Source organism: Pseudophryne corroboree, chromosome 1 (assembly GCF_028390025.1).
Source record: "Pseudophryne corroboree isolate aPseCor3 chromosome 1, aPseCor3.hap2, whole genome shotgun sequence".
Taxonomy (NCBI): Eukaryota; Metazoa; Chordata; class Amphibia; order Anura; family Myobatrachidae; genus Pseudophryne; species Pseudophryne corroboree.
The window spans coordinates 515,040,605-515,184,783 of NC_086444.1; the positions used below are offsets into that span (position 1 = coordinate 515,040,605).

The window sequence follows — 144,179 nt, forward strand, 5'->3', positions numbered from 1 at the left end:
GGGCCGGCTCTGCCTGGCATTCACGCCAAAGAGTTCAATCTTTGTCTCATCAGACCATAGATTTATGTTTCTCATGGTCTGAGAGTCCTTCAGGTGCATTTTGGCAAACTCCAGGCAGGCTGCCATGTGCTTTTTACTAAGAAGTGGCTTCTGTCTGGCCACTCTACCATACAGGCCTGATGGTGGATTGCTACAGAGATGGTTATCCTTCTGGAAGATTCTCCTCTCTCCACAGAGGAATGCTGTAGTTCTGACAGTTACCATCGGGTTCTTGGTCACCTCCCTGACTAGGGCCCTTCTCCCCCGATCGCTCAGTTTAGATGGACGTTCTGCTCTAGTCCTGGTGGTTCCGAACTTCTTCCATTTACGGATGATGGAGGCCTCTGTCCTCATTGGGACCTTCAAAGCAGCAGATACATTTTTTCTGTACCCTACCCCAGATTTATGCCTCGAGACAATCCTGTCTTGGAGGTCTACAGACAATTCCCTTGATTTCATGCTTGGTTTGTGCTCAGACATGCAATGTCCTTTTATATAGACAAGTGTGTGCCTTTCCAAATTGTCTAATCAACTGAATTTTACCACAGGTGGACTCCAACTAAGCTGTAGGAACATCTCAAGGATCATCAGTGGAAACAGGATGCACCTGAGCTCCATTTTGAGCTTCATGGCAAAGGCTGTGAATACTTATGTACATGTGATTTCCTAGTTTTTTTTATTTTTAATAAATTAGCAAAAATCTCAAAAACTTTTTTCACATTGTCATTATGGGGTATTGTGTGTACAATTTTGAGGGAAACCATTCCATTTTGGAATAAGGCTGTAACATAACAAAATGTGGAAAAAGTGAAAAGCTGTGAATACTTCTGGATGCACTGTATGTAATGTTATAATAAGTAATGTCTTGGTTTTTTTTTCATTTTTAAGACACTTCATCCATTTGTTCATATGGTCATCACAACCCCTGTTTGTTCACCACCATCTCCTTTTGTACGTAGACATATAGGTATTCCTCTATTTTAGAGCAGTATCACTGTGACATGGTTTATTTTTTTAATTTTTTTTACCACCTATGCTACACCAACCACCTTCCGTATCCCTCCACATGCCATCCAGCACAGTAAAATGTGTATATATATCTCTCTGATGGCAGACAGCCCATGTGAGTGCTGCAGAGACAACAGCTGGGAGCGGCGGTTGTTCGGGCAGAAGCGCTGAGCTTCCAGGGACTTCCTCCAACCATTCAACACACTCTGCTGCGGGTGTGTATTGCGTGCCCGGTGGTCAGGACACCACCGGTCAGCATACAGACGCTGGCATCCCGGCAGCGAAATGCAGAGTGGGGCGCAACAAGCCCTATTGCGGGCGCGCTGTGCTCACCACGCTGCGGGCTCGGTGGCGGCGTGGACACCCGCGAGTGGGAATAGTCCGTTGGGATTGTGAGGGTGCAGGATGTAGGGGGAGGTAATGTGACCGGCAGTCTCCTGACCACCAGTCACATAACTACATCCCCTCTGCCACTGACACCTGTAGAGACACACATTACAGCACATGGTTAGAAAACAGGTGAATGAAGTTATGTTTTGTACACGTCACTCCATGCATATGCAGCAGCGTAGGCTAGATGGCCTCACATTGCAGTCACACTGCAGTGTTGATTGGGGCATAGTGCTGCCCATCTACTAATCACAGTTGTGGGAATATATAAACACTGATTGGTGGATGGCAGGTGCTATCCACCAATCTAAGCACACTGCAGGCTCCCACACAGGGGACTAATTCAGATTTGTACGTAATGCCAATGTTCAAACTTAGAATTTATCAGTAGACTGCGTATGAGCAGGGCTGGCCAAAGCTTAATTTTTTTGGTAAGCGAAAATAGATTTTGGCGCCCCTTGATAGGATAAACTTTTTAAAGGGACAATGTGTGCCTTTGGAAAAAAGGGTGTGGTTGTATATGGAAGGGGTGTGGCCACACAATTGTACCTTGGAGGGTACAGGGACATAGTGGGTGGCAGGAGAATGCAGGGATAGGTGCGCCAAATAAGCAATAATTACAAAAAATCTGTTTTGTAATTATTGTTTATTTGGCGCACCTATCCCTGCATTCTCCTATATCTATACTGAAGTTTGAGGTACTTCTGAAACAGGTTGCAGCCTTAGGACAATCAAAATACTCATACACACGAGCGCTGGATACCCTTCCTTCTAAGCTATAGTGGGTGGCAGGTAGATGGGTAACTGGGGAGGCAGGAGTGACAGGGTCATAGTAGGTGACAGGGAAATAGTTGGTGAATGGGGAGGCAGGGGGTGACAGGGAGGTAGTGGGTGGCAAGGGTGACAGGAACATGGTAATATCACTGTCCCAGTGGCGTAACTACTGCCCCCGCAGCCCTCGCGTGGCTTGGGGGCGCAGGGCTGCGGGGGCGCCACTGATTTAGCGCAGATTGACATGCGGACGAGCGTCCGCATGTCAATCTGCGGTCTCCTTCCTTCCGCTGCTGTAAGGAGGGACACGGAGGGAACAGCGCGCGCCTCTCCTGTGTCCCTCCTGGGTCTCCGGCGGGTCTAATAAAGGAAGTGCCGTTCGTGAGCTCTGATTGGCTCATGAACCGGCACTTCCTTTAACAGACCTGCCGGAGACCCAGGAGGGACACAGGAGAGGCGCGCGCTGTGCCCTCCGTGTCCCTCCAACACAAAACAGCGGGGCTTATGTGGCACTGGGGGCATATGTGGCACAGGGGGAGGGGGGCTTATGTGGCACTGGGGCATATGTGGCACGGGGAGGGGGGCTTATGTGGCACTGGGGGCATATGTGGCACTGGGGGGGTATATGTGTACCTGGCACATGGGGGGAAGGGGGCTGTATTTGGCCATGTGAGTGCCTGGCACTGTGTGGGAATATCTGGCACTGGGGGCATATGTGGCACTGGGGGGGGGAGTATATGTGTACCTGACACATGGGGAGGGCTATATTTGGCACTGGGGGCATGTGAGTATCTGGCACTGGGGGCATATGTGGCAATGGGAGAGCACAGCCCTAGCAACAAGCACTACCCCCTAGCAACGAGCATGACACCCTGAGCATGAAAACCCCTGGCAACGAGCAGGTAATTTAAAAGTAATTAGAAGCCTTACTGTAGGACTTAATGTGTAATGGGCATTACGGTGTGTGGCATAATGTATCACGGACATTGCGGTGTGTGTCATAATGTGTCACAGGCATTACGGTGTGTGGCATACTATATCACGGGCATTGTGGTATAATGTCTCGGGGGGCATTGCAGTGTGGCATAATGTATAACGGGCATTGCGGTGTGTGGCATAGGGTATAACGGGCATTGCAGTATGTGTCACAGGCATTACGGTGTATGGTATACTATATCACGGGCATTGTGATATCTGGTATAATGTCTCAGGGTCATTGCAGTGTGTGGCATAATGTATCACGGACATTGCGGTGTGTGTCATAATGTGCCAGGCATTACGATGTGTTGTATACTATATCACGAGCATTGTGGTATGTGGTATAATGTCTCAGGGTCATTGCGGTGTGTGTCATAATGTGTCACAGACATTGTATGTGCTGTAATGTATCAGGGGCATTGCGGTGTGTGGCATAGGGTATAAGGGGCATTGCGGTATGTGTCACAGGCATTACGGTGTATGGTATACTATATCACGGGCATTGTGATATGTGGTATAATGTCTCCGGATCATTGCGGTGTGTGTCATAATGTGTCACAGACATTGTATGTGCTATAATGTATCAGGGGCATTGCAGTGTGTAGCATAATGTATAACGGGCATTGCGATTCCTGTCATAATGTGTCACAGGCATTACGGTGTGCGGCATAATGTGCCGGGGGCATTACGGTGTGTGCATTATTGTGTGTGGCATAATGTCTAAGGGCCATTGCAGTATGTGGCATAATGTATACTACTGGGCATTACTATAAGGAGGAAAAATGACAAACAATCTAAGGGGCATGAATCAGGATTATTTTTCTTTGCTGTGGTGGCTAACGTCTGGGCGTGCAGGTTGCAAAACTGGGGTATGAGGTAGTCTTTTCCTGCAATGCCACGCCCCTTTATGCGAAGCCACACCCATTTCAATGAAGCCACACCCTTTTTGTGGCGCGAGCGCCTTCGGTGCGCACATGTATATCCCTTTACTAGTGTCAATTATGGGGGAAGGGGGGGGGCGGCGAATAATTTTTTGGCTTGGGGGAGAAAAATTTCTGGTTACGCCACTGCACTGTCCTATACTCATTATACGGACTGAACATACAGCACTGAGGCATCCCCCCGTGTGGAGGAAGGGTTACGATTTGAAGTTAATTAGTTGGTTATTTTGTTAAATAAAGGAGCAATACCTTACTAATTGTAACAAAATTATCTGGCTTTTTTTTTTTTTTTTTTTTTTAACTCCTAAAGAAACGGAATTCATTGCGACAGTTTTTTGATCTTGACTGATGACTGAGATTTTGCAGTGCGCTTAGTTCCTTAGTCAAAACCTAAAATATGTTTAGATTATTTTTTTTCTTCATTTTGTTGTATACAGTACGTCACTTGTTAATACTGCACATATAACCTTTTATCCGATTCCCAAAAGTTTTAATACTCTAGCAGGTGTTACCTGCATGTTCATCAGGAGCAGTCAGTGCTGGGGATGGCACGTCCGCCCCTCCGGCAGCTAGAGCATACCCGCCCGGCACCTGTAGGGAGGTGTGAGAAGGGAACACTACGGGGATGCAGCATGGGCTTGCAGGTAGGCTGGGGGCGTTGCCAGGCTACCCGGCGCCCTCCTCACTGTGAAGCCTTACTTGCGCACGTAATGGTCGGGCCAGCCCTGCGTATGAGCTGCAATCACACTGTGGGCATGCCAAGGTACTTTTGCAAGTCCATAGCCTGAAAAATCGCAGCTGTGTAGGCAAGTGCATGCAAATCTGAATCGGAACCAGGCACCCATAGACTGAAGGGACCACAGCACTGGAGGAGGGGGAGCAACTATTGGGCTTCCCAGTAGATATAGCGTTTTATTTTTTAATGGCTCTTAGAGATGTGCGGCGGGCACTTTTCGTGTTTTGGATCTGGATTGGTTTTGGCAAAACCACCGTTTTGTGTTTTGGATCTGGATGATTTTTTTTTTTTTAAAGCTAAAATTTTGATCCTACGGTATTATTATTAACCTCTAACATTCCTTTCCACTCATTTCCAATCTATTCTGAACACCTCACAATATTGTTTTTAGGCCAAAAGGTTGCACCGAGGTGGCTGTATGACTAAGCTAAGCGACACAAGTGTGCGGCACAAACACCTGGCCCATCTAGGAGTGGCACTGTAGTGGCAGACAGGATGGCACTTTAACAAACTAGTCCCCAAACAGCACATCATGTAAAGAAGTAAAAGAGATGCAATGAGATAGCTGTATGACTAAGCTAAGCATCTAGGGTTGGCACTGCAGTCCCACTGCACTAATGGCGGATACCGGATACATGTCTAACACCAGCATAGTTGTTATGGCCTCAGTAATCCGCTTTGCAACAGGATGCCTGCTGTAATATTTCATCTTCCTCGTAAAGGACTGTTAGACAATCATTTGCTTAGTTGAAGTAGTACAAGTGGTCTTCTGACTTCCCCTCTGGGATGACGATCAACTCCCAGCAGCAACAACAGCAGCGGCTTCGGCAGCAGCAGTAGGAGGAAGTGGTTCTTGATCTTTTCCTACTTTATCCTCCAAATTTTTGTTCTCCATTATTTTTCTGGAATTATATAACAAAATACAGCACAGGAGAGCGTACCTCTACACCACACAGGGCAAACCCTGTAAAAATTATTTTGATTAAATATTAATAACCCCTTTATTTGGAGTAAATAATATACAGCACAGGAAAGCACCACTGAACTTATATGGCAGCACCACTGGACTGGACTTATACGGCAGTATCACTGGACTTATATGGCAGTACCGCTGGACATATACGACAGTATCACTGGACTGGATTTATACGCCAGTTCCAGTGAATTTATACGCCAGTACCACTGGACTGGATTTATACGCCAGTACCACTTGATTTATACGCCAGTACCACTGGACTTGTATAGCAGTATCACTGGTCTTGTACGGCAGTATCACTGAACTGGACTTATATGGCAGTACCGCTGAACGTATACGGCAGCACAGGGACACCACCACTGGACTGATGCAGGACAACACAGCACCACTGCAATGTACTGGACTTATACAGCAGCACTGGACATATGGCAGGAGAGGACACCACCACTGTGACTGGACTGATGCAGCACAATACACCACCACTGAACTGATGCAGCACAAGATAGCACCACTGGACTGGATTTATACAGCAGCCCAGGACATATGGCAGCAGAGGACACAACCACTGTGACTGGACTGATTTAGCACAAGACACTACCACTGTACTGATGCAGGACACTGCGGACGGAGACACATCCTCTCGCTACACTCTCCAATGCCGGAGTGAAAATGGAGGCGACGCACGGTTCCTTGTGTGGAATCCAACCCCCGCGAGAAACCGACGGTGGGATGATGATATTTTGCCTCGTTCTGGTTTCTGAGTCAGGCGGGAAAACCTGAGCCGGGCTCGGGTGGTGAAGTTCGGGGTGGGGGGTTCAATTTTCAGGGAACCGAACCTGTTCATCTCTACTCTTTTTTTATTTTTTTAATAGTGTTATTGTGGTGTGGTTCTGGTATATGATTTTCATTGAAGGATAAGGTGGTGGTGGGTGGGGATGGGGGTGGGGGTGGGGGGGGGGGGGGGGGGGGGGGGGGTGTGTGTGTGTGTGTGTGTGTGTGTGTGTGTGTGTGTGTGTGTGTGTGGGGGGGGGGGGGGGGTATCTGGTCTGAAGGGTTGGTCATATCTGAGACTGATAACACTTGAAGGAGAAGGGGGGGTTGTCAAATCTCAAATATGTTTGCAATTGAGGGAAAGGGTGTTAGGTTTTGGTATGATTATAATTGAGGGATGAGGGAGGCTGTCAGACCTGAGATCTGATTGTTAATGTAAGAAAACCATAGTGAGTCATAATTTATTATTAACTTATCAATATAAATATTGTTATTGTTAGGAAGTGTCTCGGTGTGCGTCCAGTGGCAGCGCTCACATTTTTTATGTTGATTGTAGATAGTCTTGTTTTTGAGGGAGGGAAATTTCCTCCATCTGGGTATAATGATAGCGAGATGGATCATGGAATTAAACACGTGTTCGACTTTGCGTGAGCGGAAAAACTGTGTATATTCATCCAGATGCAGAGTGTTACACATCTTGCATGCATTTGCTAGGCAGCCGGCCCCTGCTTTAGGCCACCTCCCGGGAATGCCCATCACTTTGCTGCTCAATTTCTGATGGTGTCTGTCCCGCTCGCAGCATCACCTTTGTGAGTGCAGTCTGTGTAGCGCATGGACCAGAGGGGTTTATTGTTTTTTTTTTTTTTTTCTTTTTGCAATTAATCTCAACTATGGGAACGTCTGCAAATAGGCATTTTTGTATTTGCACATTCGATAGCTACTGAAAGAAGGATACATAACACTGGACTTCTGTAAAGTAGCTGAAATAAATGTGTAAGGATTATATAAGCATTAGATGCAAACTAATAATCTATGTTTGGACTGCTTTTTGAGAGCCAAGGTTTATAAAGCTAAGGTTACCTATTAAATGCTGTAAACAATACTTTATGTATTGCATTTGAATGCAGCTGCAAAATATACGAACCCATTTGTTAGTGCCAGAGCCGGCCTTAGGCATAGGCATACTAGGCAAATGCCTAGGGCATTTGGTATGCTTAGGGTCACCAGCAGCTTCTGCTGATTAAAATGATATGCGGCATGCCTATATTCTGTGTGTGACTGCGGATGTATCTGCATACAAAATGTTACGTTGCAGTGTATTTCTGGAAATCACGGTAATGTAGAATTTCGTATGCAGATACAGCCACAGTCGCAAAAAGAATATAGGCATGCTGCATATCATTTTAATCAGCAGAAGCTGCTTGTGTATCCTAGCCACATAGTAATGCAAATAAGTTGCATTTTCATAACCAAAAGGCGCCCGACGTTAGCAGAGCTGCCAGCGGACTCATGCCAGGCATCTCCTGCAGAACTAGCGGCGGTGCTAGGGGGCACCAGCCAAAATCTTGCCTAGGGCATCATATTGGTTAGGGCCGGCTCTGGCAGTGCAGATCTAACATGCAGAGAGAGCGTTAGATTTGGGTGGATTATATTGTTTCTGTGCAGAGTAAATACTGGCTGCTTTATTTTTACACTGCAATTTTGATTTCAGTTTGAACACACCCCACCCAAATCTAACACTCTGAACAGGTTATATCTGCGCTCCCCTGCAGTGCACATGGTTTTGCCCATTAGAGAAAAAAAAATTCTGCTGCAATCAGGTCTAAATTAGGTCCTTGGTTTCAGACATCACGCGATGTGATGACTAGTTGCCATCACAATCGAAACCAGTCGATGGTACAATCATTAATCCTGCAATCAATGGCTATACTGTGCACACATGTAGAAGCGCATTGGGTATGGGATGCCGGTGGCCAGAATCCCGGCAGGGGGACAAGTGCAATGAAGACCCTTGTGAGCTCGCCACAGGTTTTACTCCCACTCCATCGGTGTCGTGGACATCCACTAGTGGGAATAGCCTCGGCACTGCTGCCGGCATTGTGACGGTCGAGATCCCGGCGTCTGTATGCTGACCACCGGGTTCCCAACCGCCAGCATCCTGACTACATCCCATAGAAGCAGCTGGAACTATGTACAGGTGTTATACTGCAGGCACCACTTCTGTGTGTCTGCAGCCAAATACAAGCAGTCTGACATTGGAAAGCAGCATCAGATAGCTGGCAAACACAAATTCGCTATTCAATTGAAAAACTATTTCATAAGATCAGGAATATTGATGATAACCATTATTTTCAGATAGAAATCCCAAGCCTCTGAAGATGACCAGAATCCTCTTCCACTAAGGAGCATGAGTATAAGGAAGGAGAGGCCTGGTAGCAATCTGTGATATAAATGTACAAGGGCATAATATGACCATGCAGGTCTTGACTATGCCAGACATTACATTATGTACCACATCTGGGGATGGCCATCAACCATCAATGATTCATAATCGATGTTTATGGCAAATGTGGAATGCTTTTGCCATCGACAGGGGAGAACCAAATGGCTTCCCTCCTTCAATTGCACATCTTTTTTTATTTATTTTTATTTTATCAAGGTATCATAGCTCCATCTCCTGACAAGACTAATCCCACCCTATTTTCTGATTGGCACACGGGCCAGTTAAAGAATAGGGATGGCCATCAGTTACTGAAACCATCATCCATTGGTCATACATTGCATTGTTAACCATCGATGGCCACTTACCATATTGCCATGGATGGTAACCACACAGATGCCCATCTCTGACCACCTCACATATCTGGCGTGTGGGATGCTGCATAATGTATGTTTGACATGAAATTTGCAACTCGTGTGGGGATGGCACACACAGCTTGCGCACAACATGGGGCTCAAAATCATTTCAATCTACTATAGTTTACATCACTGACTTGTGTTGCATTTAGGCATAAATCACATTAAGGGATCATCCTCACAACCATTCTCTTGTTATTGAGACTACAAATGCAGACATTGCCTAACGTGCAACAGATTCCATTGCTGAACAGCATTTGTGGTACACAGAGACACACTGATCTCTAGTTCACTTGACTTTATCTAGTGCTGGAGTTCCTATAGAACACAGAGTGAAACCATTTCTAGAACCCAGGGCTCTTCTCTATTAATGCTTGCAATGTCCCCACATAAAAGTAATATCCTATTTTCCAGCAATATGGCATTTTTTATTGCTAATTTTTAATTTATCAATTTGGAGCCCCAGCAAAATCCCACTGCCATGTTTCCCCAAGCCTTACACTGCAGACAAAGCCTATACAGCAGGGGTGGGGAACCTTTGGCCCTCCAGCTGTTGTTGAACTACACATACCAGCATGCCTTGCTACAGTTTTGCTATGTGGCCATGCTAAAACTGTTGCAGGGCATGCTGGGATGTGTAGTTTAACAGCTGGAGGGCCGAAGGTTCCCCATCCCTGCTATACAGCTTCATAGGTCCCCATTGAAGAGAAACGGATAATGCCATCTCAACAGAGCTTTAACCAACAGTGGAATTCAAAACCTTCTGACACTTTATCAAGTGCAATAGGAACATTATAACCACCAGGGGAGGGGGCTTGTAATAAAAAAAATAAAAAAAAATCACTGAGCTGGGTTCGGTATGATGTACAGACAATGGGGATGCCGGCCGGCAGTACACCGACAACGGCATCCCGTCCGTCAGTATGCCGGTGGCAGAGCGAGCGCAAATTGTCCCCTTGCGGGCTCGCTACCCTGCAGACTTGGCGACTCGCTGCACTCACCACAGGTTCTATTCCCACTCTATGGGTGTCGTAGACACCCACAAGTGGGAATAGGCCCTCTGACACGGGATTCCGGGTGTCTGTATTATAAGTAGTCGGGATCCCGGCGTCTGTATCCCGACAGTCAGAATCCCGACTGCCGGCAAATTAACTGCATCCCAGTGAGCTCTACTGCAGGCCTTTTCCTAAATAGGAGGAATCTGTGATAACTCATTTCTCCAGCTTTTTTTTTTCTGGAGAAAGGAGTTTTCACTGATTGATAAATAGACCCCACAGTATCTTCAGGTTATTTCCATAAAATTGCCATCCCCTGAATAGCATTGTTTTCTAGCTGTATGGACAAGTTTGCAAAAGGACACACATACAAAAAAGTATAACCAGCAGATACTGCCTTTTCCTGGCCTGCTGACCAATATATTGAGAACCAATTGTAGACAAGTCAAGAACGGTAAAACATTTACAGTTAGCAAATAAGGACACTTATTCCCAAATGTCTGAGGCTTTATTTTCATTAATAATTTGGCCTTATTAACAATAATATATACAAACACTGAAAATATAATAAAAACTATGATAAACAGAATAAATAAAACAAAGCAAAACAGGAAAAACAGTTTGAAGACAATTCTGGGTACAACCAGCAGTAGGGTTATCACCTGTCGGACTTGGCATAACTAGAACACAAATGAATGTCGGCAGAGCTGATGCTAAAGAGTTCCTTTATTAAACAGCTATGTAAATTATGTTCTCTAGGTCACTGTCAGAGGGCTCTCCTATAGAGAACCAGTTTACAGTATGTTAAAGTAGTAAGACATTGGTAATTCAACCAGAACAGAGAGAATGTAAAGGCATTCATACTGAAAGGCACATGTATTTTAGGAACCCCACCTTGTCCCTGTTGGAGGTAGAGAAAGTACAGATTATATCTGAACAAGTAGAGATTGCCTGAAGACGTTGTGCCTTCCCATATAGATCAGTTTACAGCATACACTACAAAAAAATATATATTTATTTACAAATACAGATAAACTACTCCCATTATAAGTCCCATTGGAAGTTGGAACTGTGCAAAAGGACTTTTCCCCAAACATTTTCTTCCATCTATACATGGGATACCTCATGCTACATACATATATTACATAGTTCACATGTAAGCGATAATTTTTTGTCAACAAATTCGCTAAATTATTGCGGATGGCAGTTGTGTGTCACATGCAGACTGAATACTTGCCATAAATTAGAAATATTGATATATTCTATACTGAATCATGGGTAAAACTAGAAAGATGTATGAGCCCCACGGAGAGTCAGGGGCTGATCAACAAATCCAAAACCCATCAACACCATAGAATGTGAAACGGCAACTTTCCTTATTCATCATTGCAGCACACATTTATGTTAATTCAGAGACGAAAACATATCTATTGTTTTTAATTATAAACATTAATTTTCTGTATGCCGTTACTTCGAATGCCATCTTCAGAACATTAAAACATTGTATTTCTTTAACCAAGATAGAACCTGTCTATCTGTACACATTTTGCAGTGGGCAGTTATTTAAAAAACACTGTATAAAAGCATAAATTTGCATGGATGTTTTCAAGACTATGGACATAACAATGTTTCAGACTAGAGGCTAGAACTATGCTCAATCGTTTGACATTTATATCTATTTTTTAATACATACATTTTTATTTTATTTATTTTTGCTATTTTTTTTCTTACCGGAACAGAATTTTTGGGGGGTCCTTTAACAGCAGAATCTGCTATTAGTTTGTAATACAACCCCAATTATATTTAAAATGTTGGCATATAAGCGTACAATCCTTTTCACTTGTTGATAATATGAGAAACAAATACATAATGTGACTATTCACCTCGCTTCAGTTGTAGTATTTTTTGTTTTTATATTATAGTAGGTTTGTTGTAACACTTTTTGTAAGATATAGTGATCAGCCATTTAATGTCAAATGTTAGTTATTCATATTGCACGTACATTTAATATGGATCTGAACACATTGTTCAAGGTAAAGTTTTAAGGCTTAAAAGTGCAGTTAAAGGTCCCCGAGAGGAAACCATTGATAATACATTTTATTTAAGTGCCTTCTCTAATCAATATTCTAAATAGAGTCCACGGCTTGGGGCAGGAGCATGCAAGTGGATGACATGCTGCATGACCTTTCCTGCAAGGTGACCATAGCATTTCTGTTTGAGACACGGAGCATGGACATTCTTCTACCCCTTTTCTGATGGCTCCAGTAGCAGTATTTCCGTGGGCACAGTTTTCTACCCAATTGCCTGAATTTCTGCCGGAAACTCTTGTTGATCCAAAAATAGACAAAGCAGTTAAGGAAGCCATTTCCACTTGGAAGCCACAAGGCCGCAAACTCCACCCATTCCGGAACCCGTTCATGAGTAATTGCTGAGAATTAAAAATTAAAGATAATGATGGGCATCCAAATGTAAATTCATATAAGGTTTCATAGACTTTGTATTATTTTAATAAAATCTCCAAAAAGGACACAATCCTGTACATAAAATAACAAAGCTTAATGTAACAGTGTCTTGCCCACTTCTAAGCTGACATTCGGGAGAAAGCTAAAACAGGAGATAAGAATCAACAATGCTAGCAGTCAGTGTGTCAAGCTAAAAGTTAATTGCTTCTGGGTCAGTCATTCTAAAAATGGTGGAGAGGAATAGTCTCCTTTTAAAGTGGAGCCCTCAGGGACTGAAGAGACTTTAAATGTGGTGCCAGATAGGGAACAGATGGGTATAGTATTTATGAGCAAAGTCGGCCCTATGCAGAGGCAAATGTATAGGCAAATGCCTGGAGGCACCCGGCGAAGACTAGGGGTATCTGGGCAGGTTGGACATCTAAGCTCTGCTGCGTCGAGTCCAGATTTCAGAAATCCTGGCTGCCCTCCGATGGGATGCACAGGATTTCAGTAATGCTGTGCTTTTTCTGGTCATACTATAGGACAGGCAGCAGAAAGCCTTTGCAGACCAGCACCAATCATACATCTGCAGCTTCCACCAGTGGGATGCTGGCTTGACCTAAGGTCATGTCAGTGTCATACACAGCAGAGAGTATCATTGAGGAGAGAAGCCAGCAAATTTAAGTAAATGCTTGATAAAGAGATACTGTAGGTTGGGGATTGGTTTGCTGGAGACCGAAATATTTGTTATGGTAGACTTACAGTTGATAACCATTTCTCCTAAGTCCACAGGATAACATAGGGATATAAGGTAGTGACAGCGGATTGGCACCAATGATCAAAGCTTTCCGCCTCCCAGAATACAATGGGCACGTCCAGGGCCGTCTTTTCGTATGGGCTCAATGGGCTCTTGCCCAAGGGCCCCAGGAGTAAAAGGGCCCTAGGCTGATAGCTGAGGGTCCCCTCTTTCCAGGGGTACCAGATTTTTGAAAATCGGCCCTGGGGAACCAGAGATATCAGACTTCAAAGCAGTGGTCCCCATCCAAGCCTGTTAATTGCTCTTCCCAGCCAGATATCTTGGGTTCTGTCTGATTTACAGTTTTTCTGAGGGTATACTCCAAAAGCGGAGACTCTCCCCTTTCAGTGGACACTGGCAGCATGTCTCTACTGTGCCCAGAACCAGAGATATCAGCCTTCAAGCTGCTCCAGCTCCACACTCCTAATATGCAGTTTTATATTTTTGTTGGTGGATTGCTCTGGCTCCTGAATTCTGATCCCCAAATCCCCAGTACCTCCTGACAGGTGTCCCCAGTACCTCCTGAAAGGTGGGACTCTCTAGGTTTTTTTTTTCCCCATTAAAGCTAAGAAATCTATTTCCAGGAACTGGAGATATCTGCAGTAAAGCAAGCTGCCCTGACCCCCGGAAAATGATGAATATTGAGCCCACTCCACTATCCACCCCTCCCCTGTGTATTAAATACCCCCTACCACCCTGGAAGTCATGTACCAGGGCCCCTTCATTCAGCACAATGCCCCCTTCTACAGTTTAGTGTTCTCCTACCCGCCCCATTTGTGCAGTACAGGAGTAATTAGCAGAAATTATTTCTCCAGGTCCTACATGCTGAGCGAAAGATAGAACACCCCCTACCCCCCGCGGAACATCAAAGCGGCTGCTGATAGCACCGCCCACCCCTTCCGCTGATGGGTGGGTAGGGGCCCCAGTGCATTGCTGTGTCCAGGGGCCTACACTGCTGTTAAGACGGCTCTGGGCACGTCCCTATATCCCCGCCTCCTGACTCAGGCAATTCAGTTGTTTTCCAAAGCTCAAGGCAGGAGCATCATAGAGAGCCCTAATCAGGTGATAAGAACACACATGCACACCCTTCCGTACAAGGAAGAGATTAGTAAGTGAAAGGATCTTCAAATCAGGTGCGTCAGGGTGGGATTCCTGTGTAACCTGTGGACTTAGGAGAAATAGAGTTATCAACGGTAAGTCTACATAAAGAATATTTCTCCTGCAGGTTACACAGCATAACATTGGGATGTCCCAAAGCAATTTAGCGGTGGGAATACTTCTGATTGGACAGGAGAATCCTTTGCCCGAATTCAGCATCCTGAGAGGCAAAGGTATCAAAGGCATAATGTCTAATGCAGGCATGTCCAAACTGCGGCCCTCCAGCTGTTGTGAAACTACATATCCCAGCATGCCCCGACACAGCTTTAGCATTCTCTGACAACAAAACTGGGTCAGGGCATGCTGGGATATGTAGTTTCCCAACAGCTGGAGGGCTGCAGTTTGGACATGCCTGGTCTAATGAATGTGTTAATGGCTTATTTATTAGTAGTTTCTTATATAGCGCAGCATATTCCGTTGCGCTTTATAATTAGAACAGTTCTAGAACAAAACTGGGCAAAGACAGACAGAGGTAGGAAGGCCCTGCTCACAAGCTTACAATCTATAGGGAAATAGGCATTGATACACAAGGATAGATGCTACCTGTTACATAATGGTCCCCCAGATTGCTAGGTTCTTAATGGGTTGTATGATATGATCACCCAGCAATGTTGGAAGACAAAATGTGAGATTATGTGGACTGTACAGAGAGGATGTAACTGGATAGGGAAGCATTGAAGGTTATGCGTGTGGGTCTGGAATTTGGTAGGCTTGTCTGAAGAGATGAGTTTTCAGGGAATGTTTAAAGGTTTGGAGACTAGAGAAGAGTCTTATTGTACGTGGGAGGGCATTCCACAGTGGGTGAAGCCCGGGTAAAGTCCTGTAATTTTGAGTGGGAACAGGTAATACATGTGGGTGAGAGACGCAGATCTTGTGCAGAGCGGAGAGGTCTGGTAGGGAGATATTTTGAGATGAGCGAGGAGATGTATGATGGTGCAGTTTGGTTAATAGCCTTGTATGTAAGTAAAAGTATTTTATATTTGACACGGTAGAATACCGGTAACCAATGGAGGAACTGACCGAGTAGATCAGCAGACGAAGAACATCTGGCGAGGAAGATTAGCCTTGCAGCTGCATTTAAAATGGATTGTAGTGGTGAGAGCCTATGTTTGGGAAGACCAGTAAGGAGACTATTACAATAATCAATGCAGGAGATGATGAGTGTGTGGATTAGAGTTTTTGCAGTGTCTTGTATAAGATAAGGGCGTATTTTGGATATGTTTTTAAAAGGTGCATGTAACATGATTTAGAGACAGATTGAATGTGTGGCTGCCTTACATATCTGCTCTGCTGAAGAACCACGTTGTGCTGCCCATGATGGACCTACCTTACGAGTAGAGTGAGCAGAAACATTAGCCGGAACAGGTAGATCAACTTGAGAATCTGCTTCTGAAATAGGCATCTGAAGCCAGCTCGCCAGTGTCTGCTTATTAGGACGCCATCCTCTCTTTTGAAATCCATAGAGAACGAAGAGTGTGTCTTTCTAATGGCACTGGTATGATCCACATAGATCCTTAAGGCACGTCCAATGACGCATCTCCCACAGAAAGGTCCGGCCCTTGGAAGGCCGGGACTACAATTTCCTTGTTAAGGTGAAATTTATATACCACCCTAGGAAGATACCCAGATTTGGTTCTGAGAAATGCTCTATCTGGTATAATAAATAATAACAAACAACAACAACAACAACAACAACAACAACCACCACCAGAAACGGAGGATGACATAAAAATGCCCCTAAATCTGAAACTCTTCTAGCTGAAGCAATAGCCAGTAGAAAGAGAACTTTAGTGGTTCAAATGGGGCAGCGTGAAAGGCCTTTAGGACTAAACTTAAGGCACTGTAGGAGGAACAAAAGGAGGTTGAATGTGCAGCATTACCTGGAAAAAAGTGCTCACATCCTTTAGATTAGCAATTTTCTTTTGGAACCATACAGTCAATGCCGACACTTGCACTCTCAAGGAAGCCACCCATAAACCTTTGTCCATTCTTGCCTGAAGGAATGCTAGGACTCTGGAAACTCTGAAAGACCTAGGGTCAAATTTCCGGTCACTGTACCATTGGCTTGCCATATTCGGTGAGAAATGAGAGCTGAGGAAGGTTTCCTTGCTCTGAGCAGTTTGCATTTCCTGTTGTGAGAATCCTCTTGCTTTCAGGATGGAAGTCTCAAGAGTCACGCTGTCAAAGACAGTCGATCCAGGTGCTTGTAGTAGCAAAGACCCGGAGACAGTAGATCTGGACGTTGAAGGAGTAGGAATGGAGCATCCATTGACAGCCTCTGCAGATCTGTGTACTAATGTCTTCTTGGCCAAGCCGGAGCTATTAGTATCATGGCTCCCCTTCCTTGTTTTGCCTTTCGCAAACCCCCTTGGTAACCGGGCGATTGGTGGATACACAGGCCAGACGAAAGTCCCATCTCACTGACAGGTCGCTTTGGGATCCTTTGTTCTTGACCCGTATGCGGAAACTTTGTTGTTCTGACGGGACACCATGAGAGCTATCTCCGGTAACCTCCACTTGTCTACCAGAGTTTGGAAGACTTCAGGGTGTAAAGCCCATTTGTTTGCACGAATGGCATGTTGACTGAGAAAATCCGCTTCCCAATTTAGGACTCCTGGAATGAAACACTGCGGACAAGGCTGAATGATGAAGTTCTGCCCACTTTAACGTGTGACTTACCTCCTTCATTGCGTTTTGGCTGCGAGTTCCTCCCTGATGGTTGAGGTACACTACTGCCATTGCATTGTCAAAGCAGATCTGAACTGGTTTCCCCTGAAGGATGTCCCTTGCCTGAATAAGTTCCATAAATATATGGCCCAAAGTTCCAATATATTTATTGGCAGGCAACTTTCTTCCTTTGTCCACTGCCCCTGGAAGCAACTCCTCCCTGACACTGATCCCTAGCCCTGAAGGCTGGCATCTGTTGTCAGAATTTCCCAATCTGATATCCAAAAGATTAGATGTCTGTAGCCACCAGGCTAATGACCTCTTTACTTCCAGAGTGAGGACCATAGTCTGAGTCTTTATTGTCTGAAGTAACCCATTCCATTTGGAAAGGATCAGACATTGTGTAAAGGCCTCGAGTGGAAGTGAGCATACTCCACCATGTCGCATGTCAACACCATCAATCCAATCACACGCATTGCTGCGTGAATGGATACCCTTTGACCGTGTAGCAGCTCCTGAATCCCTGACTGAATCTTGGATATTTTGTTCAGAGGTAAAATTACTCTCTGAAGACTTGAATCCAACACAGCCGCCCAAGTAAGTCATCCGTTGTGACTGAACCAGGGACAACTTTGCCCAATTTATGAGCCAACAGTGTCTCTGCAAACAAGCTATTACCTGTTGTAGAAGGCACTGAAGCAATTCCTGAGACTGTGCCAGGATTAATAAGTCATCGAGGTAAGGGAAAATTCGAGGCAAGGAAAAATTCGAGATAAGGAAAAATTCTTATCCCCTGCTGACGGAGATAAGTTGCCATTACCACCATAATTTTGGTGAAGACTCTTGGAGCTCTGGATAGTCCAAATGGAAGGGCCTGAAACTGTAAATGTTTCTAAAGGGTAGCAAACCTGAGATAGCGTTGATTGTACATTGCTATAGGAACATGCAGATATCCAGGGATACCATAAAATCCTCCGGCTCCATGGCCAAAATAATGGAACGTAAAGTCTCCATATGAAACAGACACCCAAATGTACTTGTTTAGCACTTTGAGATTGAGTATGGGCTGGAACAACCCATTTGGCTTCTGAACCAGAAACAGGTTGGAATAAAAACCTTGTCCTCATTGCACAGGAGGAAAAAGGAATTATCACTCCTGACTGAAGCAACTTCTGAGCTGTTTGCAAAGCCCTGGCCTTCGCTTCCACTGAAGACCGACTGGTACAGAAAAAAAAAAAAAAAAAAAAATTTTTGAGGATGGTGTTTTTTTGAAAGCAAACGCAAAACCATGAGATACTGCTTCTTGCACCCAGGCATCTGTGGTGGACTGTTGCCAGATCTGTGCAAAATTAAGTTAGCCTCCCATCCTGGGATCCCCCAGGTGGAGACCCGCACCATCAGGCTGATAGCTTATCTTCTGGTTTGGAAGCCAGCCGTCTGATAGCCCAATGCTTTTTAGTCTTACCAGACCTGTCAGATTTAGACCGTTTGCCATATCCCTTTCCTTTTGCTTTTCCTTAAGTCCAAAAGGACCGAAAAGCTGGAAATCTATGCTTAGATTTGTATGCGGAAGGAAACATTACTTTCTTGGAGTCAGCTTCTGATTCCAAAATACTGTTTAATTCTTTAACAAAAAGAATATCTCCAGAAAAGGCAAAGACTCTAGAACCTTCTTAGATTGAGTCAGCTTTCCATGTACACAGCCAAACTGCTCTGCAAGCTGCTACTGCTGAAGTTAGTGCTTGAGAGGCAATTGTACCCATATCCAAGGCTGCTACTTCCCCAAAAAATAGCCGCCTATTTAACATGTGCAATATGGGATTTTTGCTCTCTAACTGCCATTGAAACATCATCCTCCAACGCATCAACCCAGGCTGCCACTGCTTTTGCCATCCAAGCTGAAGCCATAGCTGGCCTTACAATTGCTCCAGACAAAGAGAAAATGTTTTAAAAAAAACATCTATCTTCCTATCCGTGACATCATATAGGGGTATATGCAATTGCGGTCGAATTCGCGGCAATTTTCGCCGTTTTTTAATTCGACTCAATTCGACAGGTGAATCCCGGAAGGTGGCTTCCGGAATTCACCATATTCAATGAAAAACGGATTCGCCAGAGTCGCGGGCGAAAATCGGCCGATTTGGCGGATTTTGCCGCGATTTTAAAAAACGGTAAAAAAACGTGAAAAACCCGGAAAAAAAATGGCGTGGGGTCCCCCCTCCAAAGCATAACCAGCCTCGGGCTCATCGAACTGGTCCTGGTTCTAAAAATGCAGGGGAAAAATTGGCCAGGGATCCCCCGTATTTTTAAAACCAGCACCGGGCTCTGCGCCTGGTGCTGGTGCCAAAAATACGGGGGACAAAAAGAGTAGAGGTCCCCCGTATTTTTAACACCAGCATCGGGCTCCACTAGCTGGACAGATAATGCCACAGCCGGGGGTCACTTTTATGCCGTGCCCTGCGGCCGTGGCATTAAATATCCAACTAGTCACCCCTGGCCGGGGTACCCTGGGGGGGTGGGGACCCCTTCAATCAAGGGGTCCCCCCCCCCCAGCCACCCAAGGGCCAGGGGTGAAGCCCGAGGCTGTCCCCCCCCATCCAATGGGCTGCGGATGGGGGGGCTGATAGCCTTTTGTGATAATAAAAAGATATTGTTTTTTCCAGCAGTACTACAAGTCCCAGCAAGCCTCCCCCGCAAGCTGGTACTTGGAGAACCACAAGTACCAGCATGCGGGAGAAAAACGGGTCCGCTGGTACCTGTAGTACTACTGGGAAAAAAATACCCAAATAAAAACAGGACACACACACCTTGATAGTAAAACTTTATTACACACTACCGACACACACATACTTACCTATGTTGACACGCCGACTGCCACGGTCTCCGACGATCCGAGGGTACCTGTGAAAAAATTATACTCACCTTCCAGCGTCCAGAGATAAATCCACGTCCAGAGAGTAAAATCCACGTACTTGTTTAAAAAAAAAAACACGCAAAAACCCGCTCCATACCGGACTAGAAAGGGGTCCAATACTTTCACATCAGACCCCTTTCTCCCGAATGCCGGGACATCACGTGACTCCTGTCACTGACGTCCCTTCAGCCAATCAGGAAGCGCTACTTCCGTGGCGCTCACCTGATTGGCTGTGCGCTGTCTGTACTGTGACAGCACATCGCAAAGCCGCTCCATTACTTTCAATGGTGGGAACTTTGCGGGTAGCGGTGGGGTCACCCGCCGGTCAGCCGCTGACCGGCGGGTGACCTTACCGCTAGCCGCTAAGTTCCCACCATTGAAAGTAATGGAGCGGCTTTGCGATGTGCTGTCACAGTACAGACAGCGCACAGCCAATCAGGTGAGCGCAACGAAGTTGCGCTTCCTGATTGGCTTAGAGACCTTTCTGTGACAGCTGTCACTGACAGGTCTCATTCGTGGAAAGGTGTCCCATGTGTCAGCATGGGACCCCTTTCAGTCCGGCATGGAGCGGGTGTTCGGTTTGTTTTTTTGCCAAGTACGTGGATTTATCTCTGGACCATGGCTGAGGTGAGTATATTGATCTTTTCTTTTCAGGTATCCGTGGATTCTACATGGAGAAGAGGACCGATGTCGGCGTGTGAACATAGGTAAGTATGTGTGTGTCGACGTATGAAATAAAGTTTTACTGTCGACGGTGTGTGTGTCCTGTTTTTATTTGGGTATTTTTTTCCCAGTAGTACTACAGGTACCAGCGGGCCCGTTTTTCTCCCGCATGCTGGTACTTGTGGTTCTCCAAGTACCAGCTTGCGGGGGAGGCTTGCTGGGACTTATAGTACTACTGGAAAAACCAATATCTTTTTATTATCACAAAAGGCTATCAGCCCCCCCATCCGCAGCCCATTGGATGGGGGGGGGGGGGGGGAGACAGCCTCGGGCTTCACCCCTGGCCCTTGGGTGGCTGGGGGGGGGGACCCCTTGATTGAAGGGGTCCCCACTCCCCCCAGGGTACCCCGGCCAGGGGTGACTAGTTGGATATTTAATGCCACGGCCGCATAAAAGTGACCCCCGGCTGTGGCATTATCTGTCCAGCTAGTGGAGCCCGATGCTGGTGTTAAAAATACGGGGGACCCCTACTCTTTTTGTCCCCCGTATTTTTGGCACCAGCACCAGGCGCAGAGCCCGGTGCTGGTTTTAAAAATACGGGGGATCCCCTGTCAATTTTTTCCCCGCATTTTTAGAACCAGGACCAGCTCGAAGAGCCCGAGGCTGGTTATGCTTTGGAGGGGGGACCCCACGCCATTTTTTTTTATGATTTCACCGTTCCAGCATAAAAAAAAAAAAAAAAAAAATTATTTTAAAAAATATATAAATAATATTTGTGCCTCCAAAAAAAAAAAAAAGTACCTAATCCCTTCTAATATAAATAGATCTGCTATTCCCCCAAAAAAAACACAAAAAAAAATGTTTAAATTTTTTTTATTTGTTTTCACCCTCCAAAGTGTGGCGGATTGAAAATGACGAATTTGCTGTCTAAAAGCACTGCTGTCGAATTTCCAAACTTGAATTGAATATGCTTTGGTCGAATTGCAGCACTTGTATCATTGCAGAAAAGTCGAATTTGCAAAAAGTCGAATTTCAAAAAGTCGAATTTTGAAAGTCCGTTTTTTGGTCGGAAAGCACTGAATTGCATAGGCGATTTTTTTTTTTGGTCGAAAATGACCCGAAATTCGACAATTTCGGGAATTCGACCGCAATTGCATATACCCCTTAATGATGTTGAAGGCAGAGGTAATGTAGATTTTCGCACCAATCGAATGATGGGTGTATCTACTTTGGGAGCCACCTCCCTTTTTAAACAGTCCCCAGCTGGAAGAGGGTAATTGGAATTCCATTTATTTGGAATATTAAACTTCTTACTGGGTGTAACCCAAGCCTTTTGCATAATTTCCGTCAGTTGTTCTGACCCAGGAAACTCAGTCCTAACTGTTTTGGGACGTTTAAACACAGGTGCCTTAGATTTTAACAAAGGCTCTGCTGCCTCCTCTAAGGATAGAATGGCTTTCATAGCACTAATTAGCTCAATTATGTCCACTGAGCCGAGGCCTTCATCGTCGTCTCTGTATGCAGACCTAAAGTGTGATGAATCCTCATCCTCTGACGAGTCCTCATCTGAAACGTGTAAACTGTAAAGATGTTTCATGTCTATGATGTTTACTTACAATCAGCCTGTGTTTGTTGAGAGGCTCCAGTTTCCTGTACTGGATGTGATAAACCCCCAGGTGGAATGTTGCATGTAAGGGTTAATAGGGTAACCTATCCCTGGTATTGGAGCTGGCATTATCCGCTCAGCTATACTGGATAAGGTCTGTGCAAAAGTAGCCCATGGAGGCTCAACTTGAACCTGAGCCTGCCTCGGATTTTTCAAGAGACTTTGATGGAAGCTAAAACAATTTGCACGGAATGCACTTTGAACCAGTTCCTGAGAGGTTAACCCAGCTTTGCAAGAAAACATGAAATGAGTGTTGGTGCTTCTGTGGAGAGTGTATCCTCCTCACCTTTGCCTCTCTTACACATGATAAATAAATACCACACCTATATAGTGTTAACTACACAATTTGTGACTGCAATCACTTTAAAATGTGTTAAAGGGACATACAATCCGATCCCTCCCTGCTTTTCACCAGCATTGAGGATCGGAATACACAAACTGACAATATTATAGTAAAGTCAGAAATCACACTAGCAATCAGTCACAGGTTATACATTAGTATAATAAGCAATAGGAGCACATCATCAACTACAGATACATTTCAAGTATGTAGTAGAAACATATTACTGCATTACCTTATATAGGACCTTAACTGTATTCTGTCGCACAACGAAAAAAAACCAGCAGCAATAGTTTACAGACTCCTATGCATTAGGCACTTATCCAACTATTCGTAATGAAAGGTAGATAGAGACTTAGTGCTGTATCACCCAACTCGGGAGAGTGGGATACAGCAAGACTTCACCCCTGCTTCCAGGACCGATCAATACGTTAGCGAACACTGAGTGGATCCAGACGCTATTAGTGTACACACCGCCCCGTGAACCTACAGTGAACACAGACGCACCAGTCATACAGCCGCCTAAGCTTCGACTGGGTCCTTTAGATACACAGTGTCTCAGACACACTCTAAACACTGTGGCTGTGTCTCACGTTTCCCCTACTAAGTGGAACCGATGCCTTACCTTCTCCAGCCACAGCCTGGTAACGTCTGCTGGACTTGCTAGTACATCCTACACAGACGCCCGCTGAAACAGCACTGTACACGTGGGTAAGCGTTATCGCGACTCTAAGGTACATATAAGATGCTTTTTAGAAAGATCGCTCAGAAAAAATAGTAAGACTATAAAAATAAAGTAAAAAAGCTTATGGCTACTAAAAACCAGCAGCCCATTTGACCATGGTTCAGCTCCTGCCACACCAAACAAAAAAAAAAAAAATAAGATTTTACTCACCGGTAAATCCATTTCTCGTAGTCCGTAGTGGATGCTGGGGACTCCGTAAGGAGTATGGGGAATAGCGGCTCCGCAGGAGACTGGGCACAGCTAAGAAAGAATTAGGACTACCTGGTGTGCACTGGCTCCTCCCACTATGACCCTCCTCCAGACTTCAGTAAGGATACTGTGCCCGGAAGAGCTGACACAATAAGGAAAGGATTTTGAATCCCGGGTAAGACTCATACCAGCCACACCAATCACACCGTATAACTCGTGATATTATACCCAGTTAACAGTATGAACATAACAGAGCCTCTCAACAGATGGCTCAACAATAACCCTTTTAGTTAACAATAACTATATACAAGTATTGCAGACAGTCCGCACTTGGGACGGGCGCCCAGCATCCACTACGGACTACGAGAAATAGATTTACCGGTGAGTAAAATCTTATTTTCTCTAACGTCCTAGTGGATGCTGGGGACTCCGTAAGGACCATGGGGATTATACCAAAGCTCCCAAACGGGCGGGAGAGTGCGGATGACTCTGCAGCACCGAATGAGAGAACTCAAGGTCCTCCTCAGCCAGGGTATCAAATTTGTAGAATTTTGCAAACGTGTTTGCCCCTGACCAAGTAGCAGCTCAGCAAAGTTGTAAAGCAGAGACCCCTCGGGCAGCCGCCCAAGAAGAGCCCACTTTACTCGTGGAATGGGCTTTTACAGATTTAGGCTGTGGCAGGCCAGCCAGGGCCGTCTTAACAGCAGTGTAGGCCCCTGGGCACAGCAATGCACTGGGCCCCCTATCCATCCTCCTGAGGTAGGGATTTGGGGTGCTATCAGTGGCGGTAGGGGGTGTTCTATCTTCCGCTCACATGTAGGACCTGGAGCAGTAATTTCTGCTAATTACTCCTTTACTGAACAGATGGGGCTAAGCTGTAAAAGGGTGCATTGGGCTGAATAAAGAAGCCCTGGTACATGACTTCCAGGGTGGTAGAGGGTGTTTAATACGTAGGGGAGGGTGTATAGTGAAGTGGGCTTAATATTCATTATTTTCCGGTGTGAGGGCAGCTTGCTTGACTGCAGATATCTGAAGTTCCTGAAAATGGATTTCTTAGCTTTGAATTGGATAAAAAACTAAAGAGTCCCTCCTTTCTGAAGGTTCTGGGGACTTGGGGATCAGAGTTCAGGAGCCAGAGCAATTCACCAATGAAAATATAAAACTGCATATTAGGCGTGTGGAGCTGGAGCAGGGACCAGCTGCTTGAAAGCTGATATCTCTGGTTCAGGGCATAGTAGAGACAAGCTGCCAGTGTCCACCAAAAGGGGAGAGTCCCAGCTTTTGGATTATACCCTCAGAAAAACTCTAAGTCAGACAGAACCCGAGATATCTGGCTAGGAAGAGCATTTAACAGGCTTGGATGGGGACCACTGCTTTCAAGTCGAATATCTCCGGTTCCCCAGGGCCAATTTTCTAAAATCTGGTACCCCTGGAAAGAGGGGACCCTCAGCTATCAGCCTAGGGCCCTTATACTCCTGGGGCCCTTGGGCAAGAGCCCATTGAGCCCATACGAAAAGACGGCCCTGAGGCCAGCCACAGAATGCGCAAGCTGAATTGTGCTACAAATCCAGCGAGCAATAGTCTGCTTTGAAGCAGGAGCACCCATCTTGTTTGGTGCATACAGGATAAATAGCGAGTCAGTCTTCCTGACTCCAGCCGTCCTGTAAACATAAATTTTCAAGGCCCTGACTACGTCCAGTAACTTGGAGTCCTCCAAGTCCCTAGTAGCCGCAGGCACCACGATAGGTTGGTTCAAGTGAAAAGCTGATACCACCTTAGGAAGAAATTGGGGACGAGTCCTCAATTCTGCCCTATCCATATGGAAAATCAAATAGGGGCTTTTACATGACAAAGCCGCCAATTCTGACACCCGCCTTGCCGAAGCCAAGGCCAAAAGCATGACCACTTTCCACGTGAGATATTTTAAATCCACGGTTTTGAGTGGCTCAAACCAATGTGACTTTAGGAAACCCAACACCACGTTGACGTCCCACGGTGCCACTGGGGGCACAAAAGGAGGCTGAATATGCAGCACTCCCTTGACAATGTCTGAACTTCAGGCAGTGAAGCCAGTTCTTTTTGGAAGAAAATCGACAGAGCCGAAATCTGGACCTTAATGGAACCCAATTTTAGGCCCATAGTCACCCCCGACTGTAGGAAGTGCAGAAATCGACCTAACTGGAATTCCTCCGTTGGGGTCTTCCTGGCCTCACACCACGCAACATATTTTCGCCATATGCGGTGATAATGTTGTACGGTTACATCTTTCCTAGCTTTAATAAGCGTAGGAATTACTTCCTCCGGAATACCCTTTTCTTTTAGGATCCGGCGTTCAACCGCCATGCCTTCAAACGCAGCCGCGGTAAGTCTTGGAACAGACAGGGCCCCTGCAGCAGCAGGTCCTGTCTGAGCGGCAGAGGCCATGGGTCCTCAGATCATTTCTTGAAGTTCCGGGTACCAAGCTCTTCTTGGCCAATCCGGAACAATGAGTATAGTTCTTACTCCTCTTCTCCTTATTATCCTCAGTACCTTGGGTATGAGAGGAAGAGGAGGGAACACAAACCGACCGGTACACCCACGGTGTCACTAGAGCGTCCACAGCTATCGCCTGAGGGTCTCTTGACCTGGCGCAATATTTTTCCAGCTTTTTGTTTAAGCGGGACGCCATCATGTCCACCTGTGGCCTTTCCCAACGGTTTACAATCAGTTGGAAGACTTCTGGATCAAGTCCCCACTCTCCCGGGTGGAGGTCGTGCCTGCTGAGGAAGTCTGCTCCCAGTTGTCTACTCCCGGAATGAACACTGCTGACAGTGCTAACACGTGATTTTCCGCCCAACGGAGAATCCTTGTGGCTTCTGCCATCGCCGCCCTGCTTCTTGTGCCGCCCTGTCGATTTACATGGGCGACCGCCGTGATGTTGTCTGACTGGATCAGAACCGTCCGGTTTTGAAGCAGGGGCTTTGCTTGACTTAGGGCATTGTAAATGGCCCTCCGTTCCAGAACATTTATGTGTAGGGAAGTCTCCTGACTCGATTAAAGTCCTTGGAAGTTTCTTCCCTGAGTGACTGTCCCCCAGCCCCGAAGGCTGGCATCCGTGGTCACCAGGACCCAGTCCTGTATGCCGAATCTGCGGCCCTCTCTGAGATGAGCACTCTGCCGCCACCACAGCAGAGACACCCTGGTCCTCGGAGACAGGGTTATCAACCGATGCATTTGAAGATGCGATCCGGACCATTGGTCCAACAGGTCCCACTGAAAAGTTCTGGCATGGAACCTGCCGAATGGAATCGCTTCGTAGGAAGCTACCATCTTTCCCAGGACTCGCGTGCAATGATGCACCGACACCTGTTTTGGTTTCAGGAGGCCTCTCACTAGAGACGACAGCTCCTCGGCTTTCTCCTCTGGGAGAAACACTTTTTTCTGGACAGTGTCCAGAATCATCATTTCGGCCATTACCTTGGTAAATACCCTCGGTGCCGTGGACAGGCCGAACGGCAACGTCTGGAATTGGTAATGACAATCCTGTACCACAAATCTGAGGTACTCCTGGTGAGGATGGTAAATGGGGACATGCAGGTAAGCATCCTTGATGTCCAGAGATACCATGTAATCTCCCTCTTCCAGGCTTGCAATAACCGCCCTGAGCGATTCCATCTTGAACTTGAATTTTTTTAAATGTGTTCAAGGATTTCAAATTTAAAATGGGTCTCACCGAACCGTCCGGTTTCGGTACCACAAACATTGTGGAATAGTGACCCCGTCCTTGTTGAAGTAGGGGCACCTTGACTATTACCTGCTGGGAATACAGCTTGTGAATTGCCTCTAACACAGCCTCCCTTTCTGAAGGAGTCGTTGGTAAGGCAGATTTGAGGAAACGGCGGGGGGGGGGGGATGTCTCGAATTCCAGCCTGTACCCCTGAGATACCACTTGAAGGATCCAGGGATCTACCTGTGAGCGAGCCCACTGATTGCTGAAGTTTTTGAGACGGCCCCCCACCGTACCTGGCTCCGCCTGCTGAGCCCCAGCGTCATGCGGCGGACTTAGGAGAAGAAGCGGGGGAGGACTTTTGTTCCTGGGAAGTGGCTGTATGCTGCAGCTTTTTTCCCCTACCTCTGCCTCTGGGCAGAAAGGACGCGCCTCTACCCAGTCTGCTCTTTTGGGGGCGAAAGGACTGCACCTGATAATACGGTGCTCTCTTTGGTTGTGAGGGGACATGTGGCAAAAATGCCGACTTCCCAGCTGTTGCTGTGGAAACTAAGTCTGAAAGACCATCCCCGAACAACTCCTCACCCTTATAAGGCAAAACTTCCATGTGCCTTTTGGAATCTGCATCCCCTGTCCACTGCCGGGTCCATAACCCTCTCCTGGCACAAATGGATAGTGCACTTATTTTTGATGCCAGCCGGCAAATATCCCTCTGTGCATCTCTTATGTAAAAGACAGCGTCTTTAATATGCTCTACGTTTAGCAATATAGTGTCCCTGTCTAGGGTGTCAATGTTCTCTGACAGGGAGTCTGACCAAGCAGCTGCCGCACTGCACATCCATGCTGAGGCAATAGCTGGTCTCAGTATAATACCAGTGTGTGTATATATAGCTTTTTGGAGAGCCTCCTGCTTTCTGTCAGCAGGTTCCTTTAGGGCGGCCGTATCTTGGGACGGCAGTGCCACCTTTTTTGATAAGCGCGTAAGTGCTTTATCCACCTTAGGGGGTGTTTCCCAACGTGACCTATCCTCTGGCGGGAAAGGGTACGCCATTAGTAATTTTTTTGAAATTACAAATTTTTTATCAGGGGAAGCCCACGCTAGTTCACACACGTCCTTTAATTCTTCAGAAGGGGGAAAAACTACTGGTAGTTTTTTCTCCCCAAACATAATACCCTTTTTTTTGTGGTACCTGGGGTCACCTCAGAAATGTGTAAAACATTTTTTATTGCCTCAATCATATAACGAGTGGCCCTATTGGACATTACATTAGTCTCTTTGTCGTCGACACTGGTATCAGTATCCGTGTCGACATCTGTGTCTGTCACCTGAGGTAGCGGGCGTTTTAGAGCCCCTGATGACTTTTGAGACGTCTGGGCAGGCACGGGCTGAGAAGCCGGCTGCCCCACATTTGGCATGTCGTCAAATTTTTTATGTAAGGAGTCGACACTTTCGCGTAATTCCTTCCACAAGTCCATCCACTCCGGTGTCTGCCCCGCAGGGGGTGACAACACATTTATAGGCACCTGCTCCTCCTCCACATAAGTCTCCTCATCAAACATGTCGACACAGCCGTACCGACACCACACACACTCAGGGAATGCTCTGACAGAAGACAGGACCCCACAAAGCCCTTTGGGGAGACAGAGAGAGAGTATGCCAGCACACACCAGAGCGCTATATAATACAGGGATTAACTAAATTATATCCCCTATAGCTGCTATATATGTATTTTGCGCCTAAATTTAGTGCCCCCCTCTCTTTTTTACCCTTTTCTGTAGTGTAGACTGCAGGGGAGAGTCAGGGAGCTTCCTTCCAGCGGAACGGTGAGGGAAAAATGGCGCCAGTGTGCAGAGGGAGATAGCTCCGCCCCTTTTTCGTGGACTTTTCTCCCGCTTTTTTATAAATTCTGGCAGGGGTATTTATCACATATATAGCCTCTGGGGCTATATATTGTGATATATTTGCCAGCCAAGGTGTATTTATTGCTTCTCAGGGCGCCCCCCCCCCCCCCCCAGCGCCCTGCACCCTCAGTGACCGGAGTGTTAAGTGTGTATGAGGAGCAATGGCGCACAGCTGCAGTGCTGTGCGCTACCTTGGTGAAGACTGATGTCTTCTGCCGCCGATTTTCCGGATTCTTCTTGCTTCTGGCTCTGTAAGGGGGCCGGCGGCGCGGCTCCGGGACCGAACACCAATGGCCGGTTCCATGCGGTCGATCCCTCTGGAGCTAATGGTGTCCAGTAGCCTAAGAAGCCCAAGCTACCACCAGTTAGGTAGGTTCGCTTCTTCTCCCCTTAGTCCCTCGCTGCAGTGAGTCTGTTGCCAGCAGATCTCACTGTAAAATAAAAAACCTAACATGTACTTTCTTTCTAGGAGCTCAGGAGAGCCACTAGTGTGCATCCAGCTCGGCCGGGCACAGGATTCTAACTGAAGTCTGGAGGAGGGTCATATTGGGAGGAGCCAGTGCACACTAGGTAGTCCTAATTCTTTCTTAGCTGTGCCCAGTCTCCTGCGGAGCCGCTATTCCCCATGGTCCTTACGGAGTCCCCAGCATCCACTAGGACGTAAGAGAAATAGGATTTTGGTACTTACCAGGTAAATCCTTTTCTTTGAATCCATAGGGGGCACTGGAGTACTCTTGGGATATGGACGGCTTCCACAGGAAAAAGGCACTTAATAAATTAATTTTTAAACTACTCCTCCCCTCCATATCCCAGAGTACCTCAGTGTTTTTTACTGAGCCGAACAGGAGCGATAGAGAGGTTGACAATGGAGAATTACATATAACATAACGGACAACAATAAAGTTGACACAACATTACTGACAACTAAACAGTTGACACCATAACTGATTAGAACTTGTTAATTTGAACCAGTCGGTGATGAGAATGTGTTACCATAAGATCTACTGAACTTACCCCAAACCAGGTAAACTGCTCTGGGTGGGCGTCCAGTGCCCCCTATGGATTCAAAGAAAAGGATTTACCTGGTAAGTACCAAAATCCTATTTTCTTTTTCATCCACTAGGGGCCACTGGAGTACTCTTGGGATGTACCAAAGTTTCCCCCGTGGGCGGGAGAGCTGTTTGGCACCTGTAACACTAGGCGGCCAAAGCTAGATGCTGATGCCGCAAACGTATCAAATTTGTAGAAGCGCACAAACGTGTGCACTGAAGACCATGTAGCCGCCTGGCTAAGCTGTGTCGTAGAAGCTCCACGACTCGCTGCCCATGACGTTCCCACATCACGTGTGGAATGAGCTGTTACTGATGTAGGCGGCTGTAACCTAGCATGAAGGTAAGCCTGACGTATGGTCAGTTTAATCCATCTGGATAAGGTCTGCTTAGAAGCTGGCCAACCCATCTTGGCAGCATTATAGAGAACAAACAACGTATCCGTCTTACGAACTGTCGACGTTCGGGATACATAAATGAGTAATGCGCGTACCACATCCAACCTTCCAGAGTCTCCTGTTAACACAGGAACTACTATTGGTTGATTGATGTGAAAAGATGACACTACCTTTGGTAGGAAAGCGGGATTCATCCGAAGTTCCGCTCTGTCATCATGAAACACCAAATACGGTGGCTTGCACGACAAAGCACCCAAATCTGAAACACGCCTTGCTGAAGCTCAGGCCAAGAGAAAAATGGTTTTCCAGGTGAGAAATTTAATATCCACTTGTTGTAAGGGTTCAAAGTATAAGGACTGTAAGAAATCTAAAACCAGATTCAAGTCCCATGGCGCTGTAGGTGGAATGAATGGAGGCTGTACTCCGAGTACACCCTGCAGAAAAGTATGTACAGACGGCAATAGAGCCAATTTTCTTTGAAAATAAATTGACAATGCAGATATCTGCACTTTTAGTGTGGATAGACGCAGTCCTCCATCTAACCCCATCTGTAGAAATAACAAAAGACGAGATAACTTGACCGGCTTCCTAGCTCGTAACATGGTTGGTATAACCTATTCAGGAATGCCCTCTCTTCTTAAGAGGGCGGTCTCAACAGCCACCCCGTCAAACGCAGCTGCGCTAAATCGTGGTAAAGGAACGGACCCTGTTGTAACAGGTCCGGACGTAGTGGGAGCGGCCAAGGATCGTCTGCAAATAGTCCGCGGAGATGCGAGAACCAAGCTCTCCGAGGCCAATGAGACGCCACTAGTATGATTGACGGACTCTCTCTTGATCCGTTTTAGCAACAGAGGGAGCAGCGGAAACGGTGGAAACAGATACACGAGGCTGTACGGCCACGCAACTGTGAGAGCATCCACCGCCAACGCCTTTGGATCTCTCGTTCTGGACACATACTGTGGCATTTGGTGATTGTGGCGAGATGCCATCAGATCCACTTGAGGGTAACCCCACCTCTATACCAACATGCGAAACACTTCTGGATTTAATGCCCATTCTCCTGGATGAAAATCCAGACGACTGAGATAATCTGCCTCCCAGTTGTCTACTCCCGGAATGAACACTGCCGACAATATCACTTGGTGATATTCGGCCCATCTGAGGATCAGAGCTACTTACCGCATTGCCATGCGGCTTCTCGTTCCTCCTTGCTGGTTGATGTATGCGACCGCCGTCGCATTGTCTGACTGCACCTGAACAGTCTGAAACCGAAACATGTGCACTGCTTGTCGTAGCGCATTGTAAATTGCCCGGAGTTCCAGGACATTTATAGACAGCAATCTTTCGTGATCTGCCCAGAGACCCTGGAGCCGATAACTTTGAACTACAGCTCCCCAGCCTCTGAGACTCGCGTCTGTCGATAGAATTATCCAATTCCAGACGCCGAACCGTTTCCCTGCGGTTAGATTGTGTACTTTTAGCCACCAGAGAAGAGACACTCTGGCCTGTGGCGACAACTTCACCCTGTGGTGAATCTGCAGATGCGAGCCCGACCACTGTGCTAGCACATCTAATTGAAAAGGACGTGAGTGAAATCTTCCGAACTGGAGCGCTTCGAAAGCCGCCACCATTGTGCCTAAGAGGCGAATGCACAAATGTACAGAGACTGTGCGTGGCTTGAGTACTAATTGTACTAGATGACGAATGACCTGAACTTTCTGTACATTTGGTAGGTAAATTCTTTGATTTACCATATCGAGAATCATACCTAGGAATTGAAGTCGCTGAGACGGAACCAGATGTGATTTCTTGAAATTGACTATCCAACCGTGCCGAACTAGTACATTGTATGTTAGCAACGCCTGTTGGAGAAGCATCTGTTGAGACGGAGCCTTGATGAGCAAATCGTCCAAATACGGAACAATTATTACTCCTAGGGATCTGAGATGAGCTATCATCACCGACATCACCTTGGTGAATACCCGACGTGCTGATGAAAGGCCAAGCGGTAGAGCCTGAAACTGGTAATGGTCTTGCTGTATTGCAAACCGCAAGAACCTCTGATGAGGTGAGGTGGCCAAATCGGAATGTGTAGGTACGCATCTTTGAGATCCAGTGCAATCATGAATTCCTGTGGCTCTAAACCTGCAATTACTGACCGCAGAGATTCCATCTTGAATCTGTAGTAAGTGACGTACTGATTGAGGCCCTTTAAGTTCAATATTGGCCTGACCGGGCCATCCGGCTTTGGTACCACAAACAGACTGGAATAATAACCCTGCCCGTTGTTGTACAGGGACCGGAATCAAAACTGCTGCATTCATCAGAGACTGAATGGCAATCTGCAGAACCGCCTTCTTGTCGTCCGACACAGGGAGACCTGTCCTGAAAAACCGCATTGGCGAAAGACAATCGAACTCTATTTTGTAACCTTTTAACACTAAATTGCGGATCCACCCATCTGTGGATGTCTGAAGCCACGCCCCCTGAAACGTCTGAAGGAGTGCTCCCACAATTGGAGATCCCAGATGGGCTGGGAGCCCGTCATGCCACTGGCTTGTTGGCGACCTTAGCGTCTTGACGACTTGTGTTGCTTTGTTGGGCACCACGTCCCTGACCTCTTCTACCAAGCGTGGCCGCTCCTCTGCCCCGCCCAAGAAAGGACTAAGGTCTAAAGGATTTGAACGCCGGACCAGAGTATTTGCGTCTAGGTACCGTTGGAGGCAATGGTAAGAAAACAGACTTTCCTCCCGTGGCCTCAGAAATCCATATGTCCAATTCAGGACCGAACAGCTTCTCGCCCCCGTAAGGTAACGCCTCTATACCTTTTTTGATCTCCGCCTCCGCTTGCCAAGAACGTAGCCAGAGTGCTCGTCGTGCTGTGACTAGCGATGATGAAAGGCGAGAAGTGAGCTGACAGACGTCAGTAGAAGCTGTACATAGATAGTCAGCTGCTTCCCAGATTTGATCAGCGAGAAGTATAAGATGATCGTCCTGTAGAGCCGACTTAAGCTCTTTTATCGATACCATTAGCGCCTTAGTTACCCAAATGCCAACCAACCCAGGTCTCAGCAGCACTCCTGCTGCTATATACATGGACTTAAGCATAGCTTCTATTTTACGGTCTGAAGGGTCTTTAAGCGTAGTAGCAGTTGGTACTGGTATGGTTAATTTCTTTGTAAGCTTAGATACGGACGAATCCACCAATGGCGGATTCTCCCATGTAGCTGTCATGGACTCTGGAAACGGGTAACTCGACTTAAATCTGCGAGGTATAGAAAACAGTTTATCCGGATTCTTTCGTGTTTCTAGTAACATTTTATTAAGAGATTCCGAAACAGGAAAACACATCGGAGATCTCTGTTGTTTAGTAAAGACTACTTCATCATTTGTCAGAGGCTCCTCAGTTTCTGTAAATTTCAGAGACTGACACACCGCTCTAATGAGATTATCAATGCCTGGGCTGTCAAAATCGTCACTATCCGACTGCTGGTCTATTTCACCCTCCTCACCCTCATCCGCAGTGAGGTCTAGCATAGCAGAAACTGGCAAATTATAAGACAAAAGAAACTTATCCTTTCCACCCAAGGTGGACTTGGACTTTTGCTAAGATTGAGACCCCTCTGGTAACTCTAGCGGTCTCATCTTAGACTCAGATCTTGCCGCTTCCCGCTCTTGACGAGTGGCGGCCAATTCTGATTGCAATCCAACCAGGACATTTGCAATCATAGCCCATGGAGGGTCCGGAGATGAAACTGGCTTTAAAACTGGAGTGGAAATTGTATTTGTAGCTGAATTCACAAAACATACTGTACATGTGGTAGATCCATCAGGCAACACACTTTACAGACATGGCAAGGAAATTGCTTTTTAGTCTTTGCTGGTGCCTTACTCATTATGCAGACAGACAATACAAATACAAACACAGACAATTCGCACGACTCAGTAAATAGCACTAAGGTTCTTGTATATATATATCTGGCAAAGTGCAGTGCACGCCAGTAATATGAAAAACCTGATCCCAAATTCCCCTAACACCCCTGCGCCTTTAGTAGAGATGTAGTATAGGAACTCTGGAAACAGACAGGAAAAAAACAAAAAAAAACAGGAAGCATGGTTAAATATGCCAAGTTTCCAGTATAACACAAAAAATGCAGATTATCCCCACTAAACTGCAAATAAATATATATATATATATATATATATATATATATATATATATATATATATATATATATATATATATAATCTCCTGATACAAAGCTTAATAGCCTACTACTACCCCTGCATCACTGTTGCACCCCCGTGCTCCGTGTACTGCTCTCTGCACACGGAGCCAGCTTACATGCCTGTGAAGAGGCCGGGAGGCGGCTAGCAGGAGCCGTGGAGCGGCCTATGCACGTGTGGCTCTGGGACGGCGGGGCTTGTTAGATGCAGCGGCGCTGGAAGCGGCAGCCAGCGGGAGCCGGAGAGCGCACAGCATAGAGCCGTGAAGCGGCCTATGCACGCGCGGCTCCGGGTAACGGGGGGGCTTGTCAGCAGTGTCAGTGCTGGAAGCGGCGGCGGGCTCTCCCCAATACAATTCCCCACACAGTGGGGCGGCAGCGTGAGCTGACCGCCCCAACCCAACATACCTGGACTCCCTGTAGTGAGGGCTATGACGGGGCTTCTTGTTCAAGCTCCGTCCAGCTTCCTGCAGGCAGCCTGCACGTGGTGTGAGGGAGCTCTTTTTAGAGAGGCCCGACACCCACAGCTGCTCTGTAGCAGCTTCCACTATCCCGAACCCACGCCTATTGGAAGGGGGGAAGGGATGTGGAAATCGTTGAAAAAATAAAAACTTAGAAAAAATCCAATGAATGTGGACAAACTCCACAAGCCTTCTAACTGTGTCGAGCACAGAAAAAACACTGAGGTACTCTGGGATATGGAGGGGAGGAGTAGTTTCAAAATTAATTTATTCAGTGCCTTCTTCTTGTGGAAGCCGTCCATATCCCAAGAGTACTCCAGTGGCCCCTAGTGGATTAAAAAGAAACTGAATTGCCAGGAGGTGGGGATATAGGGATGGGCCTGTTGCATTCTGGGAGGCCGAAAGCTTTGATCATTAGTGCCAATCCGCTGTTGCTACCTTATATCCCAATATTATCCTGTGGACCCCGCAGGTGTAAAGGTAGATAGATTAGATGGCTGAAGACACACAAGGGTGGCGGGGGGGTTTGATAGCTGGAGACACAAGTGGGAGAGAGATTTGATGTCTCGAGATACACAAAGCGGAGAGATTTGGTGGCTGGAGACACAGACACCCTCTGCCTCCCCAATCACCCTATGTCACAATGCCACACCCATTAGATGGGGGTGATGTCCCCTTCTTGGATGAGCGCAAAGGGTCCCACATTGGGGGGGCGCGCAAGATCTTGCTTAGGGCATCAAATTAGCCCTGTTTATGAGCAAGGTAACAAATATAGTTAGGATAGGAGAGGTGTATGAAATCGGATAGCACCCTTACTGAATGGAAGCAGGAGTATAGGGGGTAAATTAGGTTGGATCGCAGTGTGCGATCCAACCGGAATTTTTGCTGGAAAGATGCGGGTGTTGCGCGCCGCGTGCGCCCCCCCCCCCCCCCACACACACACACACACCTCCAGGGAGGAGACAGCGTTGTGGGGGCCGGGCAACCTGAATGATGGGCGGTGCGGCGCGAACGGGTGCGTATCAGTGGGGGGGGTTGCGGCGGCTGCATGGCATCACACGCAACAGCCGCAACAGGTAAGATGGCTTCGGGACTCCTGCGGGCACAGGAGTCATCTTTAGTTTCTGCTGACAAGCAGAAATTACAAAGCAATCACAATTTCTGCTTGTCGAAGGGGAGGGGAGGGGCTCAGAGGTCAGTATGCGGAGCGGCCCTCAGCATGCAACCAAAAGGATAGCAAATTCTGCTAATTAGCAGAATTTGCTATCCTTACTGAATTAGCCCCATAGTCTTCTCACAGGTAGGAGATTTGTCAGAACTGGAAATTACAAGGGCATGGTAATACCTGTATACTGTATTGTGGACAATTGATGCAATCTGATTTGTTGCGCAACAGGAACTTGTAACTGGAAGATTTTCTAATTGTAGACATGGAAAATGCAGGGAGAACAAACTTGATAAGTGAATAGAATAATTGTGCCCCTCACAGTTAAAGAGACTTTTGGAGCAGATTAAGGGGCTCATTTATGAACGAATGATAAAACTTGTGAGTGTTAAAACTCATTGCATATGATAATCAGCCAGTAATCTCCTGTCAAGTGTTTGAAAAATGACAGTTGGGAGCGGATTGGCTGGAACACCATTTATCATATGCAACAAGTTTTATCAAACACAATGAGTTTTATCACTCATTTGTAAATGGGCCCATTAGTTAACAGAAATTGTTATAATTACATTTAGATGTCTACTGTATGTGACAAACTGTATGGCCACTTGTGAACGACACGGGGGGGGAGCGCAGTCACGTTGTATGGGGTGTACCGTGAGTCATGGGGGCGTGGACTCGTGGCACACCCCCATTACCATAGCTATGCTTTCTGGAGGTGGGGGCGCGCCGCGAGTCCGGGGGCATGGACGCCCCCATTTCCATGGAGACCATTGGAGGCGGCTGAGCCAGAGAGCCGGAGGCTGTGCTGCGCGCGGCCTTCTCGCCTCTGAGGGATCGGACCGGCCCACCTGCCCTTCTGGCATAAGCCAGAAGTGCCAGATGGCCAGTCCGGCCCTGGTGACAAATATGAGTGTTTGTCAGCTGAGGATATTGGTTAAGACAAAAGTAGCACGTTCAGTAACGGAAGATAAACCTGTGTGTCTACATACAAAATTTATTGGCCTCTGGAATATTATTTTTATTTTACAGCATGGCTTCGTATAAACAGTCCAGTGGTACACAGAGCAATTTTTGCACTTTAAAATTCAAAGTGATGGAAACCCTGAATGAGTGATTGGCCATGGAAAAAAAAAAGGAGTTTGACAAGGTAAAATTGGTGCCAGAGTTAGATTTAGAGGGACATGTACTAAATAGTGATATAAGTAGAGCAGTGAGCCAGTGGAGAAATTGCCCATGGCAACCAATCAGCTGCTGTGAATACGGTTATAGTATGCAAATTATAAATGTTACGTCAATGCTGACTGGCTCACTTCTGTGTTATCACTGGTAATTATGAGGGAAGGGAAAAAGGGAAATCTACTGCACTAGTATTGAATCGTAAATCAATTGTAAATGGAAAGCCCCATATTGTGTTATGCCACCTTATATTTGGTCAAAAGTTGTGGGGGTGCTGCCACACCATATGTTGTTGCCAACATATGAAATCAGTTTTGAAGGGAAGGGAAAGAATTGGACTGTGGGTGGCGCACTAGAACTAAATAAACATTCAATAAAATTTAACTTTTAATTCAATTAGATTAAAAAAGCCAATAACTGAAATATTAAAATAAATACCGACAAGTGCAACACACAGTGTAACATAGAATGTTAAAAAAAACACATTCTTATATTCCAATGTGCTGTGCAATGTCTTATATATTTTATAAAGTTATCATAGGTTCTGTGTCCTTTTACAAAATTGGTTTAGTGCTGTCAGAGTATAATCCCAGTAATCACTTCGGTATATTGAGTGCGAATGTCAGTATGATAATCACACGTGTAATTTCAAGTCCTAGTTGAACTCAGGTAAATATCCTGTAATCAATAAATTCATATTCATAGAGGAGAAAAAAAATCGGCTGATGATTAATATTCCCACTCATAAGCTGTTAATTCAAAGTTCTCTATAGTTCTTAAGGTGAGTATTCCTGAATTGAGAGAGATTTTTAGGAAGTTTCCATACATCACATGAATTGGTAAATGTATTCTGCAAAATACCTTTCTGTACCCGATTTATTGGCGTTCTCAGTCTCTGCCGTCAGCGCCACTATATTGCTAGGTACATAGAACATATATTCAGGAGGTTAGCCAATTAACGCCAATATTCAGAATATATTATTCATTAAGGTATTGGTGTGTTGTAATATATATAGTATAGGCGTTCTCAGTCTGTGCTGTGAACGCATGGAATTACACCCCTCTAGGTGCCAGCCTCTTATGTGCATAGAGCTAGCTTTCTGGCGTACTCCGTTTCTGCTGTCGACGCCTGTGTAAAGTGACCTACACACAACATATATTCATGTGATGAAATGAACTAATTTATATGTATTATTGATCAGCGCTCAGTCCTGCTGTCAGCGCTTCACAGTTATACCTGTGATATTGGTCTATCATATAGATCTGAATCAACTTCACAGTTATAAAATTATATTATTGCACCATAATTATGGTTTACAAAACTCCGGAAAATACTACACCATAAATCTAGTTACTCTCTAATTAAGAAGTGGGTTCGATTGCTGTATGTTGAGAGATTGAGTTGCAAAGATCATTAATAAGTATATAATATAGTGAATTTATGTCAATTATAGACTGATCTCTACAACACGTTATTCATCAATAAAACATCCACTATGTCTAATATTGATTAACGTAAATTTGCAGATAATGTATTTCACGTTTGATTCACTGTCAGGAAATCGTTACTGCAAATGTATTTATAATAAACACTGATGCCTTTCCACTATATAGGCCATATCAGGTGTATACAAGTCAGCTGATCACTGGATGTTAATTCATATTCTATATCATATGAATTGGTTTACTGCGAACCTTTGTGTAAGGGTAACTATTTCCTTCTTGCTAAAGAAGTCATATCAGGCATGAATATCCCGTGTGTAATCTGCACATAGATACATGTACTGAGCGTTGAGCTGTATTAACAATGTAACCTTATTCCCCCACCTTCACTGTGGTTAACAATCTTTATATTTCAGCTACAGCTGCGCTCTCATTATGCACCACCAGCAAATAGGCTTGTTAGATAGCCCTCACACTATTAATAAGTTCAGGAGGTGTCCCTTATTTAATGAGTTAGATTATATCATATACTGTATGATGTAAGTAATTTGGCTGCAGATACTTTTATAGTAGTAACTATTGCTTTCACACTATGTAAAGGTGGGTACACACTAGTAGATATATCTGCAGATCAATTGATCTGCAGATATATCTATGGACGGATCGGGCAGTGTGCTGTGCATACACACTGCCCGATCCGTCGGGGACTGACGTCATGAACTGGGCGGGCGTGTACACACGCCCGCCCAGTTCAGCTGTCAATCACCGCCGGCCGCTGCAGCATGTGTACGGGCGGTCGGCCGACCGCCGTACACACACAGCGACGCGCCAATATATCGGTAGATATATTGGCCGTCGGCTGTGCTGCGCGGCCGACGCGATACGTCTGTGAACGACGGAGTTCACAGACGTATCGGCCATACACACTGGCCGATGGTCCCGCGATATATCGGCCGTTCAAGAGAACGGCCGATATATCGACCAGTGTGTACGGGCCTTAAGTCTCATCAGGCATGAATGCCCTGTGTGTGGCCTACGAATGAATACATGCACTGAACACTGAGCTATAGTTACAATGTTGCCATCTTGCAAAGCTACACTGTCTTGTTCTATCACTGTGTTCTGGCTGCAGCTGAGCTCTCATAACACATAAGGTGGGTACACACTAATAGATATATCTGCAGATCAATTGATCTGCAGATATAGCTATGGACGGATCGGGCAGTGTGCTGTGCATACACACTGCTCGATCCATCAGGGAGTGACGTCATGAACTGGGCGGGTGTGTACACCCGCCCGCCCAGTTCAGCTGTCAATCACCGCCGGCCGCCGCAGCATGTGTACGGGCGGGCGGCCGACCGCCCCGTACACACACACAGCGACGCGCCAATATATTGGTAGATATATTGGCCGTCGGCTGTGCTGCGCGGCCGACGCGATACGTCTGTGAACGACGGAGTTCACAGACGTATCGGCCGTACACACTGGCAGACGGTCCCGCGATATATCGACCAGTGTGTACGGGCCTATAGACAGCTGATAGATTTCCTTAGTGTCAAGTATAAAGAGCAATGAATCACTCTATAATAGGCTGTGTCATACAGAATACATTGTGCTGCACTAGTATGATGATTTAAATAGCTTGCATTACAGTTAGATTCAAGTAGTATCCCTCATAAGTTATAGTTCCCACTCTTGTATCCTAATTGCTGACTAGCACTTTGTAGAATGACATGCACATATTATTAAACACATGGATAGAGTGTGAGAACGCAGACGCGCATTTCAGTTCGTTTTCGTCAGGGCTAACCAACCAGAATGCTTCCATCGATCTGAATATTACAGTTTAGCTGCACCAATCGCGGAGCTCCTTTATGGTCATGTGACTTTTGTAGCCTATCGCAATGCGGCTCCCGCAGTTTGGGATCTAGCAATACTGTGGGTCCGATCACATGATTCAAACGGGCCAATCATGGTCCTGTTATTATATATAAATAAATGTAACAAATTACCGTGAATATCAAAATTAGGTTAGTGCAAGTGAGAAAATTACAAGAATAATTAGCTCAATAGTGAAAAAATGTGTAGTATGTGTAACAATTAGGTATCAGGTAATAAATGAGTGAATTTATTTGAATAATAGTGTCACTGTGACTGCTGTGAACCTAGTGCTAAGAAGTGATGTAGGTGATCAATTATTGGTGTAACAATTATTTACCACATAATTGTTGTCGTGCACAAACGTGAGAGTGTCACTATATATTTTGTGAATTAAGCTTACCTAGCACTCGTATGTGTTCAACCAATCTCTTATACTAAGTTTTATATTGTGTTAGGAACACAATTTATATTATGAACATCTTGTGCTCCATTATCTACCTAAATTAATATTTGTTATCGTTTGTGATATAATATTATCATGTGTTAAAATTACAAATTATTGCCTTTATGGCAGAAGTGGTTCCATTCCACGTTAATCTATACAAGTCACATTTCTCTGTCCATACAAGCTCCTAATGAGTGCAAAATATAGCTTTTATATGGAATTGTATCTCATTAATAAGATTTAATTCTCATCTCTCAAGTCTATCAGTCAATCCTTAGGTCCAGGGTAGTGTCCCTAGATCAGAGGTTCTCAAACTCGGTCCTCGGGGGCACACACAGTGCATGTTTTGCAGGTAACCCAGCAGGTGCACAGGTGTATTAATTACTCACTGACACATTTTAAAAGGTCCACAGGTGGAGCTAATTATTTCACTTGCGATTCTGTGAGGAGACCTGCAAAACATGCACTGTGTGTGCCCCCGAGGACAGAGTTTGAGAACCTCTGCCCTAGATGTCACGAATAACCTAGTGCAGTGTTTCCCAACCGCGGTCCTCAAGGCACACTAACAGTCCTGGTTTTTGTGATATCCAGGCTTGAACACAGGTGACTTAATTAGTACCTCAGTTATTTTGATTTAACCATCTGTGCTGAAGCCTGGATATCACTAAAACCTGCACTGTTGGTGTGCCTTGAGGACCGTGGTTGGGAATGCCTGACCTAGTGGATTAGTGATTTTATCCCACATGTTATTAACGTCCCACTCAGTTATTTTCTGGGACAATATTATCCTATCGTATACTAGTTATTAATTTCTCTCTTTTCACAGGTTCTCATTGTCTGACCAACTGGTAAGTATATAATATTTAGGCAGATTTTTTCCCAGTCAGGATTTAGTCTTAAAAATTCAACAGTACCCAATTCGTTGGTCAAGAGTTTCTGGATTCTCATTTATCTCTTATAATTATATTTAGTTGATCTCCCTGACCTCTACTAGCACTAGGGGTGATAATACCCAGGTGGGCAATATAAGATTGTAATCTTTTTTGAGTAGATGACCACAATGTGTCCTGAAATTCCAATAATTCCAGGAAGAGGGTTAAGTAAAAACAGAGAAATGTGTAATCAGTAGTTCAACTGTGCAAGATATTAATATTACTAGGTATCCTCCAAAGTTAACAGGAGAAATGGCTTCTCACAGAAATGGGAGATAACTGTTATATTCATTCAGCCCTGTTGGTTGCATGCTGTCCATTAAATAAATTAGTTTGGTCTCCAGTTTCAGCAGCTCATTATCCAAATTGCCCCCTCTGATACCAAGCTGGATCCGTTGCATCCCAAAGGCTTTCAGGCCTCCAGTTTCACTTCCATGATATTGTAGGAAATGTTTGGCCACTGGTGTCAGGGTCCTGAATGTTCCAATATCCTTTTTCGCATTTTTAATGCTGTTGGCGTGCTCCAAGATTCAGACTTTCAATGGGCGGATGGTTTTTACGATGTATCTTTTGCCACACGGACATTCTAAATGATACACTACGCCCATCGTGGTGCAGTTAATAAAATTCTGAATCAGCCACTTCTTGTCAAATTTATCAGTGTATGACTGTTTTGGTGTCATGTATTGGCAAGCTTTGCATCAACCGCATTGATACGATCCTTTGTTATATAGTTGTCTAGAGGGGACCGTAAAATGGCTCTGTACAATTAGATCTCTTAAATTTTTTAGATCTCCTTCAACTGCTCTGCACAGGTCTAGGTAGTACTTGCCTAAGAACTTCGTCCGTTTGCAGTACTGACCAGTGTTTCTGTAGAATGCACCACCACTAGTGCGCCACCCACAGACCAATTCTTTCCCTTCAAAACTGTTTTATCACTGGTTAGTAAATGCCCCCATAAAGGCCCATACATACTAGGAGATTTTCATTTCAGAAGACTTTGACAACATCTCTGAAAGATACATCTGTCTCCAAAGTAGTGCATACACACTGAGCTATTTTCCCAAAGTGCTAGAGATTTTCAGGAGGCGATAGAATTTACTGAAAATCTTTCGTCAGAAAGGCTATTTACAGAATGGGCTGGGTTTTAATTCCAAGGGTGGGAGCATGGGCCATTGTAAAAAGGGGGACTCTGCTGCCGTAATGTGTTAAGGTGCATACACACTGGTTGTTTTTCCCCCCTGCCCAGTGATGTCAGCAGGGGTTTGCAGCTTTCCATAGCAGGATGCTATGGAAAGCCGCTCACCCCGCCGTTCATCTACTAGTAATACCAGTAGATGAACGGCGGCCACCAGCGATGAAGCGGGAGCTCGCATCAGCGCTCATGACTTGAGCATACACACTGGGCGGCTTTGAGCTGAAAGCAGCTCAACACACCAAGAGTGACCTGCTTTCAGCTCAAAATTGCCCAGTGTGTATGAGCCTCAAAAAGGGGGACTCCGATGCCGTAATGTGTAAAAAGGGGGACTGCTGCAATTTATATATTTTGTATATATTAACATTGATGGGCAGTGGTGCCAGTAATACACTGCTCAAAAAAAATAAAGGGAACACTTAAACAACACAATGTAACTCCAAGTCTATCACACTTCTGTGAAATAAAACTGTCCACTTAGGAAGCAACACTGATTGACAATCAATTTCACATGCTGTTGTGCAAATGGAATAGACAACAGGTGGGAATTATAGGCAATTAGCAAGACATCCCCAATAAAGGAGTTGTTCTGCAGGTGGTAACCACAGACCACTTCTCAGCTCCTATGCTTTCTGGCTGATGTTTTGGTCACCTTTGGAAGCTGGCGGTGCTTTCACTCTAGTGGTAGCATGAGACGGAGTCTACAACCCACACAAGTGGCTCAGGTAGTGCAGCTCATCCAGGATGGCACATCAATGCGAGCTGTGGCAAGAAGGTTTGCTGTGTCTATCAGCATAGTGTCCAGAGCATGGAGGTGCTACCAGGAGGCAGGCCAGTACACCAGGAGACGTGGAGGAGGCCGTAGGAGGGCAACAACCCAGCAGCAGGACCGCTACCTCCGCCTTTGTGCAAGGAGGAACAGGAGGAGCACTGCCAGAGCCCTGCATAATGACCTCCAGCAAGCCACAAATGTGCATGTGTCTACTCAAACGATCAGAGGGTGGTATGAGGGCCCGACGTCCACAGGTGGGGGTTGTGCTTCCAGCCCAACACCGTGCAGGACGTTTGGCATTTGCCAGAGAACACCAAGATTGGCAAATTCGCCACTGGCGCACTGTGCTCTTCACAGATGAAAGCAGGTTCTCACTGAGCACATGTGACAGATGTGACAGTGTCTGGAGACGCCAAGGAGAACGTTCTGCTGCCTGCAACATCCTCCAGCATGACCGGTTTGGCAGTGGGTCAGTAATGGTGTGGGGTGGCATTTCTTTGGGGTGCCGCACAGCCCTCCATGTGCTCGCCAGAGGTAGCCTGACTGCCATTAGGTACCGAGATGAGATCCTCAGACCCCTTGTGAGACCATATGCTGGTGCGGTTGGCCCTGGGTTCCTCCTAATGCAAGACAATGCTAGACCTCATGTGGCTGGAGTGTGTCAGCAGTTCCTGCAAGACTAAGGCATTGATGCTATGGACTGGCCCGCCCGTTCCCCAGACCTGAATCCAATTGAGCACATGTGGGACATCATGTCTCGCTCCATCCACCAACACCACGTTGCACCACAGACTGTCCAAGAGTTGGCGGATGCTTTAGTCCAGGTCTGGGAGGAGATCCCTCAGGAGACCATCCGCCACCTCATCAGGAGCATGCCCAGGTGTTGTAGGGAGGTCATACAGGCACGTGGAGGCCACACACACTACTGAGCCTCATTTTGACTTGTTTTAAGGACATTACATCAAAGTTGGATCAGCCTGTAGTGTGTTTTTCCACTTTAATTTTGTGTGGCTCCAAATCCAGACCTCCATGGGTTAATAAATGTGATTTCCATTGATAATTTTTGTGTGATTTTGTTGTCAGCACATTCAGCTATGTAAAGAACAAAGTATTTAATAAGAATATTTCATTCATTCAGATCTAGGATGTGTTATTTTAGGGTTTCCTTTATTTTTTTGAGCAGTGTATATACATTGCTGGTCTGTGCCAGCAATGTATATATTACTGGCTTAAATAAAAAAAAGCATTAAATAAACATTGGTGGCCAGTGGTATATACATTGCTGGCCTATGGCAGCAATGTATATAACCCAGGGTCACAATTTCATGCAGCAACTCACTTCACTGCTGTAGAGGAAGCATGCCACTGCGTCTGTCTGTGCGGTCATGAGCTGGAGGGAGCAGGCGGGACTGTGGCACCAGAGCAGGTGGGACTTGGGGAGAGAGCAGGGCAGGTCCGCCGGGAAGATGGTTCATCTGCCAGCCATCATCACTCGCGGCAGTACACACTGAGCGATGATGGCTAGAAAATTATTCCTCATCTGCAAACATGCTGGTAAAACCAGCCGACGGCCCACCTCGCTGGTGATGATGCAGGAGCGCGTGCATCATCGCTAGTCCATACACACTGGGCGACTGACCTCAGAATTGTTCAAAATGGACAAAAGGAACGATTTTTAGGCCAATGTCGCCTAGTGTGTATGGGCCTTAAGACTTCATGGGGCCCTAAGGAACATACATAGTTTGGACCCCATTTACCCCTCTATTTTGTAGTGGGTGCAGTAAAGCCCCATGGCATTAGCTTAGGTTATCTATGGATTACAAAACTATGCTTTCCATATTGTATGCATAAGGAACTCCAGTATCCTGAATGAAAAAGACCTTTAAGTACATGCAATAGCAAATACACTAAATACATAATCTACAATGTTACATTTTTTAATAGTTTTACAAAAATATTTAAGAGCCTAATTATCAAGACCGTTTTTCATATAATTATGCAGAAACTAGAGTTTACGCATAATTGTATGTATTAGTGCTGTGTACTAATAGCCTAATGCAAAAGAGGTCACAAAAATTTCCTGCAGAAGGTTCATTAGCGTTCCAGATCACAGTCCCCATTATTATCAATGGACACTACGATCTAACCCCTATGTACCAAACTCCAAAAAAAAATGAAGCTTTTTGGAGGTTGGCCCCACTGGTTTGTACTATCCTGGGATGACAAACCAGGAGAGGGATTGGAAGATCCATTAGAGTAGCGATAACCACTGTCCCTGCGCGTTTCATTTAGTACATAGCAGTGATATTTTCATTATAAATAGTCTATTAATTATCCCTTAATTTCTACAAAAGCAGATTAATATATACATTATGGTAAGAACTTACCGTTGATAACGTGATTTCTCTTATGTCCACAGGTATCCACAGGATAACATTGGGATATTGTCGAGCGACAGCGAAAATGGCACCAACACGGTCACGAGCTTTCTGGCCTCCCAGGATGCATTGGGGCCTCCACTATATAGTCCCGCCCACTGACTCAGTCAGATCAGTTCTTTCCACAGCGAATTTAGGCAGGAACATCTGGCAGAGACCTGTTTAGGCGATAAGAACACACATGCACACCCTTCCATACAAGAAGGAAGAGGTTTTAGCGATGGTCTAGATCCTCAAATCAGATGCGTCAGGGTGGGATCCCTGTGGATACCTGTGGACCTTTCGCCCGAAGTCTGCATCATGAGAGGCAAAAGTATCCAAGGCATAATGTCTGATGAATGTGTTTATGGAAGACCATGTGGCTGCCCTACATATCTGTTCTGCTGAAGCACCCTGTTGTGCTGCCCAAGAAGGACCTACCTTACGTGTAGAGTGTGCAGAGACATTAGCCGGAATAGGGAGATCTGCATGAGAATAAGCTTCTGATATTACCATTCGGAGCCATCTCGCCAGCGTCTGTTTACTATCAGGCCAACCTCCTATGGAATCCGTAGAGGATGAAGAGAGAATCTGTTTTCCTGATGGCCCTAGTACGATCTATGTAGATTCTTAAAGCTTGGACCACGTCCAGCGACGCTTCTCCCGCAGATAGTCCAGATACCTGAAAAGCTGGGACTACAATCTCTTCATTCAGGTGAAACTTTGATACCACCTTTGGAAGATAACTAGATCTCGTTCTGAGAATTGCTCTGTCTGGAAAAAAAAACTTATGAAAGGAGACTTACATGACAATGCTCCTAAATCTGACACTCTTCTGGCTGACGCCATTGCCAGTAAAAAAAGAACTTTAACCGTTAACCACTTCAGATCTGCTCTCTCAAGTGGTTCAAACAGAGGACCCTGGAGAAATTTAAGAACTAAATTCAAATCCCAGGGAGCTGCAGGAAGAACAAATGGAGGTTGAATATGTACTACTCCTTGAAAAAAATGTACGTACATCCTGTAAATCAGCAATCTTCTGCTGAAACCATACAGTTAACGCTGAGACTTGAACCCTCAAGGAAGCAACTTTCAACCCTTTATCCAATCCTGCCTGAAGGAAATCCAAAATCCTAGCTACTTTAAAAGATCTTGGATTGAAATTTTTTCCAGTACACCAGTGAATATAGGCTTGCCATATTCTATGATACACACGGGCCGAAGAAGGCTTTCTTGCTCTTAGCATAGTTTGGATTACTTGTTTCGAAAATCCTTTAGCCTCTAGGATAGAGGTTTCAACAGCCACGCCGTCAAAGATAGGCGATCCAGATGACTGTGACAACAAGGACCCTGCATTAGCAGATCTGGACGTTGAGGGAGCAGTATCGGTGCTTCCATGGACATTCTCAACAGATCTGTGTACCAATGCCTTCTTGGCCAAGCTGGAGCTATTAGAATAATTGCTCCATTTGCCTGTTTTATCTTTCTCACTACTCTCTCTGGGTAACAGAGATATTGGAGGGAACAGAGATGCCAGCTGAAACCTCCATTCTACTGACAGTGCGTCTACCAGGACCGCTCCTGGGTCCCTTGTTCTTGATCCGTACCTCGAACTTTGTTGTTTAGACGAGACGCCATAAGGTCCATCTCCGGTAGACCCCATCTGTTCACCAGTGTCTGAAACACTTCTGGGTGTAGTGCCCATTTGGTTTCCTGTATGGTGTGCAGACTGAGAAAATCCGTTTCCCAATTTAGTACACCCGGGACAGATACTGCTGACAATGCCGAGAGATGGAGTTCTGTCCATTTTAGAATGGGAGTTACTTCCTCCATCAGACTCCTGCTGTGAGTTCCTCCTTGATGATTGAGATATGCTACTGCCGTTGCATTGTCTGAGCAGATCTGGACTGGTCTTCCTTGTAGATTGTCCTTTGCCTGAACTAGAGCCAAGTAAACGGCCCTTACCTCCAACAGATTTATCGGCAGGTGACTTTCCCTTGCGGTCCATTTTCCCTGGAACCATAGGCTTCAGAGTACCGCCCCCCAGCCTTGCAGGCTGGCATCTGTCAGGACTTGCCACTATTTTATACAAAAGGGTCTCCCCTTGTTTAAATGGTCTGTCCGTAGCCACCACGCTAGAGACCTTTTTACATTTACTGGAATCTTTATCATCTGCTTCTTTATCGTCTGATGATTTCCGTTCCATTTGGTCAGAATAAGGTACTGCAATGGTCTGGAGTGGAATTGCGCATATTCCCCCATGTCAAAGGTTGATACCATCAGACCCAACAGTCGCATTGCTGCATGGACTGACATTGTCTGGGCTTGCAACGCTTCCTGAGCCATGACCTGCACTTTGACTATCTTTTTCTCTGGTAAGAGAACTATCTGTAGGCCTGAATCCAATATGGCCCCCAAATGAACCATCCGCTGTGACGGATTCAGAGACGACTTCTCCCAATTTATGAGCCACCCGTGTCTCTGTAAACAAACTATCGTCTGTTGAAGACGGCTCAACAGTAAATCTTGCGACTGTTCTAAGATTAACGGGTCATCGAGGTATGGGAATATTCTTATCCCTTGTTTGCGCAGACAAGCTGCCATAACCACCATGATCTTGGTAAACACCCTGGGTGCTGTAGCTAGCCCGAAAGGCAGAGCTTGGAACTGGAAATGCTCCTGGAGGATGGCAAACCTGAGGTAACACTGATGTGATAGTGCTATAGGCACATGTAGGTAAGCATCCCGTACATCCAGTGATACCATGTAATCTCCCGGTTCCATAGCCAACATTATGGAGCGTAGCGTCTCCATGTGGAACTTCGGGATCCATATGTATTTGTTCAACATTTTCAGATTTAGAATTGGTCGATATGACCAATTTGGTTTCTGGATTAGAAATAGATTGGAGTAAAACCCCTGTCCCTTTTGTGATGGAGGTACTGGGACAATCACACCTGACTGCAGTAATTTTTGGACTGCTTCTTGCAGGGCATTGGCCTTCGACTCTATACGAGATGGGCTGGTGCAAAAAAATCTTTGAGGAGGCTGCCTCCTGAATGGGAACCCATAACCCTGAGATACTACCTTCTGCACCCAGGCATCTGTCTGTTGACTGTTGCCATATGTGTGCAAATTGAAGGAGTCGGCCCCCAACCCTGGAATCCTCCAGGCGGAGGCCCGTCTCTTCAGGCTGAGGGTTTCTGTTCAGGTTTGGAAGCTGGCTTTTTGCTAGCCCACTGCTTCCTACCCCTGGATTTAAACCGGGGTTGTTTAGGCTCCTCTTTTGCTTTCGCTTTGCCAACGAAAAGAGTGAAATTTTAAACCCTTGGACTTAGGGTTATAGGTAGCTGGAAATCTGACCTTTTTCGATTCAGCCTCTGATTCTAGGATATCCGATAAAGGTTTTCCCAAATAATATATTACAGGTTGAGTATCCCATATCCAAATATTCCGAAATACGGACTTTTTTGAGTGAGAGTGAGATAGTGAAACCTTTGTTTTTTGATGGCTCAATGTACACAAACTTTGTTTAATGCACAAAGTTATAAAAAATATTGGCTAAAATCAGGCTGTGTGTATAAGGTGTATATGTAACAAATGCATTCTGAGCTTAGATTTAGGTCCCATCACCATGATATCTCATTATGGTATGCAATTATTCCAAAATACGGAAAAATCCCATATCCAAAATTCCCCTTGTCCCAAGCATTTTGGATAAAGGATACTCAACCTGTACCGACAAAAGGCAATGCTTCCAATTCTTTCTTGGATACCGCATCTGCCTTCCAGGTACGTAGCCAAATTGCTCTGCGAGCGACTACTGTCAAGGGTGAAGCTTTAGAAGCAACTGTACCTACATCAATTGCTGCTTCTTCCAAATACTGGGCAGATTGTCTTAAACGGCAAAAACGATCCTCTTGCTCCCCAGTAGGAGAAGGGATGCTGTTCTCTAGTTCCTCTATCCATTCGCCCATAGCCTTTGCTACCCAGGCCGAAGCCATAGCAGGTCTTACCACTGCTCCTACTAGAGAAAAAATATTTTTCAAAAGGCTATCTACCCTTCTGTCTGTGACATCATTTAGTGAGGTAGATGACAGTGGTAAAGCAGATTTATGCACGAGTCGCAGAACATGTGCATCTACTTTTAGAGGAACTTCCCTTTTCGAACAATCCACAGCTGGAAATGGATAATAAGAATCCCATCTCTTAGGAATCTTATACTTTTTACTGGGCGCTGCCCAAGACTCATCCATCATTTCCGTCAGCTCATCTGACGCTGGGAATTCTGCTTTCACTGACTTTGTTCGTTTAAATACAGGTGCTTTAGCTTTTAACACTGTCTTGGCTGGCTCTTCCAACGAGAGAACAGCCTTCACAGCATTAATAAGTTCAGCTACATCATCTGAACTAAAACTCTGCGACTGATCATCATACGGAGTCGAATCTATTGTCTCATCGTCCGATGTGTCATCTTGTGTAGTCTGCCACATAGACGTATCTGTCTTAGTCTTGACTGTCTCTTGGTTGCTTGTAGAGGCTACTGGAACCAAGCCGTAGGAAGGGAGCTGCATGTATGGGTTCATAGTGTAATCTAACCCTTGAGGTGGTGCTACTGTAGTTAACTTGTCCGCTATTGAAGATAGAGTCTTTGCGAACATATTCCATGGTGGCTCTGTTGGTGGTTGAACCAATTCCTGTTTCTCCGACGTCCTAGTGGATGCTGGGAACTCCATAAGGACCATGGGGAAAAGCGGCTCCGCAGGAGACTGGGCACAACTAAAGAAAGCTTTAGGACTACCTGGTGAGCACTGGCTCCTCCCCCTATGACCCTCCTCCAGACCTCAGAATCTTGTGCCCGGATGAGCTGGATGCACACTAGGGGCTCTCCTGAGCTCCTAGAAAAGAAAGTATATTTTAGGTTTTTTATTTTCAGTGAGATCTGCTGGCAACAGACTCACTGCTACGAGGGACTAAGGGGAGAAGAAGCGAACCTACCTGACTGGAGATAGTTTGGGCTTCTTAGGCTACTGGACACCATTAGCTCCAGAGGGATCGAACACAGGACCCGACCTCGATCGTTCGGTCCCGGAGCAGCGCCGCCGTCCCCCTTACAGAGCCAGAAGCACGAAGATGGTCCTGAAAATCGGCGGCAGAAGACTTCGGTCTTCAACAAGGTAGCGCACAGCACTGCAGCTGTGCGCCATTGCTCCTCATGCACACCTCACACTCCGGTCACTGATGGGTGCAGGGTGCTGGGGGGGGGCGCCCTGAGCAGCAATATTAACACCTTGGCTGGCAAATTAATCACAATATATAGTCCTAGAGGCTATATATGTGAAAAATACCCCTGCCAGAGATCCATAAAAACCGGGAGAAAGTCCGCCGAAAAAGGGGCGGGGCTATCTCCCTCAGCACACTGGCGCCATTTTCTCTTCACAGTGCAGCTGGAAGACAGCTCCCCAGGCTCTCCCCTGTAGTTTTCAAGCTCAAAGGGTTAAAAAGAGAGGGGGGGCACTAAATTTAGGCGCAAATCTGTGTATTATAGCAGCTATAAGGGAAAAATCACTGTGGGTAGTGTAAATCCCTGCATTATATAGCGCTCTGGTGTGTGCCGGCATACTCTCTCTCTGTCTCCCCAAAGGACTTTGTGGGGTCCTGTCCTCAGTCAGAGCATTCCCTGTGTGTGTGCGGTGTGTCGATACGGCTGTGTCGACATGGTTGATGAGGAGGCTTATGTGGAGGCGGAGCAGATGCCGATAAATGTGATGTCGCCCCCTGTGGGGCCGACACCAGAGTGGATGGATAGGTGGAAGGTATTAACCGACAGTGTCAACTCCTTACATAAAAGGCTGGATGACGTAACAGCTGTGGGACAGCCGGCTTCTCAGCCCGCGCCTGCCCAGGCGTCTCAAAGGCCATCAGGGGCTCAAAAACGCCCGCTACCTCAGATGGCAGACACAGATGTCGACACGGAATCTGACTCCAGTGTCGACGAGGTTGAGACATATACACAATCCACTAGGAACATCCGTTGCATGATCTCGGCAATGAAAAATGTGTTACACATTTCTGACATTAACCCAGGTACCACAAAAAAGGGGTTTTATGTTTGGGGAGAAAAAGCAGACAGTGTTTTGTTCCCCCATCAGATGAGTGAATGAAGTGTGTGAAGAAGCGTGGGTTCCCCCGATAAGAAACTGGTAATTTCTAAAAAGTTACTGATGGCGTACCTTTTCCCGCCAGAGGATAGGTCATGTTGGGAGATATCCCCTAGGGTGGATAAGGCGCTCACACGTTTGTCAAAAAAGGTGGCACTGCCGTCTTAGAATACAGCCACTTTGAAGGAACCTGCTGATAAAAAGCAGGAGGCTATCCTGAAGTCTGTATATACACACTCAGGTACTATACTGAGACCTACAATTGCCTCAGCATGGATAGTGCTGCTGCAGCGTGGTCTATTACCCTGTCAGGACAGGGATACTATTTGCTAACCATAGAGCATATTAAAGATGTCGTCTTATATATGAGGGATGCACAGAGGGATACTTGCCGGCTGGCATCCAGAATTATTGCAATGTCCATTCTGCCAGGAGGGTATTAGGGACCCGGCAGTGGACAGGCGATGCTGACTTTAGAAGGCACATGAAGATTCTGCCTTTTAAGGGTGAGGTATTGTTTGGGGATGGTCTCTGGGACCTCGTATCCACAGCAACAGCTGGGAAGGAAAAAATTTACCTCAAGTTTTCCTCACAGCCTAAGAAAGCACCGTATTATAAAGGTACAGTCCTTTCGGCTTCAGAACAGCAAGCGTGTTAAAGGCGCTTCCTTTCTGCACAGAGACAAGGGAAGAGGGAAAAAGCTGCACCAGACAGCCAGTTCCCAGGATCAAAAATCTTCCCCTCCTTCCTCTGAGTCCACCGCATGATGCTGGGGCTCCACAGGTGAAGCCAGGTGCGGTGGGGGTGCGTCTCGGGAACTTCAGCGACCAGTGGGCTCGCTCACAGGTGGATCCCTGGGTTCTGCAAGTAGTATCACAGGGATACAAGCTGGAGTTTCGGGGCCACTCCCCCTCGCCGTTACCTCAAATCAGCCTTGCTTGCTGCCCTCGTGGAGAGGTAGTACTGGCGGCAATTCATAAGCTGTACTTCCAGCAGGTGATAATCACGGTACCCCTCCTTCAACATGGCCGGGGTTACTATTCCACAATGTTGTGGTACCGAAACCAGACGGTTCGGTGAGACCCATTCTAAAATTGAAATCCTTGAACACTTATATACGAAGGTTCAAGTTCAAAATGGAATCGCTCAGGGCGGTTATTGCAAGCCTGGACAAAGGGGATTACATGGTATCACTGGACATCAAGGATGCTTACCTGCATGTCCCCATTTACCCTCCTCACCAGGAGTACCTCAAAATTGTGGTACAGGACTGTCATTACCAATTCCAGACGTTGCCGTTGGTCTGTCCCCGGCACCGAGGGTATTTACCAAGGTAATGGCCGAAATGATGTTACTCCTTCAAAAAAAGGGAGTTATACTTATCCCGTACTTGGACGATCTCCTTATAAAGGCGAGGTCCAGGGAGCAGTTGTTCGTCGGAGTAGCACTATCTCGGGAAGTGCTACAACAGCACGGCTGGATTCTGAATAGTCCAAAGTCGCAGCTGGTTCCTACGACGCGTCTACTGTTCCTGGGTATGGTTCTGGACACAGAACAGGAAAAAGGGTTTCTCCCGGAGGAGAAGGCCAAGGAGTTGTCATCTCTAGTCAGAGACCTCCTAATACAAATACAGGTGTCGGTGCATCAATGCACGCGAGTCCTGGGAAAGATGGTAACTTCTTACGAAGAAATTCCATTGGGTAGGTTCCGTGCAAGGATCTTCCAGTGGGATCTGTTGGACAAGTGGTCCGGGTCGCATCTTCAGATGCATCGGCTGATAACCCTGTCTCCATGGGCCAGGGTGTCGCTGGTTGTGGTGGCTGCAGAGTGCTCATCTTATAGAGGGCCGCAGATTCGGCATACAGGACTGGGTCCTGGTGACCACAGATGCCAGCCTTCGAGGCTGGGGGGGCAGTCACACAGGGAAGAAACTTCCAAGGACTATGGTCAAGTCAGGAGACTTCCCTACACATAAATATTCTGGGACTAAGGGCCATTCACAATGCCCTAAGTCAGGCTAGACCCCTGCTTCAACACCAGCCGGTGCTGATCCAGTCAGACAACATCACGGCGGTCGCCCATGTAAACCAGCAGGGCGGCACAAGAAGCAGGATGGTGATGGCAGAAGCCACAAGGATTTTCCGATGGGCGGAAAATCATGTATTAGCACTGTCAGCAGTGTTCATTCCCGGAGTGGACAACTGGGAAGCAGACTTTCTCAGCAGGCACGACCTCCACCCGGGAGAGTGGGGACTTCATCCAGAAGTCTTCAAAATGATTGTACACCATTGGGAAAGGCCACAGGTGGACATGATGGCGTCCCGCCTCAACAAAAAGCTAAAAAGATATTGCGCCAGGTCAAGGAACCTTCAGGCGATAGCTGTAGACGCTCTGGTAACACCGTGGGTGTACCAATCGGTGTATGTGTTCCTTCCTTTGCCTCTCATACCCAGGGTATTGAGAATACTAAGAAGGAGAGGAGTAAGAACTATACTCGTGGTTCCGGATTGGCCAAGAAGAGCTTGGTACCCGGAACTTCAAGAAATGATCTCAGAGGACCCATGGCCTCTGCCGCTCAGACAGGACCTGCTACAGCAGGGGCCCTGCCTGTTCCAAGACTTACCACGGCTGTGTTGGACGGCATGGCGGTTTAACACCGGATCCTAAAGGAAAAGGCATTCCGGCTGAAGTCATTCCTACGCTGATTAAGGCTAGGAAAGATGTGATCGCAAAATATTATCACCACATATGGCAAAAATATGTTGCTTGGTGTGAGGCCAGGAAGGCCCCAACGGAGGAAATTCAACTGGGTCGATTTCTGCACTTCCTACAGTCAGGAGTGACTACGGGCCTAAAATTGGGTTACGTTAAGGTCCAGATTTCGGCTCTGTACGTTTTCTTCCAAGAAGAACTGGCTTCACTGCCTGAAGTTCAGACTTTGGTTAAGGGAGTGCTGCATATTCAGCCCCCGTTTGTGCCTCTAGTGGCACCGTGGGATCTCAACGTGGTGTTGGATTTCCTGAAGCCGCATTGGGTTGAGCCACTTAAATCCGTAGAGCTAAAATACCTCACGTGGAAAGTGGTCATGCTGTTTGCCTTGGCGTCGGCCAAGCGTGTATCAGAATTGGCGGTTTTTGTCATCCAAAAGCCCTTATCTGATTTTCATATGGATAGGGCGGAATTGAGGACTCGTTCCCAATTCCTTCCTAAGGTGGTATCAGCTTTTCAGGTGAACCAACCTATTGTGGTGCCTGCGGCTACGTGGGACTTGGAGGACTCCAAGTTACTGGACGTAGTCAGGGCCTGGAAAATATATGCTTCCAGGACGGCTGGAGTCAGGAAAACTGACTCGCTATTTATCCTGTATGCACCCAACACGCTGGGTGCTCCTGCTTCTAAGCAGACTATTGCTCGCTGGATCTGTAGCACGATTCAACTTGCACATTCTGCGGCTGGACTGCCGCACCCTAAATCTGTAAAAGCCCATTCCACGAGGAAAGGAGCTCTTCTTGGGCGGCTGCCCGAGGGGTCTCGGCTTTACAACTTTGCCGAGCTGTTACTTGGTCGGGTTTAAACATTTTTGCAAAAGTATACAAGTTTGATACCCTGGCTGAGGAGGACCGTGAGTTTGCTCATTCGGTGCTGCAGAGTCATCCGCACTCTCCCGCCCGTTTGGGAGCTTTGGTATAATCCCCATGGTCCTTACGGAGTTCCCAGCATCCACTAGGACGTCAGAGAAAATAAGAATTTACTCACCGGTAAATCTATTTCTCGTAGTCCGTAGTGGATGCTGGGCGCCCGTCCCAAGTGCGGATTGTCTGCAATACTTGTAGATAGTTATGGTTTAACTAAAGGGTTATTGTTGAGCCATCTGTTGAGAGGCGCAGTTATTATTCATACTGTTAACTGGGTATAGTATCATGAGTTATACGGTGTGATTGGTGTGGCTGGTATGAGTCTTACCCGGGATTCAAAATCCTTCCTAATTGTGTCAGCTCTTCCGGGCACAGTATCCTAACTGAGGTCTGAAGGAGGGTCATAGGGGGAGGAGCCAGTGCACACACCAGGTAGTCCTAAAGCTTTCTTTAGTTAGTTGTGCCCAGTCTCCTGCGGAGCCGCTATTCCCCATGGTCCTTACGGAGTTCCCAGCATCCACTACGGACTACGAGAAATAGATTTACCGGTGAGTAAAATCTTATTTTTTTACTTCGCTGAAAAGCGAAACAGTTTGCACACAAACCCTCATAAGTGACCAATTGATTCATATCAATTACCCCTGACTTACAAGATAAGCATGTTAGGGCTGTGGGAGTGCTTCATAAATTCTCATCACTTTTGCCGCTCACAGACATGGTATTAATCTGTTTATTGACTACACAATGTGTGACTGAAAGTCACCCTATATGTCAATATATAGAGGAGAGATCAATCTGACTACAGTGCACATGATTTGAGGGTCAGAACAGGACTGACATTACACAGAAAAGTCAGCACACATACTAGCAGTCAGTCACATGTTAAAGCATTAGACATTGTCATATGAGAATACAACCTCCATAACAACTTATACATAAGTAGGAAAATTGTACTTCTGTTTTAACTGGTTCTTTTTTCAACATAACATGCAGAAAACACAGTAATATACAGGTCTCCTATGCAATAGGTACAAAAATGAACAATGCATACTAAGAAGTAGAGAGAATTTTTAGTACTGTATACCCTGCCTCCGGAGAGCGGGATACAGGGAGACTCCCCACACTTCCATATCCAAGCAAATACGCTCGTAAGACGCTGAGTGGATTCAGACGCTACTGGTGTACACTGCCGCTCTTGATAACTGATAACGGACACGGACGCTGAGCGACTTCCACGTGTATGCAGACGCTAAGGCCTGCGACTCGGTCTGGGCGGGTTTATCCAGTGTACACAACCGCAGCATCTAAGCTACAACCGAGTACCCTCGTGGTAGCATCTGAGCCGGAAGTGAGGTCATTTAGTTCATGAAACGAGAGACACACGGGAACTGGCCATGAACTCGGAGGAGGGGCGGCCAGGAGAGCATCTGAATCCCCCTGTTGACTTAAACTCCCAGGATCGCGGCCTCTCCTAGTCCTGGCGCCTATGATCCCCGGAGCGTAGCGCTGTCACACTCTAGATGTTCGGCGCATCAACACACTGTTTGTAGTCTCCACCAAATCAGTGTAGCTGTTTCCTCCTGACCCCTCTAGTAAGAGGAAGTCCATAGACTCACCGTCTCCCCATGCTCCGGCCACAGCCTGGTTACGTCTGCTGGACCTGCTAGAACATCCGACACAGACGCCCGTCGAGACAGCACTGATACCCGAAGGTAAGCGTTGTTGCGACCCGGTGGGGAGTTGTTGGAGCGACTCTTTCTAGTATGCGTTTAAGACGCTGTTAAGAGAAGTCGCTTTAAAAAGCAATATAGTAGTAAGTCTATAAAAACAAAATAATAAAAGCTTGAGGCTGCTCTCACAGCAGCCCTGTGACCATGCGGCTTCCTGCCGCACCAAGCAAAAAACTGATCTGACTGAGTCAGTGGGCGGGACTATATAGTGGAGGCCCCAATGCATCCTGGGAGGCCAGAAAGCTCGGGACTGTGTTGGTGCCATTTTCGCTGTCGCTCGACAATATCCCAATGTTATCCTGTGGATAATCCTGTGGACCCATGCAGAGAAATTAAAATTTTCACCAACTTTTGTAGAGATTAAGTTGCAGTTTCATTCATTATAAAGGTAATGCAGTAATAATGGACTTTACAATATATTGTAATGGCACTACAAGAAAGAGGTTTGTGTCTTACCGTTATACAGAATAGTGACCATGCACGGTGCCCAACACGTGTAGAAGACGCAGACCACAGGAATCAATACCCTAGAAGCAGCATCGCTCCTACGCGGTCCTTTGGTGGTACATAGGTTCTTACTTATGCCAACTAGCTTGCTCCCAGTTACATTCTCACACACTGTGGTGACACCCAAATTCTGGTTTCTGCCAGAGAGGCTCACGCTCATACGCCTGCTCTGCTTCCTTGCAACCAGCCACAGTCGTACGTTGGCAAATGTGACTATAGCAGAGCAAGGGAAAAAGATGACGGTAGTGAGCAGGAGAGAGTAAACCATATTGCTGGCATAGTCTGGGTTACAGATGAGAGAGGCCCGAGAAAAATAGACATGGATTATTTTACCACCAGGAATGGAAATAGGAAGTAAGAAGATAGGTGGCAACAACCAGGCTGCTGCTATTAATAACTTGACCCGGCGGCGGCTCATCACTCTGTTATAGTGCAAGGGAAAGAATACAGCCACATAGCGCTCCAGACTGATGGTGGCCAGAGAGTAGATGGAAGAGGCAAATACTGAGGAGTTGAGGTAAGCCACTATATGACAGTAAGCTCCAACAGCGGAATCTTCATTGTCATCACCTGGCTCCAAAACGAGGCTTCCATACAGATTGAGCGGTACCACAACCAAGGCCAATGTGACATCTGTGCCAGTCAAGGAGATCAGGATGTAGCGACTGTTGCACGACCAGCCAGAAACTGATGAGGCGATGACTAGCATTACAAACAGGTTCCCCAGTATAATGAGACACCCCAATGCAGTGATGATGCCAGTCTTCAGTGCATAGTTATTTTCAGTGAACCACCACCTTTCTCCCATGCGCTTCTGGTCCATCTCCACAATGCTTATGTTCCAGGCAGAGTAGTTGGTCAAGGCCCTAAGTAAATTAGACAGCATGACTGGAGTGGAAAGGTTGCAGTGGAGCACAGTTGAAGAGATGGATTCGCAACCTACAAGGACAGTGAAACAGTAAGTCAGTGGTAACATCAGCAGCAATTATTAACTACAGCAAATATAACAAGAAATTACAGGATTAACATGCGGGTATATTTTCAGTCATGGTTTGTACGAATAGTGTTTATAATGCCTATCACAGACATTAGGGATTTTTAAGAAAACTGGTGTAAAGGAAACATGGCAAGCACTCAGATTGTAGCTTCTTTTTCTAGTGCACTTCGGAAAAGGACAGCAAACTTTTGTTTGGCTTCCAAGTGCCTTTTAACAATTATCCCCATTGATACGAGTGCTATAAGAGCATAATGACGATTTGGGAATAAAGTTCGAAAAAGCAAGTTACTCAAACTTACCAACTGTCATGTTTTCCTCTCCAGGAAATGTCCGGAGAGGAGAAGTAGGTGGGCAGCAAAGGGGTGGGACCAGGCTAATTGCATCATTAGGCCCTGCCCCCTCTCAGGGAAAATGCCTCAATTGTGGCAAATCTGCATGGGGTGGGGATAAAATGACACAATTAGCATATAATTGCATCATTAGGGTCAACCCCCTCCGCAGGGACCACCGATTTACTTTATTTATCTCCCTACTTCACTAGGAAGAATGCAGGAGCGGTGCCCACTCTTCCGGGGGACTACCTGAAAAATCAGGTGTCTCCTGTAGGAACTAGGAGAGTAGGCAAGTATTAAGTTACTTTGCACCTGTGTAAAACCATGTTGCACTGCAGCTGGGGCAGATTTAAAATGTGCAGAGAGATGGCAGATGCCCAGTATTTGTGGGCTACATGCCAAAACAGCCAGTATTTACCCCACATGCCAAAATAAAGGTTTGTATTTGCAGTGCAACCCTTGTAGTGCAACATGGTTTGTCCAGGTGCACAGTTACTTACTACTTCATACTTTATTCCCAAATCAGAATCAAGCCGTAAGTGCCTTCTAAACTCAGGCTTGGTACAGTAGAGTATACAACTGCTGTTACAAGTTTTCCCAAAAAAGTGGTAGTATTGTACTGTATTTATGAAGAGAAAAAACATGTAGGAGAGCAAAAATGTTCCCATAAGTTGTTGGGTTTTTTTCTTTCATCAAGCATACAGGAGGGTATTTATCAAAGCATGGAGAGAGAATAAAGAACTAACCAATCAGCTCTTAACTGACATTTGTTAAACACAGCCTGTACAATGAGAGTTAGAAGCTGATAGGTTAGTGCTTTATACAGTATCTCTCCCCACAGGCCACAGCACAGACACATACAGAGGTATTATTGGTACCTGGAGACCATAAGAGTACTTTTATGAGAAAAAAAAAATTAAAGTTTATGGATTTTTATATTTGTCTTGAAGCTAAATAAGGAGATAAAAATATATGTTTTATCACACATTGCTGATCGTTTCTGTATTAAAAGACATGACTTGGGAAGGGAGTACATGTTTATAGGTCTATAACTCAGCGACAGTGTGCACTTTCTTATTTCCAGGTGAACAGAATTGCTCTCATGCAAGGAAAGGCATAATAAAACAGCCTACCATTTTTCAGGTTTAGGACTACTAAGCTAAAATACCAAACCACTGCCAAAATGGTGCCCTGCAAATCCTCACAAATGATGCAATCCACGGCCAGCTGAAGGCAGGGTCAGAGTCTGGCAGAATAGTGCAATCAAGTGTGTTATGTTAAGTGAAGAAAACAAAGTGAATGAGGAACTCTGCTGCGAGGTAAAAAGCTCTCATAATATGCTACACTACACTATCAAACACCATCCAAAATGATATGCTACACTACACTATCAAACGCCATCCAAAATGATATGCTACACTACACTATCAAACGCCATCCAAAATGATATTCAGTTCTGGGTGGAAGTATCATATCTGGCCAGTATGTTTAGATAAAAACAAAATAAAATCAAACAGGTGACATAATAAAAAGCTAAATACTGTGTTTTACTTCTGTTTTAAAAAGCTTTTCTATTGACTCTACCACCTATTTTGAACAAATACATACTTTATGGGGGACATTCAATGGTTTGAAAAGTCAGTTGGGTGTCTGTTTTTTTTCCTATATAATATACAGGGGGGGGGGGGGGGGGGGAAACAGACACTCAACTGACTTTTCAAACATTTGAATTCCCCCCTATATGTTTAAACACAAAACTACAGCTTCACGGTTTTCCCTTTATTAGTATTGCTCTGCTTCATGGATAGGCTTGCCATACTGCCACTTTAAAATAGGACACTTAAGAATTACACAGGTTCTGTAGCTGCATAAAACCAGGAGAAAAAGTCAGCCAGCCATACAACCTGTGTAATTCATGTGTGTACCAGGTTAAAGGTTAGTATGGTAAGCCTATTCAGTGATAATGGTGAAACAGACATGCAACATACCAAGAAAACTACTTTGTAAGGCACAAGATTATATTTTGTAAGTAGGCTTGAAAATAATCTAATTTATGCTCCCCCAGTAAGGGAGCAACATATAAGAGAATAACAGTTAGAGTTCCCCTATGTCCTGTTCTGTTTGGGTCTAGATCAGAATATTATTCACCTGGGGGGGAAAAACAAAGATTTATAATCACTTGCTCCAGCACATAACAAAATCTCTGTAGCTCCCTGCTATGGTGTAGATATAGCAATTTGGAAGTCCTGTCAGTTATGTGTTGTTACCATGTAACTTCTTACCTAACACCCAGAAGTAGTCTGCTAATTAAAAGATGTCCAGCTGTACTTAATTGCCTTTTATAGACTAAAGATGGCCAGCAGGGGCAGCAGAGTGTCCTAAATCTGGCATTGCAGCACCTAAAATAGGGCGACCATATTATCCCTTTTACCTGGAACACTCATGGATTACACAGGTTCTGTGGCTGATTAAAACCAGGTGAAATGTAGGCTTGAAGCCAGCCTGCCATAGAACCTGTGTAATCCATGAGCGTCCTGCTATGGAAAGCCGCTATGGAAAGCCGCTCACCCTCGCTGACATCGCTGGGCAGGGGGGAAAAGCGCTCAGTGTGTATGCACCTTTACTCTATCACAGGGGTCAGGGAACTTTTTTACCTTTTACCCCAAAATATATTTAGATACATCGACGTTACCCCCTTGATTTGAAAGAAAGGAAATCATATAAAACTGTGCATATATACTGGTTATCACTGTTTATATGGCATTTCTGAGATACTGTGTATATATATAATTTTTATTATTATTTTCGCCAATTATTTTTTGGCAATGAATGGGTTAATTAACACTTTCTCCCCAAAACAGACTGGATGTAAGAAAGATGGATGAGGGGGGGAAGGGGGCACGACTTTTAGGAGACAGATGGTCACATCCTCACCTCAGTAATGTCAGTGGGAATTTCCCACTGTTATGTGAGCCACTGTCTGATCCTGCGGAACTCTGTCAGCGATCAGCCACAGAACACTTCAAGTTCTGTGTGTGGGTTGGTGGGCCGCGGGCAAGAGGACAGGACAGCGCAGGACGGGCGGGCATGAGGGAGCGCGGTGTGACGCCAGCACGTCACACCGTGGCCAGGAGCACAGCGCAGGGCGGGCAGGAGGGAACGCGGTGTGACATCAGCACATCACATCGCGAGCCGGAAAGTGCTGGACGGGGCTGTGTCTCGGCAGCGCGACTGTCCATTACCCCCAGGAATTTCATTTTTACCCCATTTGGGGTAATTTACCCCTGTTCCTTGAACACTGCTCTATCAGTATCAATATTAGACATCAATAACTTATACATGTCTACCTGTGCTGAGCTGATGTCTCTGCTGCGCCGCCCTGTCTACCCTGCTGCTGCCGCCTGCTGCGCCTGTCACACTCCATGACAGGAAGCGGCGCCGGCAGCTACAAGCCTCCTCTCCCCTCCCGTCACACACTTACAGTGCAGTGTGAGGACCTAAAAGGGGCGGGGCTACATGGTAATAAGGGCGGGGCTACACGGGACCAGGCTGCAGACTGCAACATGGGATAAGCAGGGCCGGTTCTGGGGCTCTGTGCGCCCCGGGCGGCAATAGGGTGTGTGGCTTCATACAGGGGGCGTGGTCATTTACGCCCCCTGTACAGACTACTGTAGCGCTCTGAAATGTGCAGTGCTTGCTGACGTCATCGCGCACCGCACAGTAAAGGACCTCTCCACGAAGGGAAACTAGACGCGTAGCGTCTAGTTTCCCTTCACAGCGGCCAGGGGCAGCGGGGGGCACAGTAGCAGCGGATCTTGCCCTGGTGTGGTGCCCTCCGGATGGCGCCCTGCGCCCTCTGGGAGGCGGCGCCCCGGGCAAAAGTCCTGCTTGCCCGTGGCAAGATCCGCAACTGGGGATAAGCTGCCAGAGACTTCCTTATGTAAGTGGCTGGAAAACAAGTGAGTGAGTGAAAGTGTGTGTGTACAGTATCTGTATATACAGTATGTATGTCTGTATATACAGTTTCTATGTATATGTATGTGTGACCGTGTATGTGTGTAATGTATGTACAGTGTGTGAGTGTGTTTGTGTGACTGTGCGGCATAATGTGTGCAAGCATCACTAGTACAGGGGGCTTTACATGTGTAAGCATCACTGGTACAGGAGGCGTTACATGTGTAAGCGTCAGTGGTTCAGGGGGCGTTACGTGTGTAAGCATCACTACTACAGGGTTTATTGTGTGTATAAGCGGCACTGCTACAGGTAGCATTATGTGTATAAGCGTCACTGGTACAGGGGACGTTATGTGTTCAAGCGCCACTGGAACAGGGGGCGTTACGTGTGTAAGCATCACTGAGTCTTGTATAAGCATCACTGTTACAGGGGGTGTTACGTGTGTAAGCGCCACTGCTACAGGGGGCGTTGTGTATAAGCGTCACTGCTACAGGGGGCATTATGTGCGCTGTCCCTTTGTAAAGTATGGGAGGGCGCAAATGTATAGTTTGCAGGGGGCGTAGAACACTCTAGCACCGGCCCTGTATGTCTACAATCTGCAGCATAGTTGACAAAATGTAAAATAGTTGTAGAATGATTTTGCAGCTGAGGCAGTGCATTTCAGGCTGAGCTGACTAAATTCACCTTGAACCACTCACCATATCCCATCATGCCACCCTGTGATGTATATTGAAATCATCATAAAACACTCTTCTTACATATGAAATACACTTAATAAAAAAATGTATGAAAAGTGCAGGAAAAATGCATGAAAAAGAGTAATCATATATGCAAGGTCGTCAGTGTAAGTGTGTATGGTGTTCAGTGTGTAGTTCTAACTGCCCTATACTAGGTGCAAAGATACATTTCCTAACAGGTGTATATAGACTGACTTGCTGGCCTGCATGGGTGCCAGTTGTGAAAACATGCCCTTACCGAACTATGCCTGCATGAAATTTGCGCCTTCCCTACTCCTTCTGTCTCTCGATAAGTGGAAAATGTGTACTAGTATGAGTTTGCTTTCTGCTACACAACCCAAATAGGCATATGTTTCAGAATCAGCCCTTTAGTTGTCCTACCCACCAGGAAAGTCAGGAGACCAGACAAGGGCCGTCTTAACGGCAGTGTAAGTCCCTGGGCACAGCAGTGCACTGGGGCCCCTACTAGGGATGTGCTGTGAGGTAAATAGCTGAGGAGGCACTGGCTTGTACCAGAGCCAGATTTACACACAATATATGAGCCCAAAGGTTCATGTAGGCATTATACAAAGGTGCAGCAATATATACTCCTGAAAATTTGGTCAGTTTTGATCAGAGATGTGCAGAAAAGATAGGCAGATGAGGCGCTGCCTCACCTATTAAGCCCAATGGAAAAGACGGACCTGGCCAGACTTAAGTTCCTGGAATGCCGATTACCAGCCTGCAAGTGAGTGGGGAGAGGCTGTGATGAAACCATATAATGCCAGCACCACCTAGTTGAAGATGTGAATAGTGTTATCAATTCACTTCCATGACTTCTTTTTATGCATGGTTCACTTATCACGTGGTTCCCTCATTGACCCTCGTATTTTGGTTTTGGATATGTATTAACTTCGTGTTTTGGTTTTACCAAATACGCCCTCATGTATTTTGGTTTTGGATTTGGATCTGTAATTTATGTATTTATTCAAAAATTAATGAAACAGCTAAAATACCACAATTTGGGCCCTTTTTGTTCCTGCAGTATTATCAACCTCAATAACATTAATTTCCTGTCATTTTCACTCAGTTTGGACCACCTCACAGCTCACAATATTCTTCACCAATATTGGCCAACGGCTGGCTAAACTAAACAACAAAGCAGTGGGACAAACACACTGCATGTATGGCTGTTTAACCACTTTCCTGGCATGGTCGCATCAGATGCGACCATACTAGCAAGTGTCTTTTCTGACCTGGTCGCACAGGATGCAACCAGTCAGATAAACAGTGTTTGCAGCGACAGGGAATAGAAACTTTCCTCCGCCCCAGTGTTGCAGTGCTGTCTATCTCTGCTGATCAGTCAGCATGGCAGGACCCCCCACCCAGTGACTGCAGACAGCTGTGGCTCTTGCCACGGGCAAGCAGGCTTTTTGCCCGGGGCGCCGCTGTCCTGAGGGTGCCGCCGCCGTTGCCGTGGCAGAAGCCTCTACTGCCGGTGCCGTGCCAGGCGCCTGACGTCATCGCGCACCGCACGGCTTTGTGGGAACAGACGCTAGAGGTAATAATTGACCTCTAGTGTCTGTGCAGTATGTGGCGCTATGGGAGAGATGTCATGATGTCTCTCCCATAGATCCGAGGAGCGGCGGCCGGAGATGGAGGACAGCAGCAGTGGTCAGGAGGCAGGAGCGGGGCTGGTGAGTATTTTTTTTTAAGCCCCGCTACTGAGGGCACAGCAACAGGGGGCAAAACTACAGGGGCACAACTGAAGGGAGTTTTTAACTATACGGAGATTAATTGGACAAGCGATTCAGGGGTAATATGTTTTTAAACACACTAAATGATAACTACTTACTTCAACTAATCGTGGAACCAACTAGGTACAATGCAATCTTAGACCTGGTATTGACAAACAATGGGGATTTGATATCAAATATTATAGTAGAGGAGCCCATAGGAAACAGCGACCACAATATGGTCACATTCAATATCAATTTTCATAAGCAGTCCTATATAGGTTCAACTAGGACTCTGAACTTCAGCAAAGCCAACTTTGACATGATGAGGGAAGCTATAAGGGACACTGAATGGGAAATTTTGTTTCAAGAAAAAAACACTACGGAGAAATTGGAGGCATTAAAATCACTGATTGATGAGATTACTCATAAATGTATTCCCTTGGGCAGCAAACAAAGGACTAAAAACTCCAAACCAATGTGGCTTAATAAAAATGCAGAAAAAGGCGAGCATTCAGAAAATACAAATCAGATGGAAAGGCAAAGTCATTCGAGTACTATAAGGTTTGCAACAAGATATACAAAAAAGAAATAAGAATGGCTAAAGTAGAAACTGAAAAGCTAGTTGCAAAGGAAAGTAAATCAAACCCCCAAAAAATCTTTAAATATATCAACAGCAAAAGATTAAAGAAGGAGAGTATAGGCCATTTAAAGGACAAACTCGGAGACTTCATAAAAAATGATAACGACATAGCGGATACATTAAATTAGTTTTTCTCATCAGTATTTACAATAGAGGACCAGATGCATGAACTAACGCCTAACCCCAATAAGGATAATGTCCCACTACTTAGTGCTTATTTAAGTGAGGAGGAAGTCTGTGACCGATTGAAAAAATTAAGATTAATAAATCACCTGGTCCAGACGGTATTCATCCAAGGGTTCTCATGGAGGTACACTCCGAATTAGCAAGACCTCTATTTTTAATCTTCAATGAATCACTTACATCAGGCATGGTTCCCAAAGACTGGCGTATAGCGGAAGTAGTGCCAATCTTCAAAAAGGGAAGTAAAGCTGAACCAGGCAATTATAGACCAGTTAGTCTTACATCTATAGTGGGGAAAGTCCTAGAAAGCATTCTGAGGGATAGTGTACAGAAGATCCTCGAAGCCAAAAAGATTATTATTAGGAACCAACACGGATTTGTGAACGATAGATCATCTCAAATAAACTTACTAGGCTTTTATGAAACAGTTAGTGCGAACATTGATCAGGGTAAGGCGGTGGATGTAATCTTTTTAGACTTTGCTAAAGCTTTCAACACAGTGTCACACATGAGACTTATCTATAAGTTACATGAACTAGGACTAGGGAGCACAATATGCACTTGGGTTAGTAACTGGTTTTAGATAATAGGGAGCAGCGAGTTGTGGTAAATGGAACTTTTTCAAATTGGACTGAAGTTCTAAGTGGTGTGCCACAAGGGTCTATTCTCGGACCGCTATTGTTCAACATTTTCATTAACGATCTAGCGGAAGGCCTAGACAGCATGGGGTCAATTTTTGCAGACGATACCAAACTATAAGGTTATAAATTCGGAGGGAGACGCTGAGTCTCTCCAGAACGATTTATTTAAACTGGAATCATGGGCAGCAAAATGGAGAATGAGGTTTAATACAGACAAGTGTAAGGTAATGCACCTTGGTAGCAAGAACAAAAATAACACCTACATACTTAATGGGGTGATTTTAGGGGACTCCGTACTGGAAAAAGATTTAGGTGTCCATATAGATAACAAACTTAGCAGCAGCACCCAATGTAGGATAGCGGCAAAAAAGGCAAACAAGGTACTAGCATGCATAAAGAGGGGTATTGATGCAAGGGATGAGAGTGTTATACTCCCGTTATATAAAGCCCTAGTGAGGCCCAATCTGGAATACTGTGCACAATTTTGGGCACCCTACTACAAAAAGGATATCCTGGAACTAGAAAAGGTTCAGAGGCGGGCGACCAAACTAATTAAGGGGATGGAGACGCTGGCATACCAGGAAAGACTTGCAAGGCTTGACATGTTCACACTAGAAAAGAGGAGATTAAGAGGTGACATGATCAACATTTTTAAATATTTAAGGGGACAATACACAGAGCTTTTGGGGGATCTGTTTTTGTTAAGGCCAGCACAGAAAACACGTTGACACCCACTTAGATTAGAGGAGAGGAGATGCCGCACACAGAGGCGGAAAGATTTTTTCACAGTAAGGACAATACGAGTTTGGAATTCCCTGCCTGAGAAAGTAGTAATGGCAGACTCGGTCTATACTTTTAAGAATGGCCCCAAGATAAATTCTTAAAGGATAAGGATATACAGGGTTATGGAGGATAGATCACTTACCATAGTTATAATAAAATGAGGGAATACAACACAACGGCCGACTTTATCAACAGATAAAATTACTCCTGAACATAATAGAGTAGGAGAACATAAATAGGTTGAACTCCACGGACGGATTGTCTTTTTTCAACCTCACAAACTATGTAACTATTGAGGGCACAGCAACAGGGGGCACAACTACTGAGGGCACAGCAACAGGGGTCTAAACTACAGGGGCACATCTACTGAGGGCACAGCAACAGGGGGCAAAACTACTAACGACACAGCAACAGGGGGCAAAACTACAGAGGCACAACTACTGAGGGCACAGCAACAGGGGGCACAACTACTGAGGGCACAGCAACAGGGGGGAAAACTACAGGGTCACAACTACTGAGGGCACAGCAACAGGGAGCAAAACTACAGAGGCACAACTATTGAGGGCACAGCAACAGGGGGAAAAACGACAGGGGCACAACTACTGAGGGCACAGCAACAGGGAGCAAATCTACAGGGGCACAGCTACTGAGGGCACAGCAACAGGGAGCAAAACTACAGCGGCACAATTACTGAGGGCACAGCAACAGGGGGGAAAACTACAAGGGCACAGCTACTTAGGGCACAGCAACAGGGGGCAAAACTACATGGGCACAACTACTGAGGGCACAGCAACAGGGGGAAAAACTACAGTGGCACAGCTACTGAGGGCACAGCAACAGGGAGCAAAACTACAGGGGCACAACTACTGAGGGCACAGCAACAGGGGGGAAAACTACAGGGGCACAACTACTGAGGACACAGCACCAGGGAGCAAAACTACAAGGGCACAGCTACTTAGGGCACAGCACCAAGGGGGCAAAACTACATGGGCACAACTACTGAGGGCACAGCAACAGGGGGGAAAAACTACAGGGGCACAGCTACTGAGGGCACAGCAACAGGGAGCAAAACTACAGGGGCACAACTACTGAGGGCACAGCAACAGGGGGAAAAACTACAGGGTCACAACTACTGAGGGCACAGCAACAGGGGGAAAAACTACAGGGTCACAACTACTGAGGGCACAGCAACAGGGAGCAAAACAACAGGGGCACAACTACTGATGGCACAGCAACAGGGGGAAAAACTACAGGGTCACAACTACTGAGGGCACAGCAACAGGGAGCAAAACAACAGGGGCACAACTACTGAGGGCACAGCAACATGGGGCACAACTACTGAGGGCACAGCAACAGGGGGCAAAACTACAGGGGTACAACTACTGAGGGCACAGCAACAGGGGGAATAACTACAGGGGCACAACTACTGAGGGCACAGCAACATGGGGCACAACTACTGAGGGCACAGCAACAGGGGGCAAAACTACAGGGGTACAACTACTGAGGGCACAGCAACAGGGGGAATAACTACAGGGGCACAACTACTGAGGGCACAGCAACAGGGGGCACAACTACTGAGGGCACAGCAACATGGGGCACAACTACTGAGGGCACAGCAACAGGGGGCAAAACTACAGGGGTACAACTACTGAGGGCACAGCAACAGGGGGAATAACTACAGGGGCACAACTACTGAGGGCACAGCAACAGGGGGCACAACTACTGAGGGCACAGCAACAGGGGGCAAAACTACAGGGGCACAACTACTGAGGGCACAGCAACAGGGGGCACAACTACTGAGGGCACAGCAACAGGGAGCAAAACTACAGGGGCACAACTACTGAGGGCACAGCAACAGGGGGCACAACTACTGAGGACACAGCAACAGGGGGCAAAACTACAGGGGTACAACTACCGAGGGCACAGTAACAGGGGGCAAAACTACAGGGGCACAACAACTGAGGGCACAGCAACAGGGGGCACAACTACTGAGGACACAGCAACAGGGGGCAAAACTACAGGGGTACAACTACCGAGGGCACAGTAACAGGGGGCAAAACTACAGGGGCACAACTACTGAGGGCACAGCAACAGGGGGCACAACTACTGAGGGCACAGCAACAGGGGGAAAAACTACAGGGGCACAACTACTGAGGGCAAAGCAACAGGGAGCAAAACTACAGGGGCACAGCTACTGAGGGCACAGCAACAGGGAGCAAAACTACAGTGGCACAGCTACTGAGGGCACAGCAACCGGGAGCAAAACTACAGGGGCACAACTACTGAGGGCACAGCAACAGGGGGCAAAACTACAGGGGCACAACTACTGAGGACACAGCAACAGGGGGCAAAACTACAGGGGTACATCTACTGAGGGCACAGTAACAGGGGGCAAAACTACAGGGGCACAACTACTGAGGGCACAGCAACAGGGGGCACAACTACTGAGGGCACAGCAACAGGGGGCAAAACTACAGGGGCACAACTACTGAGGGCACAGCAACAGGGGGCACAACTACTGAGGACACAGCAACAGGGGGCAAAACTACAGGGGTACAACTACTGAGGGCACAGTAACAGAGGGCAAAACTACAGGGGCACAACTACTGAGGGCACAGCAACAGGGGGCACAACTACTGAGGGCACAGCAACAGGGGGAAAAACTACAGGGGCACAACTACTGAGGGCACAGCAACAGGGAGCAAAACTACAGGGGCACAGCTACTGAGGGCACAGCAACAGGGAGCAAAACTACAGGGGCACAGCTACAGAGGGCACAGCAACCGGGAGCAAAACTACAGGGGCACAACTACTGAGGGCACAGCAACAGGGGGCAAAACTACAGGGGCACAACTACTGAGGACACAGCAACAGGGGGCAAAACTACAGGGGTACAACTACTGAGGGCACAGTAACAGGGGGCAAAACTACAGGGGCACAACTACTGAGGGCACAGCAACAGGGGGCACAACTACTGAGGGCACAGCAACAGGGGGCAAAACTACAGGTGCACAACTACTGAGGGCACAGCAACAGGGGGCACAACTACTGAGGGCACAGCAACAGGGGGCAAAACTGCAGGGGCACAACTACTGAGGGCACAGCAACAGGGGGCACAACTACTGAGGCTACAGCAACAGGGGGCAAAACTACAGGGGCACAACTACTGAGGGCACAGCAACAGGGGGCACAACTACTGAGGGCACAGCATCAGGGGGCAAAACTACAGGGGCACAACTACTGAGGGCACAGCAACAGGGGGCACAACTACTGAGGGCACAGCAACAGGGGGCAAAACTACAAGGGCACAACTACTGAGGGCACAGCAACAGAGGGCACAACTACTGAGGGCACAGCAACAGGGGGCAAAACTACAGGTGCACAACTACTGAGGGCACAGCAACAGGGGGCAAAACTACAGGTGCACAACTACTGAGGGCACAGCAACAGGGGGCACAACCACTGAGGGCATAACAACAGGGGGCAAAACTACAGGGGCACAACTACTGAGGGCACAGCAACAGAGGGCACAACTACTGAGGGCACAGCAACAGGAGGCAAAACTACAGGTGCACAACTACTGAGGGCACAGCAACAGGGGGCAAAACTACAGGGGCACAACTACTGAGGGCACAGCAACAGGGGGAAAAACTACAGGGGCACAACTACTGAGGGCTTAGCAACAGGGGGCAAAACTACAGGGGCACAACTACTGAGGGCACAGCAATAGGGGGCAAAACTACAGGGGCACAACTACTGAGGGCATAACTACAGGGGGCAAAACTACAGGGGCAAAACTACTGAGGGCACAGCAACAGGGGGCACAACTACTGAGGGCACAGCAACAGGGGGCAAAACTACAAGGGCACAACTACTGAGGGCACAGCAACAGGGGGCACAACCACTGAGGGCATAACAACAGGGGGCAAAACTACAGGGGCACAACTACTGAGGGCACAGCAACAGAGGGCACAACTACTGAGGGCACAGCAACAGGAGGCAAAACTACAGGTGCACAACTACTGAGGGCACAGCAACAGGGGGCAAAACTACAGGGGCACAACTACTGAGGGCACAGCAACAGGGGGAAAAACTACAGGGGCACAACTACTGAGGGCTTAGCAACAGGGGGCAAAACTACAGGGGCACAACTACTGAGGGCACAGCAATAGGGGGCAAAACTACAGGGGCACAACTACTGAGGGCATAACTACAGGGGGCAAAACTACAGGGGCACAACTACTGAGGGCACAGCAACAGGGGGCACAACTACTGAGGGCACAGCAACAGGGAGCAAAACTACAAGGGCACAACTACTGAGGGCACAGCAACAGAGGGCACAACTACTGAGGGCACAGCAACAGGGGGCAAAACTACAGGTGCACAACTACTGAGGGCACAGCAACAGGGGGCAAAACTACAGGGGCACAGCTACTGAGGGCACAGCAACAGGGGGCACAACTACTGAGGGCACAGCAACAGGGGGCACAACTACTGAGGGCACATCAACAGGGGGCACAACTACTGAGGGCATAACAACAGGGGGAAAAACTACAGGGGCACATCTACTGAGGGCACAGCAACAGGGGGCACAACTACAGGGGCACAACTACTGAGGGCACAGCAACAGGGGGAAAAACTACAGGGGCACAGCTACTGAGGGCATAGCTACAGGTAGCAAAACTACAGGGGCACAACTACTGAGGGCACAGCAACAGGGGGAAAAACTACAGGGTCACAATTACTGAGGGCACAGCAACAGGGAGCAAAACTACAGGGGCACAACTACTGAGGGCACAGCAACAGGGGGAAGAACTACAGGGGCACAGCTACTGAGGGCACAGCTACAGGGAGCAAAACTACAGGTGCACAACTACTGAGGGCACAGCAACAGGGGGAAAAACTACAGGGGCACAGCCACTGAGGGCACAGCAACAGGGAGCAAAACTACAGGGGCACAACTACTGAGGGCACAGCAACAGGGGGAAAAACTACAGGGGCACAGCTACTGAGGGCACAGCAACAGGGGGCAAAACTACAGGGGCACAACTACTGAGGGCACAGCAACAGGGAGCAAAACTACAGGGGCCCAACTACTGAGGGCACAGCAACAGGGGGGAAAACTACAGGGGCACAGCTACTGAGGGCACAGCAACAGGGAGCAAAACTACAGGGGCACAACTACTGAGGGCACAGCAACAGGGGGCAAAACTACAGGGGTACAACTACTAAGGGTACAGCAACAGGGGGAAAAACTACAGGGGTACAACTACTGAGGGTACAGCAACAGGGGGCAAAACTACAGGGGCACAACTTCTGAGGGCACAGCAACAGGGGGCACAACTACTGAGGGCACAGCAACAGGGGGCAAAACTACAGGGGCACAACTACTGAGGGCACAGCAACAGGGGGCACAACTACTGAGGGCACAGCAACAGGGGGCAAAACTACAGGGGCACAACTACTGAGGGCACAGCAACAGGGGGCAAAACTACAGGGGTACAACTACTGAGGGTACAGCAACAGGGGGGAAAACTACGGGGGTACAACTACTGAGGGCACAGCAACAGGGGGCAAAACTACAGGGGCACAACTACTGAGGGCACAGCAACAGGGGGCACAACTACTGAGGGCACAGCAACAGGGGGCAAAACTACAAGGGCACAACTACTGAGGGCACAACTACTGAGGGCACAGCAACAGGGGGCAAAACTACAGGGGCACAACTACTGAGGGCACAGCAACAGGGGGCAAAACTACAGGGGCACAACTACTGAGGGCACAGCAACAGGGGGCACAACCACTGAGGGCATAACGACAGGGGGCAAAACTACAGGGGCACAACTACTGAGGGCACAGCAACAGGGGGCACAACTACTGAGGGCATAACTACAGGGGGCAAAACTACAGGGGCACGACTACTGAGGGCACAGCAACAGGGGGCAAAACTACAAGGGCATAACTACTGAGGGCACAGCAACAGAGGGCACAACTACTGAGGACACAGCAACAGGGGACAAAACTACAGGTGCACAACTATTGAGGGCACAGCAACAAGGGGCAAAACTACAGGGGCACAACTACTGAGGGCACAGCAACAGGGGGCAAATCTACAGGGGCACAGCTACTGAGGGCATAGCAACAGGGGGCCAAACTACAGGGGCACAACTACTGAGGGCACAGCAAAAGGGGGCACAACCACTGAGGGCATAACAACAGGGGGCAAAACTACAGGTGCCCAACTACTGAGGGCACAGCAACAGGGGGCAAAGCTACAGGGGCACAACTACTGAGGGCACAGCAACAGGGGGCACAACTACTGAGGGCACAGCAACAGGGAGCAAAACTACAAGGGCACAACTACTGAGGGCACAGCAACAGAGGGCACATCTACTGAGGGCACAGCAACAGTGGGCAAAACTACAGGTGCACAACTACTGAGGGCACAGCAACAGGGGGCAAAACTACAGGGGCACAACTACTGATGGCACAGCAACAGGGGGCAAAACTACAGGGGCACAACTACTGAGGGCACAGCAACAGGGGGCACAACTACTGAGGGCATAACAACAGGGGGCAAAACTACAGGGGCACAACTACTGAGAGCACAGCAACAGGGGGCACAACTACTGAGGGCATAGTAACGGGGCAAAACTACTGGGGGCACAGATACAGGGGGCACAACTACAGGGGGCATATCTGCGACCACGCCCCTTCCCTATGAACCCACGCCTCTATTTCGCCGTGGGCGCCACATTGTCTAGAACCAGCCCTGCCTGCAGACAATAGCAGCCGCTGGGGATGTGTAAATGAACCACCCCATGCCCCCCGTGTACCTGGTGGCTGTCCCAGCTTTCAAAATGAAAGTCGCAACGTTTGTGATGTTCCGATGGTTAAGATGTTCCGATGTTGGTGACCGATGTTCCAATGATTAAAACCCAATATTTTTTTCCAAGTATCTTAACTAAAATTATTTTGAATAAGGGCCCTCATTCCGAGTTGATCGGTCGCAAGGCGAATTTAGCAGAGTTACACACGCTAAGCCGCCGCCTACTGGGAGTGAATCTTAGCTTCTTAAAATTGCGACCGATGTATTCGCAATATTGCGATTACTAACTACTTAGCAGTTTCAGAGTAGCTTCAGACTTACTCTGCCTGTGCGATCAGTTCAGTGCTTGTCGTTCCTGGTTGACGTCACAAACACACCCAGCGTTCGCCCAGGCACTCCCACCGTTTCTCCGGCCACTCCTGCGTTTTTTCCGGAAACGGTAGCGTTTTCAGCCACACGCCCCTGAAACGCCGTGTTTCCGCCCAGTAACACCCATTTCCTGTCAATCATATTACGATCGCCGGAGCGATGAAAAAGCCGTGAGTAAAATTACTTTCTACATAGCAAAGTTACTTGGCGCAGTCGCAGTGCGAACATTGCGCATGCGTACTAAGCGGATTTTCATTGCGATGCGATGAAAAATACCGAGCGAACAACTCGGAATGAGGGCCAAGGTTAAGGCCCATACACACTGGGCGATTTTGAGCTGAAAGCAGCTCACTTTTGGTGTGTTGAGCTGCTTTCAGCTCAAAACCACCCTGTGTTGAGCTGCTTTCAGCTCAAAACCACCCAGTGTGTATGCCCGGGCGGTGAGTGCTGACGCGCGCCCCCGCTTCATCGGCGGCGGCCGCCGTTCATCTGCTGGTGCTACCAGCAGATAAACGGCGGGGTGGACGGCTTTCCATAGCGTCCTGCTATGGAAAGCCGTTCACCTCGCTGACATCGCTGGGCAGGCGTGTGTATGCACTGAGCGATTTTCAGCCCACCGATGTCAGCAATCATCGCTGTGCATACACGCTGGGCAAAAACGCCCAGTGTGTATGCACCTTTAAATACACATTCTACAACTAATTCACTAATACATATATGACCTTTTCTGAGCGTTTTTTTGGAAAATAATTTGTCAGTTAAGTGGTTAAAAATGTGTTGCAAGTCCGGTTTCGGCGCCCATGTGAGGAGACGCTGATCACTGCAGCTCTCCTGCACCCTCGGCAACCAGAGCCCGCAGAGCCGCATCCCAGCAGCGCTTCTCCGGCGCTTGACGCCTATCTTCAGTGGGAAAGTGCTGGGGACTGGATGGACAAGTTCTTGTCCTCCCCCATGCCCCCAAAAACCCAGAGATCGCGATCTGAAAAATGGCCAGGGAATCCAAGATGGCCGCTGCACCCTCTGTACAAACAAGCCTGCAGGCTGTTGGCAGTGTCAAACAGGCATCAGCAACACAGAATCATCCCTCAGGTGAGCCAGACCGTTCCCCTGACTCCCCAGTGACATATGCAGACGTTGTGAGAGCTGTAAGGGATGCTATGGAGCCTATTATGGATGATCATGCTTCTAAAATGCAGCAGGCAGTAAAAGATCTCAAGTCCCAGCTCAAGCAATTGGCAAAGACTGTTATCACTAATGAACACAGATTGGGGGAAACTTTTCTGGATGTTGGAGACCTCAAGCATAAATATGACGAGTTGCAGAAATCACATTACCAGCTGCTTAACAAGGTTGATGATCTTGAAAATAGATCGCGGAGTTCGAATTTAAGAGTGCTGGGTCTCCCTGAGTCATTAAAGGGCCCTGACTTGTTTTTCTTCCTGCAATCGTCTTTGCCTGATTTACTACATATACCGGATGAGTGCTCTGGCTTGGTCGTTGAGAGGGCCCATAGACTTGGCCCCCCACGCTCCTTACCTAACAGCAGACCTTGTGTCGTCATATTCAAATGTTTGAATTTTGTCCACAAGGAGGCGATATGGACGGCTTCCAGAAAACACAGGAATCTGCAATGGGAGGGTAGCCGCCTGGCTATTTTCCAGGATTACTCCGCGGAGGTCTCCCGTGCACGCCGTGAATTCTCCCCCTTTGCTCGCGCCTAGTCAAGGCGAACAAGAAATTTGCGTTGCTTTTCCCTGCCAGATTGCGTCTTTTTGAAGGTACTTCCTGTAAGGATTTCACGAATTTGGCGGACCCGGAAGCTTACGTCTTGGAGGCTGGCGAGGCCGGGGATGACAATTCTCAGCATAACAACGCTCCAGACCAGGATGGCTGAGTATACCTCTGAGACTCCTCCTTGCATCATGTGTTGCTTACAAGGTTGCTTGATTGATTATGGGTAATTGCAGGTGTTCGTTTTGCCAATTGGATACTGACCCCGTACAGCTGTTTGATCTGACTGATCTTTGCTGGACATTCCTTGCTCCTTTTAGTATTTTTCTGTTGAAATGCTATTTTCCCTATGCTGCTCATTCTATATACTAGGGATCATTTTCGTTATGTTATCATCATAATGCTCTGTGTGCTCTGTTAATTTCTTATATAATAGTTATCATGTTTATATTTTTCTTAAATGTTGCCGAGGGTGGGTATGGGCGCCCCCCCCCCTCCATTCTCTTCTCAGGATTTCATTTTTCCTGCTGGCGCTGCAGCTGTCTAGTGCGGCTTCGGTGATTGCTGGAACCGGGTGTTCTGATTGCTCTGAAGGTACGATTGTCCTCCGCAGGACTTTCTTTCATTGTGTTATAGTTCTGTTCTCTGTCTTTTATGTGTTTTTGTCCCCCTTTTTTCTATTTCTTCTTTCCCTCCCCCTTCTCCCCCCATGTGTTGTCCTCTGTTTGTTCGATGGTTCTCTATTAGCAGCTATGGATGATAATGTTATTTTTTGTGCTCGACACATATGTATACAGCTACATAATCTCACTTGCCTGGGAACTGCCGTTTACCAGGTAACTCTGATGTATGACTAGTCTGTGTATTGGAACGTGGAATGTGGGAGGCATCAACTCCCCTGCTAAACGCAGAAAGATTTTACTTTATCTTTGTAAACTGAGGGTTGATGTCATTTTTCTTCAAGAGTCTCACCTTATACCTACTGAGGTGGTCAAAATAAATACTATGGGTTGGTCTCTTTTTCTTCTAAAGCTCGGGGAGTAATTATTTTGGCTAGACACACTGTCCCTTTTGCTATTCATACAGTTCTAGATGATGCCCAGGGTCTCTATGTGATTGCTGACGTTACACTGGATAATACTAGATTTTTACTGTGGAATATTTACGCTCCCAATCATTATTCCAGGCAGTTTTTCTCGTTTATTATTATTAAATTGCTTAGCCACACTGAGATTCCTATAATTCTCGGTGGAGATTTTAATATATTTTCCTTCCCTACTATGAATAAGTCCCCTCCCCCTCGCTCTCCCCCCTCGAGGGTTGGTATTCCCTATATCTGCTCCCAACTTTCCTTGGTGGATGTTTGGCGTGCTTGTTACCCATTGGAGGGAGAGTTTACGTGTCTCTCAGCCGCGCATCACACATTATCAAGGATTGATTATTTGCTGCTTTCTGAACCCCTTTTTTCTAAAGTGGTTGATTCTAAGATTGAAGATATTTGTATCTCCGACCATGCCTTATGCTGGATGAAACTTGTACTTAAATCAGAAAAGGCCCCTTTCCGCTCCTGGCACTTTCCTTCCCATTTAAGTAACTCGTTGAGGTTTCGCTCCTCATTGGAGGCAGCGTGGCTGGAATATCACACCCATAGTGGTGAGACTTACTTGATAACCCCGCTTTATATTGGCAGACGTCCAGAGCCGGCCATAGGTATAGGCAAACTAGGCAATTGCCTAGGGCATTTGATATGCCTAGGGGCATCAGCAGCTTCTGCTGATTAAAATGATATGCGGCATGCCTATATTCTGTGTGTAGCATTTCATATGCAGATACAGCCACAGTCTCACACAGTATACTGTACAGGCATGCTGTATATCATTTTAATCAGCAGAAGCTGCTTGTGCATCCTAGCCACATAGCAATGCAAATAAGATGCATTTTCATAAAAAAAGGTGCCCGACGTTAGCATTGAGGCAAGATTTATGAGAATACATCTGTATCCAAGCAGAGGCAGAGGTCACAGTGTTAGTGGCAGTGCGAGTGCTGTGTGCATGTGAGTGGGTTGGTTGTGCAGTAGTGTTCAGAATATATGTAAGGAGCATTATGTGTTATGTAAAAATGCATTAATAATGTGCAACATATGTGTAAGGGGCACTATGTGTGTCATTATGTGTATAAGGGCATTAATAATGTGCGGGATATGTGTAAGGGACATTATGCATAAAAGGGCATTGATAAAGGTTGTCATAATGTGTAAGGTGCATTATGTTTATAAGGACATTAATAATGTGTCTCATATGTGTAAGGCGCATTACTGTGTGGAATTATGTGTATAAATGCATTACTAATGTGTGGCATTATGTGTATAAGGTGCTCTACTGTGTGGCGTTGCATATAGAAAGGGCACTACTGTGTTGTCTAATGTGAATAAAGAGCAATAGGCTGTGGTGTAATGTGAATAGGGAGCAATTCAGTGTAATGTAATGTGAATAAGGAGCTCTACTGTGAGGAGTAACGTTTAAGGTAAAGTGGTACTACTGTGGGATGTAATATTAATTATGAACACTATCGCATGATCAAATGTGAATAAAGTTGCAGTACTGTGTGGCGTAATTGGAATTGGGGTTACTATTGTGTGGCCATGCCAGCAAAAACACACCACTTTTTGGGCTGTGCGCCAAATGTGCGAACTGTTCCTATTTAAAATATAGGGGGTACAAACAGCAAAATAAGGACTGATATAGGTGATGGTGCTGGGAAAGAGGTGCAAGGTCAGAGGCAGAACCAGCGGTTGTGCTAGGGGGCACCAGTCAAAATCTTGCCTAGGGCATCATATTGGTTAGGGCCGGCTCTGCAGACGTCTAAATCAGTTATCAGAGGACACATTATGTCTTATAGTAAAAAAGGGACTTAGATTTAAACTCACAATATTTGGAGGCCCAGTCTGCCCTCACTCACTCATTCCAAGAATTTAAATCCTCCCCCTCCCCTTCCTCTAAAGACCGATACCTTACACAAAAAACATTGTTTGACACTTTACTCTCTCAGATGGAGGCGAAATACTCATTTTCAAGGGATTGTGGTATCTACAGATATGGCAACAAGTCTGGCAAACTTTTGTCTCATTTGTTAAAAGGCAGACACCCTAAGGTTGTCATTCATTCTCTGCTCAACCAGGATGGTGACAGAGTACGCTCCTCGGCTGAGATTGCTGAGGTACTACAATCCTTCTATACTGATCTTTATTCACGCCCTGTTATTAACCAAGTGCATAAGTCCAACTTTTGGGTTACTACTGACCTGCCCCAGATGTCAAAGACACACTGCACCTCATTACTCGTGCCTATAACAGTTGAGGAGGTTTCAGCAGCAATAGCAGGACTTAAGACTGGGAAGACCCCGGGCCCGGATGGCTTTGCCAATGATTATTATAGAATTCTTTCCCCTCGATTGTGTGAACCCCTTTCTATGCTATTTAACTCCTTTGCCACAATATTTAACTCTGCAGTTATTAAAGTCATCCCGAAGCCGGGACGTGACCCTGAACTCCCTAGTTCATACCGTCCAATCTCCTTCCTGAACACTGATTATAAACTATTCACTAAAATCCTCTCTGACAGGCTCAAAGTTATTGTTCCGGACATAGTCCATACTGATCAGACTGGATTTGTGTGGGGTAGACAATCAGTTAGTAATATACGGAAGGTTTTGGCTGTCATGCAGGGTCTCCAGTCCTCCGGCGTCACCGACACCAATGTCCTGCTGTCCCTTGCTGTCCCTTGACGCTGAAAAGGCTTTTGATCTGGTCACATGGGACCACCTATATCAAACACTATGGCGGTTTGGTGCCCCTGACTACTTTGTCTCATTTGTCTCATTAATTTCCCATTTATGCAAGTCACCGTCTACTCAGGTTTTGGGGAATGGCCTCCTTTCTCCCCCTTTCCTTATTCAGAGTGGTAGGAGGCAGGGATGCCCCATATCACCTTTGTTATTTGCTTTGGCCTTAGAACCCCTTGCTGTATCACTGAGAAATTCTACTAGTTTTATAGGTATTCGGATTAAGGATACCACAGTCAAATTGTCGCTATATGCTGACGATATGCTCCTCTTTATTTCGAGGCCTCTCACCTCTATCCCTGAAATTGTTTCTTTGATAGAGATATTTGGCTAATTTGCAGGATATCTCTAAATCCGAACTTCTTCTTTCAGGTGATTCCTCACTTTTCTCTTCACACCCTGTCTTATCTCGATTCCCGATAGTACATAAGAGCCTTCGTAATTTAGGGGTTCATATCCCCACTTCCTTTGCAGATTTGTACACGTTTAATTTGGGTAATATATTAACTAAGGTAGCTAAAATTCTTGCGGATTGGACGTCCCTGCCCTTGTCACTAATGGGTCGTGCTGAAGTCATTAAAAGTGTAGTCTTTCCCAAAGTATCTTATTTCCTCCTTATGCTCCCTATTGCCCTCCTTAGTAAAGATGTACTTTTTCTTCGTCAGTGCTTCACTACATTTTTATGGGCGGGTAAAAGACCGAGAGTCCCTTATGCCAGGTTGCAATTATTATGTGAGGAAGGCGGTTTGGGAATCCCAGACCCTGTTCTATTTAGTAGGGCCGCGATGTACCTTTATATTATGGATTGGCTCTGGGGCAGGTCAGTATTTATAAACTTGTCACTTGAACTTGCTATCTTTCATCCCTTCTCCCCTGCAGTACTTCTTCACACACCTAAACCCCAACTTCCATCTGAGATTAAACATAATGTTTTATTTTGGCACACCTATCAAGCATGGCAGACTACTCATATTAAGTCAGGTAGAAGACCTGATGTCTCTCCTCACACTACATTTTGGGGCAACCCTTGCTTCCTCCCTGGCCTTGATAATGCACATTTCCTGAGGTGGAGAGAGAAGGGGATTGCAGCTATCAGAGATATATATGACCCAGGGGTAACTTCTTTGCTGTCTTTTTCTGCTTTCCAGTTAAAATATTGTATTCCTGTAAATGTTGATTTACATACAGGACTAAAAGCTATACCTTAAACACACTTATTACACTTTAATATTGAGCCGCTGCGGCCGCTGTAATTAACCTTTCACCTACGTACTTTTTACACCATTAGCGTACAAAGCCCCGTACCGTGTACGCACTTTGCGTAACCACGGCGCGTTGACTGTACAAAGTACACGCAGCGAGTACACACCCAAAGACACGCCGTGAGCACTTAGCAGCTACACGTGTGACTGAAATACACTTTAAACCTTAGCAAGGAAATGGGACCCGACACCAGTTGTAAATCAAAACTATGTTGGGGTCTAACCCACCAACGGTTCTTTACTTGCAGGGGGTTACAATATAAACAATACAATACAATACAATAGAAAATGGCTACAATCAATGGTACATACTTGTTTGGTTTCGCATGCGCTTCCCAGTCTGGTCCTCAGTCATCTAGGTAGATGGCTTAAGAGTCTGTGTGTGACCAGGCATGCAGCTGGCTCTTTTGTACAATCTTCCAAAACCTAACACAATGGATACTGTAATCTCTTTGTCCATTGGACACAGGGATGGTCATTTACAGTACAGGAGAGGTCATAGGTTGGTTTGAATAGGTGGGCGATGTCTGTTACAGATGCACTTGTAGGTGGTCTCCTCTGGGTTCCCGCCGCATACCAAATGTACAGTAAATACAGTTCCTAATTATTTTCTGCTCCTGCCCATAACTATCCGCAGGAGCGTGCGATCTTCTGCAAACCAACACCGGAATATTGCTCTTAAAATACCCTACGGCTGGACACCAAACACCACCTTATAACCTTGTTCTGTCCCTTCCTATCCTGTAAAGGTGAATCCCTTTGTTCTGATACCATTTAAGCTGTTGTAACTTGCTGGTGTGATGCAGGGAGACTATGTGTACATTGTGCACTATTTGTATTAAATATGTAATGTGTTTTTATGGCTTTTCCATGTGACTACAAACACTACCGTAAATACTCATACCACGCTCTAATGCGCAGGACCGCGGGAGCGACCATATGCAAATTACAAATATGTGCACGCACGGCAGAGCAAGTATGCGCGCGGAGGCCATCGGTGTGTAGTTTGTACGTGATGTGTGTATTGCAATATTTTTCGACTTCGACAGTCCACCCTTTGGCAGTCACCAATAACTGCCACTAACTAATCAATAAACAGAAAAATATCTATACAATATATACAGAAGCTTGGATGATCGGGGAAAAAAATTTAGGTGGCAAATGTATGACCTGGTGGGATAGTAAAAAGCATGTTTGTATGACTCCATGTCTGAGGGGCATGTATCATTGTGCCGTATATGTTCTAAATAAGCTTCAAGGTATTGCAAAGTATACATTTAATCCTTCTCATCCCGTACTAAGGGTCTGTAAATGGGCCAACAAACACTACCGAGCTCTTTTCGGCTTCTTGTTCCAACAAATGGGGTGCACATTTAGTTGATGATACATGGAGGGGGAACATATGTGAGTGCTAGTATATGTGGATATCACCTGTCGACTATGTGTACTATTAACTGGAGATTACAGAGATGAAGATAAGACACATATATAAAAATACATTCACATAAACACTTTGTGTAGGGCTGACGTCTTTTCCAGTCGGATGTATCTGGGCGGAGGGGGAGACAAAGAAAAACGGGTGAAAGAAACAGGCCATGAAATTCATTTGCAATCCTTATCATAACGCTGTCTCTATGGATGGATCATAAATTAAGTCTGCTGCTATAACAGCGCCCTCGCTCCTTAGACTCATCAGATTTGTACTGTGCTTGCGCCATGTTAGAATTTGAACACACCTAAATATCAACCCAATAATTATGATGACTCCCAGGATACAAAGGAGAAACTTCCCCACACTCATAATGACATTTTAAGCCCACTCTCCTAAACCTGACAACCATTTGCGTGGGTTCAACCATGAGACCCAGACGGTCAGTTCCTTACTCACAGTCGCTAAGGTAAGGTTGTGCTTCCTCCTGAACTTCCACTTCAACTGCAAGATCTCATCCATCTTCTGATCGATGATCTCCGTTGGGTCGACAGTGCTATTCATAATATATGTACAGCACTTCACATCATATTGAGTTGCTAGAGTAACACAGTACCCACCTGTCACGGCTGTAACATAATTAAGGACCATCCTGTGCTGGATCAGTTCCTTCTTGTAGGCTTGTAACTCCCTTCCCGTATACCTGAAGGTGTCATCATACATCTCAGTGATATTATCTATCAAGTTCGCTAGCGCATGGATATACCTATAATTTATAGTTCCTCTGGCAGTACGGGTGATGTCTAATGCGAGAAGGAACTGAATCCCGGTGGATTCGTGGATCAAATCAGAGGCTGCGTGCTCTGCCCTATCTATGAGGTGTCTCTTGATGATGTGTTCATAGTGAGTATGAGTATAAGGAGCCTGAGCACTGCTGTGAACGTCTTTCATCTTATCATGGGTTATGGTCATGACCTCCGGTAGTACTCTCCCAATATAACACAATCCCTCAGAGCTCGGGGCAAGCCACTTGTACGCTTTCCTCCCACATATGAAATAGGCATCATCTGGGAGAACATAGGGGACAAAATGTAACATCACCATATTGCAAACTTTCCAAGTAAAGAAACCAATCCCTGGTTCTCCCATCTGCTCAGTACAAGTATCGGGCTGGATGATATGGGCACAATACCCTGATGATACTTTTCCAACCCACATGGTCTTGCTTCCACGGGTGTACCTATACCAAAAATAACTCCCACTTTTGGCTATGTGGCATACAAGTTCAGAGTCTATGGGTATCCTATCAGCTCTGTGTGAAAAAGTCATTGTCTGGTTATTCCACGTCACTTCCCAATTTCCTGGTTTTCAGTAATTGGAAATATTAAAGCACAATAAGGATCTGTCTACATGATACTGGTGGAGCTTCAAACTAGGGGGCCTAAAGATATTGAATTTCTTGTCCACCGGTCTCCCACCCCGTAATTCGAGTACCTCTTCTATTGCTAAAGGGTATGGTACTAATCCTGACTTGCTCTGACCTTGAGGTACCTGTGAGCACATCCAGCATTCTATCTGGTTTAAGACCTTACCCACTAGTGAGTGGTAATCACTCAACGGATGGCAGTCCATGTCGATATTAAGGTTGGACTGACATCTCTGGATGCACCCATCCTCGACTATATTCTCACATTTCCTACAAATACAATTTTCATCAGACAATAACCCTTCACAGTGCCTCCGAGCTCCATGACTACCAGAGCGCTTACTGATACCAGCCTTTACTCGAGTGATGCGCTGCTCCTGAGATCTTACAAATTCGTACTCGCCATCAGAACCCATTCCAGATCCCTGCTCGACCTCTCTGGGATCCTCACCAAAACAAATTGTCCTGATCAAAAACAGAATTATTAGTAGAAACCGAAATGCAGACTCTTGTGATAGATCCATTTCATTAGGGGAAAGAAGGAAAATAAGAAGGAGAAATGAAAGGAAAATGCAGGGGGAGGTAAAAAAAGAAAATGGTGCGACAACCGTTCTAGATCTTGTTGCTCTCCGTGCTCAGGTGCCTTTCAACAGTCCTGCCTCTCAACTTTCCCGGAACAGACACTCTAGTGATACGAGGTTCTCTCCACCTTGCTCTTTGAACACACAGTTCACTTGGAACACACAGTTCACTTCGAACACACAGTTACCAAACTACACAAACTCGATGAATGTGAGTAATAAACTACTTTGTCACGAGTTCTCTCCGGGTAAGCGACCTTCTTGCAGTGGGTCGAGTGGACCCAAGTCTCTCTTTCGGCAACCTTCAATGCTGTCGTGCTGGTTAACAAGACTTGATATGGTCCTTCCCACATGTCTATGAGGCAACCTGAGCGTAAGAAATTTTGAATCATCACATAATCCCCGAGCTCAATGTCATGACAATTACTGTTCGGTAGGTCAGGAATCACCAGCTTTAGATTTCTTTGTTGATTCCTCAGCTGCTGGCTCATCCCAACCAAATATTTCACAGTCACTTCATTATTACATTTAAAATCATCCTGGGGGGTCTATCATTACATGAGGTTGTCGACCAAAAAGAATTTCAAAGGGTGATAAGTTAAGTGGAGACTGTCACGAACCGGTCTCTCACCTCTGCGGGTTCTGGGGTTCGTCCATTGCCAGTGCGGTTGCTCGCGGTGCTGTGCACCCGTGTGGGGATGCGGCGTGATCAGTGGCACAGGTAATGCAGATTCTGGGAACTGAGAGTGCGGGGACCAAATGGCCTAAGGCACTGCGGTGTGTCTGCTGTATAGGAGGTGGCCATGTTGGAGACCAAATAGGTTATACAGAGCACTTGTGAAAACACCTGTGGGCAGGTGTAAGCCAATCCCGTGCTTGTGCTGCCTTTAGGTAGGCTGGGATTATGTTACTCTGGGCCAGTGCTTTGTTGTATCAACGCTGTGCTCTAGCTCTGAGCTCTCTCCGTGCATTCCTGTGTGATTCCCGTGGTCCAGATATTGCCTCCGTTCCCAGAGGTCCGTCTGCAGCCTTCACTGCTAAAGATCCACCGGCTCTCCGCTGTGCTGTCAGTTAATTGCACACCTACTGGAAACAGTTGGATTCCCAGAGTCTTGCATGAGGTTACCTTGTCTGCCTGCCTTCAACCATACAAAGTTTGGAGGATTCCACTACCCTCACCTGTTCGTTTGTTCTACTCTGCATTTAACCCGTTCATCACCTTGTCATCTGCTACAGTTTTCACAGTGATCTCCGGAACCCGCAAGTAACCCAATTCAGTACTATTATTTTTTATGTTACCATAACAAGGATAATTCTTCACAGCCTCTCAGTTAACTCTCAAAACTTCATTGCAAATCTTTACAGTTATTTCTTCATGTCTGCATTACCCAGTTAAACACATTCTGCAGTTCAGCATCAAAGCTTGTTTATATTTGGACAATTCAACATTTATTCATCAGCTTGTTTTATATACAGTTCCATGAACATTTCTTTTATTTGTTTTTGAGATTTATCCTGCATATTATTTCTGCCATTCTTGCAATACTTCAGTATAATATGATGATTAACAACTTGTCATTTAACTCTTTACTGAATTGTTATTTTTAATAAATATATGAAACGGAACTTTCTTCGTCCTCCCTGCTTTCTTCATACCCCAGCACCTACACCTGTGGTTGGTCCCGGGTTAGCGGATTCACAAAAACACCCGGACCTGACAGTAAGCACTGGCCACATGGATCTGTCAAGTGACCAATTCGCAGGAGGCGGTGCTACGTCAGATATCCTTTTCCGTCTGGAAAACCAGGAGTCTATACAGACACAGATAGTGCAGTTTATGCAAACTATGGCAGACCGTTTAGAGACTCTTCATATGGCTATTAAAACGTCTCAAGTCCAGATTCCAACTCCGGTTGTCCCAGTTACCACTACAGCTTCTCCTGTGACGCTGCCTACGTCCCGCTTGCAGTTACCCTCTCCGAGTAAGTTTGACGGAACTCCAAAACTTTGCAGAGGATTCTTGAATCAATGCGAGATCCAGTTCGAACTGTTGTCCGCCAGTTTCCCATCAGCTCGTTCTAAGGTTGCATATATTATTGCCCTCCTCTCCGGTCAGGCTCTGGAGTGGGCATCACCATTATGGGAAAGAGGTGATCCTATCCTCTCTAATTACAAGGAGTTCGTATCATCCTTCCGGAGAATCTTTGACGAACCAGGCAGGACTACCTCAGCATCTTTGGAGATTCTCCGTCTACGTCAAGGTTTACGTCCTGTCAGTCAATATATTATTCAGTTTCCCACGTTGTCTTCGGAGTTAAACTGGAATGAGGAGGCCCTGATCGCCGCGTTTTGGAATGGACTTTCAGAGAGAATCAAGGATGATTTAACTATCCGGGATGTGCCAACTAAACTGGATGAATTGATTTCTCTCTGTAACAAACTTGACCTACGCTACAGGGAGCGATGTTTAGAGAAATCCAGGGCAGAGCGATCCAGTCCACGTTATCATCCTAGGTCTCAACAAGATTCTTCATCACAGTCTCCGGTAACGACAGAAGAACCTATGCAGATTGAGGTTAAGCTAGGAGTTACTTTAGAATCACGTTCTGGGAAAGAGCCAACCTTGTCTATTCAATTAGAAGTTCCAAGTTCTACAGTGAAAGTTTCAGCTCTCCTAGATTCCGGGGCAGCCGAGAAATTCATCTCCTCAGCCTTTGTCTTACGGTTTAAAGTTCAAACCATGCCTCTGGAAGCAGCAGTTGCTGTTACAGCAGTGGATGGAAGTCGAATTCCAGATGGTATAATTACTCATCGAACCGTATGTCTCAAGATGAAAGTTGGTGTGCTCCATTCCGAATACATCTCCTTCTATGTGATTCCCAAAGCCTCTCAAGATGTGATACTTGGTTTACCTTGGCTGCAGAAACATAATCCTCAACTTAATTGGCAAACCATGGAAGTCCTTTCGTGGGGTAAACCTTGTACCAAGGACTGTTTAGCCTCAATTGTACCTCTCCGGTCAATTAGCCTTCCCGACCTACCTCCGGTGTATCAATCCTTTGCGGATGTTTTCAGTAAACAAGCAGCAGACTCTCTACCTCCTCATCGCGAATGGGACTGCCCAATCGTCCTGGTTCCGGGCAAAACCCCTCCTAGGGGACGAATTTATCCGCTATCCATCCCAGAGACGCAAGCTATGTCTGATTATATACAGGAAAATCTAACCAAAGGATTTATCAGACCATCTTCTTCACCTGCAGGAGCCGGATTCTTTTTCGTTAAGAAGAAGGACGGTGGGTTACGACCATGCATAGATTACCGTGGACTCAATGAGATCACTGTGAAAAATAAGTACCCATTACCCTTAATTCCAGAATTATTTGATCGGGTAAAGGGAGCTACTGTGTTTACAAAATTGGATCTCCGGGGGGCCTACAATTTAATCCGCATCCGGGCAGGGGACGAGTGGAAGACTGCTTTTAATACCCAGGATGGGCATTACGAATACCTTGTAATGCCTTTTGGTCTTTGTAATGCACCTGCAGTTTTTCAAAGCTATGTGAATGAACTTTTTCGTGATCTTCTCTACAAGTGTCTAGTAGTGTACCTGGATGATATCCTAATATTCTCTAAGGATCTAAAGTCTCACCGTCACCAAGTTAAAGAGGTACTGACACGTCTGAGGAAAAATCTACTTTATTGTAAGTTAGAGAAGTGCACTTTTGAAGTATCTTCCATACCGTTCCTTGGTTACATCATTTCTGGATCAGAGCTATGTATGGATCCCGGTAAGGTACAAGCTATCCGAGATTGGTCCACTCCTACAACTCTCAAGGGGATTCAGCGATTTCTTGGCTTTGCTAATTTCTATAGGAGATTCATTAAGAACTATTCTACGTTAGCTGCTCCCATTACAGCCCTAACTCGCAAGGGAGCAAATCCTACGAACTGGTCTTCTGAAGCAATCAAATCCTTCTCTGATTTAAAGCAAGCCTTTGTGTCAGCCCCCATTCTTCGACAGCCTGATTTGAATCGTCCCTTTCTACTAGAGGTGGATGCATCTACAGAAGCAGTAGGAGCTGTGTTGTCACAAGTCTTTGAAGATAAAAAGGTCCATCCCTGCGGATATTTCTCCCGTAAGTTCCTCCCGGCCGAACGTAATTATGCAATCGGTGAGCAAGAATTACTTGCCATCAAGTTGGCATTTGAGGAGTGGAGATACCTTCTAGAAGGAGCACAACATCGCATTACAGTTTATACTGATCATAAGAATCTTCTATATCTGCAGTCAGCTCAGTGCTTGAATCCACGACAAGCTAGATGGGCGCTTTTCTTCACACGATTCAATTTCAAGCTCACCTATCGACCAGGGTCTAAGAACAAAAAGGCAGATGCCCTTTCTCGGTCCTTTGCTTTTTCTGAATTAAATGATGCTACCACGAATCAAGCCATTGTGAATCCTACGTCCTTTTTAATGACTCGAACCTCTCCAGTTCCTCCGCCTGGCAAGACCTTTGTCGCCACAAATCTTCGTAAACGGCTGCTTACCTGGGCTCACTCCTCTTCCTTCATGGGTCATCCTGGGGTTCTAAAGACTCTCAAATTTATTCAACAGTTTTATTGGTGGCCACGTCTCAAAGCCGATGTCCAAGAGTTTATAGCAGCATGTCCTAAATGTGCCCAACATAAGAGTCCAAGAAGTTCTCCACCAGGTTTATTACATCCATTATCCATACCCAAACAACCATGGACTCATATCTCAATGGATTTCGTGACCGATCTACCTCCATCAAAAGGGCGAAATACCATTTGGGTGATAGTGGATCGATTTTCGAAAATGGCACATTTCATTCCATTAACTGAGTTACCATCAGCCCCTTTACTAGCCAGATTGTTCATCTCTGAAATCTTCAAGTTGCATGGCCCTCCTCGAGAGATCATCTCTGATCGGGGAACACAGTTTGTGGCCAAGTTTTGGAGGTCGCTTTGTTCATCTTTAAATGTCAAGTTGAATTTTTCTTCTGCATATCATCCTCAGACAGATGGACAAACTGAGAGAGTAAACCAAGACCTTGAAACATTTCTCCGGCTATATATATCGTCCTCACAGGATGACTGGGTTGATTATCTTCCATTGGCAGAATTTGCTCATAATAATCTCTTCCATTCGTCTTCAGAATCTACGCCCTTTTATATTAACTTCGGCTTTCATCCTCGTGTGCCAGAGTTCCATCCATTGCCAGCCCTAGAGGTTCCAGCAGCAGATCAAGAGCTTCAACGTCTATCTAGAATCTGGAGTTGTGTGCGTAAGTCGTTGGTCAAAACTTCCGCTCGTTATAAATCTTTTGCAGATAGAAAACGTAAAGCTGTACCGAATTACAAGGTGGGAGACCAAGTTTGGATTTCTACGTGCAATCTCAGGTTCAAAGTTCCTTCTAAGAAATTTGCTCCTAAGTTTATTGGTCCATTTCCCATTGTAAAGGTACTCAACCCTGTGTCATACAAAGTTAAGTTGCCACCGTCTTTGAGAATTCCTAACGCCTTTCATACATCTTTATTGAAACCTTTGATTCTCAATAAATTCCGTACTACCCAGTCCAAATCTCCTAAAGTTCACTCTTTGCAGGATGAGGAATTTGAAGTTAAAGAGATTGTGGACTCACGTTCCCGATATGGATGTTAACAGTTTTTGGTCGACTGGAAGGGTTACGGTCCGGAGGAGAGATCCTGGGTTTTTTCTGAAGATGTTCATGCTCCAAGACTGGTACAGAAATACTTCTCCAAAAATCCTGATAAGGTTCAAAGGTGTTCGGAGACCACCCTTAGAAGAGGGGGTACTGTCACGAACCGGTCTCTCACCTCTGCGGGTTCTGGGGTTCGTCCGTTGCCAGTGCGGTTGCACGCGGTGCTGTGCGCCCGTGTGGGGACGCGGCGTGATCAGTGGCACAGGTAATGCAGATTCTGGGAACTGAGAGTGCGGGGACCAAATGGCCTAAGCCACTGCGGTGTGTCTGCTGTATAGGAGGTGGCCATGTTGGAGACCAAATAGGTAATACAGAGCACTTGTGAAAACACCTGTGGGCAGGTGTAAGCCAATCCCGTGCTTGTGCTGCCTTTAAGTAGGCTGGGATTATGTTACTCTGGGCCAGTGCTTTGTTGTATCAACGCTGTGCTCTAGCTCTGAGCTCTCTCTGTGCATTCCTGTGTGATTCCCGTGGTCCAGATATCGCCTCCGTTCCCAGAGGTCCGTCTGCAGCCTTCACTGCTAAAGATCCACCAGCTCTCCGCTGTGCTGTCAGTTAATTGCACACCTACTGGAAACAGTTGGATTCCCAGAGTCTTGCATGAGGTTACCTTGTCTGCCTGCCTTCAACCATACAAAGTTTGGAGGATTCCACTACACTCACCTGTTCGTTTGTTCTACTCTGCATTTAACCCGTTCATCACCTTGTCATCTGCTACAGTTTTCACAGTGATCTCCGGAACCCGCAAGTAACCCAATTCAGTACTATTATTTTTTATGTTACCATAACAAGGATAATTCTTCACAGCCTCTCAGTTAACTCTCAAAACTTCATTGCAAATCTTTACAGTTATTTCTTCATGTCTGCATTACCCAGTTAAACACATTCTGCAGTTCAGCATCAAAGCTTGTTTATATTTGGACAATTCAACATTTATTCATCAGCTTGTTTTATATACAGTTCCATGAACATTTCTTTTATTTGTTTTTGAGATTTATCCTGCATATTATTTCTGCCATTCTTGCAATACTTCAGTATAATATGATGATTAACAACTTGTCATTTAACTCTTTACTGAATTGTTATTTTTAATAAATATATGAAACGGAACTTTCTTCGTCCTCCCTGCTTTCTTCATACCCCAGCACCTACACCTGTGGTTGGTCCCGGGTTAACGGATTCACAAAAACACCCGGACCTGACAGAGACCTGGGAGTGGTTCTGATGCTGTACAACACTCGTGGCAAAGCTTCTGGCCACAACAATCCAGTTTCAGCCATTACTCTGCTTAGCTTGTTCCCATCAGTTTGCACATGACCTGAAAGACTTCACCTGTAAAGTGGGTACCCCTATCACTTTCAATTACTCTAGGGATACCATATCTACACACAAATTCCTGCACAATTTTCTTTGCAGTGAACATAGCAGTATTTGTGGCAGCAGGGAACGCTTCTACCCAATTGGAAAATACATCAATACAAACTATCACATATTTCAAATTCCTACAGGGTGGTAACTGTATGAAGTCGATTTGTATTACCTGAAAAAGGTCCGTCTGTCGGAGGGATATGGGATGGCTCTGTTGGTATTGTCTTACCAATATTCTTCCTCAAGCAAGTAAAACATGTCATTGCTCTCTTACCTGCATGAGAAGAGAATCCTGGCGCACACCAGTAGGCTCTTACCAGCTTGCACATACCCTCTTTGCCCAGATGAGTCAGAGCGTGTGCCACCTCAGCTAGACTTGGAAGATATGATCTGGGGGCCACTGGCTTACCGTGTCCACCTGTCCAAAGTCCTGAGGACTCCTGGCCATACCCCTTTGAGCTCCAGACTGCCTTTTCCTGTAGGGAACACAAATTTTTCATTTCAATTTACTGTTGTGTGTTATCAGTTGTGTGAAGTAAACCATCTGTGGAAAGTGAAAAGAGAGGGGAAATAATAAAAAGAAAATTTGTCAGGTTTGCGTTCACCATCAGGCTGTCACACCATCATGCATATTGGTGTCTGTACACAGCTTCCCTTCACCATTATTCTCATTCTCCACCCTTTGTGCATGACCAGGCACACTGCATAAATACTGGTGTCCTTGTGCTGGTGAGATATACTGGATTTGGGCAGAACTCTGAAGGACCGAGAAGGCATGTGGCGTCTGAACTGTAATCGGGTCCGTATGTTGGACCCTCCTGTCAGTGAACGTAAGAGATGAGGAGGAAACTTTGAAGACAAATCACATAGAGTTTAGCAACAGATAAGTTTGTAGAGGCAAAGAGGATTTTACTAAATTTTGACAACTGGATTGGGCACTACGGGGGAATGATTCTCTACTCGGTCTGCTCCCCGAAAAAAAAATTCTATGTGTGTTATATCTCTACTGGGACTATCCCAGCCATCAATCCAGTGTCCTGTCCATTCTAAGTTCATAGGGAACCCGATATCTTTGAGATAATTTCCTCTACCTGTGATGGACATGCATCTAAAACAGTGACATGCAACATTAGTCTTCGTGGGTACAAAACATAATTCGTACTTCCTGGGCGGGAGCACGCTATATGTATTCCATCTCTATCAAAACTCCTGTTAAGTTAATCAGAGGTCACTTCTGCTTGAGAAAGGAGCAAAAGTTTAGAGGCCTCATCTCAACCCCAGCAAATTTTGTCAAAAAGAGTAAAGTTGCATTTATTCCGTTCTTCCCATTAACCGAATCTGTGTTTTCTATATGGCTTGTGATTCCTTACTATATGTCCCTTGTTCCCGTCTATGTGTTTAATAATGTGGCTTGTTTTCTCTGTCTATATTGACTATGTGTTCTACTACTCTTACAATCTTTGGCAAAATGCCCTTCCTTCCTACAAGTGTAACATATTCTCGGTCTTTTCTTACCACCAGGGTTTTGGGGTTTAGGCTGATGAGGCTTTGCTGCAAGAGCCTGTATATTTTCAGTTCTCAGCCTCTCCTCCTGTAGTTCTCTACGCCTAGCAATACTCTTGTGGTGTTCAATTGCGCACTCTCTAAGACAAGCTACTGTGGCCCCTCTCCAATCAGGCATGTCCATCCATTAGCACAGAGACAGCCACCTCCCTGTAATTCGCATCGTTCCCTGTATCTGATATCCCAATGTATCTATCCATTATTTGCAGGGCCTGATGGAAATATTCAGATGCCATTTCATTTTCCCTTTGTTTTATGGAGAAAATTCTTCTCCACTTAACAGTAGTGGGGAAATACAACTCTAGTTGCCTGTTAATTCGCTCCACATCCTCCTGATTGTGTTCGTCAGTCATAGGACCATCCGACTCTAATCTACAATCAGTGATAAATTTTTGGGTGTCAATATTAGGGTGGTAGGCACGCTTTCAAAAATATCCGCCAATCTTTGTTAGCTGGTTCATGAGCATTACCCAGATCTCTGATAAACTTCTGACATCTGGCTAAATGCTTCTGAGGATCGGGGAATTCTGAAATGATTGACTGCAGCTCAGCTCTGGACCACGTGCAATACATTGCATTATTCCTGGTGAGGATTACTCTCTGACTATCGGTTCCCCTATTGGGAGTTACTATTTCCAAGACAGGGGCCAGTATTTACTAAAAATCCGAGTTTGGTCGATTTGTGTTTTTTTTCTAAGTCCCAATCCGGGAATTCACTAAGCACCAATCTCGGCAGTGTCTGGTCTATTCGTAAAGGTTTGAATGACAACGTTCTGAAATACGAATGAATAGACCATCGGTCAAACGCGGCTGTTATTTCATAGAATACGGGAATTCACTATTCATTCGTATTTGGGTGTTAGTCTCTGAGTGCTCAAATGCGGTCGTATTTTTTTGCGATTCATTTAAAAAAGCAGCAAAAACATAGACCTTCTTTTTTTTAGTCGTGTTTACATGTGTTGCAAATAAAAAATCACTCACACCTGAATTAGGATGCCTATAAAAGGATGTTAGGCCCATTTCAATACACCTACACTCAGAAATGGCAGCAGGACTGTGGGCCAGTGATCTTTTGTGTGCTGTGGGATTCCTCAGACTCAGACATCAGCCTGTAAGTACCCAGGGCCAAGAAACTGAACATGGTCAGCAGGTTGTACAGGTTCCGCGGAGGCTGCGCAGGCCTCGTTTTTTTAGGGGGCGTTTAAACTTGAACGCATTGTCCGATGATAAGGTCATACAGATGTTCCGTCTAAATCGTAAAACAACATTTTCCGTCTGTATGACCTTGTCAAACTGGGCCTAGACCCTGAGACAGCATGCTCTCGCCCTGTCTCAGGCCTGCACAAACTCCTGGCTGTGTTGCACTTTATGGCTACTGGCAGCTTTCAGGCTGTGTCTGGGGATGTCATAGGAATCTCACAGCCCTCATTTTCAAGAATCTTGACACAGGTGATGTATACCTAACGACCTCTTCTGTTTTGTGTTTGTTTTAATTTCTCAGTGGCCAGTTCTGTCCTAAAATCTCATGTTTATTGTTCTTTAAAATGTTCACACAGGTGTTGGCTGTTTTGCAGCCCCACATCGAGGCCTCAATCTGCTTCCCTACCCAGGAGTCTCAGTGGCATGCCGTCAGGGTAGATTTCTATGAGCTGGCTGGCATGCCCAATGTGCTTGGAGCCATAGATTGCACACACATTCAGCTGAGACCACCTAGGGGCAGGCAGCACATATATACAAACCGCCATTTCGAACACTCCACAAATGTGCAGGTGGTTTGTGATGCAAATCTCAAAATAATGAGGGTTGTTGCTGGTTACCCTGGGGGCTGCCATGACTCCTTCATCCTCAGTCAGTCATCCCTCTTTGATAAGTTTGAGGATGGACAAATGCCAGATGGATGGCTGCTGGGTATGTAATTTGATATGTGTAGGCCTGCGTATACTTTGTTCAAATACAGGTGCAGATGTATTAACCTGTAGAAGGCATAAGGAAGTGAGAAACCAGTGATCTGTGTAAGGTAATAAAGGCACCAGCCAATGTGCTCCAATATGTAAATGAACATTTAGGAACAGATTGTCTGCTGCCTTTATTACCTTGCACATATCACTGGTTTTCACTTCCTTATGCCTTCTACAGGTTAATACATCTGCCCCACAGTGTTTTACTTATGTGTTGCTGTATCTTAACATGAATCACGTTACTATATCTGTCTTTTAGGTGATGGAGGATATGGCTGTTTCTCTTGGCTTCTAACTCCATTGTCCCGACCTGATACCCCTGCTGAACACAATTACAATAATGCACATAAGTCCATGCGGAATGTGATAGAAAGATGTTTTGGTGTGCTGAAATCTAGGTTTCAGTGTCTGGATAAGTCTGGTGGCCTTTTGTTGTATAGTCCCTCCAAGGTGACTCAAATTGTGTTCTGCTGCTGCTTTCTTCATAACATGTGTTTGCAACAACATCTGTCACATGTTGAGGAGGAAGAGGAGGAGGAGGAAGAAAGCAGCCAGCAAGCAGAGGAATTAGAGACATCTGGTGATACTTGGAGTACTGATGTAGGGAGGCAGGTTAGGCAACAGATCATCAATCGCTATTTCTAAGGTAAACTTGGTTTGCTTATTTCATTTGTTGTGTAATCATAAATAGATGTTTTGCCTTTTTTCCCAAAAACCATTACTCAGAATGTGTCTGTCTCCTTGACACATACAAACATACCCTCGCTATATGAAAAACAAATGTTGCATGTGTATTGTGTGTATTTTTAATCTCAAAACAACAGATTATGAGTGGCATGCATTAAGTCTGGATAAGTGTTCGAAAACTTGCAGTGCTAATTTCTTACAATCCCACATCATCCATGTAGTATTTCACTTTATCATTGTGTGTAACGTCCTAATGCACAGGTTCACAAACTCGGCCCTCAGGACCACACACAGTGCATGTTTTTCTCGTAACCCAGTAGAAGCACAGGTGTATGAATTACTCACAGACATGTTAAAAGGTTCACAGGTGGAGCTAATTATGTCACTTGTGATTCTGTGAGTAGACCTGCAAAACATGCACTGTGTGGGTTCCTGAGGGCCGACTTTGAGAACCTGTGTTCCCAAAAAACACTCCTCAACATATAATATGTTAGCCTTGAGGAATACATGTGTCCCTATGTGTGATGCACCATCATATTTAAGACTCACAAACTTACTGTAATCTGGAACAATTTAATTCCTAATGTTTGATGATGTAAACTTGATGATGTGTAAGTAAATACACAGTTTGCCACACATATACATTATTATACACAGTTTTTATTTTTGTTGTAAAAGTACATATTTGTTTGTTTCAGCATCATGTGTAAAAACATGCTTAATAATTTAAAACACATACAAACATGTCCCAACAATACTGACATTCATTTGGACAATGTTTTTCCTACAAAACAAAGGCAACATATTACAAGCTTTTTACGCAACTCAATTGTGTTCTTCTTGTAATGTTGTATAGATAAGATAGCTAAGATATGTATCACTAACATTGTAATTTGGATTGTCTGCAGGCAAAGAGAATGATTGGAATCTAGAAAGAGTAATGATTAGAAAAAAATCAAGTGGTCAGTTTACTTCCTGCTAAAGACATTCTGCCTGGCTGGCAATTATTGTATCTGCAGGCAAAGAGAATGATTGGAATCTAGAAAGAGTAATGATTAGAAAAAAATCAAGTGGTCAGTTTACTTCCTGCTAAAGACATTCTGCCTGGCTGGCAATTATTGTATCTGCAGGCAAAGAGAATGATTGGAATCTAGAAAGAGTAATGATTAGAAAAAAATCAAGTGGTCAGTTTACTTCCTGCTAAAGACATTCTGCCTGGCTGGCAATTATTGTATCTGCAGGCAAAGAAAATGATTGGAATCTAGAAAGAGTAATGATTAGAAAAAAAATCAAGTGGTCAGATTACTTCCTGCTAACATGTATGTGTGGCTCCATCAACATTTCCCTCCTCCAATACCCCAAAAAAATGTTAATGAATAAATGTGCTAATTTTTTTATTTATTTTGGGCCACTTATAATTAATGATGTTGAAAAAAGGGTCAAGGAGCTAAGTGTTATATTTTGAAAAGCATCAAAAACACTTGCTAACTATTTTGAGTTACTTATCACAAATGTCTAACTTGTTTTTTTCACGTTTTTTTTGGTGGCTGCTTGTCCTGCCCTTTGCCTTTAGCACTGTCATGTTGGCGTGCTCTGGTGGACCGTCTTGGTGGTGATGAGACTGGCGTGATATTTGGAGTAGTCGTACCAGAACTGCTGCTTGTTTGCTGTTGGTGCATGCATCTGAGTGTTTCATTCAGGTTATTGAGGGTGGCATTGAGTTCACGTGTAGCAGCATTTTGATTGTCTACTATTCGGAATAAACTTTCATTAATCTTTTGACTGTTTTGAAAAATGCTCATATAACTTTGCTGTTGTCTGTGCTGTTCTTCCATTAGTCTGTGCTGTTCTTCCATTAGTCTGTGCTGTTCTTCCATTATGAGCTGTAAGTTGCCCATGACCTGTGTAATGTCTGTACGCATGAGTTCCATGGTATTGCCTATTCTGGTTGTTTGCTCATTTTGTCTACTCAGATTTCTTGATATTCTTCTGAGGTGAGATGGTAGGCTTGCAGGCAATCTTCATTAGTGGACTGCTGTCTAGCCCAAATAGTCCAAAACACCTGATCAGGGCCTTGTGTTCCTGGTGTTGTTGGGCTGTGTTGTGGTGGTGGTGGTGTGCTTTGCTGTGGTGTACTCACAGGTGCTGGGAGGCTCATTCCTTGCATTAATGGCTGCATTTCTAAGATGTTTGTCTCCTCCATGTCACTGTGTTGGTGTTGTTGCGGAGGGATGCTGTTCCCAGGACTCGAAGCTGAAATGTTAAACAAATCTCCGTTAGCTATCCATATGTTTGTGAAATGTTAAAAAATCACTACACATGAAACACATGTCATTCACTGTTGCTTTCAACTATTCTGGCTAGCAACATCATCACTCATAGCTTAAATACATACACATGCCTGTTTGTGGCAAATGTGTCTGGTTACTTAATTGTAAAAGCAAACACTTTAGTTTTATTGTAGCTCACACATACTCCACCATAAAAAACACATTGGAATACATAATGTGTTACCTTATAGCTTTGTTCAAACAAACATAGTAATGTTTTTATATGTATTTTGCAATGTTACCTCAAGCACACATGAGCTTTTTGGAAAAACAAACTTACTTTTTACAAACAAACCAACATGCTTTTTTGCTGCAGCATCCTATACCCAATGTCATACTGTATGGCTCAAGTGGACATACATATCTTTACTGGATGTGGACAAGGCCATTTAGTTTGGATTCCATTTCAGCTTTTACTTACTGCGGTAAGTATTTTAGTTTTGGATGTGTTTTGACTTAATGCGGTTATGACTGATTTTGATTATGTTCTGACATTTTACACATTTTTTACAGTTTGATACTCACAATCAAGATGAGGGGAGTGTGGATGACGTCTTGGAGGTGTGTCCAAAATTTGGAGTGGGGGTACAGAACATACGGACGATAATCTTCGTGGCGGAGTAGCCTGCTGTGTTTGTGCCGGGACATACGACCTTGCTTTCTTTTCGGCCACAGGTTTTTTGTGGTGATGTCTTACAGAAGTTCCACTTCTGCTGCTTCATACTTCTTTTGATGGACCTTTTAATGAAAGTGCAATTTTGTTATGGCCATTCCTTTACAAGCCTACCCTATACTACAATGGACACTTTACCTGCTTCCGCAGCGTCATCATCATCAGATGTGATAGGAGTTACTGGCCGACGAGTAGTACTGCTTTTTTCAGACACTGTATAAAATGAAATATATAAATAAATCATGCTATTGTGTATACATCCACCCATTATGCTTATAAAGATTTTAACATTTAGAAATGCTTGGTTTTTAATTCAAACAAACATAAGGACCAGAAATAAAAAAAATAAAAAAATGACCAAAACACATATGCACCATAGCAACATCCACACGGGAAAACATATACAGGACACTGACATAGGCCACAAGTTCAAGGAAAGGTTTTTTAATAAAATAATAACACAAAACTTCATTTTGTATTGGAAGGAAAAATATTACAGATGCAATATCTAATTTGCTCTGTGATGTGACACTCCAAAGACACATTACCACTATATGAGCAAAAACAAAATGCAGCAATTTAAAAAACTAACAAACACGAAAACCATAAAGTCGACTGCTTCGTAACTTTGCGTATATGGTTTCAAAAAGTTGCATGAAAATGCACCCGATACAAAATGAGTTTAAACACTACACAAACCGACTCAAACACGAATATTAGTAAATATTGCCCAGGGTGTAATCCTACCATTCCGTTCCTAATCTGTTTGCTGTAAGGTGTTGTTGTCTCTGTGCAATGAACCGTCTCACACTTACCGGAAGCTGTGACCTCACCAGCTGTTTCATTGGGGAATACTGTTACTGCTCTTCCTGGTTGGACAGGCCCCACCTGAGTTTCCTGCAAGGTGACTGCCTGGAGGAGAGCTGCGATTTGGCTGGGTCCTTCATCTTCCTGTGACCTAAAACCTTGGAGAGACTTCAAAACAGGATACAACTTGCAAAAGTTAGGGTTAATACTGTTATGAACCACGGGTAGTGGTTCATTCCTATTTTATGTTTATAGTTCTCTTGCAGGCCAGGATTTCCCTTTTCTCTGGTTTAGAAGATTCTTGTTTGTTGCCGGTGGTGAGTCTGTGTAGTTTCAGCCTGTTTCCATGTGTTTGGCCTCACCTGTCTGCTAATTGCATCTTGCCAGTTTGGAGTCATGCAACAGGGCAGCTGCACGACATAATTAATTAGAGCTCTCTGTTATATTCTGGCTCAGTGCAATACACAGATGCTGGTGATAGTTCTTGAGTTCTGAGCTAGTCTCTGCCAGTTCCTGAGCTCCTGTCTAGCAGTGTCTGTCTAGCTGCTTCCAGTGTCGGTTCCAGTGTCAGTTCCAGTGTCGGTTCCAGTGTCTGATCCCGTGTCCTGCCGTGAAGCGTTCCTGTCCAGAAGTCCTGTGGCTTTGTCTGTGCCTGGTCGAGTATCTGGCTTCTTGGTGTCCACCGGTCTGTCGTTTGGGATTCTGCCTGTCCTCCGGTTCTGAGAGTCTGTGTCAGCTACATTGGGGGTTCCTGTCCGTTTGTCAGTATTTGTACTGATTCCGTGAGTAGCGGCTTTGCCGCGTCCGTCGGCCTAGGCCGCAGTATTCTTTGGTTATATTTGTTACTGGTGTTTTGCAGAGGGTTCTGCTTATGCTGTCACCGCCGGTACACAACAGTATTGTGTCAGCGTGTGGACAGCATTTCCTTTGTTGTTCTTTTCCTTTGGCGGCGTGCCGCACATATATTTAGTTTTAGGGTTGTTAGTAGCCCCTAGCCTTCTGTTTGCTTTAGTTAGAGGTCCCCTTGTTATTATCCTGTCTCGGTTCATGCCTTGTCTCACTCTAAGACCTGGGGGCATCGGAGTTGGGCAGACCTAATCCGCCCTTCAAATGCGGCTGCCGTGGGCCCAAGAAACCATAGTCACTCAGGCGTGAACTGACCACACGGGTGAAACAATGGAGGTAGGGTGCTAGGGGCTATTTCCACACCACACCTTATTTCAGCGTCACGTTCTGGTGCTCTGGACTCACTACACAACATCTCCCTTGTTCTGAGCACCAGGAACCTAACAAATACATTGCTCTTGCATACTACTATCATTTACAGATATACCATTGACTGTAGCCATCTCTTCCCCTTTGACCTGTGACGATAATGGTGTGTTTGTGTCCTCATTCCTGCCAGGTTTTGAACCTGCTTTTCGAATTTTTTCCCTTTGCATCTCCCCCTCTTGCTGCCATAGATTTAAACAATTGTTATGTCTAATCCTTTGTTTTCTGGATTTAAGCATACATATTTTACTGCCTACATTCTGTAGTACCTCTGGTTCAAAGCTGCCCACCCTAGGGAATGATACCCTATCTTTGTCAGTCATACGTACCCATTCGTCACAATAAACTTCAGCGTCTGGACCATATTTTCCACACAATATAAACCTTGCGGACCCCTTGGGCCACGATTCTGACCTTCTCGGTCACAATTCTTCTGCCTGAACCCTGCACAAACGTCTCTCACTTGAGCAACTGGCTCCCATATTTGTGGGTCTTTTTTAATAACTAAAAAAATTCCCACAAATACCAAAATACTCAATGCAAGTAGACGGTGGAAGTATCTCCGAGCGCCTTCCACTCGCTCTCGCCCACGCTGGCCAATACAACAATACACTGTTGGTAGCGGATCGCAATTAACCCAACTTAGGGCTCCTATAAGACCTTACAGCACCATAATTTCTTTCGGTGGAGGTTCTGTTGGAATATTTTCCTGAGAGAGGCAGCGAAAAATTCCTTTTCGGTATCTTTCCACTGGAATTGTTTGTAGGGTGAAAAACAGAGAAATTAGATAACTATTCTTCACCCTTTCCAGTGGAAGCCCACCAGGGAGATTTGTCTATACAATCACATCTGCGTATGTTTTTCCACAGTGCATATGATACAATAATATCACGTTGTGCTGTGTAGAACAAACGGACATGCGATGCAATCGCACAGCCTATAGATACTAGTTATCTATATGCCCTAGGATTGCTGTAGTTCACTTTGAACACCTAGTTCAGTTTGAACACCTAGTTCACTTTGAACACCTAGTTCACTTGGGACTGTGAACACCTAGTTCACTTTGAACACCTAGTTCAATTTGAACACCTAGTTCTCACTTAAGGTAGCGAACCCTACGTCACCGGGCCTCTACTAACCCAGTGTTACCACTCCAGACCACTTCAGATCACCTAGACCACCTAGTTCCCGGGTTCAGCTCCACTCACTCCACTTGCACTCACTCAAATACATTTTGTTTTTCTGTACAGAAAATTTCCACTCGTTCTGATTGGCAGCTTTACCCCCAGAGGCAATACAGTTTAAACAAAAGTTTTATACTAATCTGCTTTAGAAACCGGATATTTATGTGCTATTGTATTAAATGTCTACTGTCCCACCTTTTAACTGAACAAAACTATCGTGTAATTTGTACTTATCATCCGCACTCTTATGCACTTTGCGTAAACACGCGACCGTGCGTGTCTTTTACGCTGTGTGCGTAGTCCTGTACTTTGTCCGAGACACGTGTACAAAACCGTGCGTCCGCAATAAAACAAATTACACAACTCTATAAATGTGAGCAATATAACCTATAATCGCTTACTGAACACAACACACCCTTGTTCCGTTTTAACCCTTTTATGACTGGGCCAGAAATGTGTTTTGTGTTCTTATCCTTATTCCCTTAACACAATAATTCGAATTTATCTATATAGCAACAAATGTATCCAATTTCACACAGATCTATAATGACTGCAATAATCTATAATTTAAATGATATGATTCAGATTGGATAGCTATCTTGTAGAACATACACTGATATAAATATACACATAATTATAATAATATTATATGTATGTATCATTGACTGGCCTTCTATGAGACACCTTAAAGATATGTGCTTTTCACTGCTAAAAAAAAGCAGTTACACAGGTTAATTTGCATTTCAATGGCTATCCTCCCTAGTAAGCAGATTCTACAAGTCTTGGAAGAAAAAGAAAAAAAAACAACTCTTTCTTTCCTTTTTCTATTTGTGTGCAACCCCTCACTTGATGTAAAGTAATTACGCACAGACAAGAAGGGAAAAAAAACACTTATCTCACCATTTACTCTCACTAGGCCCAATTGAAACTATTTGTAATTGACTATGGCATGGGTTAAATAAATGCATTGGTAACTCATAAATGGTGCTTGATGTGACAAAGGAAACTGATTGTTCTGAGCAGACTGAAAATCAGCTATTTAGAAAGTGACCTTCCTAAAATGGCCACTGCTCCTAACCCTTCCACATCCATGAGCAGAGCCGGCGCTACCACTAGGCAGCTTCAGGCAGCTGCCTATGAGCGCCGGCCACTGGAGGGCGGTACCGCACGCTGCTGAGGAGTGCTCCTAGATTACTGTTTTAGTTCAGCTCCTCCTCTTCCTTAAGAGATGAGCAGCGGAGCAGGGATGCCATAGCCGCCCCCCTGTTATCAGCCGGCACACACAGCAGCACTGAAAATGTAAGTGTATATTACCTGGCAGCCGCCTCTTCTTATGTACACTGTCTGCTCTACCCTGCAGTCCTCTCCCCTCTCCCGAACATGAATGGTAAATAAAGCAGTAACTTATGGGGGGGGGGGCGCAGGCAGGGTCGATTGGAGCATTCCCCCCTCTACCTCCTCCCTAGCAAAGTCCATCATTGATCCTCTTTCTATTCAGTGATTGCAGCAGTCCAGCACTAAGCAGCATGTGAGGATGCCACTGTACACACCTCCTTCCCTGTGATCTACGGAGATCAGCGGCAGCCCCTCTCTGCATGATTTATTAGGCTGTGCTGTGAGTGTGAACGGAGGTCGTAGACACGTAGGTGGTGGGGGAGGAATGCAGTGCAAACAGTGTCTAGAAAGTTATACTGTGTGCAGCCAGCTCCCAGCATGGTACTGGGCTAAGCATAAGGAGGCACAAGCCAGACCAAGCCAGGGGTGAGGGGTGCTGAACATTCAGCTTGTGGAGCTGAATAGGCTGAGCTGCAGTTTACAGAGGGACATGTAATAATAGCTAGCAGCAACAGCAGATGAGATCCTGTTCCCTCTCTCTCCCTGGCCACATTACACTCACTGTAGCCTGCACATCCAGCATTATGTAATCCCTGCCCTGCTTCACATAGGTAAGTGGTTGCAAATAAGGGTACACCTGCAGCATTACAGCAGCAACCTCTCCTGGAGTTCCCACTAAAGGGCCCTACACATTTAAAGATTCACCGCCGAGCTGCCTGGCGGCGGATACGGCCGACGGGAGACCTGGCGGCGGAAGGGGGGGGCAGTGACGGGGGGAGTGAAGTTTCCCCACATCACCCGGCTCCATAGAAGTGCAGGCAAATATGGACAAGATCGTCCATATTGGCCTGCATGCACAGCCGACGGGGCACCAGCGATGAACGAGCGCGGGGCCGCGCATCGTTCATCGCTGGAGCCTCCACACTGCACGATATGAACGTTACCTCGTTCATTAATGAACGAGATCGTTCACATCTTGCAGTCAAATCGCCCAGTGTGTAGGGCCTATAAGAGTCAGCACACCGGGCGGGATGGGGAGGTAGCTGGGATCCCAGCATTCAGCATCCTGGCGGACCGAATGCCATCTACGGAATCCTGACCGGTCAAAATGCCAACGGCAGTATCCCAACAGCTGGGATCCCGAACGAAAGTTTAGAGTTAGGCTGCAGGGGGTGGGGAAGGTTAGGGTTAGGCTGCAGGGGGTGGGGAAGGTTAGGGTTAGGCTGCAGGGGGTGGGGAAGGTTAGGGTTAGGCTGCAGGGGGTGGGGAAGGTTAGGGTTAGGCTGCAGGGGGTGGGGAAGGTTAGGGTTAGGCTGCAGGGGGATTAAGGTTAGGCTGCGGGAGGGGGAGGTAAGGGTTAGGCTACAAGGGGTGGGGAAGGTTAGGCTGCAGGGTGGTTAGGGTTAAACTGCAGGAGGGGGAGATGAGGGTTAGGCTGTGGGAAGGGAGAGATAGGGTTAGGCTGCTGGAGAAGAGATTAGGGTCAGGCTTAGTCTGCAGGGAGAGAAAGTTATGGGGAGGATTAGGGTTCTCTTACCTAAACTCCCCTGTCAGGTTTTAGCCAGTCGGAATGCTGGCATCGGTATTCTGACCGCCGGCATCCTTACAGCCAGTATACCATACCCAACCTGCGGGATGTACTAATGGGAAAATGTGGTAAAAACCTAGTTTTGGGGGGTTTATCCACATTTCCCGTATGTACTAAGACCCGCACGCTGGGTTTCCGAAAGGGGGGAGGGGGCAGGGGCGGTATTGTGGAGCTTTGCCTAGGGCGCCTAGAAACCTTGCACCGGCCCTGTCCATGAGGTTTACACAAGATGGTGGACAAGCCATGTGGTTAGGCCAAAATGTAGGACAAACCATGCTGCTCCTTTGTCACAAAGATATCACAAATTATACAAGCACCAGAAGTTATTTTAGGCCTGATTTAAAAAAAAAAAAAAACTATATCAAGGCTATGCAGCAACTTTTAAATGTACTTTTAAATCTACTTAACAGATAAACAATCCAATCTGAATCAAACACAATATGACTTATTTGAACTTTGTTTTGCAACAATGTGAGAGGGTATGCAAAGTATCGGTGCCCTTTGTGTACGCTTTTATCGATAACAAAAATTCACAGATTTTTAAATAGCTTTTTTTTCCTGTTTTACGGGTTCTCCCAGCACCTCTGCAGTCTAGGCAGAGCAGACGCACTCTAACAGCACACAAATAGGGTTTTAAAACATCCAGCAACCAGAAAAAGGTTTATCGTGGATATCTTTCCCCCTTTGCTGATAGATTAAGTCTGCTATGACCTGCTAGGCTGTGAGCATGTGAATCCCGGACGATGCCACCAATTGTAAATGCTGATTTACATACAGGACTAAAGCTATACTTTAAACACACTTATTACACTTTAATATTGAGCCGCTGCGGCCGCTGTAATTAACCTTTCACCTGCGTACTTTTTACACCATTAGCGTACAAAGCCCCGTACCGTGTACGCACTTTGCGTAACCACGCCGCATTGACTGTACAAAGTACACGCAGCGCGTACACACCCAAAGACACGCCGTGAGCACTTAGCAGCTACACATGTGGCTGAAATACACTTTAAACCTTAGCAAGGAAATGGGACCCGACACCAGTTGTAAATCAAAACTATGTTGGGGTCTAACCCACCAATGGTTCTTTACTTGCAGGGGGTTACAATATAAACAATACAATACAATACAATACAATAGAAAATGGCTACAATCAATGGTACATACTTGTTTGGTTTCGCATGCGCTTCCCAGTCTGGTCCTCAGTCATCTAGGTAGATGGCTTAAGAGTCTGTGTGTGACCAGGCAATCAGCTGGCTCTTTTGTACAATCTTCCAAAACCTAACACAATGGATACTGTAATCTCTTTGTCCATTGGACACAGGGATGGTCATTTACAGTACAGGAGAGGTCATAGGTTGGTTTGAATAGGTGGGCGATGTCTGTTCCAGATGCACTTGTAGGTGGTCTCCTCTGGGTTCCCGCCGCATACCAAATGTACAGTAAATACAGTTCCTATTCATTTTCTGCTCCTGCCCATAACTATCCGCAGGAGCGTGCGATCTTCTGCAAACCAACACCGGAATATTGCTCTTAAAATACCCTACGGCTGGACACCAAACACCACCTTATAACCTTGTTCTGTCCCCTCCTATCCTGTAAAGGTGAATCCTGTTGTTCTGATACCATTTAAACTGTTGTAACTTGCTGGTGTGATGCAGGGAGACTATGTGTACATTGTGCACTATTTGGAATAAATATGTAATGTGTTTTTATGGCTTTTCCATGCGACTACAAACACTACCGTAAATACTGTGTGTATTGCAATATTTTTCGACTTCGACATTCCCCATCAGGAATTTTTTATGTATCTCCAAGTGAGACATTTTGCTCAGTCCCTACCCTCCTCTATGCCCCCTGAGGCCACCACAGATCCGCTCTGAACCTTAATGGTGCTTACCAAAGATTGCCCTTACTGCCTTAGTTATTTCAGGTCCACTTTTAGGGTCTCCTATAGGGACCGGCTCTGAGAGACGGCATTGTCTTCCTTGTCCACAGATATTCCCAATAGAGATGAGCGGGTCCGGTTCGTCGAGATCCGAACCCCCCCGAACTTCACCTATTTTACACGTGTCCGAGGCAGCCTCGGATCTTCCAGCCTTGCTCGGTTAACCCGAACTCGGACGAACGTCATCATCCCGCTGTCGGATTCTTGCGAGATTCGTATTCTATATAAAAAGCCACGCGTCGCCGCCATTTTCACTCGTGCATTGGAGATTGAACGGAGAGGACGTGGCTGCGTTCTCTCCCTGAAAAGCTCCGTATCTGTGCTCAATGTGCTGCAAATATCTGTGCTCAGTGTGCTGCAAATATCTGTGCTCAGTGTGCTGAAAATATCTACGTTCTCTGCCTGAAAACGCTCCATATCTGTGCTCAGTGTGCTGCAAATATCTGTGCTCAGTGTGCTGCATTGTGGGGACTGGGGACCACCAGTATATAATTATAGTAGTACAGTACAGTAGGTCATTGCTGTATCTTGCAGCTCTGTGTCAAGTATACTATCTCTGTGCTGCATTATTGTGAGCAGTATATAGTAGGACAATGCAGCATTTTGGTGACCAGCAGTATACATATATAGTACAGTACAGTAGGCCATTGCTGTATCTTGCAGCTCTGTGTCAAGTATACTATCTCTGTGCTGCATTATTGTGAGCAGTATATAGTAGGACAGTGCAGCATTTTGGTGACCAGCAGTATACATATATAGTACAGTACAGTAGGCCATTGCTGTATCTTGCAGCTCTGTGTCAAGTATACTATCTCTGTGCTGCATTATTGTGAGCAGTATATAGTAGGACTGTGCAGCATTTTGGTGACCAGCAGTATACATATATAGTACAGTACAGTAGGCCATTGCTGTATCTTGCAGCTCTGTGTCAAGTATACTATCTCTGTGCTGCATTATTGTGAGCAGTATATAGTAGGACAGTGCAACATTTTGGTGACCAGCAGTATACATATATAGTACAGTACAGTAGGCCACTGCTGTATCTTGCAGCTCTGTGTCAAGTATACTATCTCTGTGCTGCATTATTGTGAGCAGTATAAAGTAGGACAGGGCAGCATTTTGGTGACCAGCAGTATACATATATTGTACAGTACAGTAGGCCATTGCTGTATCTTGCAGCTCTGTGTCAAGTATACTATATCTGTGCTGCATTATTGTGAGAAGTATATAGTAGGACAGTGCAGCATTTTGGTGACCAGCAGTATACATATATAGTACAGTACAGTAGGCCATTGCTATTGATATATTACTGGCATATAATTCCACACATTAAAAAATGGAGAACAAAAATGTGGAGGGTAAAATAGGGAAAGATCAAGATCCACTTCCAACTCGTGCTGAAGCTGCTGCCACTATTCATGGCCGAGATGATGAAATGCCATCAACGTTGTCTGCCAAGGCCGATGCCCAATGTCATAGTAGAGAGCATGTAAAATCCAAAAAACTAAAGTTCAGTAAAATGACCCAAAAATCTAAATTAAAAGCGTCTGAGGAGAAGCGTATACTTGCCAATATGCCATTTACGACACGGAGTGGCAAGGAACAGCTGAGGCCCTGGCCTATGTTCATGGCTAGTGGTTCAGCTTCACATGAGGATGGTAGCACTCATCCTCCCGCTAGAAAACTGAAAAGAGTTAAGATGGCAAAAGCACAGCAAAGAACTGTGCGTTCTTCTAAATCACAAATCCCCACTGAGAGTCCAATTGTGTCGGTTGCGATGCCTGACCTTCCCAACACTGGACGGGAAGAGGTGGCGCCTTCCACCATTTACATGCCCACTGCAAGTTCTGGAAGGAGCACCCACAGTCCAGTTCCTGATAGTCAAATTGAAGATGTCACTGTTGAAGTACACCAGGATGAGGATATGGGTGTTGCTGGCGCTGAGGAGGACATTGACAAGGAGGATTCTGATAGTGAGGTGGTTTGTTTAAGTCAGGTACCCAGGGAGACACCTGTTGTCCGTGGGATGAATATGTCCATTGACATGCCTGGTCAAATTACAAAAAAAATCACCTCTTCGGTGTGGAATTATTTTAACAGAAATGCGGACAACAGGTGTCAAGCCGTGTGTTGCCTTTGTCAAGCTGTAATAAGTAGGGGTAAGGACGTTAACCACCGAGGAACAAAAACTTTGGGTGACAGCGGAAGCAGTCCACTGACAACTAAATCCCTTCCTCTTGTACCCAAGCTCCTGCAAACCACACCACCAACTCCCTCAGTGTCAATTTCCTCCTTAGACAGGAACGCCAATAGTCCTGCAGGCCATGTCACTGGCAAGTCTGACGAGTCCTCTCCTAACTGGGATTCCTCCGATGGATCCTTCAGTGTAACGCCTACTGCTGCTGGCGCTGCTGTTGTTGCTGCTGGGAGTTGATTGTCATCCCAGAGGGGAAGTCGGAAGACCACTTGTACTACTTCCAGTAAGCAATTGACTGTCCAACAGTCCTTTGCGAGGAAGATGAAATATCACAGCAGTCATCCTGCTGCAAAGCGGATAACTCAGGCCTTGGCAGCTTTGTTGGTGTTAAACGTGTGTCCGGTATCCACCGTTAATTCACAGGGAATTAGAGAATTGCTTGAGGTACTGTGTCCCCGGTACCAAATACCATCTAGGTTCCACTTCAGAAAAAGAGTCACCAGTGTCCTAAAAAATGCAGTTGTACCCAATGTCCACTTAACCACAGACATGTGGACAAGTGGAGCAGGGCAGACTCAGGACTATATGACTGTGACAGCCCACTGGGTAGATGTATTGCCTCCCGCAGCAAGAACAGCAACGGCGGCACCAGTAGCAGCATCTCGCAAACGCCAACTCGTTCCTAGGCAGGCTACGCTTTGTATCACCGCTTTCCATAAGAGGCACACAGCTGACAACCTCTTACGGAAACTGAGGAACATCATCGCAGAATGGTTTACCCCAATTGGACTCTCCTGGGGATTTGTGACATCGGACAGCGCCACCAATATTGTGCGTGCATTACATGTGGGCAAATTCCAGCACGTCCCATGTTTTGCACTTACATTGAATTTGGTGGTGCAGAATTATTTAAAAAATGACAGGGGCGTGCAAGAGATGCTGTCGGTGGCCCGAAGAATTGCGGGCCACTTTCGGCATTCAGCCACCGCGTGCCGAAGACTGGAGCACCAGCAAACACTCCTGAACCTGCCCGCCATCATCTGAAGCAAGAGGTGGTAACGAAGTGGAATTCAACCCTCTATATGCTTCAGAGGATGGAGGAGAAGCAAAAGGCCATTAAAGCCTATACATCTGCCTAAGATATAGGCAAAGGAGGGGGAATGCACCTGACTCAAGCGCAGCGGAGAATGATTTCAACGTTGTGCAAGGTTCTGCAACCCTTTGAACTTGCCACACGTGAAGTCAGTTCAGACACTGCCAGCCTGAGTCAGATCATTCCCCTCATCAGGCTTTTGCAGAAGCAGCTGGAGAGATTGAAGGAGGAGCTAAAATGGAGCGATTCCGCTAGGCATGTGGAACTTGTGGATGGAGCCCTTAATTCGCTTAACCAGGATTCACGGGTGGTCAATCTGTTGAAATCAGAACATTACATTTTGGCCACCGTGCTCGATCTTAGAGTATCTCTCTTTCCAGCAGACGCAAGTCTGCAGATGTTCAAAGACCTGCTGGTGAGACAATTGTCAAGTCAAGCGGAACGTGACCAGCCAACAGCTCCTCCTTCACATTCTCCTGCAACTGGGGCTGCGAGGAAAAGGCTAAGAATTCCGAGCCCACCCGCTGGCGGTGATGCAGGGCAGTCTGGAGCGAGTGCTGACATCTGGTCTGGACTGAAGGACCTGCCAACGATTACTGACATGTCGTCTACTGTCACTGCATATGATTCTGTCACCATTGAAAGAATGGTGGAGGATTATATGAGTGACAGCATCCAAGTAGGCACGTCAGACTGGCAGGAAAAATAGGCAATTTGGAGGCCCTTGCACAAACTGGCTTTATTTTACCTAAGTTGCCCCCCCTCCAGTGTGTACTCCGAAAGAGTGTTTAGTGCAGCCGGTCACCTTGTCAGCAATCGGCGTACGAGGTTACTTCCAGAAAATGTGGAGAAGATGATGTTCATCAAAATGAATTATAATCAATTCCTCCGTGGAGACATTCACCAGCAGTTGCCTCCAGAAAGTACACAGGGACCTGAGATGGTGGATTCCAGTGGGGACGAATTAATACTCTGTGAGGAGGGGGATGTACACAGTGAAAGGGGTGATGAATCGGACGATGAGGAGGAGGTGGACATCTTGCCTCTATAGAGCCAGTTTGTGCAAGGAGAGATTGATTGCTTCTTTTTATTTGGGGGCCCAAACCAACCAGTCATTTCAGCCACAGTCGTTTGGCAGACCCTGTGGCTGAAATGATGGGTTTGTTAAAGTGTGCATGTCCTGTTTATACAACATAAGGGTGGGTGGGAGGTCCCAAGGACAATTCCATCTTGCACCTCTTTTTTTTTTTTTTTTTATCTCTGTATCATGTGATGTTTAAGGCTAATTTTTTGAAGTGCCATCCTGTCTGACACTGCAGTGCCACTCCTAGATGGGCCAGGTGTTTGTGCCGCCCACTTGGGTCGCTTAGCTTAGTCATCCAGCGACCTCAGTGCAAATTTTAGGACTAAAAATAATATTGTGAGGTGTGAGGTGTTCAGAATAGACTGGAAATGAGTGGAAATTGTGGTTATTGAGGTTAATAATACTATGGGATCAAAATTACCCCCAAATTCTATGATTTAAGCTGTTTTTGAGGGTTTTTTTTTTAAAAAACCCACCCGAATCCAAAACACACCCGAATCCGACAAAAAATTTTCAGGGAGGTTTTGCCAAAACGCGTCCGAATCCAAAACACGGCCGCGAAACCCAATCCAAAACCAAAACACAAAACCCGAAAAATTTCCGGTGCACATCTCTAATTCCCAATATGGGTTCTGGTGCTGACCTGTTGGATAATATTATGCCCGCCTTTAGATTTCTGTATTCTGCCTCTTTACAAGAGGTTCATCTAAAAACCCTCCAAAGAGCATATATAGCGCCCAACCAGAGAGCGCACATGGTCCCAGATGATGATGGCTGTTGCATTAAATGTGCAGTGGGCAGAGCCACCTTGTATCACAATTTATGGTCATGTCGGAAAATATCTCGATTTTGGCACAAGGTGGTTGCTTATCTTAACTGTACTTTCCGTCTCCAGCTGGTTAAGAATCCAATGGCATGTTTATTCCTTGATTTTAGAGACTGGTCTTTAGGGCCAGAAAACAGGAATATTGTTCCGGTGTTGTCGGTTATTCTGACAATAGCAAAGAAACAAATCCTTAATCATTGGATCAAGCCGTCTACCCCCTCTCTAATGGCGGTTAAACATATGACCCTTAGGATCCTGTACTTTGAGAGACATGCCTCTCTTCCTGATATAGAGTCAGGGGTTAGACGGTTTGCCAAAAAATGGGAAAGATATATCGCTACCCTGGACCATGCAGGACAAGAGTATATTTATAAACTATTTGAGACCACTAGCTTGTAGACAACTTGAAGGTGCTTCTTAACTTACCTGTGCCTCTTTCTTACCCTTTCTCCAGAGTCTACTGATGTTCTTCGAGCCATATTAATTCAATATATTATGTTATGTTGTGTACTTTGTCTGATTTTACAAGCATACCGTGCTTCCTCGCTTCCTGATGCCACTTAGTATGCTCATGTGACGTCTCTAGCCAGTGGATCTTCAGGATATCTTTAGCTGCTACCCATTTCTGCTGAAGTTATACTTCTTTTGTCTTTGTTTTGTCTTGTTTCTCCCCTCATTTCTTACCCTCCCCCCTCCCCGTTTCTCCCCTTTTCTGACCTTTCATGTGCATTTATATTTTTTCCTGGCTATGTCGACTACTAGCCAATTGTGTGTGCATTCTCTTTTTATAACTGGTATCAGACGCAAGTATGGCCTATCAGTTTCAATGTTTTGGTGCAAGGCCACTTTCTCTTTCATTAATTACTGTCGGGAAATAAGTTACTACATCTGCTGTTTCTTTCAATGATACCTGACATGGCTTCATACTGCCTTCTTCAGATTGTACGAATCTTTTAATGGCCGGGTATTCTTGTTCATGAAGGTCCTTTATGTATTTGTATTTTCGAAAAACAAAATAAAAAAAAATTATTGATTTAAAAAAATAAAAATAAAAATGTGTTGCAAATTAGTAATGCAAAGACCGTCCCCAACGCCCCCCAAAAATACAGCCCATTATGAAAACAAAAGTGGTGCAAGATGGAATTGTCTTTTGGCTCTCCTGCCCACTTTTATATAGAATATTAAAATGGACATGCACAGTTTAACAAACCATGCACGAACTTGGATCCCAGCCAACTCCTGAACTCTTTGCCTGCCTTCTGAACTGGCCTGCCATGTATGCTGTGTGTTTTATTTGCCCTGTTTGAGACACCATAGCTGCAAGTCTCCCAGACACATCCTCACTCTTATGGGTAAATTTACTAAAGCTTCTAAAGTGAAAAGAGGTGATGTTGCCAATAGCAACCAAATAGATTCTGTCTATCATTTCTCTATTGCCTTTTAGAAAATGATAGACAGCATCTGATTGGTTGCTATGGGCAACATCACAAATTCTCTGTTTTAGAAGCTTTAGTAAATTTCTGCAGCGAGGTACACTGGTATTCCACAGGGAATAACATCGGGGTGTAGAGTTGGATCTTGATCCAAGGCACCAACAGGCTAAAGCTTTGACTGTTCCCAGGATGCACTGCACCACCTCCTCTGTATCCCCGCCTCCAGGCACTGGAGCTCAGTTGGTAAGTTGGTACCTGCAGTGCAGGCAGCTAACAGGGCCCCAGAGGTTCTCCTCCATCATCTGGAACTGACGGTCCAATTCCTGCAAGCCCACGGGTGGCTCATCAACTAGAAGAAATCCTCGCTGGTTCCTGCTCAGAGCATGGTACACCTGGGGGAGTTACTGGACACACACAACCAACGGTTGTTCTTGTCCCGAGAGAAGGTCTTTAAACTTCAGGACAGGATACGATGCTTCCTCTCTCGCCTTCGTGTGTCGATACACTCGGCGATGCAAATACTAGGCCTCATGGTGTCAGCTTTCAATATGGAAGAGTACGCTCAATTTCATTCTCGCCCTCTGCAGCGGTTAATCCTTTCCAAGTGGGATGGCCTGCCTCACCAGATCAGGTCTCACATGATTTCCTTGACTCCGGAAGTTCGTCTGTCTCTGAGCTGGTGGCTCCAGGACCAACAATTGAGCATGGGTCGTCCCTTCTGGATCTCCAACTGGGTCCTCCTAACGACGGATGCCAGTCTGCGGGGTTGGGGCGCAGTGTTGGAGCAACACTCTCTTCAGGGTCGGTGGACCAGGGAGGAATCTCTCCTTCCGATAAACATTCTGGAGTTGCGGGCAGTGTTCAATGCTCTGAAACTGGCCCTGCCTCTGATACAGAACAGGCCTGTTCAAGTACAATCGGACAACGCCACCACGGTGGCGTACATAAATCATCAAGGCAGCACTCGAAGCCGCATGGCAATGATGGAAGTGTCAAAGATTCTTCTATGGGCAGAACGCCATCTACCAGCCATATCGGCAGTGTTCATTCTGGGGGTCCTCAACTGGGAAGCGGACTTCCTCAGTCGTCAGGACGTACACACCGGAGAGTGAAGCCTTCATCCGGAAGTCTTTCAACTCCTAGTGGACAAGTGGGGCCTACCAGATGTAGACCTGATGGCATCTCGACACAATCACAAGGTTCCGGTCTTCGGAGCAAGGACAAGGGATCCTCAAACAGCGTTCGTGGACGCCCTGGCTATACCATGGAACTTTCGGCTGCCATACATGTTCCCTGCAGTGTCACTCCTGCCCAGGGTAATAAGGAAGTTCAAGCAAGAAGGAGGATCACTACTTCTAATCGCTCCAGCGTGGCCCAGACGGCATTGGTTCTCAGACCTGCAGGGTCTCTCGACAGAGCATCCTCTTCTACTTCCACAATGCCCAGACCTCCTCGTTCAGGGCTCTTGTGTCTGCCAGGATCTGGCCCGACTGGCTTTGACAGCGTGGCTCTTGAAGCTTCAGTTCTGAGGGCCAATGGGTTTTGTGAGGCGGTCATTCAAACGATGTTGAAAGCCAGTAAACCGGCTTTGGCTCGGATTTATTATTATTATTATTATCTTTTATTATTATCTTTTATTTATATGGCGCCACAAGGGTTCCGCAGCGCCCAATTACAGAGTACATAAATAATCAAACAGGAAAACAGCAACTTACAGTTGATAACAGTATAGGACAAGTACAGGGTAAATAAACATAGTTACATCAGCAGATGACACTGGAATAAGTATCAGGTGGCAGAAGACTGCTGGATGTGGTACAGTTGAAGATTATTAAAGTAAGACAAAGGATAAGCACATGAGGGAAGAAGGCCCTGCTCGTGAGAGCTTACAATCTAAAGGGGAGGGGTAGACAGACAGGGGTGACACAGATGGGGTACATAGAGAATGTGGAACAGAGGGTTAGGATGAGATTTGGCTGGGTTTGGTGAAGAAGTGGGTCTTGAGAGCCCGTTTGAAGTTTTGTAGAGAGGTGGAGAGTCTGAGGGGGAGAGGTAGGGAATTCCAGAGAAGTAGTGCAGCATGTGAAAAATCTTGGAGGTAGGAGTGGGAGGAAGTAATTCGTAGGCAGGAGAGTCGGCGTGCATTAGCAGAGCGAAGAGGACGGGTGGGAGTGTAAAGGGAGATAAGATCAGAGATGTAGGTGGGAGAGGAGTGGGTGAGGGCTTTGTAAGCGAGTGTAAGAAGCTTGAAATGGATTCTGAAAGGGAAGGGGAGCCAGTGAAGGTCTAGTAGGAGAGGAGAGGTAGACGTAGTGAGTTTGGTGAGGAAAATGAGCCGGGCAGCAGCATTGAGGATAGATTGGAGTGGAGAGAGGTGTTTGTCAGGAATGCCAGTCAGGAGGAGATTACAGTAGTCCAGTCTGGAGATGACCAGTGAGTGGATAAGAGTCTTAGTAGCATCCTGGGTCAGAAAGGGTCTGGTCCTGGAAATATTTTTTAGATGAAAACGGCAGGTTTGTGAGAGGTGCTGAATGTGTGGTTTGAAGGAGAGGGAGGAGTCAAGGATTACTCCAAGACAGCGCACTTGGGGGCTAGAGGAGATAGTAGTGCCATCAATAGATAATGAGATTGTAGGAGGTGAGGTTATGCGGGAGGGAGGGAAGATGATCAGCTCGGTCTTAGACATGTTAAGTTTAAGAAAGCGCTGGGACATCCAGGAAGAGGTAGCAGAGAGACAGTTGGAGATACGAGTGAGGAGAGCAGGGGAGAGGTCTGGAGAGGAAAGATAGATTTGGGTGTCATCAGCATAGAGATGATATTGGAAACCAAAAGAACTAATGAGCTTACCTAGTGAGGATGTATAGAGAGAGAAGAGAAGAGGACCAAGGACAGAACCTTGGGGTACACCTACAGTTAGTGGAAGTGAGGGGGAGGTGGAGTCATGAGAGGAGACAGAGAATGAACGGTCAGAGAGGTAGGAAGACAGCCAAGAGAGGCCTGTGTCACGCAGCCCAATGGAGTGATGGATTTGCAGTAGGAGAGGATGGTCCACAGTGTCAAAAGCAGCAGAGAGATCAAGTAGAATAAGTATAGAGTAGTGTCCCTTAGATTTAGCAGCATGGAGGTCATTGCATACTTTTGTAAGGGCAGTTTCAGTGGAGTAGAGAGGACGGAAGCCAGACTGGAATGGGTCAAGTAGTGAGTGTGAGGAAAGAAAGGAAATAAGGCGGTTGTAGACAATATGCTCAAGGAGTTTGGAGGCAAAAGGGAGGAGAGAGATGGGTCGGTAGTAGGAGAGAGTGTTTGGATCAAGGGTAGGTTTTTTAAGAATAGGAGAGATGAGTGTATGCTTGAAGGCAGAGGGGACAGTGCCTGATGAGAGGGAGAGATTGAGAAGGTGGGAAAGATGGGAACAAGCAGAAGGAGAGAGGTAGCGGAGGAGGCGGGTGGGGATAGGGTCAAGTGGGGAGGTGGTGAGGGAACAGGAATGAATGAGGGCCATGACTTCCTCTCCAGATGCATGGGAGAAAGATGTCAGAGTTGGTGGGAGGGATGGGGAGGGGTGGTAAGGGATGGGAGAAAGCTGGTTACTGATGGTCTGGTGTGATGTGATGTCCTTACGTATGGAGTCAATTTTGGATGTGAAGTAAGTGGCAAAGTCAAGAGCAGAGAGTGAGGAAGGGAGACGAGGTGGAGGTGGGCAGAGGAGTTAGTTGAGAGTGGCAAAGAGGCGCCGGGGATTGGAAGACTGGGAGGAGATGAGGTTCTTGAAGTATGACTGTTTAGCAAGAGAAAGGGCAGCACTGGAGGATGAGAGCATAAGTTTGAAATGGAGGAAGTCTGCCTTAGAGCGTGATTTCCTCCAGTGACGCTCAGCAGTACGTGAGCATTTTTGCAGTTATCTGGTGCATTTGGTGTGCCAGGGTTGAGGTATTAATTTGCAAGGGTGAATAGTGGTTGGTGGAGCAACAGAGTCAAGAGCAGAAGTGAGGGATGCATTGTATATGGAAGTGGCTTGTTCAGGGCATGAGAGAGAGAGAATAGGAGAGAGATGTGAGTCAAACAGGGAAGAAAGGAATGTGGTGTCAATAGCCTCAATGTTACGCTTAGTGATGGTAGCCTTGGGAGGTAGAGATGGGAAAGTCGAGAGAGGTTAAAGGAAAGCAGGTGGTGGTCAGAGAGGGGAATTGGAAAAATCAGAAATATCACAGCGGTGAGTGAAGACCAGATCCAGTGAGCTCCCATTCACATGGGAGGGTGAGGAGGTCCACTGGGAGAGACCAAGTGAAGAGGTGAGGTTAAGGAGTTTAGAGGCAGGGGATTGTGTGGGGATGTCAATAGGGATGTTGAAATAGCCTAGGATAATGGAGGGAATGTCAGAAGAGAGGAAGTGAGGAAGCCAGGAAGCAAAGTTGTCGATGAATTTGGAAGCAGCGCCAGGGGTGCGGTAAATGACAGCTACTCTAAGATGGACTGGTTGGAAGAGGCATATAGCATGGACCTCAAATGTAGAGAATGTAAGGGATGGTTCTGGTGGTATGAGTTGGTAGGAGTAACTAGAAGGTTGTCACGATCCGGGTATCTGGACGCCATTTCTTACCCATCAGATGTCTCCTAAGGCTGGCTCAGCGCTCCAGGACCGGATCCCATCTGTTATCCTGATGTGTACATTCCTGTATCCTCTCCTGTCACTCTGGGACGCTGTCACAGTAAACGCCATATTACACCTGGCATGGCGTCTCCCGCGGCCTCCGCCGCCGTCCCTGAACTTCTGCATGCAGAGTGACTGAGTGGCGATTACGTCAGCCGCGGCCTCCGCTGTGTCCGCGTGGTTGGATGTGCATCTGTCAGCCTGGCGCCTCCTGTCTCCGGTGGCCGGCGCCGCCATTACTGTTTTCATTACCACATGGATTACAAACCAAACTTCCCTCCAAGTGTCTGCATGGGCGCAGCCATCTTGGATTCTGTCAGCTGATCATTTCCACCAATCTGTTCTCAGTATTGATAATCTGCATAATTGCCTAGCCAATCCCTTCCTTCCTGCAGGTATAAATACACTGTGCCTGAGCAAGGAGGGCGTCAGTGCTTTGGTTGTCAAACCTAGTTCCTGTTTGTCTCTCTCCTGTGATTGTCTTCCAGGTTCCAGCTCCTGTCTCAAGACTTCCACCATAGAGACCCGCACCAGCATTCCACCTGCGGTGTAGCCTGACTCTCCAACCCATTGTGGATTCATCTGTTTCCAGCTACAACATTACCTGCTTCCAGCTCAGCTTCCAGCAGAGTACAGCTTCCCTTAAAGGGCCGGTGTCCTTTCTACACTTTACCACTCTCCACCGGTATTATTATTTCTCCGCTCTCAAGTTCTACATTTCAGTTCATATTTCATCGCTCCCAAGTTCATTTATTATTTAACTGGTTCCAGCCAGTATCCACTCCGTGCTAACAACAGTCTGGTTCCAGCCAGTATCCACAGCAGCTGTTTTATCTTCAGCAACCCAGCTTTTCCTGGAACACCAGCTGGCACAATCCTGGGTTATCTCCATTGCTACAGTCGGGCCTGGTAAGGACTTTCCATCTAGAAGATCATAAGAACTATCTCACACTACCAGTGCCCTGTGGCTCCTGCCATCCTGTAGTACCCAGGAACTGTATTTATTCTTTGCTGACTTTTACGTTTTCTTTTACTGCTGCTGTGTTGCGGAGTTGTCATAATAAACATCATTGACTTTTATCCAAGTTGTCGTGGTCACGCCTTCGGGCAGTTATTATTCATGTTACTTACATGTCCAGGGGTCTGATACAACCTCCCAGGTTCCGGTACATCTCAGCCCCTACAACTGAGGCTGCCTCCCGTCAGCTCAGGCCCTCAGTTGTGACAGTAAGCACTGACCTAATGAATCCAGCCGGAGACCAGGATCAAGCGGCCAGGCCGATGCAAGAACTGGCAGCCCGACTAGAACATCAGGAGGCTGCACAGGGCCACATCATCCGCTGTCTCCAGGATCTCTCTACTCGGCTGGATGGGATTCAGACAACTCTCTGTGGATCAGGCGCGTCTGGTGCGTCAACCACAGTGACTCCAGCTATAACCCCACCCACCTTACCCATTTCTGCTCCACGTCTTCATCTTCCAACGCCAGCAAAATTTGACGGATCTCCAAGATTCTGCAGGGGATTTCTCAACCAGTGTGAGATTCAGTTTGAGCTACAACCTGGCAATTTTCCCAGTGACCGTACAAAAATTGCCTACATTATTTCTCTTCTCAGTGGCTCAGCCCTTGATTGGGCATCACCGTTATGGGAGAGGTCCGACACCCTGCTATCTTCCTACACTGCCTTCGTGTCAACATTCAGGCGCATCTTCGACGAGCCAGGCCGGGTAACCTCAGCTTCATCCGAGATTCTCCGTTTACGCCAGGGGTCACGTACTGTAGGACAATATCTGATACAGTTCCAGATCCTGGCATCCGAACTGGCATGGAACGACGAGGCCCTGTATGCTGCATTCTGGCATGGCTTATCTGAGCGTATTAAAGATGAGTTAGCTACCAGAGACTTACCTTCTAAGTTAGATGAGCTAATCTCACTCTGCACGAAAGTTGATTTACGTTTCAGAGAGAGAGCAACTGAGCGTGGAAGATCATCTGCTCCAAAATCTTCTGCTCCTCCTCCTCGTCAACTGTCACCATCTAAAGATGAGCCCATGCAACTTGGCCGTTCCCGTTTAACTCCTGCTGAGCGCCGAAGACGTCTCTCCGAGTTTCTCTGTCTCTATTGTGCAGCTCCGTCTCACACCATTAATGCCTGTCCCAAACGTCCGGGAAACTCCAAATCCTAGCTCGCCAAGGAGAGGGCCGGCTAGGAGTAATGATCTCCTCTCCATCTCCTCAAGATTGTAATCTCCCAGTCTCGCTTCAAGTTGCTCAACGTTATCGGAACGTCATTGCCCTCCTTGATTCCGGAGCAGCTGGGAACTTTATTACCGAAGCCTATGTTAAACGGTGGTCCCTACCCACCGAGAGACTTCCTTCGTCCATTTCTTTAACTGCCGTGGATGGCAGCAAAATTTTTGATGCAGTTATTTCTTTAAGGACTCTACCAGTTCGTCTGAGAGTGGGAGTTCTTCATTCCGAACTTATTTCTTTTTTAGTGATTCCAAGAGCCACACATCCTGTGGTCCTGGGCCTTCCATGGCTCCGTCTTCACAATCCTACAATTGATTGGACGACTACGCAAATCCTGGCATGGGGTTCCTCCTGTGCTGAGACATGTTTGTTTAAAGTATTGCCTGTCTGTTCTTCCTCCCCCAGGTCGTCTGATGTTCCACCTCCTCCATATCAAGATTTCACGGATGTGTTCAGTAAAGCTTCTGCTGATATCCTTCCTCCTCATAGAGAATGGGACTGTCCGATTGATCTCATTCCAGGGAAGGTTCCACCTCGAGGCCGAACTTATCCGTTGTCTCTGCCTGAGACGCATTCTATGGAGGAATATATTAAAGAGAACCTAGCAAAGGGGTTCATTCGACCTTCTTCTTCTCCAGCCGGCGCAGGCTTCTTTTTTGTAAAAAAAAAAAGATGGTGGTCTGCGGCCGTGCATCGACTACAGAGGTTTGAACGACATTACCATCAAGAACCGTTATCCTTTACCCCTGATTACTGAGCTCTTTGACAGAGTTAGCGGAGTTACCATCTTTACAAAGCTGGACTTGCGAGGTGCATACAATCTCATCCGGATCCGTGAGGGTGACGAGTGGAAGACCGCCTTTAACACCCGTGACGGACATTATGAGTACCTCGTCATGCCCTTCGGATTGAGCAATGCTCCAGCTGTCTTCCAGCATTTTGTCAATGAGATTTTCAGAGACATTCTATACCGTCATGTCGTGGTCTATCTAGACGATATCCTCATTTTTGCCAACGATTTAGAGGAACATCGTTTTTGGGTTAAAGAGGTTCTGTCCCGTCTCCGTGTCAATCATCTCTATTGCAAATTAGAAAAATGCGTCTTTGAAGTCAAGTCCATTCCGTTTCTAGGGTACATTGTGTCCGGTTCCGGACTAGAGATGGATCCTGAGAAACTACAAGCAATCCAAAATTGGCCGGTACCCTTAACCCTCAAAGGGGTCCAGAGGTTCTTAGGGTTCGCCAACTATTACTGAAAGTTTATACGAGACTTTTCTACCATTGTGGCGCCTATTACTGCTTTCACTAAGAAGGGTGCTAACCCGTCCAAGTGGTCTGAAGAAGCCATGCAAGCATTTCATCTTTTAAAACAAAGGTTCATCTCTGCGCCTGTTCTGAAACAGCCTGACATCGGCTCTCCTTTCATCTTAGAGGTGGATGCCTCCTCCGTTGGAGTAGGAGCGGTGTTATCTCAGAGGGCTAAAGATGGCCATTTACACCCTTGCAGTTTCTTCTCCCGGAAGTTCTCCCCAGCTGAGCGCAACTATGCCATTGGCGACCAGGAGTTGCTAGCCATCAAGCTCGCTCTAGAAGAGTGGAGGTATCTGTTGGAGGGAGCTTCTCATTCAATCACCATACTTACAGACCACAAGAACCTTTTATACCTGAAGGGCGCACAATGTCTCAACCCTCGTCAGGCCAGATGGGCACTTTTCTTTTCCAGGTTCGACTTTAAACTCCAGTTCTGTCCGGGCTCTCAGAATCGCAAGGCCGATGCCCTTTCCCGCTCATGGGAGCAAGAAAATGAGTCAGAGTCTTCAGACAAGCATCCTATTATAAATCCGTTGGCATTCTCCACGGTAGGGATGGACTCTACGCCCCCATCAGGGAAAAGTTTTGTGAAGCCGATGCTAAGGAAGAAGCTCATGCATTGGGCCCATGCTTCCCGTTTTGCCGGACATACAGGTATCCAAAAAACCCTGGAGTTTATCTCTAGGTCCTATTGGTGGCCAACTCTGAAAAAGGACGTCTTGGAGTTTATTGCATCTTGCCCAAAGTGTGCCCAACATAAAGTATCCCGCCAGTCGCCTGCGGGGCAACTGGTTCCACTATCCGTTCCCCGTCGACCATGGACCCACTTGTCGATGGATTTCATTACAGACTTACCCATGTGCAACAAGTTCAATACCATCTGGGTGGTAGTTGACCGGTTCACCAAGATGGCACACTTCATTCCTCTCACCGGTCTTCCGTCAGCTTCCAAGTTGGCTCAAGTATTCATACAAGAGATCTTCCGACTCCACGGTCTTCCTGAAGAAATTATCTCAGATCGAGGAGTTCAATTCACAGCCAAATTCTGGCGAAGTTTATGTCAAGTCCTCCAAGTCAAGCTAAAGTTTTCCACGGCTTACCATCCTCAGACCAATGGTCAAACCGAGAGGGTGAATCAGGACTTGGAGGCCTTCCTCCGCATCTATGTGTCCTCCTCTCAAGATGACTGGGTTCAATTACTTCCCTGGGCCGAGTTCTGTCATAACAACCAGTATCATTCTTCATCTGCTTCAACACCATTCTTCACTAACTTTGGATTCCACCCTAAAGTCCCTGAGTTCCAACCGCTTCCAGCAACTTCTGTTCCCGCAGTGGATATCACCTTGCATCAGTTTGCCAATATCTGGAAGAGCGTACGATCAGCTCTGCTCAAGGCATCGTTCAGGTACAAGAAGTTTGCGGATAAGAAGCGTCGAGCAGTTCCTGCTCTCAAGGTGGGTGATCGGGTATGGTTATCCACGAAGAATTTGAGGTTAAGAGTTCCCAGTATGAAGTTTGCACCTCGCTATATCGGTCCTTTCAAGATTGAACAAGTCATCAATCCTGTTGCTTACAGACTCCAGTTGCCTCCCTTCTTAAAAATACCCAGGACATTCCATGTTTCCCTGTTGAAACCGCTGATCTCGAATCGGTTTCATTCCTCACTTCCTCCAACTCCAAAAGTCCAAACTCAACGAGGCGTTGAGTATGAAGTGGCCAAGATCCTGGACTCACGTCACCGTTACGGTCAACTACAATATCTTATTGACTGGAAGGGTTATGGTCCTGAGGAACGTTCATGGACCAATGCTTCTGATGTCCATGCTCCTGCCTTGGTCCGGAGATTCCATTCCAAGTTTCCTCAAAAGCCAAAGAAGTGTCCTGGGGCCACTCCTAAAGGGGGGGGTGCTGTCACGATCCGGGTATCTGGACGCCATTTCTTACCCATCAGATGTCTCCTAAGGCTGGCTCAGCGCTCCAGGACCGGATCCCATCTGTTATCCTGATGTGTACATTCCTGTATCCTCTCCTGTCACTCTGGGACGCTGTCACAGTAAACGCCATATTACACCTGGCATGGCGTCTCCCGCGGCCTCCGCCGCCGTCCCTGAACTTCTGCATGCAGAGTGACTGAGTGGCGATTACGTCAGCCGCGGCCTCCGCTGTGTCCGCGTGGTTGGATGTGCATCTGTCAGCCTGGCGCCTCCTGTCTCCGGTGGCCGGCGCCGCCATTACTGTTTTCATTACCACATGGATTACAAACCAAACTTCCCTCCAAGTGTCTGCATGGGCGCAGCCATCTTGGATTCTGTCAGCTGATCATTTCCACCAATCTGTTCTCAGTATTGATAATCTGCATAATTGCCTAGCCAATCCCTTCCTTGCTGCAGGTATAAATACACTGTGCCTGAGCAAGGAGGGCGTCAGTGCTTTGGTTGTCAAACCTAGTTCCTGTTTGTCTCTCTCCTGTGATTGTCTTCCAGGTTCCAGCTCCTGTCTCAAGACTTCCACCATAGAGACCCGCACCAGCATTCCACCTGCGGTGTAGCCTGACTCTCCAACCCATTGTGGATTCATCTGTTTCCAGCTACAACATTACCTGCTTCCAGCTCAGCTTCCAGCAGAGTACAGCTTCCCTTAAAGGGCCGGTGTCCTTTCTACACTTTACCACTCTCCACCGGTATTATTATTTCTCCGCTCTCAAGTTCTACATTTCAGTTCATATTTCATCGCTCCCAAGTTCATTTATTATTTAACTGGTTCCAGCCAGTATCCACTCCGTGCTAACAACAGTCTGGTTCCAGCCAGTATCCACAGCAGCTGTTTTATCTTCAGCAACCCAGCTTTTCCTGGAACACCAGCTGGCACAATCCTGGGTTATCTCCATTGCTACAGTCGGGCCTGGTAAGGACTTTCCATCTAGAAGATCATAAGAACTATCTCACACTACCAGTGCCCTGTGGCTCCTGCCATCCTGTAGTACCCAGGAACTGTATTTATTCTTTGCTGACTTTTACGTTTTCTTTTACTGCTGCTGTGTTGCGGAGTTGTCATAATAAACATCATTGACTTTTATCCAAGTTGTCGTGGTCACGCCTTCGGGCAGTTATTATTCATGTTACTTACATGTCCAGGGGTCTGATACAACCTCCCAGGTTCCGGTACATCTCAGCCCCTACAACTGAGGCTGCCTCCCGTCAGCTCAGGCCCTCAGTTGTGACAAAGGTAAAAGGATCCCAGCACCACCCCCATGGTGACCCCCAGGTCGGGGTGTGTGTGTGAATGCGAGGCCCCCAGCAGAGAGAGCAGCAGGAGAGGTAGTGTCAGAGGGCGTAATCCAAGTTTCAGTAATGGCTAGTAGGTGTAGGGAGTTGGAAATGAAAAGGTCATGAGTGGGGACCAGTTTGTTATAGACAGATCTGGCATTCCAGAGGGCACAGGATAGGGGGTATGAGTTTGTGGGAGAGATGTGAATGAGATTATCAGGGTTGCTGTAGCGATGAAGAGAGATTAACTTTGAGGGCAGGGATGATGAGAGAGTAGTGATGGTGCGGGTGCCTGAGCTAGGAGGGGAAACTGCAGGAAGTGGGCTTGGAGGGAGGTCAGTGTGATGTGGATGGGGGTGTGGGGAGATGACAGGGAAGGGAGGGATGGAGCAGGGCTGAGTTGTGGGGTAGCAGGACTATGGGGTAGACGTGAGTGAAAGAGTATTATAGAGTCTGGAATTCTTACTTCACCTGGTGTGCGGCTAAGAATTATGATGCATACAAGTTCAGTACTGCCAGACTTTTGGCGTTACTGCAACAGGGCCTGGACTTAGGCCTTCGTCTAGCCTCCCTCAAGGTTCATATTTCAGCCTTGTTGATATGGTTTTAGAGAAAAATTGCGTATCTGCCTGACGTTCATACTTTCACTCAGGGTGTTCTAAGGATTCAACCTCCCTATGTCCCTCCTGTGGCTCCTTGTGTCTGTTGTTCTGGATGCCCTACAAATGGCTTACGCTTAAGGTCTTGTTTTTGCTGGCTATTGCCTCTGCTAGAAGGGTTTCAGACTTGGGTGTCTTATCCTGTCAGTCACCCTTTCTGATTTTTCACTGTGACCGTGCGGTTCTTAGAACTCGCCCTGGTTATCTGCCTAAGGTGGTGTCGGCTTTCCATCTTAACCAAGAGATTGTGGTTCCGGCCTTTGTCTCTCCTGGTTTGTCCTCCAAAGAACGGTCTTTGGATGTGGTATGGGCTCTCCATATATATGTGAAGAGAACCGCCTCTCTTAGGAGATCTAATTCTCTCTTTGTTCTTTTTGGTTTTCACAAATGTGGGTGGCCTGCGAATAAGCAGACCTTGGCCAGATGGATTAGGATGGTGATTGCACAAGCATATTTGCAGGCTGGCCTTCCAGCTCCTGCTACTATCAAAACCCATTCTACCTGGTCTGTTGGACCTTGTTGGACGGCCCGCCGTGGCGCGTCCCTAGAACAATTGTGCAAGGTGGCTACGTGGTCCTCAGTGAACACGTTCATCAGGTTCTATGCCTTTGATACTTCCGCCTCCCAGGGTGCTTCCTTTGGACGCCGGGTTCTTGTGCCCGCTACAGTGCGTCCCCTCCCATGAGGAACTGCTTTAGGACATCCCCGATGTTATTCCCTGTGGAATACCAGTGTACCCTGCTGCAGAAAAGGAGATTTACCATTGTTAAATCTCTTTCTGCAAGGTACATTGGATTCCACAGGGCACCCACCCTGACACACTTAGCTTCTTTGGGTTTGTATGGCATTAGCCGCTAGTCCCTTCTCCTGTCGTGAGAATGTGGTTATCTGTGGCTACTAACTACTGTCATCTCATTTACCTGCTACTGCATTGGACTGGTTAACAAAACTGAGCTCCAGTGCCTGGAGGCGGGGATATAGAGGAGGCGGTGCATTGCATCCTGGGAACAGTCAAAGCTTTAGCCTGTTGGTGCCTCGGATCAAGATCCAACTCTACACCCCAATGTTATTCCCTGTGGAATCCAGTGTACCTCGCAGAAAGAGATTTAACAATGGTAAGTCTTACCATAAATCTCCTTTTTAACGTTTCGGGGCTCGCACGCCCCTTTGTCAAGGTGAGTTACTCACCTTGACAAAGGGGTGTGAAAGCCCCGAAACGTTGGGAATCGTTTTGATGTGAAATACACTTTTTTGCTGCTGAAAAATCCTCTGAGTGCCGCTGCTGTTTGAATAGGAGTATATGCAATTGATTCCAGAGGGCACCGGGGTTCATTTGGACTGCAGAGGGAGGAGTGCCGGTCCAACAAACAAATATATATATACACAGGGTTGGACTTGTCCACAAGGGCACAGGGAAACCCCCAGTGGACCCCACTCCCTTGTGGGGGTTTTTGGGGGGGCTTTAAGGGGGTGGGCGCCACCTCTCCTCTAGGGAGCAGGTTCCAGACTGTGTACTTGAATTATAGATTGTACACGTGTTACCTTATACTGCACTGGACTATGGTGTATGTTCTACAGTGCATTGTGGTTATTAATCTGGTACATTAGCATGCATGCGTTAGCAGTGTTAATATATATATATATATATATATATATATATATATATCAGGGGCGCCGGAATGGTTTGTGGTTGGAGGGGCATAGTAAAAAATACATTTTGCCGCCCCTCCCCCCCCCTCGATTCGCCACCCCCTACCGTGTGGGGAGCGGTTACCTCCGGATCCCTGCAGAGACTTCTACTTTAAAAAGCCTGCCACGTCGCCGCAGCGTGCTGCCCCATCCTGTGTCCTGGCCGGCTCTTCACTGAGTCTTCAGGGATGCATTACGGAGAGGAGGCGTGGCCATGCTGGGCCTGCTGGGACATCCCCGCCTACTCCCAGTAGTGCATCAGTGAAGAAGAAGAACTGGCTAGGATAGTACAGGGGAGAGAGCATCCTGTGGCACCGGCGGCAGACTTTTTAAAGTATGAGGGCGGGATGTACCTTCTCACCGCTTTGTTGACCCAATCACCGGTATGAACTAACAGAAGCATCGCCGCTCTTCCGCACCCAGAGCTCAGCGTTGTGGATGCTGCACTCTCCATAGATACCCTCCTGCACATGCGCATGCCATAAGATCCCGTCATGCGCATGCTGAGCCCTGACTGAGTGGCCGCTACGGAGGAGCGGCGATGCTTCTGTTCGTTCATACCGGCGATTGGTGGGTAGAAAACAACGGGACAGAATGGCAGCGCCAGGAGGGGAGTTTCAGCAGAGATCTGGGGGTAAGCGCTCCCCCTCCACAGTGCCTGCGCCTCTTAAATGTTTGGGAGGGGCATGCTGCCCCCTCCGTTCCGACGCCCCTGATATATATATATATATATATATATTTACATTGACAATTTCTGAGCCCAGTCAGATCAACACTCAAAGATTGTTTCATTTGTGTCTTTATCAAAAATAGGAGAAACTAGATCAACCCCTCAGATAGTATCAAATATATATGTAGGTCCCGGATACGTCACAAAAAAGGAAACAGTTTATTACACAAATTCCTAAATAAAATATTAAAAGAATCCAAAAAACATGGAAGCAGCAGTATGAAACAGTGACAAAGATTCTCTTATCTGTCACGTCACGAGGTCTAGGTAAAGGCTCCCAATGTGTATTATTAGTTTGTAGACTTCATCAAGGGGTGTAATTCTTCTGGTTTCTCATATTTTCCTTTCCTAGCTTTTGTCATACAATTGGCTGACATGCATCCTTGAAGTAAAGGGGAGTGGTACCTGATGACTCCTCTGCAGAGGTCTGTGATCAGATAGTCGCTGCCCATAGAGAGTGAAAACCCGCCCCGTGCCAGTGTGCGAATGTATGTGTACGCCGTGCGAAAAGTTTGCCAGACAGCAGACATCTGCAAATCCGTTCGCAACTCCATCGAATGATTTTTCCAGCCTGTGCAGTCTGTGCGTAGCCCAGGACTCACTCCTACAGTGGGAAAGAAACAGGCTGTGCGGGACCAGAGCTGACACACTCTCCCAGAAAACGCTTGGCACGCCTGCATTTTTCCTGACACTCCCAGAAAACGGCCAGTTACTACCCACAAACGTCCGCTTCCTGTCAATCACCTTGTGTACGCCTAGTGATAATTTTTTTGCACCTTTCTGTTGCTGTTTGGGCTCGCGCCTGCGCATTTCGGTCATTTGATAATCGGCCGCTTTGCGATTTCGCACAACAGCGATCAGGTCTGAATTAGGCCCTAAGTCAATTATTTTTGGCTTTAGAAATTGTATTCTTACTATACATATATACTAATTTACTATTTTACATTAGGCACTGTATTCACACTTTTTTTGTAAAAAAAAAAAAAAAGTATATATGTAGTAGAACTTTCCTAGTTGCCACCGCCAAAATGTAGCGATCCGATGGCTGGGGGACTATGGGTGTCATTCAGACCTGATTGCATGCTAGTTTTTTTCGCTGTTCTGCGATCAGGTCAGAACTGCGCATACGTATGCACTGCAATGCGCAGGCGCGTCGCTCAGGTACAAAGCTGATCGTTGCTGTTACAAAGAATCCATTCGCACAGCCGAGCGCAAGGAGATTGACAGAAAGAAGGCGTTTGTGGGTGGCAACTGACCGTTTTCTGGGAGTGTTTGGAAAAACGCAGGCGTGTCCAAGCATTTGCAGGGCGGGTGTCTGACGTCAATTCTGGGCCCGGACAGGCTGAAGTAATCGCAGCGGCTGAGTAAGTTCTGAGCAACTCAGAGACTGCACAAAACTTTTTTGTAGAGCTCGGCTGCACATGCGATCGCACATTTGCAAAGCAAAAATACACTCCCCAGTGGGCGGCGACTATCTGCTCGCAGCAGTGCACAAAAAGCCCTAGCGAGCGATCAGGTCTGAATTAGGCCCTATGAGTGATCCCACAGGACCCATTATGTACATGTGTAGTTCCCCAACCATAGGATTTGTGCAAAAACCATTAGATTTGTATATAAACCATTAGATTTGTATATAAACCATCGGGTTTGTGCATAAACCATTAGATTTGTATATAAACCATCGGGTTTGTGCATAAATTATTAGATTTGTATATAAACCATCGGGTTTGCATACAATTCCAAATGAAGCCCGCAGATAATAAGGGGCCTAAGTCAGCATGGATCGCAAAAGCAAAATCCTTCTCTAGTGGGCAAAACCATGTGCAGTGCAGGAGGGGCAGATATAACATGTGCAGAGAGAGTTAGATTTGGGTGGGGTGTGTTCAAACTGAAATCTAAATTGCGGTGTAAAAATAAAGCAGCCAGTATTTACCATGAACAGAAACAAAATAACCCACCCAAATATAATGCTCTCTGCACATGTTATATCTGCCCCACCTGCAGTGCACATGGTTTTGCCCATTAAAGAAAGATTTTGCTTTTGCGATCTATGCTTAATTAGGACCTAATTCACTAAGGATTGCAATTGCAAAACTGTTTGCACTGCAGCAGCTTTGTGATTGCAATCCTTAGCTATGCAAATACAGGAGTAGGTGCTTCCTTCCTTCATTTACAATGCGATTGCATATGGGATAAACATTGCGACCATTGGTCGCGATGTTTATCTGCAATGGCAGGCTAAGTAAGCCTGAGCTTACTCAGACTTGCCATCGCAGGTGGCCTTGCGAAGCCAAAGAAACTGCGTCTCGCATTGCAGTCAATGGCCTTGGCACTCCTGGAAAATGGGGGCTGACGTGACCCTGTTTCCGTCAATGCGGCTTACCCCGTCCCTCAATGCGAATGCCTCTGCCTGTCAATCAGGCAGAGGTGTTCGCATCCCTGTGATGCGATCGCAGGACCCGTTCTGCACATATACAGAATGGGTCCTGCACGCAGGGCTGGCAACAGAAACCTTGGGGCCCGGTACAGTGATATCTCTGGTGCCCCCTCAGATTTTATATATATATTCTTTAGAGGCCGCAGATACCCCCGAACAGGTCTGGATACAGGAACCTCCACGGAGGGGAATGGCACAGGCAGTGATCAAGAGCATAGCAGCAACCGCCGTAGGGGGCGTACCCCTTTAGGGGTAACAACCCTTACAGGAGGGTTACTAAAAGAAAAACTACCAGACGAGGGGGGCAATACAAGCGGCTCCGCCCGTGGAAGGAAACCACCAGTTCAAAGCAAGTGGAAATAATATTCAATCTATCCAGCTATGAGTTATCATTGAATAAACAGAGAGTCTTAGCTAAGGGACTCTCATTCATGCCCACTGCTCCTTTTGATGAATTAAAGTGGCAGGTGGAAAAATATCAACTCCATCGCAAGCTCAAATGAAGAGAATACTTTCACGATAAGCAATTGCACCACCAGTCTAACATCCCTTACAAATTATTACAATTCAAAAAACCATCATCATTTGAACCATTATCAAATAATGCAAGCATTAAGACATACATGCGGCTTGTGGAACAGGAGACACAGCAATCTTTAGTAAGTTTAATCATAATTTGTCAAAATTAGAATTCTTGACTCTACAGGATTTGTCTAAGATTGAGCAACTTATAATACGACCAGCAGACAAGGGCGGCGCAATCGTCCTACAGGATATTACTGAATACAGGAAAGAAATTTATCGGCAATTAGAAGATCCTGGAGTTTACAGCAAACTCAGGGGCAACCCAACTATGATTTTCACTAAAGAATTGAAAGAAGCCTTGATATTTGCAAAAGATGCGGGCCTTATCTCGAAGGAAACAATGGGGCTACTAATACCTGAGCACCCTATAGTGCCAATACTCTATACAGTACCGAAGATCCACAAGGGGCAAAATCCCCCGCCGGGGAGGCCAATTATCTTGGCGCGGGGATCGTTATTTCAACCTACAGCTGTTCTTCTGGATTCCATCTTACAGCCGTTTGTGCAACAACATCCACACTTCTTAATGAATACGACTGCCCTCCTGAATGCATTGCAGAATTTGGGTAAACTACCCACCAGAGTTTGGCTGGTGACCATTGATGTCACCAGCCTATACACGATAATCCCACATCAGGAAGGGATCACATCGGTTAAGAAACTACTGCTGCGCAGGACCACTATTAATAAAATCCAAGTAGACATTCTTACGCATCTGTTGGAGCTTATTCTTACCCAAAAATTTTTCTTTTTGATAACGCATTCTTTATACAGAATCTGGGGGGGGGGGGGGGGGGGCATGGGATCGGCGGTAGCTCCACCTTATGCAAATACATATATGTTTGATGTTGAGCATGATATTTTTTTCACTAATGAGACGACTGCATCGCAGATAATCTTATACTGTATAAGAGATTTATTGATGATGTACTAATTATTTGGAAGGGGTAATCAAGTGACCTTAAAGTTATCTTGGATACACACAACGCTTCTGACAGCCCAGTAAAGTTTACATACAAAATGGATCAAAGTAGTATTGATTTTCTGGATGTAAGGATTTCTATAAATAACACTGTGAACACAGTTTTCTCTAAACCTACAGATAGGAACACGTTCCTTCCTGCACGCTTCTAGCTGTCATCCTAAGGGGTTAAAATTTGGACTGCCATACTCGCAAATGATCAGAATCCATGGGATTAACAGTGACATCAGGACAGCTGAAACACAGATTGATGATCTGATTCAACGATTTGTGCTGCGAGGATATGATATTAATCAACTGATTACTACTAAAAACAAGGTCTTACAGATGGATCGTAATGAGCTGTTACACAAGAGGATTAAATCAGATGACAGATCAAAATTCCCGTGGAAGAGTGAATACAATACTACCTCAACAATAAGGAACCGAGTTACTAAGAAAAATTGGCATGTGATTAAAACCGATAAGAAGTTGGACCTTCAACATACTGATATCATGCCTTGTTATAAACGAGCTAGGAACCTGAGGGACATTCTAGTTAAGTCAGACATTTCAACTAAAAACTGTCCATGTAGTACCCGCTTGTTAGCACCATACAAATTAGGCTGCTTCAGATGTCCATGTACCACCTGTAAACATCTTATCATTGGCGATACGTTTTGTCATCCTCATTTGGGCTATAAAATACAGATACAACATCATTTGACGTGTGAATCCACTTTCATGGTGAATCAGATTATTTGCCCTTGCGGCCTGTGATACATAGGCAAAACAATACGAAAATTTAAGGAGAGGATGACGACTCATCGTTCTGCCCTCAGAGCAGCTCTAACTAACGGAACTAGTGACCAACCAGTGGCACGCCACTTTGTGGAAGCACGACATTCTCTCACTAGCCTGAAGTATCGAATGATCGATCATATACCCCAAGGATTAGGGGAGGAGACGGACAAAAAGCGCTATTAAGATGCGAGACAAGATGGATTAAAAAATGGGATGTAATGACTCCTAAGTGACTGAATGAGGCCCTGTCATTGGCATGTTTTCAATAATTAGTCTTCCTCTAATAATTAGCCCCTTTTCATCATTAATATAGTCTTCCTCATCTTGGTAGCGGGACTATATTATCCATCATTTACTAGATTATTTCATGTCCACTTTGTATTATTTTCTTGCAGCCCGCCCTATGTTTTAGCTGCATTAGATATCTCAGGGATCAGTACGCGATACCGCTGGACAGAATCCCGGCGGTCGGAATACCGACACCGGAATCCCGACCGGCACAATCCCGACAGGGGGGCGAGCGCAACGCAGCCCCTTGCGGGCTCGCTGCGCTCGCCACACTGCGGGCACACTAATTTATTCTCCCTCTATGGGTGTCGTGGACACCCACAGAGGGAGAATATGTCGGGATTGTGCCGGTCGGGATCCCGGTGTCGGTATTCCGACCGCCGGGATTCCGTACGGCGGGATCTTGACCGCATCCCATATCTCATTAGCATCGGATCTATAGTTCTTTAGCTTGAGTATTTGTAATTACCAGAATATAGCTATATGACCCTTTTCCCTATTCATTCTATATGTATATTTGTATGTGCTGTTTCCATTTCACCCTATGTGATGAACAGTCTTTCCTTGCAACCTGTTTATCACAGGGATTTAATAGATGTTATATGGTCTACTTTATGGACCTGTATGTGCTTAGATGCACATTTATCATTTTAATATTAGCTTTGTGTGGTGTTTACAACATAGGGTGCTGCTTCTTAACATTATCCTGCTGGTGTCTCCTCCTTCACTAGTTGTATTTGGATTAGGTACACATCTCGGGTTTCCATGGTGATGGGTCTCCGGGATGACGAGAGCCGCGCATAGCGCGCTTACGTCATCTTTCAGCGTCTTAGCCGCCGGGCGTACTCCGCTGGACGGATGACTCTGTCATTCACAATGGTGGGGATATAAGGTAAGCACTTTTTTCATTCTTGTTTATCCTGACAACAATTTTTATTAAATTGAAACGTTGATCTACTTCCAGTGGTCCTCTTGAACGCTTATCACCCGAGTGCCGCACATCAACTGAATTGTATATTCCGACTGGAACGTGAGGGCATCGGGGACAACTATCATTGATATTCCAGAGTGCCAGGCCTGATTTACATTATATATATATATATATATATATATATATATTAGTGGTGAGCGGGTTCGGTTTCCGAGAAACCGAACCCCCCCGAACTTTACCCTTTTTACACGGGTCCGAGCCATACTCGGATTCTCCCGTATGGCTCGGTTAACCCGAGCGCGCCCGAACGTCATCATCCCGCTGTCGGATTCTCGCGAGATTCGGATTCTATATAAGCAGCCGCGCGTCGCCGCCATTTTCACTCGTGCATTGGAGATGATAGGGAGAGGACGTGGCTGGCGTCCTCTCCGTTTATTGTAGAAGACAGTTGATTCTTGTTTGTTTTTTATTGCTTAATTGTGGGGAGGATTGGGGAGCAGCTGTTAGGAGTACAGTGCAGAGTTTTGCTGATAAGTGACCACCAGTTTTTTTATCCGTTCTCTGCCTGAAAAAAACGCTCCATACCATATCTGTGCTCAGTGTGCTGCATGATATATCTGTGCTGAGTGCTCACACTGCTTAATTGTGGGGACTGGGGAGCAGCTATAGCAGGAGTACAGTGCAGAGTTTTGCTGACAGTGACCACCAGTATACGTTGTCTGCCTGAAAAACACTCCATATCTGTGCTCACAGTGTGCTGCTTTATTGTGGGGACTGGGGACCACCAGTATAATTAATATTATATAGGAGTAGTACAGTGCAGAGTGCACTGCTGTACCTACCTCTGTGTCGTCACTCGTCATCCATTAAGTATACTATCCATCTACATTGTATACCTGTGGTGCATTTTAGACTAGTTTAGCAGTTTGCTGACAGTGTCCACCAGTATACTATATATAGCAGTACGGTAGGCCACTGCTGTACCTACCTCTGTGTCGTCACTCATCATCCATTAAGTATACTATCCATCTATATTGTATACCTGTGGTGCATTTTTTTAGACTAGTTTAGCAGTTTGCTGACAGTGTCCACCAGTATACTATATATAGCAGTACGGTAGGCCACTGCTGTACCTACCTCTGTGTCGTCACTCGTCATCCATTAAGTATACTATCCATCTACATTCTATACCTGTGGTGCATTTTAGTTGTGCGCAGTAAATATATAGTAGTAGGCCATTGCTATTGATACTGGCATATAATTCCACACATTAAAATATGGAGAACAAAAATGTGGAGGTTAAAAAAATAGGAAAAGATCAAGATCCACTTCCACCTCGTGCTGAAGCTGCTGCCACTAGTCATGGCCGAGTCGATGAAATGCCATCAACGTCGTCTGCCAAGGCCGATGCCCAATGTCATAGTAGAGAGCATGTAAAATCCAAAACACAAAAGTTCAGTAAAATTACCCAAAAATCAAAATTAAAAGCGTCTGAGGAGAAGCGTAAACTTGCCAATATGCCATTTACGACACGGAGTGGCAAGGAACGGCTGAGGCCCTGGCCTATGTTCATGGCTAGTGGTTCAGCTTCAAATGAGGATGGAAGCACTCATCCTCTCGCTAGAAAAAAGAAAAGACTTAAGCTGGCAAAAGCACAGCAAAGAACTGTGCGTTCTTCGAAATCACAAATCCCCAAGGAGAGTCCAAATGTGTCGGTTGCGATGCCTGACCTTCCCAACACTGGACGGGAAGAGCTTGCGCCTTCCACCATTTGCACGCCCCCTGCAAGTGCTGGAAGGAGCACCCGCAGTCCAGTTCCTGATAGTCAAATTGAAGATGTCAGTGTTGAAGTACACCAGGATGAGGATATGGGTGTTGCTGGCGCTGGGGAGGAAATTGACAAGGAGGATTCTGATGGTGAGGTGGTTTGTTTAAGTCAGGCACCCGGGGAGACACCTGTTGTCCATGGGAGGAATATGGCCATTGACATGCCTGGTCAAAATACAAAAAAAATCAGCTCTTCGGTGTGGAATTATTTCAACACAAATGCGGGCAACAGGTGTCAAGCCGTGTGTTGCCTTTGTCAAGCTGTAATAAGTAGGGGTAAGGACGTTAACCACCTCGGAACATCCTCCCTTATACGTCACCTGCAGCGCATTCATCATAAGTCAGTGACAAGTTCAAAAACTTTGGGTGACAGCGGAAGCAGTCCACTGACCACTAAATCCCTTCCTCTTGTAACCAAGCTCCTGCAAACCACACCACCAACTCCCTCAGTGTCAATTTCCTCCTTAGTCCTGCAGGCCATGTCACTGTCAAGTCTGACGAGTCCTCTCCTGCCTGGGATTCCTCTGATGCATCCTTGAGTGTAACGCCTACTGCTGCTGGCGCTGCTGTTGTTGCTGCTGGGAGTCGATCGTCATCCCAGAGGGGAAGTCGGAAGACCACTTGTACTACTTCCAGGAAGCAATTGACTATCCAACAGTCCTTTGCGAGGAAGATGAAATATCACAGCAGTCATCCTGCTGCAAAGCGGATAACTGAGGCCTTGGCAGCCTGGGCGGTGAGAAACGTGGTTCCGGTATCCATCATTAATTCAGAGCCAACTAGAGACTTGATTGAGGTACTGTGTCCCCGGTACCAAATACCATCTAGGTTCCATTTCTCTAGGCAGGCGATACCGAAAATGTACACAGACCTCAGAAAAAGACTCACCAGTGTCCTAAAAAATGCAGTTGTACCCAATGTCCACTTAACCACGGACATGTGGACAAGTGGAGCAGGGCAGACTCAGGACTATATGACTGTGACAGCCCACTGGGTAGATGTATTGCCTCCCGCAGCAAGAACAGCAGCGGCGGCACCAGTAGCAGCATCTCGCAAACGCCAACTCGTTCCTAGGCAGGCTACGCTTTGTATCACCGGTTTCCAGAATAGGCACACAGCTGAAAACCTCTTACGGCAACTGAGGAAGATCATCGCAGAATGGCTTACCCCAATTGGACTCTCCTGGGGTTTTGTGACATCGGACAACGCCAGCAATATTGTGCGTGCATTACATCTGGGCAAATTCCATCACGTCCCATGTTTTGCATATACCTTGAATTTGGTGGTGCAGAATTATTTAAAAAACGACAGGGGCGTGCAAGAGATGCTGTCGGTGGCCCGAAGAATTGCGGGCCACTTTCGGCATTCATGCACCGCGTATAGAAGACTGGAGCACCACCAAACATTCCTGAACCTGCCCTGCCATCATCTGAAGCAAGAGGTGGTAACGAGGTGGAATTCAACCCTCTATATGCTTCAGAGGATGGAGGAGCAGCAAAAGGCCATTCAAGCCTATACATCTGGCCACGATATAGGCAAAGGAGGTGGAATGCACCTGACTCAAGCGCAGTGGAGAATGATTTCAACGTTGTGCAAGGTTCTGCAACCCTTTGAACTTGCCACACGTGAAGTCAGTTCAGACACTGCCAGCCTTAGTCAGGTCATTCCCCTCATCAGGCTTTTGCAGAAGAAGCTGGAGGCATTGAAGGAGGAGCTAAAGCAGAGCGATTCCGCTAGGCATGTGGGACTTGTGGATGGAGCCCTTAATTCGCTTAACCAGGATTCACGGGTGGTCAATCTGTTGAAATCAGAGCACTACATTTTGGCCACCGTGCTCGATCCTAGATTTAAAACCTACGTTGTATCTCTCTTTCCGGCAGACACAAGTCTGCAGAGGTTCAAAGACCTGCTGGTGAGAAAATTGTCAAGTCAAGCGGAATGTGACCCGTCACCATCTCCTCCTTCACATTCTCCCGCAACTGGGGGTGCGAGGAAAAGGCTAAGAATTCCGAGCCCACCCGCTGGCGGTGATGCAGGGCAGTCTGGAGCGAGTGCTGACATCTGGTCCGGACTGAAGGACCTGGCAACGATTACTGACATGTCGTCTACTGTCACTGCATATGATTCTCTCACCATTGAAAGAATGGTGGAGGATTATATGAGTGACCGCATCCAAGTAGGCACGTCAGACAGTCCGTACGTATACTGGCAGGAAAAAGAGGCAATTTGGAGGCCCTTGCACAAACTGGCTTTATTCTACCTAAGTTGCCCTCCCTCCAGTGTGTACTCCGAAAGAGTGTTTAGTGCCGCCGCTCACCTTGTCAGCAATCGGCGTACGAGGTTACTTCCAGAAAATGTGGAGAAGATGATGTTCATTAAAATGAATTATAATCAATTCCTCCGTGGAGACATTCACCAGCAGCAATTGCCTCCAGAAAGTACACGGGGACCTGAGATGGTGGATTCCAGTGGGGACGAATTAATAATCTGTGAGGAGGGGGATGTACACAGTGAAAGGGGTGAGGAATCGGAGGATGATGATGAGGTGGACATCTTGCCTCTGTAGAGCCAGTTTGTGCAAGGAGAGATTGATTGCTTCTTTTTAGGTGGGGGCCCAAACCAACCAGTCATTTCAGTCACAGTCGTGTGGCAGACCCTGTCACTGAAATGATGGGTTCGTTAAAGTGTGCATGTCCTGTTTATACAACATAAGGGTGGGTGGGAGGGCCCAAGGACAATTCCATCTTGCACCTCTTTTTTCTTTCATTTTTCTTTGCATCATGTGCTGTTTGGGGACAATTTTTTTGAAGGGCCATCCTGCCTGACACTGCAGTGCCACTCCTAGATGGGCCAGGTGTTTGTGTCGGCCACTTGTGTCGCATAGCTTAGTCACACAGCGACCTTGGTGCGCCTCTTTTTTTCTTTGCATCATGTGCTGTTTGGGGACAATTTTTTTGAAGGGCCATCCTGCCTGACACTGCAGTGCCACTCCTAGATGGGCCAGGTGTTTGTGTCGGCCACTTGTGTCGCTTAGCTTAGTCATACAGCTTCCTCATTGCGCCTCTTTTTTTCTTTGCATCATGTGCTGTTTGGGGAGTATTTTTTTGAAGTGCCATCCTGTCTGACACTGCAGTGCCACTCCTAGATGGGCCAGGTGTTTGTGTCGGCCACTTGTGTCGCTTAGCTTAGTCACACAGCGACCTTGGTGCGCCTCTTTTTTTCTTTGCATCATGTGCTGTTTGGGGACAATTTTTTTGAAGGGCCATCCTGCCTGACACTGCAGTGCCACTCCTAGATGGGCCAGGTGTTTGTGTCGGCCACTTGGGTCGCTTAGCTTAGTCACGCAGCTACCTCATTGCGCCTCTTTTTTTCTTTGCATCATGTGCTGTTTGGGGACAATTTTTTTGAAGGGCCATCCTTCCTGACACTGCTGTGCCACTCCTAGATGGGCCAGGTGTTTGTGTCGGCCACTTGGGTCGCTTAACTTAGTCACACAGCGGGAGAAATATATACAACAAGAATACAGATACAGATCTCATCTTCAGACAGGCCGATAAGGGGGGCGGTCTTGTGATTCAAAATCGAAAAGACTATCTTATGGAAGCCACAAGACAATTAAATAATGAACTCTTTTATAAGAAGATCCTTAAGGATCCTACCCCAGTATTTCAGAAGGAGTTAAAAACTCTTTTGGACACAGCTCTCATTGATGGGATTATATCTAAAGAAATCTGGCACTTTCTGTTTTCCATGTATCCTATTATCCCAATATATTACCATTTACCCAAAATTCATAACCATATCACAACACCACCGGGTCGGCCTATAATTTCTGGTGGTGGGTCACTTACCACTAATTTATCTTCTTTTGTTGATGCACATTTGCAGGGATATGTCACATCACTTCAATCTCATTTAAAAGACACCACAGATTTTTTGAATAAAATTAAGCAAATTGTCTGGAAGGACACATATAAATTGATAACATGTGATGTTGAAGCTTTGTATTCTAACATCCCACACCAAGAGGGGATGTTAGCAGTGGAACATTATTTAATTCTTGACACCAATGTACCAGAATCATTACGGAATTTTTTACTGTCCTCCATACAATTTATTTTATCACATAATTATTTTTTGTTTGAATCACAGTTTTATTTACAATCACAGGGCACAGCCATGGGGACCAAGTTCGCCCCAAGTTTCGCCAACCTCTATATGGGGCGGTTCGAGGAACGCTACATTTGGGGTGGCGGACATGGGGCGAACTTGGTCTTCTATGGGCGATTTATTGATGATTTATTTTTTATTTGGGATGGTGATGATAGCACAGTCACTGATTTAGTTCAACACCTTAATAATAATGAATATAATTTAAAGTTCACGCATAATGTTAGTGACACAACTATACATTTTTTGGATATTATGGTTAAAGTTGAGAATAAAAAATTACACACGGTTACTTACACGAAGAAGGTGGACTGTAATAAATATTTACATTATGGGAGCTGTCACAATAAGTGTTGGAAGAATAATATACCTAAGGGACAGTTCATGCGAATGCGTAGGAACTGCTCAAATGAGGAGGATTTTATGAAACAGGCAGAGGGAATGTTGGCATCTTTTCTTGAACAAGGCTATCCCAACAGTCTTCTAGAAAATACACTTTTAGAAGTAAAATCAATGGAAAGAGAAAGTTTACTTGAACCGGTGAAGAAAGCTGTCCCAAAAAAGGATAGTAATTTAAAAGGTCCATTAGCTTTTGTAACTAAATATAATTCATCAGCTCAAGAAATTAAAAGGATTATAAATAAAAATTATGGTTTGTTGAATCAAGATAGATACTTGAAAAAGGATTTAGAGGGATCACGTAAGATAGTATTTAGGAAAGCTGATAGTCTCAAGCTCAAATTAGCCCCCAGTATGCTTAGATCAGTTACAGCTAAAGGTAACAGTGAAGGGAATTGGTTGAATCAAATACCTAAACCCAAGGGCTTTTTTCGCTGTAGCAAACCCCGGTGTCACACATGTGTTCATGCGGTACATAGGGGGGATACCATCACCTCTTTTGGGGATAAATCAACATATGAAATAAGTACATTTTTAAATTGTCAAACCTGTTATGTCATCTATGTTATAACGTGTGGGTGTGGAGTCCAATATGTGGGTCGCACCACCGGGACACTTAATGTTCGATTTTTAGAACATCGAAGGTGTATCCTGAAAGAAAACAAAATGCACGGTCTACCAAGACATGTAAACCAATGCCCTAAGGGAAAGTTAAATAATATCAAAGTACAAGCTATTGAACATGTACCCCCTACAAAAAGAGGAGGAGATAGATTTAAGAATTTGTGTAGGAAAGAGGCATTTTGGATTTTTAAGCTTGGCACTATGACCCAAGTGGGTTTGAATGATACCATAGAATTAAATAACATCTAGGATATTAATAGTTGCTATAGATATTAAATAGGTGCCAATTAATTGAGTCTCAATGGGTTATATATAGCTGAGGGTGATTTCTATTATCATGATTTTTATTATCATCATTTTTATTATTTTTATTTTTAAATTTAATGGTAATAGATATGAGGTGTCATGGGATGTAATCCTATGTGGGGTTGGGTATTCCAATATTTATAAGGGGTTTCTTATCCAGAAAAATAATGTTATCATCATTTCCAAGACGGGAGAGTGCTTTCAGCATGATGAATTCCATCTGAGCAGCACTATGAATGGATACAATTAGTTATATAGGGTCAACATGATAAAATGATTATATACCTATGAGATGTTGATTCATTTTTCATTTTTTATTTTTTTGAGAGTTCTGGATTATGTATACTTAAATATAAACTTTAAGATCTGAGTATAATGAGAAATGTATTTATGAGGGAGGTATAAATTATTTTTAATCCACTGGGTCCCCCTCATCTTATTCTATTTGGTTCATATAATGATGTTTATATAATGTTGTATATGCATAGTGATTTTTAATGC

At 46.0% G+C, this 144,179-nt stretch overlaps 1 protein-coding gene across 3 annotated transcripts; it reads right to left on the reverse strand.

Annotated features, from left to right (window-relative positions):
• Window positions 1–10,947: 10,947 nt before the first annotated feature.
• On the reverse strand, window positions 10,948–62,953 carry LOC134896534 (D(4) dopamine receptor-like). 3 transcript variants are annotated; one of them, XM_063913926.1, is made up of 3 exons: window positions 62,856–62,953; window positions 59,194–60,183; window positions 10,948–12,889 (listed from the first exon to the last, which is right to left on the reverse strand). In XM_063913926.1, exons 2-3 carry the CDS (start codon window positions 60,128–60,130, stop codon window positions 12,588–12,590), a joined length of 1,239 nt encoding a protein of 412 aa, XP_063769996.1. In that variant the 5' UTR covers window positions 60,131–60,183; window positions 62,856–62,953; the 3' UTR covers window positions 10,948–12,587. The 3 variants fall into 3 exon arrangements, with proteins under 3 accessions (XP_063769996.1, XP_063769997.1, XP_063769995.1); XM_063913927.1 differs by lacking the exon at window positions 62,856–62,953 and adding an exon at window positions 62,722–62,839; XM_063913925.1 differs by lacking the exon at window positions 62,856–62,953 and adding an exon at window positions 60,541–60,565.
• Between the last annotated feature and the right edge of the window lie 81,226 nt (window positions 62,954–144,179).

What these genes read in the sequence shown, in the direction of transcription:
- LOC134896534 (XM_063913925.1), bottom strand. An exon ending in GGTCACTATTCTGTATAACG is followed by an intron (nt 12,890 to 59,193) that starts GTAAGACACAAA and finishes TTTAATTCTCAG; the next exon opens with CAATTACTCATGAACGGGTT.